Source organism: Pseudopipra pipra, chromosome W (genome assembly GCF_036250125.1).
Source record: "Pseudopipra pipra isolate bDixPip1 chromosome W, bDixPip1.hap1, whole genome shotgun sequence".
Taxonomy (NCBI): domain Eukaryota; kingdom Metazoa; phylum Chordata; class Aves; order Passeriformes; family Pipridae; genus Pseudopipra; species Pseudopipra pipra.
Genome location: NC_087580.1, coordinates 53,792,806 through 53,936,984, shown reverse-complemented (window position 1 = coordinate 53,936,984; position 144,179 = coordinate 53,792,806). Strand labels below are relative to the sequence as shown.

Here is a 144,179-nt window from a genome sequence, read left to right as displayed (position 1 = left end):
TTAGAAGAACCTGACTGTATGAAAGGGGACTGGACTTTTATAGTATAAAGTGATTGACTGCTAGTCACACATTTACAGGCCAGCTACCAGCTTATCTGATTCGAAGTCTGGTGAACCAGGATGGTTTTAGCATAATTAACACCAAGACAACACCCTGGAACCATCATGATAGCTTGCATGATGGTTTCCATTGTATGCATTCTGATTGGATTTTAGGTCTTATCTGGGTGGGTCTATCCTGCCACAGGAGAATAAGAATTATGGAGGAGAACCAGCTGCTGCTTCTTGGATGAAACACAGTCACAATTCCCCACGAAGGTTTCCCAAACACTGATAAGCACCTGTATGGAGGATGCACCATGGTGTGAAGGCACTGCGGCCTCCCTCCACAAACATCCTGCAGGAAGGGGACTATGGTGACACTTTGACCCTGCCGTATCTGTCCACCAAGAAAGATAGATGCCAAAGACAACTACCCAATTAAGTACTTATGCCTAGATTCACTCAAACTTCACCTAAACCTAAAGAAATAATATAAAAGGAAGTTGTAAATGGAGAAAAGTCAGAGGAAGATTTCCACTGAAACTGTTGGGGTCCGCTGACAAGCCAAACCTGTCTTCTCTCTCCCCACAGGGATGCCTTGGGTGAGAAACTTATGCTATGCATGCTGATTACTGCTTTAAGGACTAGATCTTGTGTTTTGCTCCATAATATATTAGTAGCTTGTTTTGTATTAGAGTTTGTGCTTGTGCTTGCTTTATAGTATTACTAGATTGCTTTAAATATGTATATGCAGCTAGACCCTATCACCAATGACCATGAACCTGATTAACTTGTCACGATTTGCATTAATAAAGAGTGTTGTTCTCTAAACTGCTAGAGTGAGTCTTTTATAAGGTGCTGACAGTTTGCCGGCGGCGGAATAACACATGGGAAGATCCGCTGAGGGGTTTTCCCTTACGCTGTTGTGTGGCAGCCTCCAATAAGGGCAATCAAATTACCTCCAATCTTGTGAATCTGTTCCGTGAAGAGTCCCCCCTTACGAGATACCTGACAGACTGGGTCGGACATACATGGTTTTGTTTTCCTTGGGGCACTGACAGACAAATAAATCTCTGTGGGTCGAGAAATTCTCCCCTCTCTAAGAGTCGGGTGAATTCCCTCCCCCCTTTTTGTGACAGCTGTTGGGATTTTCTCTGTCACCCCAGAAATAGAGATGGATTCTGCCCCTACATATCTTGATGGTTCAGGGTACATTGTGAGCCAGTGTAAACTAAAGCCTTATATTCTTATGGGTCTGATGTGCCAGGCCAGCGGATCCACACAGTCCAGTAGATCCGATTGTCCCTTTCATCCACCTGTCTGGAGGCAGGGCCCCTCTAGTTCTGGTCATAATACTCAATGCTCACTTCTTGTAAATATGAATTGGAGGTCCCTTCAAAAGGATCAGAAGTAACATCAGCCCTTTTATTCTGTCTGAGAACTTGCCCACTGGAAACTGGATCAACATTTATCCTTGAAGAATTTCCTGCAGTGGTTGTTCTTCCTCTCAACTCACGTACCTGTGCTGCTAGGGTACAGGTGGGTTTTCCATCCCACTTACTCATGTATTCTCTGTGGTCATGTAGGTAAAATCACAGGTTACCTCGTGGTGTGTACCCACTGATTCCTTAAGCCCCTAATGGTTTTTTATTTCTCTAATACTTGTAAGTTTTATAAGTAAGTTTTAAAAGCAGCAACCTTCCCCCCCCCTTGTCCCTTGTTCCTTTCCCTTTCTCCAGTACCCTTGTTTATACATTCCCTAACCCTCTTACCCCATTCTATGCTCCCCATATCAATCCTGCTTCTGAATACAGCAGAAGTGTTTAGTCTTTTGTCAAGGCAAGACCTAGACAGTTGACAGAACAGCATATCAGGGCCTAAACCACAGAATATGGTCAAAAATTAGGTAACTATGTACCCTTTGTGCTCTGAAGATGGTGAAGATGATGAAGTAAAAGCCCCCAGACCCATTTCTCAGGGGACGGACCAGAGGAAAGGCTGCAGGGTGGGCACATCTGGGATTGGATGGATGATATTATAAAATGTAACCTCTCAGGCACGGCCGGCGGCGCGTCCTGTAACATCTTAGCCTTGGCAAATAAACCCTTTCTTATCTCACCCCTAATTAACTGCTCCTGGAGATTTTTTGCAGCACCAAAATACACCGGCAACACCTCTCTCTTGAGCAGGAGGGCACTTGCTCCCAGTAGAAGAGACTGGTCTATACTGGTGGGACATGGGACAGTTTTTTAAATCACTGGTAGTCCTCTTAAAATTGATGGAGATCCTTGGACAGTCTTTCCACAGACAAGAAATGGGTCCATAGTGGGGAAGAGATACTTTCTTCATATTATCGTAGTTTGGTAACCAAATGTAGTGGGTTTCTGTGGCTGGGTTTTGGTATCGGGGGGGCTACAGGGGTGGTTTCTGTTAGAAGCTGCTAGAAGCTTCCCCTGTCCCGTGGAGCCAATACCAGCTGGCTCCAGGATGGACTTCCTGCCGCTGGCCAAGGCCAAGCCAATCAGGAGAAATAGTAATGCCTCTGTGATAACATATTTAAGAACAGAAGGTTGTGACGCAGAAAGAATTCCAGCCAGGGAAGAGCAGAGTGAGAACATGGGAACAACAAAGTAGACACCAAGGGCACTGCAGAAGGAGGGGGAGGAGGTGCTCCAGGCACCGGAGCTGAGGCCCCTGCAGCCTGTGGTGAAGACCATGGTGGAGCAGGCTGTCCCCCTGCAGCCCATGGAGGACCATCGGGGTGCAGAGACCCACCTGCAGCCCATGGAGAAGCCCATGCTGGAGCAGGTGGATGCATAAAGGAGGCTGTGACCCTGTGGGAGGCCCAAGATGGAGCAGGGTCCTGCTGGAGACCTGCAACCTGTGGAGAGGGAAGCCCACACTGGAGCAGGTTTTTCCCAGGTAGGACTTGTGGCCCCTCTGGGGGACCCACGTCGGTACAGCTCATTCTTGAAGGGCTGCACCCCATAGAGGAGTGACCCACAGGACAGCAGTTTGGGAAGAACTGTTGCCCGAGGGATGGACTCACGCCCGAGAGGTCCATCAAGGACTGTCTCCCATGGGAGGGACCCCACAGGACCAGGGGAAGGACTCCTCTCTCTGAGCAGCGGCAGAAACAACAACTGACCGTAACCCCCATTCCCAGTCCCCCTGCACTGCTGGGGGGGAGGAGGGAGAACATGGAAGGAGGGGTGCGGGGGGAAGATGTTTTTAAGACTGTTTTATTTCTCACTCTCTGGCTCTTATCCTGTTAGTAATAAATTTAAGTACTATCCCCACTTTGAGTCTGTTTTGCCTGTGAAGGTAATCAGTAAGTGATCTCTCCCAGCTGTTATCTCAACTCATGAATCCTTAGCTGGTTTTTTCTCTCTCCTCTGTCCAGTTGCAGAGGGAGAGTGAGAGAGTGGCTTTAGCGGGTACCTGGCATCTAGCCAGGGTCAACCCACTACACCAAATTATCCACTCTTTCTTCTCCTTTCATTGACATCACTGCCAATGAGTTGGTGTATGACAATGGCACGCTCCATAGGAAGTTCCACCACGTGGTTTGTGTATGCTGGACCTCATCTGGATTTATAGGGGATTGCTCATTATTTGAATCCCTATAGATTACCTCCAGCACAGCTAATTCTCTCAGGTACTGGATATCTTTCTCCATAGCATTTGGTTCACTAAAAGATCATCCTTGAAAAGATACCTTTCCTTCACACTTGACAGGACTCACCTCCAGAGACTGAGAGTTTCTGGTCTTTTCCCAATCTCCTGGTCAATGCCCACATCCTGGGACAGGGATTCCAGTTGCTTGGCTCCACTACCATCTAGTTTCATATTGTGGGCTGCAATATCCCAGCATCAGAGCAGCCATGTCACCAGGGGCTCACCCAACTGGCAGCTGAAAACTTTTCACATATCTCGCAGCTCAAGGGATAGGTGACTATCTCTGGCCCTGCCTCTTCCTCTTGTTGTGAGGGCCCTACTTCCTCTTCATCCCTCATTACACTGTTGCCTAAAGAGACCATGGAGAAAAAGACTCCAGGCCAATTTAGTGTATAAGATAAAAAGAGCAGGTCCTTTAATCAGGCCTCAGGCCCAGGGGAATACACACAATGGAACCACATCCAGACAGTGGTTCTATGATTTTATAATATGGTCCATCCAATCCCAAATCTATAGACCCCCTGGTTCTGCCCCCCAACATGCCCCTTTGGGAATTGGGTCTGGGGGCATTTGGGACTCCTTCTTCATCATCTTCATCTTCTTCACAGCACGTACAGTCTTTGGAGCTCCTCCAAAGTTCTGGGCTTGAAGGTTGCTTTGTCTGTGTGATATCTTCTGGTCCAGGTCTAGAGTGCGATGTTCTTAAACAGAGGTGTTTTTCTACAATTCTACCTTGAAAAGAAGACTAAACACGCTAACAGAATTTAGAGGGATTGATATGAAATGGGATGATAGGGTTGGGTATGTGTAAACTACTATGTTAAAGGGTAAGGGATATAATACAGCTACATTAAAATCTACATTTACTACACAACTACTTCTAAAATCTACAAAAGTTAAAAAATCTGAAAAGCTCTGACCCATCAACAGAAACAGATTTGGTCTTGTATTTCTTCTTCTGTATAGGGGCAACTACTACCGGCACAGGTTGTTCCTGTGATTCAGCTGCAGTTTGGCTTGCCACAGTGCCTGTTGGTCTGCTTTGCTCCTCCTCCCCCTGAGAGTGCTGTCTAGTAACGAGCAGTGTCCAATAAGTAGTAGCCAGGGCCCAGCACGTTGCATAACTTTGCACGTCTCTGGAAGTGCCACAGCATTTTTCCTCCAAATATTCTGCCAGTTTTTAGGGTCCTGTAGTTGTTCAGGGGTGAACTTCCAAACCATTGGAGCAGAATAATCTGTCAAAAGCAGGCCCATATTCTCCCACATTCCATGCCACTCATGACTATCCACCCTCAGGGCAGATCTCTGAATCACCCTCCTAAAAATTTCTTTTGTAACTCTAAACATGGTGTACACTGCACTGAGGAGATGTACAAGACTTAGCAACAAGAACATGTTTTCTTTAAAATCCAAGGGAAATTCAAAATTCTCAAAAGCTGTTGTAACAGGCCTGAAGGAGGAAAAGAGGGTAAAAACCTAGAGAAAATCATCCTCCCTTTCCCCTCCCCCAGGCTGAGTACAATTATTAAAGGACTCCCAGAGGTAGTACCCAAGGTAAGGGCAGGAGAGCAACACTGAATACACATCCCAAATTACCTTCATTGCCCTTGATGTTATCATGTCATAAGCTGATATCACACAGTACAGCAACAAAGCAATCCTGATCCCTCTCCCTGCTCTGAAAAATATCATCACGAGGAGCACATATTGCATATACGGGAATATATACAGGGTTAGGTGTAGAGAAGCAAGATTCAGGATGAGAACAGTTCCAGGCATGGAGAAAAGCATACAGCAATTGGCAGGACTTTCATATGGACTTTACTGTTATTATGTGGTTTCACTGTATTCATGTTACACAGTGCACAACTGCACATGCCCAGGCTTCCTCCTCCCCCTTTTGCCTGTGCCCTGTTCTGATTTGCTCCCCCATTTGTCTGTCTGATAGCCCACTAGATGTTCTGCCCCCTTCCCCTGGCGGGACGTTTAAGAATTGGGCACACGCCTGAATAAACAAGTCTGCTTGCACCCACTCTCGTGTCCTGTCCCCTCTTCCCCTCGGATCCGCGACAGATGGCGCTCAGTGTCGGGCAGAAAAGGTTTTTACCTTAAGAAAACCTCTCCCACGCCACAAAGGGCTCAGACAGCGCTGAGAGAAGCGTTTTCGTCTCGCTGGTCCTTCCCGGTAGAACCCCAGATTACGGCAAGATAGCAACCGCACCGAGAAAGGTGAGCTCTGGGAAAAACCTCTAATCCCATCTCCCACCCTCACAAAATAATTTCGCAATGGGCCTCTCGCTATCTACCCCTCAAAAGTTTGTATACCGCAAGCTTAAAGACTTTATTTTGGAAAACGGGCACCCTTTAGACAAGAAATCCGCAAAATCCCTTGCTAAATGGCTTGAAAACAGAGGGGAAGCAGTCTCCGACAGCATGTCCCTGAAAGACTGGGAAAAAATTGGATACAATATCTGGAGAGCGAAAGAGAGGGGAGACAAAACGGCTACTGAAGCGTTAATTGCTTGGAGATTGATTTTGATGGTGCTACAACATCAAATAACCAGTCCCAATGAAAATCTCCAAGAATCTGAGCAGAAATTCAAGCCCCCATCCCCAAAAATGGACAAGCCCCGAGGGTCTCGGAGCGGCGGGGGGGCGGGGGAGAGCGCGGACGGCGGGAGGGAGAAACAAAGCACGGAATACCGGCATCATGGCGTCGGCGGGCTGAGCAGCCTCGTGGGCGAAACCCAGGAGAGCAGGGAGTGAGCGCGGGAGCGCGCACAGCGTGGAGAAACGGCATGCAAAGATTTCGCGCGTCTCCCGCCAGCACCGCCCCCCAGCCCGCCCGGGGAAGCTCGGCCGGCACCGCCCCCCAGCCCGCCTTCGCGTCCGCCCCCCTACGCCCCCGGCACGACCATGGACCCTCCCACCAGAACGCCCTCTCCCTCCAGCGCTGCCTCTACCCCCACGTCATCACCCTCCCGGGGTAGACGGAAACTAAGGAGCAGGGCCAGAGCCTCTTCCGACGATAACACCCAACACCCGGGAAGATGGCCACGCCCATGAAGCCTCTGTTACCAAGGCTCCCGGCAGTTGCAGGATAGCAAATGCCCGTCTTCCATGCAACGATATTTGGAAAGCTTTCCGGACAGAAGCCGCACAGGCTAACGATGCCGAGTTTTTAAAAGCTTTTCCAATTTACCTAGAGGAAGGTCATGCCCCTCAGTGGCGTCCGGTGTCTTATACTATGTTAAAGGACATCAAAAAAGCGATTGTAGAGTACGGTTTAGGCTCACCTTATACTGTTGGACTTTTTGAATCGTTTTTTCTCGCCTGCCAGTTAATACCATATGATATCAAAGCGGTAATTAATGGACTGCTATCGACTGTGCAGGCATCCGTTTTTGAAGCGGAATGGAAACGCCTTATAGTTAAATATGTCAATGAGAAAATGGAGAGGCGTGGTATTCCTGTTAACAATGCTATTGATATGCTGTATGGAGAGGGTAACTATGCCAGCCGACAAGACCAGGCTCTTGTGGATTTAAAATACCTAGATATTACAAAAGATCTGGCAATGGAGGCCTTTAAAAAGGTTGCTGATGCATATGTCCAAACACCCTCCTTCACCCTAATTCATCAGGGCTCAACAGAACCTTTTGTGGACTTTATAACCCAGCTAAAGGAAGCTATAGCATGGCAAGTCCAGCAAAAGGAAAGCCAAGACATTCTGTTTAACAAACTTGTGATTGAAAAGGCTAACGAGGATTGCCAACAAGCCTTAAAAATGCTAAAGGATCCTACACTCCTGGAGATGATAGAGGCCTGTAAGAATGTGGGGTCTAATTCTCATAAAGCAAGACTAATAGCTGAAGCTTTAGCTGGACCACAAACCTGTTTTCACTGTGGGGAGACAGGACATATTAAAAAGAACTGCCCACAATTAACTACAAAGACTGAGCTTCCCAAGACGCCATGCAAACGATGTGGAAAAGGCAGACACTGGACTAAAGATTGCCGCTCTCTTACTAACATTTATGGACAACTGCTACCCCCGAAAAGGTCACCAGACTTAAGAAGAAAAGTGACTTTTAATTCAATGCCAGATCTTAAACAGTGCACCTGTGAGCTGTCAAGAAACAAGGCAGCACCCCCTCAACTGCGTTCCATCCTGCGTAGTCCATCCCTTCAGCAAGTACCAGGAAACCACAGCAATCCCTGCAGTTCCCTTATCACGTGATCCCAATCCTAAATTCTCCCTTCTAACATGTTCTGCTTACTTTCCAGGATCTTGTAGTCCACAGAAGACCACTATCACTAAGCTTTTAGACACCATGGAGCAGTGGCATCTCGGGCTGGAAACAATTTTAGGGGGGGAGTCACTCAGCAAATGCAACTGTCCACTTGTTTTGAAATTTTGCTTTCTCTGTTTGTTTTGTTACTAACTATTTCCTATGTCACAGCATGCTGCAAGAAGGACTATCGCAACAGGCATTTTTCAAACTAATAAGAGAGGGGGAGATGTAGAGAAGCAAGATTCAGGATGAGAACAGTTCCAGGCATGGAGAAAAGCATACAGCAATTGGCAGGACTTTCATATGGACTTTACTGTTATTATGTGGTTTCACTGTATTCATGTTACACAGTGCACAACTGCACATGCCCAGGCTTCCTCCTCCCCCTTTTGCCTGTGCCCTGTTCTGATTTGCTCCCCCATTTGTCTGTCTGATAGCCCACTAGATGTTCTGCCCCCTTCCCCTGGCGGGACGTTTAAGAATCGGGCACACGGCTGAATAAACAAGTCTGCTTGCACCCACTCTCGTGTCCTGTCCCCTCTTCCCCTCAGATCCGCGACAGTTAGGTACCACAACCATGTGAACAGACCAAGCAACATTTTGACCAGTGGCTCTGGACCAATTTCAGACCCAAATTCAGACTTTACCTCTCCCTTCTGATTATACAGGGAGCCTGAAGTTAAACTGTTTATGCTGCTTGCCTGCAATCACTCTCAAGGAGGTTAAGTTCTGATTAAGCATAATGTCCTGAATAAGAGCAAGAAAACACCCCAGCTCTCGCTGTTCTATATTTGTATAACAGCACCTGAAAGCCAAAGGACTCTGTGCAAGATGCTAAAGTAACAACGGAGAATTCCCGTTGCAGAGACCTTACAACTGTCTTGGTTTGCTGACAATATGTCCAAGGAGGTGGGACCTCTGATGGAACAGAAAACCCCCACCCCAAAAATTATGAGGTGTGCAAGTGAAGTATGAAAATCAATAACAGTTTTCCTAAAAAAAAAAAAAAAAAGAACAAAACAGAACAAAGCAAACACCAAACAATAACAGAGAAAATGCCGCCTAAACCCACTCTTTCAGTCTATGCCACCAAGATGAAAATGCAGCAGTCCCTATGAAGGTCACATGCAGAGCAAGGGTGGGGGGGAAGTACCAGTATGCAGAGCAGCACTGGTGGTGCGGGGTGAGCAGCAGCAGCAGGCAGCAACGGCAGCTGCGAGCAGCAATTACTCCAAGGCAGTAGTGGCAGGGCTCCAAGCAGCGGGAAGCAGTGGCTTTCAGGCAGAGGTGCCAGCGGTAGCAATGGCAGTGATGCCAGCAGCAGCAGCAGCAGTGACAGCAGCAACAAATGAGAGAACCCCCACTTGGCACAGGAACCACGGAGCTGGGATGCAGGGCAAGTCTGGGCAGTGGCCCAGCAGTGAGGCAGGTGGCACGGGGGGGCCGGTAGAGGGGCAGGTCTGGTCAGTGAGCAACCGTTGACTTCCTCTGAACTACAGCCCCAGGAGACAGTTTTATCCTTCCTAAGTTCTTGCAGCACTTCTCGCAGGGACCCCCACCCCTCTCCATCCCCCTCCCTGCAGGAGGAAACTGAGAGGTGTTCCCCACTTCCTCCAAAACCACATGATGAAATGAAAAAATTCAACAAGAAAATCTTCTTCATTTAGCTAAACCATAACATCATCCACCCCGAATTTTTTCATACCATCATGCTATATAGGATTTGAACTTTCCAACCATACACATACATACATTTACAAATATATGCATGCAGGCACAGTGTTATGGATGGTTAGGTCCCCTTGAGGTATACATTGTGTTTCTCCATCTTTCTACATCACCCACCAAGTGCAACCTGGTCCTTGAGCAAAAACAATCCCACGAATGGTTTTGCCTTTGCTTGAGGCAGGACTAATCAAACTGTTTTCCCTAACATACCTCTCAGGTGCACTACAGGGCCTTCATCTACAATGTGAAGGGGCTTTGACTGGGCAGGGTCGGCTCAGTTGACAGAGCCTCTAGTGTTGACTAACCAAGCTGCCTTTGCTAAATGCTGATCCCAATGCTTGAAAGTCTCCCTGCCCAATGCCTTTAAAGTAGTTTTCAACAGTCCATTACACCATCCAACCTTCCCAGCAGCTGGTCCATGATAGGGGATATGATATATCTACTCAACACCATGTTCTTTAGTCCAGGTGTTAACTAGGCTATTCTTGAAATGAGTCCTATTGTCTGACTCAATTCGTTCTGGGGCGCCATGTCACCACAGGACTTGCTTTTCAAAGCCCAGGATGGTGTTCCTGGCAGTGGCATGAGGCACAGAGTACGTTTCCAGCCATCTGGTGGTTGCTTCCACCATGCTGAGCACAAAGTGCTTACCTTGGCGGATTTGTGGCAGTGTAATGCAATCAATCTGCCAGGCCTCTCCATATGTATACTTAGTCCATTGCTCATCGTACCACCGGGGCTTTACTCTCTTAGTCTGCTTGATTGCAGCGCGTCTCACAATCGTGAATAAGCTAGGAGATAGTGTCCATGGTTAAATCCACCCCTCAGTCTCACACCCACCTATAGGTGGCATCTCTTCCCTGATGACCTAAGGCATCATGGGCCCATCAAGCTAGGAACAACTCTCCCTTCTCCTGCCAATCAAGGTCTAATTGTGATACTTTGACTTGAGCAGCTTGGTCTGCCTGTTTGTTGTTGCAATGTTCTTCATTTGCTAAATTTTTGGGCATGTGTGCATCTACATGGCGGACTCTCACAATCAGCTTTTCTACTTGGGCCACAATGTCTTGCCACATTTCGGAAGCCCAGATGGGTTTCCCTTTACGTTGTCAATTGGCCTTTTTCCATCTGTCCAGCCACCCTCACAGAGCGTTGGCCACCATCCACAAGTCAGTGTAGAGGTAAAGCCTTGGCCACTTCTCTCGTTCAGCAATATCCAAAGCCAGCTGGATGGCTCTGAGTTCTGCAACTTGACTTGATCCACCTTGTCCTTCTGTGGCTTCTGCAACTCATCATGTGGGGCTCCATAAGGCTGCTTTCCATTTCCGGTTAGTCCCTACAATGCAACAGGAACCGTCAGTGAAAGAGTGTAATGTTTCTTGTCCTCTGGTAGTTGGTTGTATGGTGGAGCTTCCTCAGCACATGCCACCTGTTCTTCCTCTTCATCTGCCAGGCCAAAACTCACCTTCAGACCAATTTGTAACTATTTCCAAGATCCCAGGGTGAATAGTGTTCCCAATTTGGGCACGCTGAGTGATCAAGGCAATCCACTTACTCCATGTAGCGTCAGTGGCACGATGCGTGGAAGGAGCCTTTCCCTTGAACATCCAACCCAGAACTGGTAGTCAGGGTGCCAGGAGAAGCTATGTTTCCATGCCGATCACCTCTGAGGTAGTTTGAACTGCTTCATAGGCTGCTAGAATCTCCTTTTCTGTTGGGGTGTAGTTGGCCTCAGACCCTCTGTAGCTCTGGCTCCTGAATCCAAGTGGTCAGCCTTGATCCTCCCCAGGCACCTTCTTCCAGAGGTTCCAGGAAGGACCATTTTCCCTGACTACAGAGTAGAGCACATTCTTCACCTCTGGTCCTGTCCTGAGTGGCCCAAGGGCTACAGCATGAGCAATCTCCCATTTGATCTGTTCAAAGGCTTATTGCTGTTTGGGGCCCCAGTGAAATTTGTTCTTCTTGAGTGTTATGAAGAAGAGAGGACTTACAGTCTGGCTATACTCTGGGATGTGCATCCTCCAGAAACCTGCATCACCTAGGAAAGCTTGCGTTCCCTTCTTGCTGGTCGGTGGGGACATTGCTGGGATCTTGATGACTTCTGTTAGGATCTGATGGCATCTGTCTTGCCATTTCACTCCCAGGAACTGGATCTGTCAGGCAGGTCCCTTGACCTTACTCTGATGGCAAAGTCGGCTTCCAGGAGAATCGGGATGATCTTCTCTCCTTTCTCAAAGACGACTTCTGCCATGTTCCCCCATATGATGATGTCATCAATGTACTGCAGGTGTTCTGGAGCCTCACCCTTCTCTAGTGTGGCCTGGATCAGCCCACAACAGATGGTGGGGCTGTGTTTCCACCCCTGAGGCAGTAGGTTCCAGGTGTACTGGACACCTCTATAGGTGAAAGCAAACTGTGGCCTGAACTGTGCTGCCAAAGGAATGGAGAAAAATGTATTAGCAATGCCAATGGTGGCACCACTTCACTGTCTTGGACTCCAGTTCATACTGAAGCTCCAGCATGTCCGGCACAGTGGCACTCAGCGATGGGGTAACTTCACTCAAGTCACGATAGCCCACTGTCAGTCTCCATTCTCCACTGGGCTTATGCACAGGCCAAATGGGGCTGTTGAAGGGTGAGCGAGTCTTGCTGACCACTCCTTGTCTCTCCAGCTCACGGATTCTCTTATGGATGTGTTATAGGTTATAAATCTGAGAGAGGAATTTTTCTTTCCCTCCTTCCCTGTAAGAGAAACAGAGTTTCAAATAGGGAAGGGGGAAGGGAGGTAATTAGCCTTACAAAGAACTAGACTGCATTCCTTGCTGATGGCCCATCAGAGATTTTGGAGTTGCTGGCCACCTTCACACAGGACTGGTCAGATGGCAGAGTTGGCTCTCGGAGGGAGACGGGGGTCTGCGTGCAGGCATTTGGGGAGAGGGACTGGGATCTGGTTTTTGGCTTCTCATCCTGGTCATCTCGGACTGCTGGCTTCGACTTACCTGGCTGTCCCGCTCCCCGGATCTGCTGTGTTTCATTGGAGAGTTTGTGTGCCCACGGGAGAGAAGGGAGGAGTTTTGAGATGCCATCACATGGGACAGCGGTGAGTCCCGTGGGAGTGGACTGCTTCCCTTCCCTTTTTCCTCCCACTGAGGGAAGGGTCCATCATTTCCTTCTCGGCTCCTCCCGCAGTCCGGGACTGCCCCCCCACCCAGACCCCTCTCCCCGCGTGGTGACCGCCTGAGCCCAGTAGTGCCCCCTGCCGACCATGACAGAGAACTGCAGGCCCTACACCTTCAGCGATCCAACAGTGCCCCCTTCAGGTCACAACAGGGTACTGCAGGCCCTGCACCTTCAGTGATCCAACAGCGCCCCCTGCAGGCCACGATTAGGACTGCGCTAAAGGACAGAGAAGTATTCATTCAGACCCTTTCTTTTTTCTAGGACTACTGTCTAGTTTTTTTGTGTTCTGTTACTGTTTTTGCCAACATACATATATCTTTTAATAAAGGGTTGTTATTTCTTCTGTTTTTTTCCACACTTCCTCGATTAAAGCCCCTTAATTTTGAATTTACAATTGCTGAGAGAGAGGAGTTCGATCTATCTTATAACTCATCCTCTTTAGCAAACATTCCAGTTTCTTCAGACTGAGACAGGATGGGGATCACAGAGTCTCAGCTGGTGAGGTATTGCCAATGATGCACTGTTGCAGTGGCAATTGGTACCTGCTGTTCCTCAGCCTTTAGCAGTCCCACAGCAGAAGGGTTCTCTGAGAGGTCAGGCAATGCATTCAACTGTTTAATCCCTTCTGTCTCTACAGCAGCTATCCCAAAAGCCCACTGATGCCCCTTTGGATCTTTGAAGTATCCATTCTTTAGGTAATCGATACCCAGGATACATGGGGCACCTGGACCAGTCACAATGGGGTGTCTCTGCCACTCCTTCCTGGTGAAGCTCACTTCAGCTTCCACCACTGTTCAGCTCTTGAGAACCCCCTGTCACTCCAACAACTGAAATATTCCCACATACCCTGATGGCATTAGAGTGCATTTTGTACCAGTGTCAACCAAAGCTTTGTATTCTTGTAGGTCTGATGTGCAAGGCCATCTGTCGTTGAGTATCCATCAGTAGGCCTTGGTCCGTGGGGGAAGAAAGACACACGACACACACTAGGATGATGAGACAGAGAGATGTCTGCCTGCTCAGCCTAACAGGCAGCTTTATTGAGTCCCCTAACTTCTGTTTTCCCATACATATAATATAAATATATTCTTACAAAAACACCCAGGAATGCAGCACCTGCACTCAACCAAACAGCTTTAACCTTGCACTCTTTATAACTCAAGGCTGTGTCCATGGGAACTATCTGATTAGCTCCACTGCTCTCATGGAAAACGGCTCAACACTTTGTAATATTCCAAAACCCCTCAAGCTTCAGTTGTGGGGCTGCCACTTCACCCCACAATTCCCCCCTTGTCTGTAGCTGTGCAACAAAGACTGCCCGTATCGTATCCTGCAGGGCCCTTTGCAGGAACGACACTAAACAAGGCAGCTTCAGCAACACAACTACAACAACCAACCTTTTAGATATACAAGGCTCCCTATTGGCTGTGCAGGGATTCTTGGCCAGACTCTATCTCCACACAGAAGAAACACTCCCGTAGGGAGTCGACAAGGTGCACTCACTGCTAGAGTACTCCAAGTCGGATTCTTACCGACACCAGAAGGAACTATTTTTATAGAAAGATGATTCAGGGAACACATCCCGTACCATAGACTCACCACGTGCTCGTTCTATGTCATAACCTACACGATGATTAAAATACACAGTCTTTTACAAACAGTGACCCTAAAATACCTAACTCTTGACGTGGAGTGCTAACAGACAACACATCATCCCAGCTATCAACATGGTCAAGACACCCGCGCACAGTATGACAGTCCTGTTTCAATAAGTCACATCGTCGGATGACATCCTGCACCAGGAGAGATGCTTCCGTGTCACCCAGAGGAACACCAACAAGACAGGTGTGAAATGGTTGCTCTGGATATGCCAGTGATGCACAAAAGGTCGTATGGTTCAGTTCCTTCATTAGTGTCACCCAGATGTTTCAACTATGCCATGGAGTGAACTTTGACAGGTCAGGAACTTCACTGACAACTTTCAGGACCAACAGCAGGACGTACATACTGCGCAGGTATTCAGCGAGGACTATTATTTGTAGAGACAAACATATCCCTTTCCCCAAGTTATCAAGTAATGTGGACCAGACCATTGACCAGAGACAAGTTCTGCATCTGCATGCTGTGCTCCATCCTCAGTTCTCACAGGGACCACAAGATTATCAGTTTGGAGGAGGCTTTTTGCCAAGCACAGCATATTTTTCCTGAAACTCTAAAAGAAGGTAAATAAAGACAATTGCCAGAGAAGGTCAAAAAGTTTGAGACATACAGAGCTTTGTCTAGCCTAGAGACTGAGGGGGTTATCCCCTCATTCCCCCTTTCTGTTCTTGAAGCAATTGCTTCAGGGCACCATACACTCTCTCCACAATGATCTGTCCTGTAGAAGAATGTGAAATAGCTGTAACATAAGTGACCCTCCACAAAGCAAAGAAAATTTGGACAGATTTACAGACATAAGATGGCTTATGGTCCGTCCGCACTTGAGCGTGTGCTCCAGATGTAGCAAAAGCACCGGAAGTGTTTAATGACATCATGGCTTTTTTGTCTAGTATGTGCATTAGCAACCACTACATGGGAAAACATGTCAGTGGACACATGGACATGCTTTAAATTACCAAATTCATTGACATGAGTGTCATCCGATTGCCACATCTGTAAGGCTTTAAGGACTCGAGGGTTAGTACCAAAATAGACAGGACTATAGGCATTGTGACAATCTGGACAAGAGTATAGGCATTCTGACAGTCTGGACAGGAGGCAACAATTAAGCGAGCAATAGAATGAGTCAAGCCAAATCGACGTCTGAAGGCTTCTGAAACCCTCTGTGAAGAAACTTGACAAAGAGGTTTGAATACGAACATGTAGCACAAAATAAGAAACAAGCCTCTGCAAAAGAGTTCTTCAGAGCTCGAACAAAACTTGAAAAATAAGACCTGGAGATGGACTATACAACACCACCTGATCGCGTTGCTGTAATAAATTAACAATATATGCAGAATCAGTAGTAACATTTACAGGCCGATTAGGAAATAACTGAAAAGCAAGAGTTACAGCTTGACGTTCCACAATTTGAAGAGAACCCTCTTGATGAACAATTTGATGTTGCCATCCACATTCTGCTTACCACACTACCGCAGCTTCACTCGTCTTCCTCGAGCCATCCGCAAAGACTGTAAGGCCATCGAGGGGCTCTGCGCTGCGTAGTGTTTTTGTCCAATTGGAATTTCCCTAAAAAAAAACTTAAGAAGGGGATGTGAAGGTAAATGATAAGAAATTTGGCCGTGGAACCCAGCTAAAGCAGCTTGCAATTCATATTTGTTTCCCAGGCACCACTCAAAGTAACGAGATTGTACAGGTACAACAATGCGAGCTGGATTTCTGCCAGTACACTCTACGCACCTTTTTCTAGCCTTAATGATGATTTGAGCTATGAGCTCAAACAATCCAGGAGCAGTTTTTTGAGCCCGATAAGGCAAAAATAGCCACTCTATGATGTGCAGTGGATCAGACCAATGATCAAACCACCGTACCAATGCCCCAAAAGGAACACTGTGATCTGCAAAAATAAAAAAATAGACAATTTGACAATGATCAATTTGTGAAACAAATTTAGAATGTAAAGCCTGCTCTACTTGCTGGATGGTTTCAACTGCTCTTTTAGTCAGTTCCCTTGGTTCCTGAGGATTGTCAGAATGTTTGAGTAGGTCAGCTGGGTGTTTGCAATTCCAAATAGGACCTAATCCAATTGAAAGACCCTAATAGCTTTTGTACATCAGTAAGAGTTTTGACATTAATATCCAGTTGGACTGGCTGAGGAATGACTGCTTTCCGTGTAATTTTGAACCCTAAATACTTCCAGGGTTCCTCTCGCTGCACCATCTCAGGAGCAACTACTAGGCCAAAGGATTGTAGACTCTTTCTGGTTTCAGCTTCCAACACACCCAACTGATCCTCAGTGGTCGCAGCCAGCAGAAATATTACCTATATAATGACAACAAAAGACAGTCAGAAAATTACAGGAGATAATGTTGGAATCATAAACCACTGACAAATTATAGGAATATTTTCATTTCTTGGGAGAGGGTTTTCTATGTATAACACTCGTAAGGTTCTGCACGATTAATAGATGGAACTGAAAATGTGATTCTTTCTTCTCTATAACTGGGGTCTAACTGGATTGTGAAAAAACAACCTGTCAAATTAATAATAACAATGGGTTATTCAGCAGGAAGCATAGAAGGGGTCAATAAACCAATGTTGACATGGTAACCATGACTGCACCAACCAGTCTGAGATCATACAACAATCTTCATTTCACAGATTTTTTCTTTATCACAAAGACAGGGGTGATTAAAGGATTCTGAGATGGTTCAATGTGATCAGCATCAAGCTGCTCTTTAACAAGCTGTTGCAGGGCCAACAGCTTTTCTGTAGGTAGGGGCCACTGCTGAAGTCACATAGGATCTGTATTTTCTAAAAGAAAACTCTGAGCAGTACCTCCTAGTCTCACAACCCAAACCCCTGGCGTGACCACAGGCCAGGAGGCTGGCCAGGATGTCCGTGCAATGATAGTTACGTCAGGTCCCGAATGCAGAAGTTCGTCCACCTGGACAACTGACGGCAAGCTTCGAGTATCATAGAGAGTACAGGTCAGCTGTGGACATTGCGCAGAGATCGGCACTGACCAAAAGACTTGTGGTGCACCAGTAGAACCAAATCCTCCATCTCGATGCTCACAAGGCTCTGCTTGGGGAACACAACTCAGAAAAGGTACAAGTTGAGCTATTCGTGTCCCTTTAGGAATTGTCACTGAAGGATAAGGTGTGGAGACCATAGCACAAATCTGCCTTGTATAGTTAGCATCAATGACTGCAACATGAACAAAAAAATCCCAAAATCCCGCAATTGTGCTACTAGAACAGCTGATTAACAAGGCACTTAACCCATGCTGCCTTCATACAATGCTAAACATCCACTAGTCAGATTATGTGATCAATACGTCTGGTGTAGAACAAGCAGCAGTCACAAGTATTGAGGCCATTTTGCTGAGAACACAGTTGCGCTGGGCAGGGCACGTCCCAAGGATGAAGGACCACCACCTCCCCAAGATCGTGCTTTACAGTGAATTTGCCACCAGCTGCCGCATGAGAGGAGCCCCAAAGAGAAGACACAAGGACTCCCTAAAACAACATCGCAGCTCTGGCCACACTGATCAACATAACTGTTGTACTCTGGTCTCCAATCAGGAGGCCTGGAGACACAGTATCTATAACGCTGTTGATGCCTCTGAGAAAGGACGCAGGATCGCCCTGACAGCCTGCAGGGCCCCCCCACAACAGGATGATCAAGCAGGGCAGCAACATCGACAACCCTTGATTTAAACCCTGGAAAACACAGAAAAGCTCAAACAACTCTGCCTCCTGCACAGCCCACACAGCTACAGCCCATGGGCAGCACGACACATGAAAAAAAAACCAATACCAGTGGAAAGGGTCCACCTGAGATTCAACCTCTATAAATCTCATACAAGGCTGAAATAGAACACCAAATTTTTGTAAGAATCTCTTATTTAACCTCAGTCCTAATCAAATGGCTAGCCAGACAGGGTTAGTCTTGAAATAACTAAAACCTCACCAGTTTTCATAAGAGTGGAATTACTCATGGTGGGAATTTGAAGAGTTCATATACCATCCAGAATAAGGACTCACTTTGGTTCAACAGAATCATGTTACACATCTCTTTAAAATCTTGACACCGGCGGAAAGTATTTTTAAATCTACACAGTTACACCTTCATGCAGTTTCTCTCTTTCACACAGTCTATTTCCAGTCATTAGGTGGCCACCTCAGTCATTCACCACTCACACACACATTTTAAGTAGTTATTGGCTGTGTAGTTCTCATCAGTCTCATAACTTAAAGGGAATTTATGGCATATTTGCTAATATTAACTTGTAAATCTTGTACAACTCTCCATGCAAAAGACAAATACGACGGGAACGGACAGGATATTACCTTGGAAATTTTCAACCTTTTTCGTAGAACAAGGACACTTTATTTGTCATAAAGGCAACAGAACCACTTCTGCAGGGGGCAGGGGTACCCCCTTTTGTCTTCCCTTCTTCACCTTTTCCCGCCCTTTGCCCCCCCTGCGTCTCCTGTTTCTCTTGAGCACTCGGCCCCCCTGGAAGCAAAAGTGTTGCTTCGTTAAGGGAGCTTTCACTAGCTTCAAGCTTCAGTTGTGGGGCTGCGACTTCACAGCCATTGGATCCACACAGTCTGATAGACACAGTTATCCCGTGCCTCTACCTGGCTAGAGGCAGGGCCCCTCTAATGCTGGCCTTGGTAATCATAGCTTTCTCCCTGTGAGTACATAGTCCCTTCCAAGGGATCAGACATGTTATTATCCATCTGGTTCTGTCTAGGGGCTTACCCACAGGAGACTGGGCCTACATCCATCCTTATGGAATTGCCTCTGGTCATTTTTTCTTTTAACTCCTGTGCCCGTGCTGATACAGCATAGATGGGTTTTCCATCCCATTTACTCATGTCTTCCCCATGTTCACATAGGAAAAGTCACAGGTTTCCCCATGTGGTGTACCTCCTCTCCCTTGCCGGGAGATGCCTGTTCCATATAGCAGGGGCCCCAGTTTGCATTGGTGAGACATGGACAATGCTCTGTTTAAACTCCTCTCTGAGCTTTTTGTGGTCATTTTTAACTTCCTCAGTTAGTGCCCGGAGGTCCTCCACTAATTTCTCTACAGAAGAGATATGGGCCCGTAACAGAGCACGGACAATCTCATTATATGTATTGAGTTTACTCATCATAGCACCCACTGTTTATTGGTTTTCCTTCCACTGTATTGTTGCCCGGAAATTGGCCCTGCGCATCCAAGGTTCCACCACATCTGTGATGTACACTTGACCTTGTTGGGGTCGCAATTGGATTGCCTGTCCCTTGTGAAAAGTATTTCTAACAGTGCCATTTTTCTCAGGCATCGGATCCCATTTTCCCTGGTCTCCCAAGTGCAAAGATGATGCCCCTGCAGGTCGTCTCTGTAAACAAACCTCTCTCTTATGCATCTTAAAGGCATTGTTACACCCCAGTCTAGAAGCTCCAAGCTTTACCGGGTGTACACTTTAATTTCAGACTTCAAGAGATTTTGCCCACACAAACTCTTGTAAAGTCTTTGATTCTTTGATACCTTGAGTTCATGTCTGGAGTAATAGCCATACACTTTTCCTGTAAGAGGTTTCTTTTAATTTGGTGAGAAAATAGGCATTTTGGCAAAAAGGGTTTTACAGGAGCAACATACAACTTCACAAAAGCATTACAACAGGCTATTAGAAACAAAAGGACTTCCCTGTTTCCCTCCAAGCAGAATTCTGAGCTCTGATCTATACAGCCTCAGGGTTTCAAGCTAGCAGGCATTACTTAACAATAGGGAACCTTTGTTGTACCCAGCAAACACAAACCCCATACAACTTAAGTGAAATACCCACAACTTAAGTTAAATGTCCAGAAAATAGGTGTTTAAGTTACCCATAAGAGGAAGGAAAGAGTAAAGGAAGAGATATTAGAGAAGAAAGAATAAAGAGAGAAACAGAGGAGAGAAAAATATAATTACCACTAAGAGATCACATTTTGGCATCTTCAAGGACAGCAGGCCAAGGCAAGATGGAGACTTCGTGCATGTCTGTTTATACTTTGGCTATTGTGGTCACTCCCTCTAGGCGGGACCTTTGGTTCACTGACCACTCACTCTCCCCCTATCCAAAGTGAGGGGTGCTACAGCCATTCAGAGGCTCCGGGGGTGTGGTGTGGGTGGGCTACCGGGCCAGCCTTATTGATTGACAGTTCACCCATGCGGCTTTAGTGCCATGTGGCTGCTGACCCCGGCGTCCATCTTGGCTGCAGGCCTTACATGTGCCTTACTGCCATGAGGCTGCAAATACTGTGTCTGCAGGCCTGGCCTAGCCCTTCCGCCCCACACATATATACCCACAAGGTGGTTCCAACCCAATAATTACTGATCTGGTGTCTAATAACCATGTCCAGAGATGAAGGGGTTCTAACTCCCTTATGAACCCCTGGTCAATACCGACATCCTGAGAAAGGCCTCCTAAATACCTTGCTTTGCTACTGTCAAGCAGCGCACCTTTGCCCATAAGATCTCAGACTCGAATCAACAAGGTCAGAATGGGTTTGTCCAGTTGTCAAGCAGCTTTCGGTAGGCAGTGGCAACCACAAGCTGCCCCTCCATAGATCTACCACAGCACTTTTCCCTCACCGATCTCAGCACCTTGACAGGGTCCTGCAGTTGTTCAAGGGTGAACTTCATTGGAGCAGAAACATTCTCCAAGAACCTACCCATGTCCTCCCACAACCCATGCCACTTGAAACTATCTATTCCTAGGGCGGGCTTCTGGACACGTTCCCAATAGGTCTTGGTCCTAACTTCATAAATAAGATAGAGTATAATAATGCAAACTGCCAAACATACCACAGAGTAAGGTATCTCTAACATCTAGAGGGCATTTAAACTCTTCAAAAACTGTTGTGGTGGACCTGAAGGAGAAATGGGTGAAGGATTGGGAAAAAACACTACCCTGCAGTTCTCCCCAAGATTGGGTGCCATTATCACTAAACCCCCAAGGATAACAGCTTAGGTTAGGGTAGGAAAACAACCCTGAAAACACATTCCAAAGGAGACTTATAGACATTCAATTTACCACAGCACAGATCCAAGTTACAAACTGAAAAATAACCACAGCTAACTTGGTTTTAGAACCTATTTAAAGATTAACACCTATGAATGGGAAATATGTATGCAGGAATATATGTCAAATAAACAGGAATAAATCAACATGATGCCTTAGGGGTTCTATACCCAATACACAAATGGATTATTCAAAACTGTTATTCTTTTTCCACTTTTACTCTCAATGCCTGTATCAGGGGTTAATTATGCTGATACTTTTGGTCTGTGTTTGGCCCAGCCACCTGTTAAAGTTTTGTTCTTTCCCTGCCAAGTTATGAGAAAACAAACACTGGAGAGAGAGCTTCTTGTATAAACTGTTTCAATTGGTGTTCTGTGATTGGCTCATCGTCTGTCAAGGACATTTGAAGGAGAAACCGAAGAGGAGTTGATGAAGTAACACCCCCAGATTCAATTAGAAAAGACCTCCGAAGCATACTGCGCATGTGAAAGGGAAATTCCAAAGTACTCACGCATGCGCTGAAGGGATGCACACCCAAGGGGGTGGGACTGAGAACCTCTGGTGGGGCCGTGCTGACCACATCTGCCTAGGCAGACATAATCAGTTAATTGTATAAAAGCAGATAGCTCTTTTTTGGAGGGTAGCAAGCTTCACATCAAGGACAACGTTGCCTTTTGGCGGGAACACCTGCCAATTTGTGAGCCGACTCTCTTCGGGAATGCAACTCCTGCTATGGGTAACTATAGGCATTCTGGGACGGTAAGATGGCTTTATATGCAACAGCTAGGTGACTGGGGAGGTCGTACTGAAGGCTTATTTGTCTCCTCCTTCCTCTCTTTTGGGTTTATTCGTTTTGTTGGCCACCTCTTGGTAATAAATATCAGTTTTGTTGAGCTTTCAATGGTATCATGGTTTCAAATTTCAGTATGATCTGAACCCTTCCCTAATACCATGCCTCACATTGGGAAGCGCCAATTTATTGTCTTGGTTTACTGACAATATGTCCAAGGAGGTGGGGTCTCTGATGAAATAGAAACCCCCCACCCCTAAAATTACAAGGCGTCCAAGTGAAGTATGAAAATCAATAACAGTTTTACTAAAAAAAAAAAAAAAAGGAAGAAAACAAAAATCAAACAATAGCAGAGAAAATGTCATCTAAACCCACTCCTTCAGTCTATGCTGCCGAGATGGCAACACAATCCTGACAGAGGTCATGTGCAGAGCAAGGTTGGGGGGGGAAGTACAAGTATGCGGAGTGGCGCTAGTGGCGCGAGGCGAGCAGCGGCAGTGGGTAATGGTGGCAGGCGATGGCAGCGATGGCAACTATGAGTGGCAATTACTCTGAGGCAGTAGTGGCAGGGCTCCAATTGTCAGGAAGCAGTGGCTTTCGGGCAGAGGTGTTGGTGGCAGTGGTAACAAATGGGAGAACCCCCACTCGGCAGAGCTGGGATGCAGGGCAAGTCCGGGACGTGGGCCAGCAGCAAGGCAGACAGCGTGGGGGAGCCGGCAGCAAGGCAGGTCCACATGGGAGCTAGCAGCGAGGCAGGAGGCATGAAGCACGGAGGGGCCGGCAGAGAGGCAGGTCTGGGCGGTGAGCGACCAGTGACTGCCTCTGAACTATAGCCCCAGAAGCCAGAGAGAGACAGTTTTGATGGCTCCAGCAATTTTTATTCTTCCTAAGTTCTTGTGGCACTTCTCGTGAGGACCCTCACCCTTCCCTGCCCCCCTCCCCACATGGGGGAAGAGAGGGGAGGTGTCCCCTGAGTCCTCCAAAACCACACTGATGAAATGAAAAAATTCCACAAGAAAATCTTCTTCATTTAGCTAAACCATAACAACCATCTAGATAGGAAACATGCACTAAAGGAAGAGGGAAATACACAGAGAAGATGCTCTGCTATCAATTCTCACAGTTTAAAGCCACAAGAGTCCAGGTATTTGACACTGTTCTCAAAGCCTCAGCCCTGGAGCAATGTCAAAATGAAATCGGGTTTTAATTTGGAGGGGAAGGGTTCTGAAATCTCAGCTCAGTGAACCCAAGTTGCCAAAAGGCAACTCAAAAATAATTTTTACACCTGGGTGTTTACATCAACTATCTGATTTTTGATTACTTGGCTTTGGCAACACTATGAAAATCAAGCTCAGACAGGGCCAGTGACAAGAGAGAGATCAGAATCCAGGCTCACAGAATCATAGTTCAAACTTAAGGCACCAGTTACATACAGAGTTTTTCCTGCTTCATGATACAGATAAGCAGATGGCTACCCATACTTAAAGCATTTCCACTTCAGTACTCCCTGCTTGGTAAGTATTTTATTTTACAAAACAGTCTCATTGAAAAAAAATTCACTTTTCATTTGTACTTTGGACATCAGTACTTTGGCAGAAGAGAAGAGGGATGAAGTCGCATTCCTCACATACCACAGACATTCCACATTAAGATGCTTGAGCAGGCACTGGTCATATTTTGAAGAGCAGAACAGCAGTGGGATAAGTCAGAAAAGCACTGGATTAAGAAACAGGAGTAGGTTAAAGTTACTCAAGAACTGCCAAAGGCATTTAAATGAAATATAGGCAAACAAACGGGTTCTCGCGCGGCCGCGGGGCTGGGGCCGCGGTTCTCGCGCGGCCCGGGGCCGCTCCCGGTCCCGCGCAGGGCCGCCCCCGGTCCCCTCCCCCCCAGCGGGAAAGGAGAGTGGGAGCTTCGCTGGCGTGGCCTTGTGCCCTCGTGAGAAAGGAGAGAGAGGAGAGTGGAAGCCTTGGAGTACACAGAGGTTTGCCAGTCTGGTTTGGGGAGGGGGGGGGGTACCAGGCAGGTTGTGGGGGTCCTCGGACTGGAGGGTAGTCAGCTAAGTAGTGCGTGGGAAGATATGAGGAAACACGGTGAGGGGAGGACAAGATCAGGGTGGATAATTGTTTCCTCTGGGGCTTGGAGATCTTGGCCGGGCTGGGGCCTGGAGAGGTCCTCGAGCCCTAGGTGGGTACGGTGGCCAGAACAGTTTCACTTGTTTGTTTGTTTTTGGTTCACCCGCGGCTACTGCCCAGGTTTGGTATGTCCTGGATTTGCTCTGTTACATCCTGAAAGGTTGGTCAGGACAAAGGGCTGATCCTGGGTGCTTCCCTGGGATTGAATATAGACAGGTGGCAGAAAACTAGGTAGTGTAAGACTTGACCTAATCGTTCTTAATAGTAGGAATGCAGCCTGTATACCCCTATGTGGTTGCGAGCTATGCTGGCGATGGTACATGCCTTCGGTAGGGTCGCCCATGCCAGACAGGTCAAAACAGCAGGGTCAGATACAATACATCTGTGGGCAGGATGAGCTCGTTAGCCTTCTGGCAGTCATCCTAGGAGAAGGACAACTCTAATCCCAAACCCGGGCAGATGGAGCTCGTTTAGCCCTGTAAGGCCATCCATCTAAGAGAAGGTCACTCTAATCAAACCTACGTCCTGAGGACCTCACTGCCACCGTCCAAGCTCGCTCGACCCTGGCAGATGAACCTCAGGATTAAAGGGTGGGTTCAGTTCCGCGCACACTGTGTCTCACCCAAAAAATCCATTGCGCAGGCTTGAAGGCTTTACCCACATGCAAAAAGTCCTGTAGCGATGGGCAAGGGTTGAAATGGCAGGTGAAAGATGCACTGGGAGCCGCAGACTCAAGCCTGCATGCAGGCGGTTCAGGATATTGGTCATTTGAGACTGACCGGAGATGACAGTCTCTTGGGGCAGCACCCTGAACGACCAAGCAGCCTTTCCAAGGGCAGCACTGCTTGCTCCACTCGGAGAGGGGCCTAGAAAAGGTGGCCTAAACAAAGCTCATCTCCACTTTCACCCGGCTGGTTAACCGCAGGCCAACGGGCATCTTCCTCCAATGCGGTCGCACAAAGATCAAAAGACAAAGGCATGCACCTGCCTCCAAAGGTGTACCTAAATTAACTCTAGCATGTTGGAACATCAGAACCATGCTCGATTCTGCGGACGGTGGACGTCCAGAGCGTCGGTCTGCCCTAATTGCCCATGAGCTGGCTCGTCTCAACATCGACATTGCTGCTCTCAGTGAAGTTCACCTTCATGAAGAAGGCAGCCTCAGAGAACATGGTACCGGTTACACACTCTTTTGGTCAGGCAAGCCCAGAACCGAAAAACACCTCTCAGGAGTCGGCTTCATGATCAAAAACTCCATTGTTCCTAAACTCGAAAATCTGCCAACAGGTCACTCTGACCACATTATCTCCCTACGCCTTCCACTAAACAACAAGCAACATGTTGTCATCTTTAGTATATATGCCCCAACTCTCCAAGCTGACCCTGCTGAAAAAGATAAATTTTACACTGACCTGCGCCTCCTTACCCAAAAGGTGCCTGCAGACGATAAGATCATTATCCTTGGTGATTTCAATGTCAGAGTAGGCAAGAATTTTGAAGCCTGGAAAGGAGTATTAGGCAAGCATGGTGTTGGAAACTGCAATGATAATGGTCGACTTCTGCTAGAATTCTGCGCAGAGCAACAACTCACCATCACTAATACTATCTTTCAGCAGAAAGATAGTCTGAAGACAACCTGGATGCACCCCCGTTCTAAGCATTGGCACCTCACTGATTATGTCATGGTGCGATGGAGAGATGTCCGCGATGTTCACCATGCCCGCGTGATGCCCAGCGCAGAATGCCAAACAGACCATTGACTGGTGCGCTGTAAACTCAATTTCAAGATAAAATTCAAACCGAAAAGGGGCAGCATCCCAAGGAGAAGACACCAAGTTAACAATCTCCAATCAGCCACAGTAAGAGACAGTTTCCAGGCAAACCTTCAAACTAAGCTTGATAACATTCCCACAGTTTCTGCAGATTCCTCTCCTGAAACAATCTGGCACCATATTAAAAACAGCATCCTGCAATCCTCTGAAGAATCCTTAGGGTTCTCCCTCAAGAAGAACAAGGACTGGTTTGATGAAAACAACCAAGAAATCCAAGACTTGTTGAGGAAGAAGAGAACCGCCCACCAAGCACACCTTGCACTGCCATCCTGTCACGCAAGAAAAACAGCCTTTCGTCTCGCATGCAGCAAGCTCCAACAGAAACTCCGTGACATCCAGAACAAATGGTGGATCGATCTAGCTGAAAAAACTCAATTATGCGCAGATTCAGGTGATCACAAAGGTTTCTATGAGGCCTTGAAAACAGCATACGGGCCTACATACCAGGTACAAAGCCCTCTACTCAGCGCTGATGGTCAAACACTTCTGACAGATAAAACCTCCGTTCTGAATCGATGATCTGAACACTTTCAGACTCTATTCAGTACCAACCACGTAGTCCAAGACTCAGCAATTCAGTCCATCACACAACAACCAGTAAAGTATGAATTGGATACTGATCCCACTTTAGGAGAAACCCTCAAGGCCATACAGCAGGTCAAAATCGGCAAGGCAGGTGGGATTGATGGAATTCCACCTGAAATCTGGAAACATGGGGGCCTTGCACTCCACACCAAATTTCATGAGTTCGTGGTGCGCTGCTGGGAACTCGGCGAACTACCATCTGATCTTCGTGATGCAGTCATCATCACCTTGTATAAAAAGAAAGGAATTAAATCTGACTGCTCAAACTATCGTGGTATTACTCTGCTCTCCATTGCTGGCAAAATCCTGGCAAGAATACTCTTGAACAGACTAATACCCACTATAGCAGAAAGTATCCTTCCTGAAAGTCAGTGTGGTTTCAGAGCCAACAGGAGCACCACAGACATGGTATTTGTCCTCAGACAACTGCAAGAGAAGTGTAGGGAACAGAACAAAGGTCTCTGTGTAACCTTTGTCGACCTCACCAAGGCTTTTGACACTGTGAGCAGAAAAGGTCTGTGGCAGATTTTGGAACGTTTAGGTTGTCCCCCCAAGTTCCTTAAAATGTTCATCTCACTCCAAGAGGATCAGCACGGCCAAGTCAGATATGGCAACACACTTTCTGAGCCCTTTCTAATAACTAATGGTGTGAAACAAGGCTGCGTTCTCGCTCCTACCCTATTCACCGTCTTCTTTAGCATGATGCTCCAAAGGGCCACAGCAGACCTCGATGATCAGGACGGTATCTACATTCGATACCGTACTGATGGAAGTCTATTCAATCTAAGGCGTCTGAAGGCCCACTCCAAGACCTTAAACCATCTTGTCCGGGAACTGCTTTATGCTGATGACGCCGCCATTGTTGCCCACACAGAAGCAGCTCTGCAGCGTTTAACATCCTGCTTTGCTGATGCTGCTGAGCTCTTTGGTCTGGAAGTCAGCTTAAAGAAGACAGAGGTCCTCCATCAACCTCCACCTCAGGAAGTCCCCCATCATCCCCACATCACCATTGGCCAATCGGAGCTCAAATCAGTCCAACAGTTTAATTACCTAGGTAGCCTCATCTCCTCAGATGATAAGATCGACGGAGAGATAGACAACAGATTAGCAAAGGCATATAGTGCTTTTGGAAAACTCCACAAAAGAGTATGGCGTAATAAACACTTGAAGAAAAGCACCAAGATCAGTGTTTACAAAGCCATAGTGTTGTCGACTCTCTTATATGGCTCCGAATCATGGGTCATCTACCGCCACCACCTGCGTCTCTTAGAACGCTTCCATCAACGCTGCCTCCGCACAATCCTAAACATCCACTGGTCAGACTATGTGACCAACACATCTGTTCTAGAGCAAGCAGCTATCACAAGTATTGAGGCCATTTTGCTGAGAACACAGCTGCGATGGGCAGGGCACGTCTCCAGGATGAAGGACCACTGCCTCCCTAAGATCTTGCTTTACGGTGAACTTGCCACTGGCTGCCGCAAGAGAGGAGCCCCGAAGAAAAGATACAAGGACTCCCTGAAACAACATCTGAGCCTTGGCCATATTGATCACCATAACTGGTCTACTCTGGCCTCAAATCGGGAGGCCTGGAGACACACCATCTGTAATGCTGCTGTCTCCTTTGAGAACACATGCAGGATCACTCTCGAGGAGAAAAGGCAACGCAGAAAGAACCATGTCTTGCAGAATACACCATCTAAGGAGTCTTTCTGCTGTGCCTTTTGCAATCGGATATGTCTGTCACGTATTGGCCTCATAAGCCACCAGCGTGCCTGTAGCAAAAGTGGATAGAGCCTTCCCAAATCTTCGTTTGCGAAGCCTAGCCATGATGATGATGAGGCAAACAAACATTTCAAATGCAGATAAATTCCCTTGTGCTGTGGCTGAAACAGCAATTCCAGGAGACAATATTTTAGTGGTACTAACAGAAGTTAAAAAAAAGTGACTTCTACACAGACTGAGATGGCCTTGCACACAAGCAGCACCACAGGTCCACAGATAACATCTGCAGTGTCCTTGTACACTCCTTGGAAGTGCACACCAAAAAGGGGGTACAGTCAAGGTTATTAATTACAATGCTCAAGGCAAAGCAAATATATTGTCATAACTGAGAGAACACATACAGAAATCCACGGTAAGAGGACTACAGAATTAGGTCACCCAACTGGTTCAAGTTGTAACCTGCTCATAAATGCAATGGGAGTCTTTCACCCAGACAAGTCGCTCTTATCTGTTTCACAGGTGAAAGTAAACATCTGAGTTAGTAGGATGCAATTTGATTGTGGTAGGAAAAAGCTACTGCTTTAATAAACTTGATCTGGAGTAAAAGTCTGTATCACTAAACACACACAGATCCAGAACCTCCACAACAGCTATATGAGAAGTGAATTTAACATCTTAACTATACCTTTCCAGCCACAACATGCAGGACACTTGTGCCATTTATTTGGGTGGGTTAGAATGACTCCTAACCTTCAACAGAAAATATAGACAGCAATTAATAAAAAAACCCAACCATCATGAGAATTAAAAGTTTTATTAGTGTATTCACATATTAGGCAAATGCAACACGTATGAAGCTTATTTCTGAGGTTCACAAGTTCTACCAATACATTAGTCTAGTGGTAAAACTAGCATAAACTGGTAACTGCTTTGCCAATTTTTGAAAGGTGTCTGGCACACATTTTCAAGGCTTGATTTTTGGTATTGCTTCTATGTCCTAGTCATTATGGCATAAAAATATCCATCACAATCATCAATTCAGTCAACAGATTAAAAGCTGTAACACTGGCCATATTTTTGTTCTCAAAGCTATCACTAGCTGTACTTACAAAGTACAGTACTAGTGTAATGGATGAAACGATGGGAAAACAGACAAAGGCAATCCTGCTACTGCCACAATAACAGAAGAATGACAGCTAGATCACAAGCTCATTAGTAAGATGCATATTTTTCAAGTCAGAATAATCCTTCTATAGTTTCCCGATCCATCCCTAACCCAGGCTTATTTGTAGAATATATTTCAGAATATTTTCAATATGGTGCAGCTGTAGTGTCCAAGAGTTCACCATAACATGCACTGTCATGAAGAGCCTAGAAGTCCTCCTTTGCCAGTCATACCTCAGCAACCACTATCCTAAAGGTTTTGCAGAAGCAACTACTTTTAATAACAAGACCCATTATGACATAATGAATGTGTATGATCTGGTATGCAAGTAAGCTATACAAAGTCACACAGATCAAAAATTTAAATTTTGTTACTGAAATATGTTAAGAAGCTGCATCTATTTAAAACCTATACAAAAGAGTAGTTTACCTTGGGAAAGGATTTTTCAAGGTATTTGGCTCCAACCTAATGATTTTTAGTGACATCTGTTCAATGAAAAAATACAGATGCAAGGGATAAGCCAATAACCTTGTGTACTTAATCCAGCATCCAATGTTACAGTAAATTCTCATTCCATGAGAAAAAACACTGACTTTGATGATTCGAGGTACAAAAAATGTCACAAATTACACAACTGCCAACAATACTTCTGGCACCAGATGCATCAACTCAGATGAGTAGGGAAAAGTATATTCCTAGTGTGATGGATACTCGGAATTTATAATATCAATTGATTTTAGGCCCCATTAGGTATATAAAGTGTCTTGAGATTCATCTGTGAAATTTTAAAGACATTTCTTTCCCTTCCAATTGAGGGATTTTCTTTTTCTGTAAGAAGGCAGCAAAAAGATGAGCTTTTCTACAAAGAAAGTCTGCTTTTTATGTTTAGGACAACTTGAAAACCTGCTTATATAAAAAATATAAAAGAATAATGGAGTAGGGTCTTGGAATTTTATAAGAGATTTGCCCCAATCAAAAAAATCCAAACAACTATTTATGGGAACTAAAATGTAGAACAGCACAATACTGTGATATTTGAGATCATGATACATTACCTGTACATTTACTTAGTTATTCATGTTATTGATAAACTACTAGGACACTCATTTATATACCCAATAAAAACACCATTAAGAGTCTTGAGAACAGTTCCATCTTCTTTCTGAAGAAGGCATTTCTATACACTAAATTTTCATCTAGTATCAGAGTACAGGAAACAGAATCCACAAGGTGCTTTAATTGATGAGACCTCAAGTGCTGTTTTTCTTTTTTTTTCTTTTTACAAAACATTTTTGGATGGTGAACAGTTCATGGGGACCACACACAAGTACTATGACAGATGAACTGTTATATTGTCTGTTGATTGGACTCGATGTTTAGCCCACTGGTAACAGAGGAAGGAGTTTTACGACATGCTGGAGCAGCGTACTGAAGGGGAGCCCATCTGAGTTAATACTTTGTCCAACCATTGTAGAGGTCCATTCAGATGAAGTTCAATCCAGCAAGGAGTGCTTGTTACTGTTTGCCGCCTAGAAAATAAAGAATAGGGAAGTCAGAAAGCAGCTTTAGCTGCCATAAAGTTCTTCATCATACGATCAAATCTGTTTCCATCTATATCTCATACACAGAAAGATAAAAATCCACAACCATTACCGTAACTGTTACTAAACTTTTTTCAGACAGTCTTTGAAGAAAAAACTCCCCAAAATCTCCAAAACACTCCACATCTGTAAAACATATCAATAATTACATGCTTGTCCATATCAATAATTACATGCTTGTCCATAATATGTTGAGAATATTCCTCTCCGGAGAATAAGAACTGCAGCCTTTGCTTCAAGTACCACACCAAGAGCCTTACTTCTAAAAAGAAATTCAAAAGATTGTCCAACCAATGTGGTGTTCCTGTCACAGATAGCTGTGTGCAGCTGCATTGCAACCTTCAAAGTCTGCATGCATAAATGGGTTTGAATTTTGTAGACAACTACTGAGAAATACAGAATAGAAACCCTTGCCTCTGCGCTATCAGCATGGTCAAACAGCACAATGCTATAATGATCATAAGGTCTGGCTTTTTGGAGTAAATGGCAAAATAAATGTATAAGGAAACTGACAGATATTGTCAGAAACACTATGTCAAAACACAGTGTGTGTATATACTGTGCTAACTGATGCTATCTCAAAGGAACACTAAACTTTATCTCCGATTTTCTGTAATCTTACACTTCTACATGTTTTATACTGTAGCATCCTCACACAAACAACTGAAGCAAAAATTTTGTTTCCTTTGTCTTCTATATAAATTTGCCTATAATTTTTCACAATAGAAGCCCTTAATGAAACATCATATAGCAAGTCTCACTAAAGCTGAAGGGTTGATAATCAAAAAAGCTTCATTCACTCTCCTATATATCCTTGTTTCAGAGACCTGTTATTCAAAAACTTTCCTTCTCATCTCCAAAGTAAAAAAATCAGTATTGGACATACTCTGCCTGAGAAATCCTGTTATTTCACTGTACCCACTCCAGGCATGGGAGTTTTTCCAAACTAGACTGGCAAGACTGCTGTCGTTAAGCCAGTTTTTCCTAGTAATTCTAGCTTTCCCAAAGCCAAAGCACAAAGGCATTAAGATTCAAAGGCAGCAGATTAGTCAGACACACCCAGCCCCTTCATTTTTATTGTTGGCACTACAACCCTTTGCTTTAAGGAAATCTGTTTATATAAACAGAGGAACTGAAAAGGCAGAAAGATTAAGCCAGTGAGAAGATTAAAGTTGTCTGTGGTTTCACATTTTCTGGGAGAAGCAAGCAGCTGGGGTCTGTGCACTCTTAGCACTCTAAAAAACATTGTTATCTTAGACCCAAATGCCTATGCCAAAACAAAGTGATCCAATAGAAGAACAATCTAAACCACAGGAAATATAATTCCATTTAGTCTAGAATCCTTTCAGTTCATTAATTCCAACACTGTTAACTCTCCTACAATGTGTTCCATAACACACTTCCTCAGAATTTTATAACTGGTTCAGTTCAATGACCCTGGCTTTGCACTACCACTGGCAGAACTTAATAAAATAGTGACAGTCGCTAATGGCTGTTTCAAAGCTAAAACTCAGCCTCTTTTACCCACAGATTTCCAGTTCACATATCACTGTTTGCTGTAATTACCTCTACTGAACTCTCTTCAGAAGATGATCCTAGACCTGGATAGTTCCTGTGATAATGTGAACACTTGACTTCTGATCTGAACTTCTACTTCAATCCAAGCCAACATGTGTTGAGCAAAAAGCTGTAAACTATTTTGTCTACCAAGCTTATAAGCTTATAAATAAAATGTACCACCTTGCCATACCTGTACGTTTACGCACATACACATAAAATTTAAGTAATGCTTTGGCTTTGCCCAAGCCTGTTCTATGATAAACTTTTTTGACATAATGATGAAGCACAGAAGTTCTAACAAGAATGATGGATTTTACAGTGCTTCCTGGTCTATTTTGACAATTTAGACTACATTCATTTAAATTCAAGGTTGTGTTTGCAGGAGCAACTTCTTCTGGCTTTAATCACAACTGCAGCATAACTTACAAGTTTTGTGCATCAATAATTTATTAGGATCATCTTAAACAGAGATGCAAAGAAACTAGTTCAGTATTATGCCAGTAATCAGTTTCTGTGCTGTTCTGGCAGTGCTTGCACTGCAGCTTTTTCAATCGTATGATCTCCGAAAGGTTTATAGACTACTAACAACCAACATTCTCCCTCCTTACAAACAACTTTACCAAAAGGCTCCCCACTGTTTTAATTCAGCACTTACACTCCATTCACTTCAAGTTGTCTCCATATAATCTGAATGATTAAGCCACTCTTCTGTTCTGATTTGAATGTTGTATTTAATTATGTGTATACATATTTCTTTTGAGCCAAATCCAATAATTCTTTAAACTTGAGCCAGATTTTTTCTTGTGTACCTTTTGCTAACAAAGAGGTACCAATTTATTCCATTACTCAAATTTCTCATTAATCGAATTACATTTTTACAAAATTGGCTTCATTTAGCTGAGAAGCCTCCCCCACATATTGATGATGCTATTTACATGTATATATTTCAAGAGCAGATAAAAGAAACAACCCCACAGGATTCACAGCGGAATCTACACACAATTATTCAACTTCAGAAATTATATGGATTTTTTAAAAATCATTATGTATTGCAATAGGGTATTGATATGTCAGACTTTCAGTGGACAATTTCTAGAGAAGTTAAAGGGATTTGTTTAAATAGAGAATACTATTGGAATCTATTAAAAAAGCAGATAAAAGGCTATTTTTTCCACTCAAAAAATTGGTTTTAGCAGTTTTACCACATAAACAGTCATCTTACTCCTGCAAAGTTTTTTCCATTACAATTTCCAAAATATTTGCCATCCCTTAAATGTATGTTCTCCACCTGTTTGATTCTGCAGAATGCACTCCAAATGACTCCCAATTCTTTCTGTCAGATACTATCAACTGCATCCCGCACCACAACCTAATGAACTCATTATACTCCACACAGAACAGAACAGAGACCAAAATGACTGTGTATCTAACAAACAGCAAATAATCTCACAGCACAAACTGTGAAACTTCTAGATGTTGTCAGTGATTTTGCCATAATAAGCAAGCAAGCAAGCAAGACCAAGCAAGGAAACAGAACTTTGGCAACATTCCTTGGTCAACAGCTGACTGCAATACTAAAATCAGTTTCTGCTCTTTATAACTTAGAAGCTCCATAGCTGATGGGAAGAAAAAGGAAAATATGGGTTCAACTTGTAGTGAACATAATTAGGGATTCTGGACGAGGTATCCTGGGAGATCATCATCATGGCTGGGCTTCGCGAACGAAGATTTGGGAAGGCTCTATCCACATTTGTTACAGGTACGTTGGTGACTTAAGGGCCAATACGAGACAGACATGTCCGATTGCAAAAGGCACAGTAGAAAGACTCCTTAGATGGTATATTCCGCAGAACACGGTTCTTTCTGCGTTGCCTTTTCTCCTCGAGAGTGATCCTGCGTGTGTTCTCAAAGGAGACAGCAGCATTACAGATGGTGTGTCTCCAGGCCTCCCGATTTGAGGCCAGAGTAGACCAGTTATGGTGATCAATATGGCCAAGGCTCAGATGTTGTTTCAGGGAGTCCTTGTATCTTTTCTTCGGGGCTCCTCTCATGCGGCAGCCAGTGGCAAGTTCACCATAGAGCAAGATCTTAGGGAGGCAGTGGTCCTTCATCCTGGAGACGTGCCCTGCCCATCGCAGCTGTGTTCTCAACAACATGGCCTCTATACTTGTGACTGCTGCTTGTTCTAGAACAGATGTATTGGTCACATAATCTGACCAGTGGATGTTTAAGATTGAACGGAGGCAGCGTTGATGGAAGCGTTCTAGGAGATGCAGGTGGTGGCGGTAGATGACCCATGACTCGGAACCATACAAGAGAGTAGACAACACTATGGCTCTGTAAACACTGATCTTGGTAATTTTCTTCAAGTGTTTATTACGCCATACTCTTTTGTGGAGTTTTCCAAAAGCACTATAGATGTAGTCCCCAAAATATACTCTAATACACATGGGCAGGGGCAAGTCCCATGGCGGTTGGCTAAGAGAATCACGTGTTGTTTTGAAGTGCATATAAAAGGTGCTATTCGCTTCCAATAAATGGATTTGGTTGTTGGGAATCCAACCAACCAGGTCATGTGGTTTATTTATTATATTAATAAAGCCACATCTGGTGCCCGCAACATGGGGCACTCCCTGAAACAGGGATAATCAGACTGCCTTGCAGCAAGGAAGATTGCGGTTGAGTTTGCACTAGCTTGTTCTAAAGCTCAGGAACACATCCCGGAAAAAAGCCAGACATTGATAAAAGCGTTGAAATTTCAGTGCCGAACATGGCTGGAGGATGCACTACTGAACAGAGCTTGAAAAAATTGAAGGTGCACGTGCGAGGGGAAGCGAAGCGGAGAACAAAAGTCGAGAAGCGAGGCGGAGAACGCAAGCCGAAAGTGGCGGGAAACAAAACCGGCGAAAGTCGAAAGCGGTGGAGACCGAAAGCACCGAAAGCCTAAGCGGCAAAAATCAAAAGCGGCGAGAACTGAAAGCAGTGAGAAAACACATGCGAGAGGAAAGTAGCAAAGAAAAAAGGTAAAGAAAGCATGGGGAATTCGGTTTCCCAGGACATAGAAAGGGATGCAGAAGCAATTTGTCTTTTGCTAAGAACATATCCCACCGAGATCACACGCACAGAAATAACAGAACTCTTCCAACAGATAAAAATCGTTGCGTCAGGACTGCTGCTCGTAGGAGCTCTAAATATAAACACCTGGCAAAAAATTGGCAGGACTATGAGAAAAAGATCTATGTTAGGCAATACAGGAGCCTCTAAATGCCTTCCTGCCTGGACGCAAGTCATGGACGCTCTGTAGATCTCTCAAAAAAAAGCAGAACCCCCCCAGAGACCCTAACACACATTTTCCCGCACCCCCCACCCATGCTACTAGGTGCAGACATTCCCCAGACAACAGGAACAGATGCGGGGGTGAGGGAGAACCGCGTGCGACCCAGGAGGACCTAACAATGGACTTGGGTTGGGTTTCGTGCGGGCAGGAGTGGGGGGGAGCGATGTAAGCTACGGTGAGGGTCCCGGTTTTGGCGTGCACGCGAGCTGAGGAGAAAGGGCAGGAATTTAAAATCGCGAATCCAGTACACAGGGGCGGTTTGTAGGTTCCTGTTGCGGTGTGGGGGAGGGGAACCCAGACAACTCACCCCCTCTTGTCGCTGATGACTCGTGGCCACGTGGCAAAAGAAATGTGACCTGGGTGCAGCCATCTTGCGCGCGAAATGGACCAGAACTTGAGCCGTCTCTTCCGGCCCCGTAGCCATCTTGTCCCGGCCACGTGAGCGGGGGAGGAGAAACCCTTCCCATCATAGAAACTGCAGACAGGGCGCGAAGCCGCGCGCCCTGGTTCAGCAAATAAATACGGCTCAAGAAAACAGGTTAGCGATTTGCTCACCGCCACCTCAGGCAGCGCTGGGTTGGACCTGGCCTCCAGAGACCCAGTAACTTTAACATCTACCACCGTAGTGTTGATCCCCATAGGGGTTTGGGGACCTTTAGGCCCAGGAGTCCATGCCCTTCTAATAGGACGATCGTCAACCACCAGGATGGGTTTGTTTGTCTTACCCGGAGTGATTGACTCTGACTCTCACAGTGTCAGACTGTCAGTGGCATAGACTCCAGTGCCTCCCTGTTACATACCTGAGGGACAACGGCTTGCCCAACTAATCCCCTTTTACAGCAACTAGATGCAGGACATATAGTGCAAACTTCCAGTCCGTGGAACACTCCGGTGTTCTGCATACCAAAGAAAAGTGGCAAGTAGCGGATGCTGCATGACCTAAGAGCAGTTAACTCAGTGATAGAACCTATGGGGGCATTACAACCGGGACTTCTCTCACCTGCTATACTTCCAGCAGGATGGCCTTTAATGGTAATTGATTTAAAGGACTGTTTTTTCACCATTTTTCTACACCCCAACGATGCGCCACAATTTGCTTTCTCCATCCCCGCTTTGAACCACACACAGCCCATGCAGAGATACCTCTGGGTTGTTTTGCCTCAGGGGATGAGAAAGAGCCCAAGGATTTGTCAGACTGTTGTGGCAAAGGCTATCCACCCTGTCAGAAAGCTTCACTCCTCAGCAATTATTTACCATTACATGGATGACATCTTGGTCGCCACGGCCAAAGAGACTGAGTTACAAACTGTTATAACTGCTCTTACTAATGCTGTCCAAGAAGCAGGGTTCCAGGTCGCTCCAGAGAAGATCCAACGATCTCAACCCTGGACCTACCTTGGATGGAGGATCACGCAGCAGGAGATCTCACCCCAGCCACTGACAATTAACGTAAAGGACACTTTAACCTTAAATGATTTGCAGAAACTTTTAGGAGCCATCAACTGGTTAAGGTCTATCTTAGGCTTGACCACAGAGGAACTGCACCCCCTATTTGAGCTGCTAAAAGGCGATCCCGACTTGACATCTAGTCGGTCCCTGACCACAGAGGTAAAGCAGGCATTAAAGACATGTTGTCAGGCAATTGAGAGCAGACAAGGCAGAAGGAGAAATCCTGAACTTCACACCTGCCTTGCACTTGTTCCTAGCAGGTTCCAGTCATTTGCAGTTTTGTTTCAGTGGGACCAGGCTGAATCGGATCCACTGAGGGTCCTGGAGTGGCTGTTTCTGCCCCATTCACCACCAAAGGCTGTGTGGACAATTGATTAAATGTTTGTCAAGCTTGTCATTAAGGGCAGAGGACGTCTACAGGAGTTGGATGGACAGGATTCTGAGACCATCTAAATCCCAGCAACGAAGGGCAACCTCGACTGGCTACTGGCCGAAGATGCTGGATTCCAGGCAGCCTTGGCAGGCTATGATGGTGACATTTCTACTCACTATCCTAAGTACAGACTTTGGGCAGAAATGGGTAACCTACCCTTAAAAGCCACACGCAGATGTCAACACCAGCCAATAAAAGGCCTCACAGTTTTTACTGATGCATCAGGACGGTCCAAAAAGGCTGCAGTGACGTGGGTAAACCCTGCCACAGGACAGTGGGAAAAGGAGGTACAGACCATAAGCCATGGTTCGGTACAGGTCCTAGAACTTGCAGCTATTCGCATTGCCTTTGAACTGTTTTCTGATCAGCCAATTAACATTGTTACTGATTCATGTTATGCAGTAGGTTTGGTTTCACATCTCGAGGTTTCCTTCCTTCGAGATGTTGCTAATCCCCACTTACTCGCTGAAATACGTACTGTATGGGTTCTTGTTAACCACAGAAGGTTTGAATTCTACATAAATGCATGTTAGGTCACACACAGAAATGCCGGGGCCTGTAGTAGATGGGAACCAAAGGGCTGATGCAGCAGCTATGTTCACTACAGTGCCTAGGACACCTGAGCAAGCTAAATTGTCTCATTCCTTTTTCCACCAGAACACACATTCTCTGAAGAGACAATTTCAAATCACCCTCAATCAGGCTTGAGACATGGTCATGTCATGTCCAGACTGCCAACAAATTACTCCAGTGCCATCCCAGGAAGGAGTTAACCCCAGGGGACTAATAGCTAATGAGGTATGGCAGACAGATATCACACACATACCAGAGTTTGGTCGGCTAAAATATGTTCATGTTGCAGTCGACACGCACTCCAGATACATAACTGCCACCGCACACACTGGGGAAAAGGCAAGGGATGTCATAAGGTGCTGGCTTAACTGCTTTGCAACACTAGGGATCCCAAAAAAGATAAAAACTGACAACAGCCCGGCATACATTTCAGCAAAGGTCAGGGCTTTCCTGACAGACTGGGGAATCTCTCATTCCATAGGCGTGCCGCGCTCACCCACGGGACAGGCCATGGTGGAGAGGGCGCACCGTGCCCTAGAGGACATGCTCAAAAGACGGGGGGGGGTCTGTCTGTGGCCCGCGGGGGCATCTGTGGGGGGCAACGTGTCATAAATTTTTTGGGTTGTGACAGTGCAGAGAAAAGCGGGTGTGGGAGACGGCACAGATCTCGGGCGTTTTCCTCTCCCAAACCACCGGCCATGATAAAAGACCTAATATCAGGGCAATGGATGGGACCAGTAGACCTTGTGACATGGGGAAGGGGGTATGCGTGTATATCTACAGGTAAAGAACTAAAATGGATTCCCTCCAGGTGTGTCAAACCCTACATAGGTACGCCTTCACAGTAGCAGCAAGAACCAGAGTGATAATTGAAGAAACTGCAGACAGAGACGCACAACTGATGTTTACTACTGAAAATGACCAATGTGGCAAAAATACAGAATCTTATTAAAAGCCATGTGTGCATGTGAAGAAAGAGAGTGGCAGCCGCCCGTGTGAGTGTGTGAGTGAATGAAAGAGAATTGTGTGAGTGTACAAGCACTTTAAACGCTAAGTCTTAAAAAGGTAACATTACCTCAGCCACACGGTCACATTAGAAGAATTCAGTTCATGACATTTACCCCCCAGTAAACCCTGTTGTTGAAGTAAAGTTGAATTTTCCCTGTTCTACACAAACCCTTAGACAAATAAAGGTTCCCAGTTACATAAGTACCATCCAGTTTTATAAACAGCCCTCAGAAAAATAAAGTTGATGCTTCTACCAATTACATGCAAACCCTTAGAAAAGTAAAATCAATGTTCTACCCAGTTATGCCAAACCCCTCAAGTTAATAAAGTTGTTGTTCATCCTAGTTAGAGAAGTTTCACAGTTACATAAAAAACCCTCAGATCAATAAAGTTGTTGTTTATCCCAGTTACACACAAACCCTTAAGAAAATAAAGGTTCAAGTTTACATCAAGCAAATTCAAAAGGTTAGAGATAAAAATTCAAATAAGTAGGTTTGTTGAAGAACCAAGGTAAAGCAGTGAGCTGGGTCACTGTGATACAATGGTAATTGTTAAAGGTTTTACAAGGTTTAAAAATGTACTGTTCTGTTATTTGCACTGTTCTATGATTCATCTTAATAATAAAGCCAGGGGAGATGTGGGGAACGTGTTTTAGGGATGCTGGATGAGGCATCCTGGGAGATGTAGTCCCCAAAATATACTCTAATACACATGGGCAGTGGCAAGTCCCATGGTGGTTGGCTAAGAGAATCACGTGTTGTTTTGAAGTGCATATAAAAGGTGCTGTTTGCTTCCAATAAACGGATTTGGTTTTTGGGAATCCAACCAACCGGGTCATGTGGTTTATTTATTATATTAATAAAGCCACACAACTTGCAGACAGCATATCTACAATAGCAGTAAGAAGCCTGTAGGTACAACTTTCAAACCAGACAGAAATAGTGCATTAGTGAAAGAAGAAAAATTAACTCTAAAATTAAAAGCAAAAGTTTCTTACCTGTATTCAGCTCCCCATCCTTTAACAAAACTCATTCTTATGGTACACATTCTAGTAAGCTGATAAACTGCTTCAAAACCCTGATTCACAGATTGAGCCAGAAGAGCAGCAAATTCTTGGTTATTAAAGATTTTTAGATTGCATCCTATAAAGAAAAAAAAAGTCCAATGAATACTCGCGTTTACTACACAGAAGACCAAAACTATGAAGAAACTATGAAAAGGAAAGCAAATGTCCAGTGAATACATTCACTGAATATTTTCCCATGAGACCTTTGGTAGGCTACTAACCTGGTGGAATTTTGCACACAGTTGCAGGATGCCAGCCATATCTTTGATTACAGTTGGGGCTCTGAACAAAAATCGCGCTGTCGCTTAAGCACTCAGCAAAAACTTCTCCACCAATGTAATAGAGACGTACTCCCCTTCCTGTAGCAGAATTCAAAGGAACTCTAGTTATTATATGACCCAAGCAGATTAACAAACGAGAGTATTTTGTTTCAGAGAAGGCCAAGGTTTTTCTTTCTTTACAACAGAAACCAATTATCTACAGGACCACAAAGCTGGGTTCACACCTGTAGCAGGAACAGAACACAATTAACTTGCATTTTTCTCCCATGAACACACAATATTTGAAGGAGAAGCAGAATAATTTTTGGTCAAGAGTGAGATAGAATTTTCTAACCATGTAGTGGTTTGTAACCAAATACAAGTTAGAAAGCAGTGTTCACCACCAAATAACTTTTTCACTTAAAGAAATACCAAAATTGAAATAAAAAGATTAGATTCAACAGAATTAAAACTTGTGCTAGTATTAAAGAATTGTATGTGAAGCAGCACAGGCCACTATGACAAAAAAGGAAAACACAGTGTACCATTTCGACACTCTGCTTACATGCACCCACACTATTTCATAACCCACTGCATACCCCTTCTCTGTACTACTTTAACAAAACCAACAAGACTTCATTTAGGCCTATTACAAAAAAATACCCATAAGAAACCGTATTGTTCGCTTTTAAATTGTGATCTTGTTCTCTCTCTTTAAGTGGAAAAAAACTGTATGGGTTATTTCTAGCAGAATATAAGTAATGTACAATTGATCTCTCAAAGAAAACTACTTATAATTAACAGGTTCTTTTAAGGTCGTAGTTTCTATTCCCCTTTTTCTTTAAAACAATTTTTCAAACAAAATGTGAGCTGCTCTATTAAAAAAAGTGAGAGCTCCTTACATTTTTGCTTTCCCTCATCATTGATCATTTTGATCAGTCAGCACAGGCATAGCCTGGGCTTCTGCACATCTAAAATTTTATTACACAAGCATTTGGATTTGGCATAGAGGGAATCAGAAAGTTCTACTAAAGAGGTTGAAATTTTTACCAAAAATAAAAACAAAAAACCTTCACGAATGTTGCTAAATAAAAGAATCCAGAAAAAAAAAGCTAGTTTATTGAAGAACCTAAAGCCAAGACACTGCATTGTGGAAAACAATATTCTTTACTAACCGTTACAAAGAAAATCTTAATCGTCAAAACAGCATGTTATCTCGACTGCAGCTTTTCCCATTTCAGAAAAGCATTCATGTACTACCAATGTCCATTCTGTGTTTCATAAATTAGAATAAACCAAGCAACATGCTAATATTTTGTAATTAAAGCTTAAATTTCAATTATAAGCAACCCTGAATATAAATGCTACCTAGGGCAGAGCAGTCCAACAGGGAGCCTGAAAGCCAAAAACCTGCCCTTTGGGATACTTTGGTACATCATCTTTTTCCAGAAGGCAGAGAACAGCAATGTGAGCAACAGAAATCCCATACAGTTGAGTGGCTTCTTCCTGTGCCGCTTGCAGCCTGACAGCTGTGTGACTGCTGCTGCCACCAGCTTAGTGACTACTGATAGAGGAAAGGGAGCTCCTTTCAGCTCTAGCCATCACTACATCTCTTCCCAATTGCAACAGGTTGTGGTAACAGAAGCTATATTTCTCCCTAATTTCAGAAGCAGCAACCTCTCTGTCTTTCCACTTCTTAGCAAGAGAGACCAAGCTCTCCTTGGCAAGCTCTGAGAGAGAAGTTCTATGGCTGGCTGCACAAGGGCAAAAGGAACCCAACACACAGATCATTCCAGGTCATTCCTACCTGGATCATTCCAGATAATTTAATGTCTAAAATGAAATTAAATATTTAAAGATCAGAGATCTTTACCTATATGTCGCCTTGTCATTTCCACTGTAGCATTTCTGTTTACATTGGAAAGCAAACCTAGACAAAATCGTTCTGAATTTGAAGGATCTGTAAAGCCATCTACAGTCAGGGAAGGCTGGGATGCATGGAAGGTTTCTCCCACTCTTTGATTCAATTCATAATATGCTATTGAACACCAAAATGCAGGCTCCGAGTAAGTAACTGGTTGCAAGTCTAAAAAAATATTAAAAAACAAGCTTAATACAGAATTTGAGGCTGAAAATAAATCTATCTGCCCTGCTATTTGTCTCTCCCAGAAATGACAGAGGTAGTCTCCTCAAATCATATTTTGCTTGCTGTCATTTTTATCTACCCCAGTAAACAGAATGGAATTCAATCTTTCACACAAGGGAAGGAGGGGAAGAAGGAGTGATCTAATCTGACCACAGTTCATTTAGTTCAGTACTTGTATTTTGCTCGGCAAAATGATTAAGCTAATGCTGCTGTGAGTGCCAGACATTGAGATATTTCTGTTGCTTTTCTATAACTTGCAAACATTTTGGCAGTGTTAAAGAAAAGATTAAACTATCAAACACTGAACCACATAAAGGAAAAAAATATTAATATGAAAATGATGTTTCCTTGTATTACATTAGATCTTATACTGTCTCTTTATCTAAAAGCAGTTCTAAGCTCCTTTTACTTTCCCCTATGAGAGCTATCTTCCCTGTGCATCTTCAGCTTTTCCTGAGCCGCTTCCCCTTTTTACCTACCCTAATTACTCAGTGTTCTGAACAGCATTTTTCTGCCACCATTCCTTAAACAAACCTAGGGGAATCTGATCTTCCTGAGGCATTTATACAAATACACAGCAATGGCACCCAATCAAAGCAGGTGGGCAACTAATGTGGGAGTAACGATTGTGTTGCAGTTACAGGTCAAACAGTACATGAGAAGAGCAACAGAACACATATACAAGGGAGTCAGCAAGTCTGGGCAGCACTATGGATTGGCTAACGTCCTTTAAAGTATTTATTTTATAAATGCTAGTCCTGCACACACAACCATATTATTCTTTCTCTTTGCTAGGAACTCAACAGTTACAGAAATAGAGTAGTAGTTAACAAGTTATTAACCCAGCCCTATTATGTTCATCATCAGCAAGCCAACCAAATAGTCTCCTCCTAATACAGTTCTTATTTTTTTAAGTACATTTTCATTTTTAATGTTATATATATATATAGAGAGAGAGAGTCACCACACATAGAGAAATAATTAAAAGTATTTCCAGCTTACCCAGGCTATGATTAACTGGAGAAAGAGTACTAGGAGACAGCTCTGCTGGAGATCCTGTTGAAGCAATACAGATTATTTCAGATAGGTAGGTATAACCATTATCCAGATATAGTTTTACACTGAAATTCTTTGGAATAAGAAACCTCAGAAATCCTAACACCACTTTTCCAGCATATCACACACTTATTGTGAATTAAGACTGCATTTAATTTTCCAGACTCATGGGAACCTACCTCTCCTCATAAAGACTCAATTAACATCTTAGTGTTGTATTTGGCAGAGCTTTCACTTCATGCACACTCTGTGAACATAACTTTATTTATGTGCTTGTCATAGAATCATAGAATGGCTTGGGTTGGAAGGGACATTAAAGATCATCTGGTTCCAACCCCCCTGCCATGGGCAGGGACACCTTCCACTAGACCAGGTTGCTCAAAGCCCCATCCAACCTGGCATTGAACACTTCCAGGGATGGGGCAGCCACAGCTTCTCTGGGCAACCTGTGCCAGTGCCTCGCCACCCTCACAGGAAAGAATTTCTTCCCAATATCTAATCTAACCCTGCCCTCTGTCAGTTTGAAGCCATTCCCCCTTCTCCTATCATTCCATGCCCTTGTCAAAAGTCCCTCTCCAGCTCTCTTGTAGCCCCTTTAGGTACTGGAAGGTGCTCTAAGGTCTCCCTGGAGCCTTCTCTTCTCCAGGCTGGACAACCCCAACTCTCTCAGCCTGTCTTCATAAGAGAGGTGCTTCAGCCCAGTGAGAAGGTAGTGACTTCTTCCCAAATTCAGTGGAAAAAAAGCTAAGAAAAAGTGGATGAGACAAGCAAGATATTGCCTCTATTCTCAAAGGAGAGGGTTTATCTCTAGAAGAACAAGCTGGATTTCCTCATTTGAGATTATTCTTTCCTGGAAGGAGGAAGGAAAAAATTTAGAAAAACATGAACTCTCCAACACAATTTGTGCACTCGTAGACAAAATACAAAGAGGCTTTGCACAGAATCATTCCTACAATGATTGCTGATATCAGGCTTTTTAAATTAAGGTACCTGTTGTCACATAGTGGGAAAATATTGCAGTTCTTACAGAAACTGGTGAAGTTGATTCCAACTAACTAAAAAAGGTTGCTAACATTAGCTAATCAAACACACTCAAGTCTGCCAGCACATAGCAGAAGGTTCTTATCCAGCATATTTAACTGTGCTTTGTCCAAGTCTAAAGCCAAACACTATCTAGAAACTCATACAAAGGCACAAATGCGTAATGTTTCTACTACTCTTTTCATAGACCCTTCCATACAAGAATTGATTTGAAACATGGCAGAAGTGATAAGGTGCCAGAGTTAAGAGACAGATTCTCAAAATGCAGCATCTGTTTAGGCCAATGAACCTGTTTCCAGAAGGTAAAGTTGGGGATGGTTAAAACCAATCAGCTATTAAAATCTGATGAAGACTTAATTAGACCTGTATGCTTTTGTTATGAAACATGTAATGTACTTAATATGGTACAGAATGTTTTAAAAGCATTCCCCTAGCAAAATATTAATTTGTTTACTAAAGACTGAAAGTGATATTTTAAACAGAAAACACCAGGTTGTACAGAGGAAAACTGCCATCATCTCTTGGGCTGAATTCATGCTGCTATGCAGAGGGATCACAGCTAGTAATTCCAAGTTTTGAAAATACTGTTACCTGTATCCATGCTTTGGTTCAACTGCTGGTCATTCGTTTCTCCATCTTCACTGATATATCCTGGAGGTGGTGTTTCTATCAAAACAAAAAATCCACCTATTGGTTCAATGACTGGGGAAATTTTTAAGATTTAGCATTCGGGGTTTTTGTTCTTAAATCTTCATGAGCTCCATATGATACCCGAATATTTTATTAGAATGTCATTTTGCTGTCCCTTTTTCCTTCCAGTAGGACTTCAAATACATTTCCTGCCTTAATTGTCTATGTAAAATGTATCATCTCTTGTATGCCAGTCAACTGTTCAAATATGTTATATAATTAACAGATAATCCTTGTTTGTTCCATTTAAGACAAGATACTTTCACTACAATGAGCAACAATTTTGCAATTGTAATCAACAGCTTTCACTTTTAGTAGAATTAGATGAAAAAAAAATTTGGTGACTTCCACAAAAGAAAAAAATCATGTGAGCTATCTTTATGTAGTATAACCATCAGATCAGATACCCTCCCTTGCTAGATTCGAAGGTTACTTTTCAGTTCAGTCCCCACCTCAAATCCATTTTTCTTCAATATCTAACAGTTGATTTCAGTCAATAATAGCTATATTATTTAACTAGTTACACTGCACAAGCTCTATTACCATTATTAAAACAATCATCTATTTTTTTAACTAGCTTTCTTTAAAGATGGAGTTTCACAGACCAAAGCAAACTCAGTAACAAGTTTGAAGCATTCTGATACTAGAAACTGTGTGTAATTAAACAGAAATATCTTCAAAACCCAGAAGAGTATGCATTTTCCCTTTCTCCATTCAAAATGTACTTTGCAATCCAGATGAGTTAACCAACTGCTTTTCAGGAAATAATTTTCTTTGAACTGGGCAAATGTCTTTTCCTATATGGAGTTGGACTTCAATGATCCTTGTGGGTTCCTTCCAACTCAGGATATTCTATGATTCTATATATTAAAGGCAAAACCTGGATTTCTTTAGTGAAAGTGTTTGAAGCTAACTATCTCTACAATCACTTTAGAATTGTCTCTGAGACATCTGAGGGATTAAATACATTTAATTACATTATTATCAAACAGCAGAAATTTAAAGATAAAGTCTTTTGTTTAAGAATTAAAATCAAATTATATCAAATATCATGTCTGAGATTTACAGCAATATAGTAAGATCAGAAGGAAGTCAGTGAGAGGAAACTAGATTAAGTCAGTTGATTAAATAAAAATTAACCAAAAGAATTATAATTATATCTTTGGTTCACTCTGTAAAGCTAGTGTGCTAGATATGACAAAATTCAAATGATAATTTAAAAGGACAATTAAGGGAAATCTTCACTATCAAGAAGTATGATAACAAAAATCATACTAATTTTGAACATTTTTATTGAATTCATTTTGATAAAGTGGACTCTACCCTTCTCCAAATCATACATTATAGTTAAGCCTACAGCCATGGTAAAAGGTCAATAACCATTTCCAATCCAACCCATGCCGCCTGTTTCCAGTTGCTAATACAGAGTCTTTGGCACAGATTATTTTCCCTAACTAATCTCTGTCTGAAAAGAGATTTCCTCCACCTAGTACTATTAATACAGTTTAGGGTCAGAGGTTGAGCACCACCACATCTGGAAATAAATGCTTAAGTACAGCATTAAAAATTCTTAGCAGTGTTTGAATGCAGCTGAGCACATCCATAACCTGAAAGGGAACATACAGTCCCAGCAGCCATCCTGCACCTTCACAATTGCCATCTTAGCTGTAAGTGAAACCAACCTCTCTGTAGATCATGTACTGAGACGGTATTGTGGTGCAAAGCTACCACTGTTGTTAGTCTGGCCTGCTGCTTAAGAAAACGGTTCTCTGAAGTAGGCTGTCAAGACACACATGACTTATCAGAACCTAGCTGAGTGTTCAAGATTAAGTCGTGGAGGTCAAATAAAGTAAGATGCCATGAATACAACAGGAGGGTGTCAGTGACAAAGAGAAGGAGGTAAGGTGTGGTTAGCTGCATAAACATTTGAAGATCATGTGAATACCCACAATCACCTTGAACATACTTCCTGCAATTAACTACCTAGCTGCTTTAGCTCAGTTCCATAGCATTGGATTTGCAAATGGTGGCTTTCCAGTAAGTTGTTAGGAAATGCTATCAAAAGCCCTCAGATTGAGTCAAAAAAAGCATACATCAGTTACGAAAGCAGCACCAACTTCTAACCCCTTAAATTGCTCTTTAAAGATCTGCTGTCCCTGGGTGGCAACAAACGGGGCCCAGATTAAACAGATAAAAACAAATTATTGCATTTTTTAATGCCATTTCATTTCTTGGATACATTTAAAGAAAACAGAAGCAACATCCTGTTTCTACATTGCACATATTTGAGTTTCAAGTAATTTTATTCTTCAAGAGAGTCCAGATCTGATTTTTCAGCTTGTTCATAACATAGCTGCATTAAACATTTATGAGAAAACTTCAGCTTTACTTGGTTTTACACTCCAGGCAACTTCCTGAAGGGATAGGAAACACAAAGTTGGGACAGGAAACAAAATTCACTGATTTTATGTTTCAATAAAGCTACCAGCTTTCAGGTGCACTATAGCAGGCTAGTCTTGGGGTGGAGAAGGGGCAAAGAAGGAATTCTTTGAGTTCAATATTGTTAGGTTGTTTTTTCATACTAAAAAGACAAAACTGTGCACACAGTAACAAATACACAAAGCAGACCTTGACTGATTGTGAACTACAGATCAAAACATTACGTCACTGATTTGCAACTTAAAAGTTTTCTCCCCAGACTACACATGGTGAGACTGAGCAGCAGTTTACTACTCAATCTCCAATACATAGCATTTGGCAACCCCTATATGTTTGTAAAACAGGCTGAAAGTATAAGGCAAAGGTCTATTTTTCACTCATTAGCATTCTGAATCTTAAATAAGCTATTGAAACCAAGTAAGCAATATGCTTTCACACAGGATTGTGTTCTGCAAACAGCAGTGTTCAGGTATTTCCATTGTAATTAATACACAAAATCAACTAGATCTAACTTATTGGCGCATCTTGCAATTAATTTGATCACTTAGGAGGATAAAATTGCCATCTTTGTTTCAGTGGCACAATGTTAAATGTACTGTTTACAGTGAGAGTTAAGAAAATACCTGGTATGTAATTGCTCTGTGGTTCAATTCCAGCTGGAAAGTTAGTGTTTTCAGGAATGGAATGGGTATAGTCATCGAGAGGCGGCAGTTCTGTTAGAATCTCAGTGTGCCGTGGCACTAGTACAGGAGGCAAGACTGGAAAAGTAAAATTCAAAGTATTAGTAAGACCCTCAAAATACACACTTGTGTGAGCTAAAAGGAAAAAAAAATATATCTAAACCATCTAACAATCTCTTCAGATGTTTTGAAATTTTCTGAATCTCAGTACCAATAATACTACAATTGTACTACTAGTCAGTGGAAGAAACAGATTCCTGAAGTGCCTCTTGAGTAAGACTATTCCACATTAGCAAAGGTAAATCATCTCTGTTCTCCTTTTCAGTCCAGGTCCTATTTAGCCATCTGGAACCTGCTAGCAGTCCTGGAAATGTTAATCGGGGTAAAGGTATCTCCACATTTGTAAAGATTTTTCAGTAACTTTACTATTAAAAACTATCAGGGTGGTATTCTCAAAATCTGTATCTCTAAGAATCTTGTACTTTTGGCAAGAGAAAGCATCATCTTTTTCTTTTTCACTTATAACATTATGCTTATCAAGTATGTATAGATGCTATACAAAGTCAGAAGCAGTCTTCCTACCTGGTGTCTCCACTCTCTGGTAGTGGTAAGGGTTTACACATACTTCATCCTTTTTAAGATTAAAAGCATATTCACAGTTTTCAATTGCTTTAAGTTCATGGTGACTGTGAAGATCTGGCCAGCGCCACAAACGACAGTAAATAACATGTGGTAATCCTTTACGATGAGATACCTGTAGACGGCCATCGAGAGATCTAGAGGGGAGAAATGTTGAGAAGTATTTACAGACTGCATGCTGTCTCTTAATCACTCAAGCAACAGTGTACACATGAGATGGGTGGTTTATTCATTCTCAGAATTCAGAGGATTGACACTGCTAGTGACATTTATACTTTTGTTAAAAGGCTTCAAATGTGATAAAAATGATCATATCTAGTAGTTTCTTATTTTTGAGTTGCTCAAATTATTGCCAGTGAATTTAGAATTCATTAAAAGCCACTTTACATTCAATCAAGTATTTTGGATGATTGCTTCATATATTTTTTTAAATGCAGAACAGTTGTTAAAAAATAAATAAATAAAATCACACACTTAATGGTCCCTTCCACTACTACACATCAAGGTTTTGCTATGGCATAGATGCTTTATGGTTTTAAGTATAAGAATTCCAACAGGACTGCAAATAAGCCTATAAGCAGTCAGCTGCCCAAGTGATCCACATGGCAGCATAACTGTAATGCAAAAAGCATGAATGCACCTCTTTCAAGGGCTGTACAGTTTATCTTCTTGACTTCATCTGCCTTGCTACCAGCTGAAAATGTTTTGCTAGTTTTAAGACAGACTGCATATGCTTACACAAATGCAGATGTTTATGATTGTTATGGGATGGGAGACAAACCTCAGTACACAAATCAAGTAATGTGACATGAAAAAATAAAGACCCTGTTTAGAAGTTGCCCACCATTAACTACTGAAGAATTTACAAACAATTCTTTAGTAGCTCGTATCTGAGCCAATTAGCAAGATTTAACTGAAAGCTTGTGACATACAAAGCAGTTTAATCACTTTGTAAGATTAGGTCTAAAGAATTAAGTTTCCAGACTTTGTTAATTTAAATATCAAATCACATTAGAGCTTGCATTTAACAAGTCTTCCCATTCTTTCAATAGCACTGGTGTGAAAAAATGAATATTGCAGAATTAGTTTCATTGGTCAAAACATCAGCTAATAACACTTGGATTTCTACACTGGCAAGCAAATATTTTAAAATGCTGTACCATGAGAGGCCTAGGAAGCATTTTAGTCTATTTTATAGCTAAAGCATCCCATTACAGACCCTCCAAAGCCAATCCCTCCCACAAGATTTCTATGATGCAAGAGAGGGCAGAATATTCACCTGGTTTGTTCAGAGAAGCTGTAAAGGCCTGTTGTATCCCACTGATCTATCGTGTTTGGTGTACTCAGTCCCCAAATTTCAGAGCAAGTGCTGTGCATAAATTGAAAACAAAATCAAAAAATTGATATGAATATGGAACATGGTTATTCAAAACACCATGATGTCAAACATGGAAAAACGTACAGAATACTTCCTCTCACATAGAAGATAGAGCATTGTTAGACTTGAATTTAGATTGACATCTCATGCTATATTTTCTATATGAAGGAGGCTATCAAAATGGAACAAGTGATTCAAAGTAAATGATAAATGTTTTTAAAAGGTGAACAAGTTCTCTGCTTTTAAGTAGTCAATACAGTTGTAGTGTTACTTAAAACAGGCAAAACTTCTTCAGCCTAGCTCTTAAAAAAATTAATTTTAAAGGATAGTTTCTGGGTTTGGGTTTTTTTGTTTGTTTTTAAACATAAGCTTCCCTAAGACTTCAAACAAATGCCATGTGTATCTTAAACTGAACATCACAATTTTCTGTACTCTCCTTGATTAAAGAACTAAATATTCTTTTCCACAGTATACAAAACACAGAATGTTTAACACAGTTTTACAGTATAGTATTTTAGGATTCAACTATAGGATAACAAACCTTCAATTGCTAAATCAAGGAGGAGGAAAAGAGAGATAACTAATTCTTTACCAAACTGATTCAAGGACAAGATCACAACAGTAAAGAAAAAGGAGCCTTCAGTCATAGGCACAAACTAAAAGCAGCGTCAGATTTAAATAAAGCAAGAAAACTTCGCACCTCAGAAACTAAGAGAATTTGGTTCACAAGCAACTTACATCTCCACTTCCTAATTACAGAGCCTGAAGTTTGACTGGCTGCTACATTCCCTTTAAAATTAATAGCTAAAAGAATCCAAGTTCACCAAACTCCTGGTTTTAAATATAGATGTTGTGACTTAAACATTCATAAATTTGGATTGAGTGCTTACGGGAAGAGAAGTAGGTATTTTTATTTCTCCTCCCTACACAGGGAAAATTCATTAGTGTTATGAAACAGGAGCAGATAAACATAAGTGTAGGTTATCGATGAAGGGAATTAATGGTTCTTGTCCCCTTCTTGCCTGTTCCACACACCTCATTTAACACCATTCCAAGGAGGCTGAAATGTCCATGCAATTGAGCAGCAACTTAAATCAATAAACTGGCTATCTGACTACAGAACACACGTGGTGGAAAATTTATGTTTTGAGAGTTACTTTTCATCCAGATCACTTCTATTCGCTGTAGAGCTACATGAGCACTACAAAGGAGGAATGAGAGTATAATTGTGGGCAGCAGCCTGCATTTATCACAAATAAAATTGTTAAATAAAATATAGCCTTTGACATTTTACTGATTATGGACACAAGTAAAATCTTGTAGTAGAGAACTTTTTGTCTAATAGAGAGCAGCAGTGTCAGACAAGAAGGCCCATTCGCTGATATAGATCCAGCTCTTCCAAAGAGCCAAGTATCCTGAACAAGTTACATCCATCTCAGAAACAGGCAGCATCACAGCTCTCTAGAAAGAGTAGGCCAAGAGGGATCCTGACCATCACTGCATCAGCAGAGCCTACAGCCTCTCTTTTTCACATTCCTAAGACATCTGTAGGACGATAGACTGCCAGAAGCTGCATAAGGATTGAAATAGTTGCCCCGAAGACACATAGGCAGCCTGTGGGATGCCAGGGAGCATCCCAACACTGTATTGTGTCCTTAAATATGCACCACTACTGCTGGTAAGACAGACCATCACGAATATTAAATCAGAAGAACAATCAGCAGACACAAAGCCTGCTGCATATTAATTGACACAGTCAGCTCACTACCTTTGAGCAATGGATCCTTTATACAAAGCAGTGCTCCAAAGCTGACACTGTCACACAGATTACACATTCCCAACATTGTGGGGTGCATCACTGGTGTAAGCAGGACATGCCACGCATTTGCTTCACAAGACTTAAGACAGCATATGCAAAAGTAAAATTTCACAGTCCTTGACAAAACATGATGAACAGGAACAGTATTTTATATTGTTAACCTCTTCTCTCTATAAATATTCAACCTATCAAAGCTGACACCATATTTCATAATCTGCAGAAAGACAAACAGTATCCTGAAGTGACTGTGCGATGGAGTCCTAGGTTGCAATGAAGCTCAGGACACAACAGAGGGAGGGCAGGCCAGGAGGGAGAAAAAAAGCGAACAGTTAGAGCAAAACTGCTCCAATATTCAGCAGTTTACATGACATGCTGTCTTCTAGGATGTATGTCTGCTTAGAGTTGGGATTAATATAAATATTTTACTAGGTCATCTACACTAGGACTATACTCAACTCCAGTAATCCACAAACAAACACAGAAGAGTCTGCAGGAAATCAACTTGTATGATCAATAAAGTCAGCTCAAAATAGCTTTTACTGTTGACTGGAAGAAACATCTGAGGAAATGCTGCTTGCCACTGTAGGAAGAAAATTCATGCAGCCAAAGCTCAGCTGGAGTTGAAGCTGCCAGAAATGGGGGGGACAATAAAAAGAGTTTTTTCAAACATATTAATGGCAATAGGCAGTATAGAAATATCATCAACCTGTTATGGGATGAGGATGGTCACCTCACAAACAGGACAGAGATAAGGCAGAGGTGTTTAACACATTCTTTGCCTCTGTCTTCAATGCAGATGATGGACCAAAGGGGTCTCAGTGCCCTGTCTTAGTTTTGATTTGGCTCCCCGCCAAGTCCCCAAGACTCAGCAAAAAGCCTCTGGCAAAGAGTGAGAGAGAAAAAAACTATGAAAAAACCCAGAATAGCAGAACTATATACTAAAATATATATATATTTACGTATAGTACAGTTATATACAGTTAAAATACTATGTACATATAAAAAAGAACCCCAAACAACACCCCAAAAGGAGAAGGGAAAAGGGACAAAAACACAAAAGAAACCCGAAGCAGGTATGCACAGTCAATAAAAACTAGCAAAAGAAAATCTTACTACTCTCCTTGAGATAGTAGAATTGCGCCAAGCACTGCCAGCACCCTCCGCCTCCCGGAATCGGCAGAAACAACAGGCCCTGTAGGGCTCAACTCCCAGATGAGCGAGACCAACCGCAGGGACCTGCCATTCTCGAGTCCACCAGAAGAGAAAAGGGGAGAGCCTTCTCTCTCTCCTTCTTATTTATACCTCTGCTTATGTAAAGAATAGCATGGAATACTGGGAAGATAGGGTACTTCCCTGGTTACAAGCTGGTCTCCAGGAAGGCCTAGACTAAAACTATCTCATGCCCTTAGCTGGAGGACCATGACTGCAAGAATGATCAACTCCCAGTCGACCCTGAAATTGTGCGGGATCTGCTGCTCCAGCTGGATTCCTACAAATCTATGGGGCCTATAGCTGGGAGAATGACGAAACTGAAACCAGTACACCACTGAAAGCTCAACAAAACACAATATTTATTGCAAAGAAGTAGCCAACAAAATGAGAACCCGAGAGAGAGGGAAGAGGAGGAAAATAAGCCCTCAGTATGACCCCCCCACTCATTCAGGTGTTACTTACGAGGTTGTCTTACCGATCCCAGAATGCCTAGAATTCCCCATAGCAGCAGCTGCATCCTCGGATTGTCAGCAGGCTCACAAGATAGCGGGTGTCTCCGCAAAAGGCAACGTTGTCCTTCACGTGAAGCTTGAGTCCCCTCCCAGGAAGAGCTGTCTGCTTTTTGTACAATTAACTCGTGACATCTACCTGGGGAGGTGTGGCCAGCACCCCCCTGTTATGTAAGTGGTGCCCCTTCTGCACACGTGTGTGTGCAATGGAATTTTCCCGCGCCTGTGTGCTACACTTCGGGAGGTCTTTCCTCAATGAGTCTGGGGGCTTACTTCATCATCTTCTTCTTCACTTTCTCCTTCAAATGTCCTTGGAGGGCCGTCGGCCAATAGTGAGGCCCCAATTAATTTCAGTTTATACAAGATGCTCCCTTCAAGGACGAAGTTCTTGTTATCAGTGCTTGTTTTCTCATAACTTGGTAGGAAAAGAACAGACTCTCACAGGTGGCTGGGCCAAACACAGACCAAAGGTAGCAGCATCTAATTAAGCATGAATATAGGGCCTGATGGGATTCATCCCAGAATCCTCAAAGAGCTGGTTGATGTTATTGCAAAACCTCTCTCTATGATTTCTGAGTGGTCTTGGGAATCCTGAGAGGTCCCAGTTGCCTGGAAGCTGTTGAATGTTGTCCTAATTTTCAAGAAGGGCAAGAAGCAGGACCCTGGAAACTACAGGCCTGTCAGTCAGTCTCACTTCAGTGCCTGGTACAGTTATGTAAAAGACTATTCTGGGAGGTATTGAAAAATACCTGAAAGACAACAGTCATTGGTCGCAGCCAGCACGGTTTCATGAGAGGAAAGTCCTGCTTATCAAACCTGATTTCCTTTTATGACAAGGTAACCCACCTAGTTGATCAAGGGAAGCCCATTGATGTAATCTTTTTGGATTTCAGTAAAGCTTTCAATACCGTCTCTCACAGGATCCTTCTGGACAAAATATCCAGCACACAGCTGGATAAATATGTCATGTAGTGGGTGAGCAATTGGCTCACAGGTCAAGCACAGAGGGTAATAGTGAATGGGGTAACATCAGACTGGCGACCTGTCACTAGTGGGGTTCCGCAGGGCTCCATCTTGGGCCCTGTGCTCTTCAACGTCTTTATAAATGACTTGGAAGCAGGACTGGAAGGGATACTAAGCAGGTTTGCAGCTGACACAAAACTCAGAGGAGCTGTTGACTCCCTCGAAGGCAGGGAGGCCCTGCAGAGAGACCTCAACAAGTTAGAGGACTGGGCAATCACCAACCATATGAAGTTCAACAAGGGAAAGTGCTGGATTTGGCATCTGGGATGGGGCAACCCTGACTGTTCATACAGACTGGGGAATGAGATGCTAAAAAGCAGTGCCGCAGAAAGGGACCTGGGGGTCCTGGTTGATGGCAAGTTGAACATGAGTCAGCAGTGCCCCCTGGCAGCCAGGAGGGCCAACTGTGTCCTGGGGTGCATCAGGCACAGCATCACCAGCCGGTCGAGGGAGGTGATTGTCCCACTCTGCTCTGCACTGGTGCAGCCTCACCTTGAATATTGTGTGCAGTTTTGGTCACTGCAATATAAGAAAGATATTAAGCTGTTTAGAGAGTGTCTGTAACACTCCAACCCTGGGAGCTGCCAGCTCAAGGTCTTAGCTAGGAGTTTTACTTTAATATATAGATATGGGGTTCTTTAATACCTTGAGATAGTGTCAAGAGAATAAGCCATGGACTTGTTCCCAAGGGATTTCTTTATTAATTTTTTGGGAGCAAATAAGGGAACTTGGCCAAAGTTCAAAAAGGACACTGCACAAGCTAGATAAAAATGTTCCACCACAATACTGACTCAGCATATACTACAACCCTTAAGTCAAGATCCAACCAATCCACAACACTTAAGTCAAGATCCAATCCCTCCAGCTCCAAGTCACAGTAAGCATCAAGAAAGGAGCAAAGAAAGAGAAGCAGAGGGAGCAAGAAGAGAGAAGGAGAAAGAGGGAGAGAGAGCTACCACTGGAACCTTGTAGAAGACCAGCTCTCACACATCCAGGTGGCAGGGTCGCGACACAAGGCAAACACATGCCTATGGTGTTATTTGCTCTGGTCCCTACGGCAAATCCCTCCAGGCAGGGTCTCTAACCCACCAGCCACTCTGGAGTTCCAGGTCAGGGTGAGGGGCAGTGTTCTCACTGTCCCTGACATCTGAGCCTGGCTTAGGGGCTCCAGGAGGTATGGTGTGTTATAGTTTTCCCAAGTTGTCTGTGACTGACAGCTACTCCGGGGCTTCCCCATGTCGGTTCCAGGGATAAGATGCCACCTCACCTCCGTGAGGTTGGACCCATCCCTTTCCCCCTGCACACACACACACACACACACACACACACTCCCCACAAGGTGGTTCTGACCCCATAATAACTGATCTGGTGTCTAACGGTGTCCAAAGGAGGGCAACAAAGATGGTGAAGGGTCTTGAGGGAAAGCCATATGAGGAACAGCTGAGGGCACTTGGTCTGTTCAGCCTGGAGGAGACTGAGGAGAGACCTCATTGCAGTCTACAACTTCCTCGCAAGAGGAAGAGGAGGGGTAGACACTGATCTCTTCTCTGTGGTGACCAGTGACAGAATCTGAGGGAATGACCTGAAGTTGTGTCAGGGGAGGTTTAGGTTGGATATTATTAAAAGGTTCTTCACCCAGAAGGTGGTTGGGTGCTGGAACAGGCTCCCCAGAGAAGTGGTCACAGCACCAAGCCTGACAGAATTCAAGAAGCATTTGGGTGATACTCTCAGGCACAGTCCTGTGAAGGGCCAGGAGTCGGACTCGATGATCCTTGTGCGTTCCTTCCAACTCAGCATATTCTGTGATTCTGTGAAATAAAGTGGTCTCTCCACTCTCCTGCTCACATAAAAGATCCATTGCCTGAGATGCAAGACTGTCCCCCCCACTACATCACCCAGACAATAAACTAGGGCTCTTAATATTCACACACATGCACACCAAATCAGAATGAAATTCCTCACAACCCTAAAAAGCATACTTCATGCACAGCACTTCCATGAAAGACCACAATATATTCATTCATACGCGAGCAATAGCCCGATGGAGGGCAGACACACCTACTCATCCCAGAAAGTTGGTGCTGGAAAGGAGACTGCATTCTGAAAGATGTTTTAGCAACCACTATAAACAGCCACTAAAACCATCTGAAGGGGAAACAGGAGTACAGAATTAGTGACCCAAAATAAATAGGAGGCATTCTCTCCTTTCTACCTTTCTGAAGCATCTAAAACCCCTTGTGATGTGAAGAGTCCTTTATGCCTTAGTCCATAAAGAATTTAGGAGAATCAAGGATTAACATCTGTACTCATAAGTTAAGTCTTGTCCAGAAACATTCCCATGCCCTGGAACATGATCATTTATGCTAGAAAGCAGCTAGGACATTCCCCATCACTGGGCCATGCCAATTACTGTTCTCCCACACAATTCCCAGGTTTGTGAGTGGCACATCATCAGAACCATTTCAAAGATATTTACATATGAAGTACCAGAAACTCTATACAGAAGTTGCTAAATATTGTCACAATTCACACATAACTGCAGTTCCACTTTCTTCTTCAAAGCAGAACAACTGTAAAGGAGCTAAAAGGCACTGAGTTCAGTCCATAGCCTCCCCTTTACTGAAGTGGTAGCACTAGAAAGATGGCAAATAAAACCTGAAATACAAATGGCATCATGCTAGTCAAAGCCCACATTATACAGAAATCATTATAGAATGGTCTTGGACATTTACTTGCTTATTTGTGAAATATTACACTGAGTCTCTAACACTTTTACTGAATCTTTCATATCTTTTAAAATCTACAGCCACTAACAACTCGGCCAAGTCCATGTTCAAGGCGATCTTCTTCATTTGTCTTTTTCCTGCATCTTATAATCACGAGCCTTTCTTCCACTGTATCTAATTTGTCTACCCCTACATTTTCTGAGGCATTTGTAGTGCTGGAGCTGTGACTGAAATGAAAAATAATTGCAGTAAACCATGACAGTACCCCATTTATCCCTTTTGAAGTGGGAGATGAGAATAAAAGTTAGTTTTCAAAATCTAGAATTCTTATGTAAAGTCTTTCCTATAGATGTGACTGACATTTGTTTTCACTCACATTTTCACTGAAAGACTAAACAAGAAAAATGAAACAAAAAATATGATCAGGTTTTCACTTGAACTAGAGAAGTTACTTAGCACAGGGACACAAACACCTTTATACCAGCCTAACATTTACAGGACTTACTACCTTGACTGATATTTTGTCAGGGGGGCAGAAAAGAGTTGCAGAATTTGCTTCAAGAGCTACACCAAGCTATCCAAACTAGAGTTAGAGCAGTAAGAAATGACCACTAGATTTATAGAATCACATTTTCTCATAAAAAATGGGCAAATGCCAATGCATTAACATTGCTCATGGCTGTTTCTGTAAAATTTGCCTGAGAAAACAGGTTGAAATCTGCAGATTGAAGATCTGTATCTTGCATACTAACTGATTTTTGCTTGGTTGGTTGGTTGGTTTTTTTATGGGTTTTGTTTGTTTGTTTTTAAAATTTTGCTATATAAGATCTTAGATCCAAGACTTCACACAGCAACATACGGAGCAAGAAACCAAGGCAGGAATACCACTATATCGACTTCGACTCTGGTTCATCACTGGTGTAGCTCCTGTGAAGACACTGTCCATTATGCTCTACTGATACTAACTTTGAGAAAAGGATCAATGAATTGATGGATGAAAGAACAGAATCCTTCCTCTCATACCAGTTATCTTCTTCCTGAGGCACCTCAGGTTCAAGAACAACTCAGAGGGAGACATAACAAACCTTTGGAACTAGTTCAGAGAGGGTCTCAAAGACAACAGTAATAGGAAAGCCTGATTTGACAGGCTTGGGTGTAATACAGATGAAACAAAGTCAGCAATTAAAAAAGTTCATTGGCTTACATACAGTATTGTATTCAGCACAGACAGTTCCTACCAAATCTGCCAGATTACACCTTGGACTTCTGGCAGGCAGACTTTGGCTTGTTTAGGACATCGATTGACAGAGTCCCTTGGGAGTCAGTCCTGAAGGGCAAAGGCATCCAGGAAGGCTGGATGTGCTTTAAAAAGGAATTGTTAAATATTCAGGAGCAGGCTGTCCCCATGTGAAGAAAGACAAGTTGTCGGGGGAAAAGACCAACCTGGTTAAACAGAGAACTTAGGTTGGAACTTCAGGAGAAAAAGAGAATCTATCCTCTCTGTAAGGAGGGTCAGGTAACTTGGGAGGACTGCAGGGATGTCGCGAGGTCATGTAGGGAGAAGATTAGAAGGGCCAAAGCCCAAATAGAACTTGATTTGGCCGCTGCAGTTAAAGACAACAAAAAGTTTCTATAAATACATTGGCAGTAAAAGGAGGGTCAAGGAGTGTCTCCATCATTTGTTGAATGCAAAGGGTAGTGTAGTGACAGGGTATGAAGAAAAGACAGAGGTACTTAATGCCTTCTTTGCCTCAGTCTTTAATATCAAGACCAGTTGTTCTCATGATACCCAGTTCCAAGAGCTGGAAGTTAGGGATGGGGAGCTGAGTAAAGCCCCCGTAATCCAGGAGGAGGTGGTTAGTGACCTGCTATGCCAATTAGACATTCACAAGGCCCTGATGGGATCCACCCCAGAGTAATTAGGGAACTGTCAAAAGAACTTGCCAAACCACTCTAAATAATTTACCAGCAGTCCTGGTTAACCAGAGAAGTTCCAGCTGACTGGAAATTAGAAAATGTAACGCCCATCTACAAAGAAGGGTCTGAAGGATGATCTGGGGAACTACAGGCCTGTCAGCCTTACCTCGGTTCCGGGCAAGGTTATAGAACAGATTGCCCTGAGTGCCATTACATGACACATAAAGGGGAACCAAGGATCAAGCCCAGCCAACATGGATTTATGAAAGGCAGATCCTCCTCGACCAACCTGATCTCCTTCTATGACAAGGTGACCTGCTTGGTAGATAAGGGGAGGGCTGTGGATGTGGTCTATCTGGACTTCAGTAAAGTGTTTAACACTGTCTTCCACAGCATTCTCCTAGAAAAACTGGCTGCTCGCGGCTTGGATGGGTGGACTCTTTGATGGGTAAAAAACTGGCTGGATGGCCTGGCCCAGAGAGTTGTGGTGAATGGAGCTAAATCCAGTTGGTGGCCAGTCACTAGCGGTGTTCCCCAGGGCTCAGCTTTGGGGCTTGTCCTGTTTAACATCTTTATTGATGATCTGGACAAGGGGATCGAGTGCATCCTCAGTAAATTTGCAGACGACAACAAGTTGGGTGGAAGTGTTGATCTCCTTAAGGGTAGGAAGGCTCTACAGAGAGACCTGGCCCAACTTGACCAATGGGCTAAGGACAACTGCATGAGGCTCAATAAGGCGAAGTGCCAGGTCCTGCACTTGGGTTGCAGGAACCCCATCAACAATACAGGCTTGGGGAGGAGTGGTCTGAGAGCTGTTCAGCAGAAAGGGACTTGATGGTGCTGGTTGACAGCTGGCTCAATATGAGCCAACAGTGTGCCCAGGTGGCCAAGAAGGCCAATGGCATCTTGGCCTGTATCAAGAATAGTGTAGCCAGGAGGACTAGGGAAGTGATCGTCCCCCATACTCGGCACTGGTGAGGCTGCACCTTGAGTACTGCATTCAGTTTTGGCCCTCTCACTTCAAAAAGGATGTTGAGGTGCTGAAGCCTGTCCAGAGAAGGGCAACAAGGCTCATGAAGGATCTAGAAAATGTCTTATGAGGAACAGCTGAGGGATCTGGGTTTGTTTAGTTTAGAGAAGAGGAGGCTTGGGGGGATCTCATTGCTCTCTACAACTACCTGAAAGGAGGTTGTAGCGAGGTGGGAGCTGGTTTCTTCTGCCATGTCTATAGTGAGAGGACTAGAGGAAATGACCTTAAGCTGAGACAGGGGAGATTGAGATTAGATATTAGAAAAAAATTTTCACTGTTAGGGTGGTCAGACATTGGAATAGATTGCCTGGGGAGGTGGTGGAGTCACCATCCCTGGAGGTGTTCAAGAGGCGTCTGGATCTGGCACTGGATGATATGGTTTAGTGGTTACAGTGGTAGTGCTAGGTGGTGTAAGGACTTAAAGAGCACAGTTGCCTGTCTGAAACACTGTCAAGGCTGCAGAAGAAACTTGCCATAAACCACCACAGTGGGAACTTGAAATAAGCACAGAAGGGAGGGGATCGTGACAGGAAGGCACTAATTCCAGGCCTGGCAGAGGCAAGATCTAGTTAGCACATCCTGGTCAACACATCCAGACAAAAATTCCCATTGTGGCAAACTGTAAGAAAGGAAGCAACTGCTCATATACATATCACCCCAAGTTATGGGAACAGCATCTGCAAACACCCCATGGATACCCAGAACTTGGACTGTATAAAGGTGGTACCCTCAAAAGAATGACTCCAGGACCCCCACCACCAAGAAGCCCAGGGTACTGAAGGACCAACAGGATGCCACTGGATCCACAGGTAGTGACTACTTTTTGCTTGATCTTGTTCTCTCTCTCTCCCCCCTCTTTTCTATTTCTTTCTCTCTCTACCTCACATTCATTGTTAAATAAAATTCGTATTATTGACTTCAGTATATGGTCTCATTTGCACCTTAATTTGGGCAGAGGCATCTCACTAATCAGATCTTAACATGAAATTGGTGTCATGGACAGGATACTGTTCTCTGACCCAAAGTGCAGATTGACAATAGTACAGATCTCTCTGAGGGAAATTTTGTAGCACCCCCTGTGGGAACTTTTAGAAATGTTGCCACGGATTCCCTCTGAGGGAAATCATGGATTCCTCTGTGGGAAATTTTGGTTCCCTCTGAGGGAACTTTTAGGGAAATCAGCTGTCCAGGGTGGCCAGTGTAAAGAAAACATTTTGTTGTCTTTCCTTGAAAAAATCTTTAGTTGCCCCTCTCCCCCAGGGGTGAAGTGGGCACAAGAAAATTGGGATAATGAGCAGGCAATAGCAGACCACATAACTAGTTCACTAGCCAAAAGAGGGTTATGACCAGAAAAAGGTAAATCAGTTGTATGTGCCTTTTTGGGTGCTGCCCTTAAGGCGGCACAAAAGGAGCAATTAGTTACTCAGAAATCTGAAGATGAAATAATACTATCTTTATAAGATCCGGTGAAAGAATTGCACTATCAGTTAAATGTGGAAAAGGAGAAGAGGCTTCACGCAGAGGCGCTGCTTGTTGCCCAGCTCAAAAAGAGGCAGCAGGTGGAGGCATTGCTTGCTGCTGAACACAATCATGTTGGAAAGCTTCAGGCGGAGTGTTGGGAGAACAAAGATTGTGTGTGAACAATTTCCTCTGCATTTCTGTGAGCCTTACCTTGGCATGGCTGGGTGCAGACAGTGAAAAGAACTGTGTAGCTAACATGGCTTCAGCCTTTGAAGTTAGAACAAAGGTTAAGGTGGAGTTTCAAGAGGGTGAACGTGTGCCCTCAGCTCATATGGATACCTGTTGTGGTCCAATTAGCAGTGGACAACAAAGTATGTTTCTCTTATGTATCCAATGCTGTGTGAAGAAGAATCACACGTCCGGGTGTAGCAGCAGTATATAATAAGTGTTCTTCTTGTAATAAACGGACATTTTGATGACCAAATTGGCCTGTGAGCAATCTGTTCCGTGCCCCTCCACCGATAGTGGAGCTTTGGGATACGCATGAGAGAGAGAATCTTACGGGAAGAATTGCAGGATGTAGAACCTGTAACATTTTCAGAAACACAGTTTCATAACTCAGATTTTTTGTGTCCAGTGGAGGAGTTGGGAGACAGTGAACAGTGGAGGAGTTGGGAGACAGTGAACGGGTCTGATGTTCTGATAAAGAGCGAAACAATGTTTGCATTGACATCTGATGATGGGGAAGTAACATTACAACCCCTAATTAAAACTGAAACCACATACGATTGTCAGGGTCAGCAAACTGCTACTAAAACAGTGCCGTATATGGCTACTGAGATATCAAAGTTTGGCCATAAATCAGGTGAGACTGAAATCCAGCAAGTGGAATCTCATCAATGCATCCCATACATTCGGCTTCCAGTTGGTTCTCATCAACAATTAATAAAATTTCTAATAGGTACAGGAGTGCAACATTCAGTATTAATGCAGTGGGATGCCAAGAAGCTGGGTGTATGACCCGGACGGCAGAGTTAAAATCACTGGAGTAAACAGAGCAAGTGTTATCTGCCAAACTGCTGAGGTTAATTTATGGCTCCTGAGTGAGAAGCAGAAGTCTTCTAACCTTAATTCTAAAAGAAATCAAGAGACTGCAGTGCACTTGCTCTGCACAGCACCTGCACTACCTGATTCAAGGATTCCTAGTGTATCACAGTGCCAGATTGTTGTTGCAGCATGAAATGGAATTTCTGAAGTTATAGATGATTTGGCTCCACTAACAGCTGCAGTACCCAACATTGCAAACCTAACAGCCACAATACAAGCACCCACATGCTTCAGCATTGACAGGGTGGTTTCACACTCCCCTTCTAATTCTCCTGTCTGGCTGGTGAAAGAGCTGAACAGACAGTCGTGGCTTAAAGTTTATTACAGGCAATTGAATGCCAATACTGCACCTTTAACCACTGCTGTGCTAAATTTTGTGGAACTCGTAACTCACATTCATAGAGCGTCCCACTTGTGGATGGCAACACTAGATGTAAAAGATATGTCTTTTATGATTCCATGCCAGAAACATGACAAGGCTCAATTCGCGCTTCCCTGGAAGGGAGGGCAATACACCTTTAACAGATCTACACAGGGGTATAAACATTCATCCATGATTGCACATGCTGTGCTTGTTGAAATTTTATAAACAGTCTCACCCCTTCCAGATTTGAAATTAATGGAGACTCCCTTGAAAAGGTAGGGGAAGCAACAACAGCAGTGGAGCAAACACTTCATGAAATAGAGGTTGAGATTCCACCTGAGAAACATCAAGTCCAAACTGTTAAACAACTTGAGCCACTAAGGGGTAACCTGTCTGGACCAACCCCTCCGAGACTTGCATTGTTTTCTTTTTCTAGGAATGATACCAGCATACCCTCACTGAAGATCAAAGGATGTGAGTCATCCCCTAGGGACAATTTCCCTCAGGAGTCCAAGGCTTTGGTCCCCTCAGCCCCTCCAGAACCCAGACTAGCTGGTTTAACCAGTTCAGAGTGAGGGGACTAGCCAGTGGCTTTACACGAGAAGGCTCACAGAAAACAGCCAGGGAGATATAATAATCACTTTTGCCTCAGGCCCTTTTAACTTTTTGGTTACTTTTGTGTTAAGACACAGGAACCAAATCAACACTTGATGGATTGTTCCTTCTTTTTAATAATTAGTCTGCCATAGGCCAAATTTTCACTTTTCTTTTTATAGGAACCTGCTAACAGATGAGATTGAGCTGCATGGAACTGATGAAACTTTTAACTGCCCCCACAATTGTTTGCATTACCAGTTTATTAATTTTTGTGATTTGTGTTTTTATTGTAACTTGTTAGGAGACCAAATATTAGTAGGACTATATAAAACAGACCATTTTATGTATTGTTAGTTTGATTTTTTGCTACGTTTATTTTGCCTTTCTACTGGAAAAAAAAATGGTGTGGGAAAAGCTTTTACTTTTATCTTATGGATGTATAACTTTGTGTCAACCACTTGAGAATCAGGGAATTAGACTAAATTTAGCCTGGGAGTTGGTACAAGGATTTATGCATATTTGGAATCAAGGAATATGTATTAACCTTCCCAGTTCTGCCTCAGAAGGCTTTAGATTTATGATGACTTGGCTAAATGTTTTGGAGTTATTAACAAGTGAACTAAACAAAAGAAAATGTTACATGGAAAATGGCTGAGTTTCCCTTCCTAGTCCAGAAGGAGGGACAGCGATGGACCACAAATGGGACATGGATAGAATACAAGAAAGCCTTTTACCAGCTCCCAGGTAACTCTTCCTGGAACCACTTATGGAACCAAACATGTTACATAACATTGTAAAATGTTACTTCTATTCCCTCTGCAACAGTATCACAGTGAGATTCTCCTGTCAGGAGTGAGTTTTTCCTAAGTAAATCAGAGACTTGTATTCTCACATGAACATGTCTAATGTGCTATTAAGTTTTCTACCATGTGTCCTAAGGGCTTTTAACTTTACCTCACTTTTATTTATGCTAATCAGTATGGTAACTATAGCACATTCTGCACCACAGATGCTTCTCAGTTGTGAGTGCAATTTACTGTGTCAGAAATTGTATAGGAATGTGATGAGGGCAGTTTGCCCTCTGAAATTAAAAAAAAAACAAAAACCAAAAAAGCAACAAAAAACCCCAAACAGGGATAACAACTACATTTTTGAAAGGAAATTAATTTGACTTATGACACCAACAGTAAAGCCAGTTTCTGTTTTGTGTCAGGATTAAATTAAAACAAAGCTGTACTCTATCCCCTGGAGAAAGAGAATATGGGCCTGATGGAAGGATGTTTGAGTTTTTTTGTATTTTGCATGAAAATTTTGTACATATAGACAGCCTAGTTGAAGGTACATGCCCCCAGTAAATGGACCAGGTATGTGTTCAGAGAACTTACAAGTCCAAGAAGTGTCAAAAACGGCTTCACAGAATTGGTGGGAATTAGATATGTCTTTCTGATCAAACATCAGAACTTTTCCAATCACTCCAACCCAAAGACTGGCTTCAGGGAATTAGCCAAAATTCCTGGCTGATGTCCAAACTCCCATCCTTGAGACTCATGGTGTGGGGGCAGTAGCTAATGACAATTGGGCATCTGCAACCACCCTGTGGATACCCGGAACCTGGACTGTATAAAGGTGGTACCCCCAGAACAACTCCGGGACCCCCACCACCAAGAAGCACAGGGTGAAGAAGGACCAATGGGAAATGGTTGGAACCACGGGTGGCAACTATCTTCTGCTTGATATCTCTCCTCTTTTCTATCTCTCAACCTCACATTTATTGTTAAATAAAATCTGTATTATTGACTGTGGCATACGATCTCGTTTGCACCTTTATTCGGACAGAGGCATCTCTCAGTAATAGGATATTAGGAGGCAGACAGTTGGACTGGATGACCTCATAGGTCTCTTCCAACCTTGATGATTCTATGATTCTAAGAGGAGACATGCTTCTGTCCCAATGACTTCTGAGGCGGCTCAAACTCCTTCATAGACTGCTAATATGTCTTTTTCAGTTGGAGTTTAGTGGGCTTCTGATCCTTGATAACCCTAGCTCCAAAACCCTAATGGTCGACCTCAGGTTTCTCCTGATGTTCTTTGCCAGAGGCTCCAGCTGAGACCATGTTCCCCAGCTGCAGTGTAGAGGATATTTTGCATGGCTGGTCCCATCCAAACAGGCCCAAGAGATATCACACGACCTATTTCCTGTTTGATCTGTTCAAAGGCCTGTTGTTGCTCAAGGCCCCACTCGCAATGGTTCTTCTTCTGAGTCACTTGATAGAGGGGGGGTCACAAGCTGATTATAACCTGGAATGTGCATCCTCCAGAAACCCACAAAGCCTAGGACAGCTTGTGTTTCCTTCTTGTTAACCAGTGGAGACATCATTGCTATTTTATTAACCACATCCATAGGCACATGAAGTGTCCATCCTGCCATTTTATTCCCAAGAACTGAATCTCCTGTGCAGGTCCCTTGACCTTGCTTTTCTTTATGGCAAACCCAGCTTTCAGAAGAATCGGAATGATTCTTTTTCCCCTTCTCAAACACTTCTGCTGTCTTGCCCCACACAATGACATCATCAATATATTGTAGATGTTCAGGGGCATCACCCATTTCCAGTACAGTTTGAATTAGCCCATGACCGATAGTAGAGCTCTGTTTCCAACCCCAAGGCAGTCAATTTCAGGTGTATTGGACACCCCTCCATGTGAAAAGAAACTGTGGTCTGCACTCTGCGGCCAAAGGAATTGAGAAAAAAAAATGCATGGGGAATGTCAATTATAGCATACCACCTACCTGCCTTCGACTCCAGTTCATATTACAGCTCTAACCTGTCCGTTACAGCAGCACTCAGTGGTGGCGTTACTTCATTCAGGCCATGATAGTCTACTGTTAACCTCCACCCTCCATCATACTTTTGCACTGGCCATATGGGACTATTAAGAGGCGAGTGAGTCTTGCTGATCACTCCTTGGCTCTCCAGTTGATGAATCAGCTCATGGATGGGAGACAGGGAGTCTCAGTTGTTGCGATATTGCTGCTGGTGCACTGTCCTGGTAGCAATTGGCACTTGTTGGTCTTCAACTTACAGCAATCCCATGATGAAGGGATCTTCTGAGAGGCCAGGCAGGATAGACAATTGTTTGATCTTCTCTGTATTCACAGCAGCTACACCAAAAGCTCATCGGTACCCCTTTGGATCCTGGAAGTACCCTCTCCTGAGGTAGTCGAAGCCAAGAATACAAGGGGCCTCTGGGCCAGTCACAGTGGGGTGCTTTTCCCACTTGTCCCCTGTTAAACTGACCTCAGCCTCTAATACAGACAACTCCTGGCATCTCCCTATCACTCCAGAGATCCAAATGGGTTCTGCACTCCTGTGTCTTGATGGCACCAGTGTCTACTAAAGCTTTATACCTCTGTGGGTCTGATGTGCCAGGCCATCAAATCCACACAGTCCAGTATGCCCAGTCATCCCTTTCCTCCTCCTGGCCGAAGGCAGCAACCCTCTATTCCTGGTCAGAGTATTCACTGTCTGACCTTTACAATGCAAGATCAGAAGTCCCCTCACCAGGATCAGAGGAGGTGATTTCAGCTCTTCCATGTCTGGAAAATCACCAGTTGCCTTCTTGGGTCTCTGCGGCAACTACACTGACAGCCTTCTTGGGTGACCACTTCTTAACAGCTCTCTTCCCTCTCAGTTCACACACACAGGCTTTCAGCTTAAAGGTGGATTCACCATTCCACTTCCTCATGTCTTCCCACTGGTAACACAGAACCAGAGTGTGCCATGTGGCCTGCACTTGGGGCTTCCTTTCCCTCTGACCAGGGCAGGAGAGGACTGATCTCTTGGGCTGCCCCTGACAGCTGAGGTGCTGACCCATAGGGATGTGGAAGTACCCAGAGTTTCTTCTACATTTTGAAACGAGGAAGACACCATCTCTACAGTTGGTGTATCCATTTGCAGGTAACACAATGCTACCAAGCTGCTGGAATATGATGCAGGGGTGCTTTGAACCACCTTCCTCTACATGGCCATTGTGCAAGGAACATCCTCTGAATCTTTAGGGACGTTATCCCTTTTTAGATTGCTATAGATGACTTCCACCACTTTTAATTCTCTCAAGTACTGGATACCTTCATCTGCAGTGGTCCACTTTCCTGGGGAGTTCACATGATCTTCCTTAAATGGATATCTTGCCCTCATGCTTGAGAGGAGCCATGTCCAGAGACTGCAAATTGCTGCCTCTTTTCCAATTCCTCTTTCACTTTCCTGATCTCTAGCAAGGGATCCCAGCTGTTGGGCTCCAGGACCTTCTACTTGCTAACTATCAGCCCCATTATCCCAGCATTGAAGCAGCCGGGTAGAAATCTGCTCACCTGGCTGGCAGCTGTAATCTTTTTGCAAGTCTCGGAGTTCTGATGAGGTCAGGGACCGGGTAACTTCAGTTTCCTGTTTGATTTGTCTTGCTCCTTTCAATGTCTTTGTTGAAGGATGGGCTTCTTGATCTGACCCCTTCCCTCCTGATTCTCCTTCTTTTTCCTCCTCCCTTACTAATCAATGATATGGACCTGTAGCTTGCCTTATCCATTTTTTCTTTTTTACTACTGGGGCAATTACTGTAGTTGTGGTTTGAGTCCCTATCTCAGCCAGTGTCCTCCAATGCAGTTTGGGTCCCTGCCTCCACTACAGTCCTCTGAGAGTACTGAACTGTGGCTCAATAGGCACAGGCCAGGCTGCAGTACAGGTGAGAAGTTGCTGGGTTTCACTGGGGTAGGCAAGGTACCCTTACATCATGTGATGCATCAGTTTGCTAGGGTTGATTACCTGTTCAGGTGTGAAGTCTCAGGTAATGGGAGGTGTTAGCCACCCTTGGAACCTGTCCAAATCCCTCCACACACCCTGCCATCCAGGAACTGGATGCCTCAGGGCACATTTCAATATCTCCTCACCTAAAGTTTGTTTTCTCTTACACCAGGATGAGACCAGATTCCACAAACCCCATGGTATGGTAACAGTATTAATTAATAGTATTAAACAGCTCACATAAGGATGAACAAGGACCATGGGAACCTGCATTATAAAACCATCCACATCAGTCCCAGGTAGGAAGAGGGAGATGTATTCCCTCATCGTCCCCAGAAGATAGCTCACCCAGCATGACAAGGCCATCAGTGTAAGGGCAAAGCACAGAGCCATTGTTTATATTAGTATGTTCCTAAACTTGGCAAAATAAAGTGATAAGCAGTGCAGCTGACAAACTCTGTGTTCCGCACAGGAGCTTGCTACTCGATGGTTACTATTACTATAGCATGCAATATATATAACTGCCTTTGTCTCGCCCCGCATTGTGTGCCAAAAAGGACTGTGGTAGGTTGACCTCATCTGGATTCCAGGTCTCCACCAAGCTGCTCTATCACTCCCCCTTCCCAGCCAGACAGGGGAGAGGAAACAAGATGGAAAATAACTCGTAGGTGGAGATAAGGCAGTTTACTAAAGCAAAAGCAGAAGTTTGTGCACGCAAAAGCAAAGAGGAAAAAAAAATAATTTTATTCTTTACTTCCCATCAGCAAGCCATGTCTGGCCACTTCCCAGGAAGCAGGGCTTCAGCACGCAGAGCGGTTGCTCTGGAAGGCAAAGATTGCAAATAATGAATGGCCCCCTTTCCTCTTCATTTCCTCAGCTTTTATATCTGAGTTGACATCATATGGTATGGAATATCCCTTTGGTTAGTTTGGGTCAGCTGGCCTACTTGTGTCCCCTCCCAGGATCTTGCCCATCCCCAGCATAATGATGAGGGGGGGAATATTGGGGAGACAGTGCTGATGCTGTGACAGCACTACTCAGCAGTAGCCAAAACACTGGTATGTTATCAACACCTTTCTAGCTACCAATGCAAAGCACAGCACTGTGAGGGCTGCTATGGGAAAATGAACTCCATCTCAGCCAGACCCAATACACGTCAAATAATTTTTCTCAATTACTCAAGTCATCCTCCAAGTGGATGAGCAGCTAATGCTGCCACATGCACGTGCTGCTTTGCAATTGATCGACAGCTGAAAAAAATATGTGATATTTTAGCTCTGCAAGACATTTGCCTGGTCCACATTCTCTGAAAAATATGCTAACTGGCAAAATGATTATTCTTGGAGCAACAGTTATAAGATCTTTCAGTACCTCATTTCAAGCTGAAGCTGCCTCTGGACAGCTTCCCCTATAAATTATACACCCATCTCAAGAAACCCAGGAAGGCACTACACCCAGAATGATCCCTGCTGCAGCCCAAGCCATGCACACCTAGCAGAAAATGGGTAAACAGAATACATTGAACTTGATCTGTGTTCTAAACAAGGGACTATCTCTAAAAATGAGGGATATGAAAATTTAAAGAAACATCAAGTAATATATAACTAAGGCATTTAGTGTTTCCTATAAAGTATTTCAAATAAAGTTAAGGTTTGAACCATAGAGGAAGCTTTCCCAAGCAATATACTGGGGAAGAGAACTGAATGGTAGTGGTGCCATCACTGTTATATCATTTTGCTAAAATTAAATACAAAATTAAGTCAGACAATGATGTTACCAGCATTCACAGCAACGTCCATATTTTATGAGAAATAAAGAAAATTCACAACTACCAAGGAAGCCATAAAAAGGCTTGAAGAGTTTCATTGTTCTGATACAAGAAAGCAGTATTTTATTTTTAAAATTAACTTAGCAAAAACAAATAAGGCAATATAATATCTCAGCAAACATGCTAAAGCAAAAATCAAGAAAGCAACTTAATAGCCAAGGTGTCTAACTATAGGCCCCTGTTCTCCTCAGGCTCAGAACAGAACACAGGATCCCATATTAGATACTGTTGACAGAAAATCTGAGTGTGCAGGGGATACCCTTAGAACAAAAATCAAAATCTATTTCCTGAGCTTCACTGCCTAGAGGTAGACAGAAAGGACACGTTAAGATCGCAGACAAGTCCTGAAGCCTTCAAGCATCTTGCTCACAATCCATACCCAGTACATGCATCTCAAGATGATACCCACAAGCGCTCTTGCCTCACATGCAAGTGCTCAACCGTTAAAGCAGTTTCCCAGGACATCCAACAGTTTCTTTTCCTCACTCCACCTACCAGGAGTCAACCATGTTCTACCACCATATGCCCTCTGCTGAGGCGACAGTTACCCTGCTCTCTCTCTGTCCTATTGCAGACAAAAAGATGGGAGTTTCAAAGGCTTGAGGAACATTAGCATTCAAGTGAACAGTTATGTGGATTCTTGCTGGAAGGAGAGCTGTTTAAATCCTTATTGGAATGTCTGTGGTTATTGATCAAAACACTGAACGTTTCCCACATGATGAAAGACATGGCTCCAGTAAAAATTTCTTCCTAGCATTTAACAGACTATTACAGCATTTTTAAAATAGCCGTCACCAATGCAGCTTGCAGCATGTACAAGGCCTTCTGTTCTCTTACTATATTCGCCTAATTGAGATGTATAGGTGACAGCAAAACATTGATTTTTGGTTACTAACTGTGCTTAGACAAGACATCAGTCTGCAAAACCAGTACATGGGACAAGCAGAACATTAGACACTCAAAATTTAAATACAAAGGAACTAAAAAGGTATTTTCATTATTAATTTTGTTGAATTCATCAATATGGACACACTTGAATTCTTTCCCCGATATGGCTGTTAAGTTTATATTTAAGTTCCTCCCACTATAACAGAAGGGGATATTTATTACAGAAAGACAGTAAAGAACTATCAATAAGCTTTGGTGATTTGAGGCTGCACTGCTGTGGGCTTACACTAACACAGCAAGGTTCAGAAGCCAATCTTGGAAAATGTAGTTGGACCCCATGAAATCAACATTTGAGTTATCTATTAAACGGAAAAGACTTCAACCAAACACCTGAGTCAAACACTGTTCCAAACACAACTTTCCATGCCACAAAGCTGCAAGATTCCATATCAGTTGTCATCAGCCTTTCTTCATGATCAAAATTGCAAAACTACAGCATGAGATACAATTATTTCAAATGTCAGAGGGACCTGACTTGTAGTCTCCCACAAAACTAAAAGGAAGTAAATACCAGCTCTGAGATGTAACTTGCCAATTCAACTAAACAGTAACTTTGAAATTTTGCATATAAACAAAACTCAGAGTATGCTTCTTTTGCATCAGGCTTTTCTCCATCCAGTATCCAAGAAAAGATAACCCAAGCATCCAAAGAAATGGTCAGTTTATCTACAATTATGGGCAAATATTCTAAGCGAAAACTTTCAATTCTTGACCTACTAAAACTTGCTTGTACATTTCAGAATAAAAAGCCACAATTTGGGGAATCTTTTCTGAACAAATGCTGAAGTCAGATTACTGTGCAGCATTTGCTGCTCAAGGGGATTTTCCCAACCTCATTGTCTGCCAATTTTGAAGCATATGCAGCAAGATGTGAACTTACTCCAGCTCCAGATTGTTCTCTTGTATTCTGCCAATCAGCTTCAAATAATGCAGCATGACAGAAGCCAAAGAAAGCTGTTAATGATAAGACTACAGAATTTTATACAGTAAATTTTAGTTTTCCACCAATTGGCACTGCAACCAAGTCAGAGTAAGTGAACAAAAAAAAGTAGTAAATAAGACTTGCAAAGCTACTTTTATTAAATTAGTAGGTGTAGATTACAAACAGGATTAAATCAGTAGGGAGCCTATTAACTAGCTATTTGTTTTCAAAGCTGCAGCAGTAAAAGAATTGCAGTATGCTGTTTATCCTAGAAATTCTTTGTAGGCTAACTGCCTGAGCAAGACAATCAGGATTTTTTTCTGTAAAATTGCTCTGGTTGTCATAAACCATCCACACTAGTAAAAACAGCACTCAAGTGTTTTGTTACAGTACCAAGAAAACTAAATTGGCTGACTTCTACAGAAGAAGAATGTAATAAGGAGAAGAATCTTGATCACACTGAATAGCTGGCCTGATATAAAGACAAATTACCACAGTAAGCCAGAGAATAATTTAGAATTGACTGAAGCCAACTAAAGCCTCAATTCCATTATTGGAGGGAAAATAAGTACTATTTATGAGATAATTTGGGGCTCAGTATTGACAATAAAGCACAGTCAACATTTTCCTTGAGCCACTAATATGTCTTAATGGCAGCATGAAGCATCAGATACAGATAGTATTCTTCCTAGTTAGAGCTTTGTACCAGAATTCACTGAGCAGGTAAGTCACTAAAGTAATCACAAGTAGCTCTTTTTCATTTGCTTAAAACTCAACAGCTCTAGCATCAGTTGTTTACCTGACAAACAATAAATGGCATATAAAAATCAAGTAAACTTTAACACTTATTTTTGATTCTGACTCTTCCTGCTTCTTATCATTAAGGCAATCCTAATGAGGAGCAACAGTAACTTGAACTTACACGAATGCCAAGAACATTTTTTCACCCATAAATTTGTTTTCCACATCACTGATACTCCAGTGGGAACAATACCTTAAACTTACTCCCTAAACAAATAATACAGCTTATACCACTGAGGTGAAGAAGTGGCATTATCATACACCTTACAAAAAATCATCTCAATTTATAGACTGAAAAATGACAGTAAATTTAAAACTTGTACAGTTACCTGAGAAAAAGCAGCTGAAACAAGGCCAGAATCCACATTTCCCAAGCCTTTATCCAGTGCTCCAGTTAGTATACAATATAGTCCCCAAAACTGAATGTTTTTTCCTCCTGACTCAAGAGACAAGCTCCTTTGAACTACACAGCATTTTGCTACTGGCTAAGTATCTTGCACATTTATATTTTTACCTGTTGACCTACCTCAAATGACATGCCAATACTTTCTGCTTGGCATACCAACTCTAACAAATTATGTGGGTAAGTCACATTGCTTCCTGAAATGTGCAAGCTTAAAACTGGTAGCCCTAAGTATCTTTATTACTCTAAGACTTCCTTTTTCAGGATGACATTATTATAAGATACTGTAACTTGAACTATGCCTACACTAAAGCTTAACCTTAGTTACAGCAATTCAGTCCTCAACACTAGCTGTGCAAGAAACCAAGTTAACAGCTATATTTTAGTATTTGTAATTAAAACTCATTCAATTACATTCTTAATTTCAATCAACACTGTGTTAGAAGGCTAGAAAGCTTCAAGTCTTCAAATTCATCTTCTAAAGAATGAGTGACTTGCAAGGCCCCAACTGCTGTAATACACAGTGTCTGGTCAGTGCCCTACTGATGCACATACATTCTTCTGTATACAGATATCAGAATGGTTTGGGTTGAAAAGAACCTTAAAGATCATCCAGTCCCAACCCCCTTGCCATGGGCAGGAACACCTTCTACTAGGCCAGGTTGCTCAAAGCCCCATCCAACCTGGCATTGAACGCTGCCAGGAATGGGGCAGACACAGCTTCTCTGGGCAACCTGTGCCAGTGCCTCACCACCTTCACAATGAAGAATTTCTTCCTAATATCTAAACCTGCCCTCTGTCAGTTTGAAGCCATTCCCATTTGTCTTATAACTCCATGCACTTGTCCAAAGTCCCTCTCCAGCTCTCTTGTAGCCCATTTAGGTACTGGAAAGCAGCTATAATGTCTCCCCAGAGAGAGGGGGATACACCAGGAATAGGAGCCTGCTTCTAATCAGCCATTCAAGTAGGAAGTGTTGGTAGAAGAAAAATATGCTATTAGAAATCCTCCATCCTACTCTACATATGAAATACACTGACACTATGAATCAAATAGGAGAAAGCAAACAATTTAACTTTAGGCTATAATGTGGAAGTTATGTAGAAAGGATTAAGGGAACGACAGTATTTCTCTTGTTAGTTTATTCTGCTTTGACCATTCACTACACTGTCACAACCCCATCCATGATGGTTCCTCTCAATTAACAATGACCTCAAGAGTGACCAGTTCACAAAACATTTTTACTCAAAAATGCTTTTTACTAAGAAATTACTGTTTTCACAAAAAGCTTAAAAAAGTCATTTATTTCAAGTCAGTTTTTGAAGACAAGCACCACAGACATCATACAGTTATCCAGCTCCTTCCCTAGGTAAGCATTAAAAAAAAATAAATCATATAAAACAGGAATATTAATGCTGGACAAGCTGATGGTTGTCTAAACAGACTTTTCTTTCACCAGCTTAAAAGAAACAGAGAAATTTGTGAGTGACCACCACTTAACTCATTTTTAAGTTTAATTTTGTGATAAAACATGAGCTAAATTGATTTTTAGGATAGTTTTGTAGGGAGATTGTCTTGGAAAACCAGGTGCCAGCTTCTGCCACCCCAACTATGAGAAAGGCTCCAAGGAAATTGGTAGAATCTCTCAGAGCATTCTTGTTTTCTCTACACACTAATCCAGACTGCACAATACAGCACTACAAAACATAGACCAGTTGAAAGCGGTCATTGTAAAGTTATTGAAAGAAACTCTCAACACAGATTAAAAGACACTGCAAAGCATCAGAAACACACCCCTGAAGTCAGCTGCTCTGCACTCATCACTTTCAGAAACAGACTGTTTCTCTCACAGGATCATCTTTTCACATTTTATGTTCAGGCAATGCAGGTGGACACTATTCACCAGACAAGCAGCTGCCTGGCTGTTTTCTAGGCTGGAAATTCAGGCTGCACACCATTTACTAAGAGGAAGTCAGGAAGTTATACAGTAAGTTGCTGGAGTAGTGCATACACACAGGGCCAACTCCAAGATGAAGGAATGTCACACACACAAAAGAAAGCCACTGTAAAGCACATCATCACTCTGTTCTTACTGTCCTGTGGAGGCTAGAGCCTGGCGTGACACACTTAAAAAGCACCAAGAACTTTCTTTAGTCTTTTACAGAGAACGTAGAGACAACATTCAACTCCCACCATAATTACAGAACTGAGAAGAGGAAGGGCAATTTGATTCTCCTGCTATACCTTTCCAGTTAACACATTCAAAGTCTTCACAGCTATCAAAGAGGATGAGGGGATTTTGAAGCTAATTTTGGCCAACACTCCCCAAAATCTCAACTATGCCTTGCCATATTTCTAGGAAAGATCTCTCTGACTTTCTTCTAAAGCATTATTTTAATTGAAATTCCAACAAGAGAAAAATCAGAGGGGTCTCTGCTTCATCTTCAATAATCCTGTCATGAGAAAAGGGAGTCAGTTCATCAACAAAAAGTTTACAAGCACACTCTTCCTGTAACCTCAGCAATAAAAATAGTACTTTACTGTATTCTGATGCACTGTTTAAATATCTACATTTTAGAAAGCTCAAGATGTTCAACTATAGTCTTCAAACATTCATAGAACCAATTTACAGCTAAGTGAATGCATACAGACTGAGATATGGCATATGCCATGAGGACATTCTTTATACATAGCAGCTCTCAACTTGTGAGCTATGATTAAGAATCAATGTCCATCCCCAACTTGAATAGTAAATTATCCCAGCTCAGCTACAAACTAGCAGACAGTGCCAAGTTCTGCTTTTGGGAAAACAGACTTCACCTCTGTCTGTAATAGTAATGTTAATTTAGGATCTACTGTGTCAATCCAACTGCCTGCTGTTGTCCTCTTAGCTAATTCACTCATAGCTTAGCAGCAGATGTTGGGAACTCTCCTAAAACAGTTTCCAGAGGAACTTTCCCTATCCCCAGTGTAATTGTTGAAACCACCAATGTCCTGTGGCTTTAACCTGAGAAGGAACAAAGGAATTTCTGTATTGATATACTCTGAAGTAACCTATTTTGGGGAAAGACCTTAAAGCTTGAAAACAAACTATTCTAAAAGCCACATTAGCTTGACAACTCTGCTCTACTGGTGATCAAGAGCATCCTTAAAAACTAGGTTATTGAATGCAGCTATGTGATCACTTTCCTGACAAATATTCCCAAGGAATTCAACAAAGCATGCTAACTAGTAGCACAAGTTATATTTAAAAAAAATTATGCCCTTTAGACCTAAATTAGAAATTACTTTTTACTCATTGTGTGAAGAAAAAGGCATCAAAATGTCATAATTTTAAGGTTTGTTTGTTCTCAACCAGCAGTTCCAAGCGAGTTGTCCCATCTTTAAACAGGACATTTCCTTGTCCAGTTTACTTCTGCTAACTCCTTTGTAGACACCGTGATCAGCACTAAACTTCCACGTATGGAGGCTCATATTAACTAACGAAGAGAGTCAACCTTCAGAAAATAATTTTAACATGCGCCGTAAGCTATGCCTAGGCTGCCTATCTTACCCATAGTGCTAACTCACTGCAGGGGATGAAAAAAGGGCTGCAGGACAAGCAAGCAAAGGAATAACATTAGTATAATAGAGAAATTCATATTTTCTTTAGAGAATTTTGACCATGTTAACAGTCTTGCTTTCACAAATTTGATGAACTTTCATCAGATTCTGCAGTTTTAGTAGTAATACTTCATATAAAATAAAGCCTTAATACAGTTGTCACACAAATATTTGCATGGAAGCAGAAATCAACCTGTGATATGGATGTACCCAGTTACAGCTCAGGAAGAACACAGTCAGTGTGCATTAGGTTTCAGATATGTATGCTCTAGAGGAACACAGGACATCATGAAGGAGTCTAAACTCAATGCTTCCCTTCCCCTAGCTTTTTTTCATTTTTAAAAATATAGAAGCTACAACAGTCCAGGTCAACATTATCCCAAACCTGTCCCGACTAAACTCTGTTATTAGTTGTACATTATCAGGCATTTTACAAAAGTAACTGCATTTGGTAATTTTTATTTAAAAGAAGCAAGAAAAAAGCATGAAGCATATCTATACTCTTTTAAAGACAGAAAAACCACACAGCTGATCACACCAAAATACTGAGATGAGGAAACTAGTTATTTGTTTCCCTGCTTTGGATTCCAATACTATGTACTCTCACCACTGAAACAACTTTTTAAATAATGAAGATAGATTATGAATATGCCATTTGACTATTCACTATGAGGCATGGTTTGGTTTGTTAAAGGCTTGGATTTTAGCTACCACTAGTTACAAAGTATTAATGGACAAGACTTTGAGCAACCTCGTTTAGTTAGTGGAAGGTGTCCCTGTCCATGGCAGGGAGGTTGGAACTACATGATCTTTAAGGTCCCTTCCAACCCAAACTGTTCTACAATTCTGCAATTCTATTTCAACAGAATAATCCATGATAAGAAACTGCTCCATTAGAAGACATATAAATGGATGCTCATGCTCTGTTACTTCACTGCTTCTTGTGCCCCATTTGTCAAACTGCAAAGGAGAGCATAAAGAAAGGATCTTAAATTCTACCAAATTCATTATGTGTTTTAGAAAAGTGAACTCACATACCAACATTTAGTTTCAAGATACAGAGGGATTATGTGATTAGAATCCCACTGGCTTGCTGGGAGGATTCAGCAATATAACTACAAATTACTTAGAGGGCTAGTGTCAAAAGGACCTCTGTACTTATTTAGCCTCTGCTCTAGATTACTGACCCACTTATGAAGAGCTAAGCACCCCTGCTGTGCAATGCCAGCACCCACTCCATCTGTTTGCTTCTGCTTTCTCAGAACCTCTATTAGTCTGCAGAAGTTCTGTTAATTACTACATGAGCAGCTTTTGCATAGCTCACACAGTATCAGCCTCAGTATGTAGTCACCTTGACAAACAGCATAGAAATAGAGCAATCCTAACTCAAGAGGATTATCAAAGACATACAGTAATATATAATATGCAGATTTCTGAAAAGGCAATTTAATACAACCGTTGTCCAAGCTGCTCTCAGTTTTGAGAAAAGCTTGTAGGTGTTTAGTTGCTTTAGGTTTCAATGACAAAAAAGTATACTAGAGTTAAGTACTGTATCAAACTCTGGAAATCTCCAAGAGGACCAGAAATTTGTGAAACCACAACTGAAACTTCTGTTGAGGGAATAATGCAACAGTGGCAAACAGAAGCATCCCACATCACCTGTCAATATCTACACTGAGTATTAGTAAGTAAATCTAAAGCAAGTTAAAAAAACCACACAAAACCAAACACAAAGACCCTCCCCAAGCAGAACAAGGTTTGGAAAGTTAGCCCAGTTACTGCATCAAAACTACATCTCAGCATCTTGGCACCTCAAAATTCCTGCTGACTAGGAAAGAAAAAAGTTTCAAATTTAGCATTTTATTATTTTTCCTTGCTGATCTACAGATCTTTAAGACATTCATTAAATGGGTCTCAAGCAGCAGTTTCGTTAATTTACTAAATCCAAGAACAAGAATCTCCAGAAGTCATTACAGTACTGATTTGACATTTGTTATTTTTTGGGAACCCAGACTACTGCTGTCAAAGTGAAATAATATCAACAGTCCAAAAGCCAACTATGAAACTCAAGAATTATGGCAACACTGATATCTGTAGAGGATTGGTTAGAAATGCGAGGACATATGAACATGGCTAAGGCTATGGATGAGCTGCTAAAGTATAAGACGCAGTCTGACTAGGCCCATGAGAAAGTCTGAGATAGCAGGGCCGTGAGAAAGCAGCAACGTCCTTGGGTATTCTAAATTGGGCTGAAAAACAGGAGCTAGGCATTACCAAAACAGAGACACTTAACGAGCCACCTGTGTAAACAATGAAAGACAGTTAAGATGATATCACCACCTAACTGAGCACCAATAATGAGCCTAATTTCTGTAATATTCATGAACCTATTATAGAGTGTATATTAAGCTGTTGTCAATCTACAATAAACGAAGTTCCTGGATTCTCACATTGAGGTGTCTAGAGCTTTCCGTCGCGACAAATTGGCGCCCGTGTGCAGGGACCAGAGGGGGGTCCCTAGGGGATCAAGTCGGATCTCCTGGGTCGGAGTCAAGTCGGACTCGGAGTCAAGTCGGACTCCCGAGAGCCAAGTCGGGTTCTCGCAGCCGTGGTCGGACGTAGGAGTTTCGGTCGGTCTTGCCGTGCAGCACAAGAAGGCGAAAGGGCTGGATGAAAAAGAGCTCAACTTGCCGCCGCCGGACGCCTCCCTTTCGGGGATTTCGGACGGCGAAAGAGTTAAGTTCCGTGCTTCCAGGGCCCGGCGCCCGGGACGACTCCTGAAGAAGGAGGCCCGCCGACAAAGCCGCAAAGTCTCGTGGAAAGGGCTGCACAAAGCGTGGTAACACGTTTTTTAGGTAATGAAGGGACAGGCGGCACTATCATTGCTCCAATGCTTTCTGGGAAAGTGGGGAGTTAAGACGAACTGGCTTTGCGGCAGATGCTGCTTTCATGTAAGGGCCAGGGATATGAAGCGAACACTGTAACTGCCTTTACTATCTCTACTTGGAAAGAACTTAGTGATAAACTCTTTACTGCTGCCTATAAGGGAGAAAAAGTTGCTGCTTCCCTCCTTACAATTTGGCGATTGTTATCTGGAACAGTAAAAGGCATTAAAGCACAGTCTGCGGACATTAGGATGCTACTGGATACCATCATACGGAGAAATCGTGTAAAAAGGGAGTCGAGCGGAGTTGAAGGGAGCCGGAGCGGGACCAGAGATCGCGGAGCGGGTCCGGAGACAACGGAGCGGCCCTACCAACATGAACGCGGTGCTAGCACCTCGGCAGTGCGTATCCAGGACGATCGGAGACGACGGCTGCAGTGTGAAAGTACTGCTGATAGACCAGAGGTAAACTTTACGAACACTATGACTGAGTTCCACCTTAAGACATTTCCAGCTTTTCATATGAACTGTGCAGCGGGGCTGCGCTGCGCATTTGTGGCTGTGTTCACGGCGCTGTGTGCTTATGCCGCTGTGTTGAGTGAACCCGTGCCGGCGCCGGGTCTGTCCGCCTGTGGCGGGTGCCTACGGGGCGGCGCCGAGCAGCGGGGCAGTGGCGGTGGTCGCGCCGCCTGCGCGGCCCCGGCTCGGAGCGGTGCGCCCGCGTGCGTGCACGCCGGCGGCCCCGGGCGCGGCGGGCGGCGGGGGGGGGCTCTGTTTCCCCCGCACTGCTGACAGCCATGGTCCCGGGGGGTGTGCGTTCCCCTTCCCTTCTTTGCAGCGAGTGGTTTTTCCCTGGTGTTGCTCCTCTTCCTAGAGTTAATGACGGTAGCAAAAACATTGGGGGGTGCAGTCGGGGGAGGGGGAAAGCTGTTTCTCTTTTTCCCCCGTTACACCAATCACCCCTTCTCTGAAACGTGCCTGTTTGCAGCTGTTCTCTCCCTCTCCTATGTTTTTGTCTTTTCTTAAGCAGACCCTGTGATTAAGTTCCTTCTGCTGATCTCTCTGGGTGAGCCCAGCCCCTCCTTCCCCTCCTTCGTCCTTCGGCAATGAGGAGCGTGGGGGGAGGCAAAGACGGTAAAACACGGAAAAAAGGGGAAAAGAGAAAAAACAACTTAAAATTAACAATATCCCAACTTATAAATCAAATAAGATTGCATTGTTTTTACAGCAATAGGTGTTAAGCATGCAGTGTGCTCATGGCATTCTCAAATGTTTTCTTCAAAAACAGAAAGGGAGACTGACGAAAAATCCTTTGAAGTAAGATTAGAAATAACGCGACATCCGTGCTTAGCTTTTGCATATTGCAGAAGGTTGTTAAGAATTTCCTATAGTTTGCCATTTTGCTTCTCTTACATGAAATTTGGCTGTTTCCCCCAGGGGCAGGGTGCAGGTAGAAGATTTGGAGACGGAACGATGAGACAGAAGGGGATACAGTCTTGCCCCCTGCAAAAGTAGCTTTATTGCCTTTATGATAAAATAGCATTGCTCTATAAGAAGGGTTGAAGATTTCAAAGATAATATTCTGTTCTTTCTTGCTGCATTTGTCTTTTACATGGAGAGTTATGCAGGATTTGCAGATTGCTGATGGCGGCTATGCCATAAATTTCCTTTGAATTATGAAACTGACAAGAAGTGCACAGCCAATGACCACTTGAAAATGTGTGTGTGATTGAGGAGCGTGTCTGAGGTGGCCACCTGAATGTTGTGTGAAAGAAAAAAGCTACATGAATGTGTGAATGTGTAAACTTACAAATACTTTCTGCCGGTGTCAAGATTTTAGAGATGTGTAACGTGATTCTGTTGAACCATAGTGATTCCTTATTCTGAATGGGCTCTAAGTTATATTAAGGAAGGCCTACGATAGATATTGACAGTTATTGTAATCTTAGTAGTAGCTCGTGTTGCCTTTTCTTGTATTACTAGACGTGTAAATACTACGACAAAGAAAGCATTGTTGGCACAAAATAAAAACGGGGGAAATTGTAGAGGATTGGTTAGAAATGCGAGGACATATGAACATGGCTAAGGCTATGGATGAGCTGCTAAAGTATAAGACGCAGTCTGACTAGGCCCATGAGAAAGTCTGAGATAGCAGGGCCGTGAGAAAGCAGCAACGTCCTTGGGTATTCTAAATTGGGCTGAAAAACAGGAGCTAGGCATTACCAAAACAGAGACACTTAACGAGCCACCTGTGTAAACAATGAAAGACAGTTAAGATGATATCACCACCTAACTGAGCACCAATAATGAGCCTAATTTCTGTAATATTCATGAACCTATTATAGAGTGTATATTAAGCTGTTGTCAATCTACAGTAAACGAAGTTCCTGGATTCTCACATTGAGGTGTCTAGAGCTTTCCGTCGCGACAAATATCATCTCTTAATACCCTTAATACCAAAGCCATTTCTTAATTTAAAATTAAACCTTGTACAATAGCCAACATCACTTCAAGAGCTCTCTTGCTACTGGCTTGCTCCTAAGGTAGTCAAGAAAAGTAAAACCTAGGTCCAGTCCTTTTTACAGCTTACTGGAAGATAGAGGAGAACAGTGAGTGCATCATAGTCCAGCAAGAACTGCTGGTCACAACATGGAGGCTTTACAGAGTATCACAGAGCTTCGTATTCTGTTATTATTTACTATGTCACACAAAAGGTCATGCAAGCAGGAGGACATACCCAAAGTAGACTAGGAAAACAGTGATATATTAGCATACTGTTTGTATCTTCTAAAAAATATTTGACAACTATTCTTCTGAAATAGCAATATTTACTGCCCCAGTACCCTTGCAGGAGAGCTCTAGAAGATACACATTTTATATCAAGTGAATCTCTATATGGCATATTTAGCTTCTGGCACATGAAACACCTCCCAATTAAGCATTTCGTCTTTGTCATGATAAAGACTTGCTAAATATAGTCATCTTATGTCAAGAAATAAATATCCCTACAGGTTCCAATCTTAGTCTACTGATATACACTAAGACAAGAAAGAGCTAATATTTTATTTCCGATTGTTTTCCAGTCAGCAAAAGGAAGAAAGCAGAAGGGAAACCCAGAGAATTTTGGGACTGCTCTAGGGAAGAAAATACAAGCAGAGGGCAACATTAGGAACAAAAGGTGAACAGAAAAGAGAAAACACAAAGTAGTCATTTATTCAGAGCATACTCATGATTTTCCCAGACAGCTGTGTCAAATCTAAAAAAGAGAACATTAAAACCATTATCGGATAACAGCTATAACACATTTGATACATGGAAATCATTACTGACACCAGTCAAATCTAGTTTGCACTATGATTAATACAAAGTTTAAAAGTAGTTGGGATGAATGTGCTAATATAGAAATTAAGGTCATAAACCAGATGCAGTTTCTCTCCCCTAAAAATTATTTTAAGTGTCAAGGCGCTAAGTGCCCAAAATATTTCCATGCCACCAGACCCCCTTTTCATAGAAAAATATACCTGTGAAGTGATTTGATACTTATGTTGCACATAATGAGCTTGCACAGGCACCTTAGTGGGATTTCTGTACAACGTGAACCGAAAACAGCCTGCATTATACTTACAAACATAACCCTTGCCCCTCACACAGCAGTTGCTATGAATTAAGTTGAGAAAGTCAAAGGGGTAGAATGCAAGCCATTCACCTATATGTATATACCTATCAGGAGCAGAAGAGCAGTTCTAGAAATACTCCAAGTTACTAAATAAAAAAGCATTTACATTAACCAGTAACAAATAATTAAAATGGTCTTCAGACAGCCTGCCTCCAAAGACAAAACTTCACTTCAAAAGGGAGAACTGATGCAGTTTGTACAATTTAAATGAAACTACAACAAAATAATTAGATGACTGAAGTGTTGACCAAGGAAAAATTAGTCTTTTATTTTTAAAGTGAAAGTGTAGGTTCAAGTATGCCCCTCTGATTATAGACATGGTTATTAAATAAAAGCATAAGGTAGTGCTATAAATGAAGAGCTGTGCCAGGCACCACCAGAATACATACAAATTGGAATCTATGTAGTTATGAAAACGTATGAAATTGTAACTTTACAAAGCATGTGATTCAGTTGTAAGCAAGCACTATATAAAACCAAAATAGGTTTTAAAGATTTTTTATAGAATCAGAGCATGCAACTGATTTTTTAATAATTTGTTCAGATAGCCTAAACATCCATTTAGTTATTTTTAAGTGGTTGTAACAATTTCAAACACAACAGCACTTACCTTGGTATGGTCACACATTTTGTACTGCAATTCTGAGTGGTAATTGCCTTCTCAAGCTCATCCAGCTGTCCTGTTTTCTTTAGCTTCTTGACCAAGCTTTTCACTGCTTTTTCACACCACTTTTCATCCTGACCATTCTGCTCACTACCAGCAGCCCCTCCAGAGCCACCAGCAGATTTTTTCCACCCCAGAAGTCTCTTCACAACTGGTGGAGTGAATGGCAATATGGATGACATGACTTTCACCAGACAGAACACTCAGCAAGCAATAAATTAGATTCCTGTCTGATCCCTAAAAACACAAACCAAAACAGACACATTAGCACTGAGGTTTCACATGAAACAAATACCTTCTTAGGACTTTTCATTAACCAAATGTCATAGGACACTGCATCCTAAAACAAGTCAGATAATAGTTCAGATAAGTCTGCATTGTGGTTAGATACTTAACCAATTAAGTTCATATGCAAGTTTGCTGCAGACTCTTTAACAGTTAGGACAGACTAAGGTTACTGTTGGATTAGACATTTAATTTTTCCTTGAGTCTTTCCTGGCTAAATCAACTCCAGAAAAATACACAAATTAACTTTAGTCTAGCTTTGCACCTAGGCTGGCTGGGTCTATTCATTTATTAAAATTTTCCACAAGTGATTGACAAACTGTATACACATATATGCATGTTCTGCCCATGTCCAAATTAATTTAGCAAGCAAAATTGGGTTTGGAATGTCATTTAGTCATGACAGCTTGACAGAATTCTTCCAACAGCCTGCCATTTCACAAGCCTCTCCTCATCGTTTATCATGCTTTAAATTACCAATTTTTGTTCTACTGTGGACACCAATTTGAAATTTACTCATAAAGCTGGTAATAAGCTTATTCCCATCTTTCAATCTAGAGTTCAATGGCCTACAGATAATCAATCTTCTCAACCAGCAGTGCTCAAAATCATCAAGTCTTTCAAAATTCATTAAAGGATAGTTGAAATCTTAGTTTGCAGGCACCTGGGTAGTAGAACTGTTTGTTTTCAACTTTGATAGCCTTTTAGTATCAACTACCTGATCAGGATGTTTTATATAAAATGAAATATTAGAAGAGATGCTGAAATTTGGGCTACATTTAACATTCACTGCAATTTGCACTTCAAATCATTCAAAAGAAAAATTATAGCCATTTAGAAAAAAAATCTTGTTTTTGAAGCTTCTATTAGGCTATTTCTAGGTATTAAAATATAAGCCCCAAACCTGCAGACAGCTGTTAGAAATTGCTTGAGGACATAATGGTCCTATGTAGTTTTCTGGGATCAAGGAGACAGAGGTTCCAATTAACAGGGACTCAAGATTAACACTGGTAACTTTATGCAAGCTATTCAAAACAATCTATCCTAAACCAGAGAATCATAGAAATTTTCAAATTAAACACTGACTAGGGCACTCGGGGTACAGTTTCATAGGGAGGCAAGCCAATGCAACAGTTTCCAGCCGCAGGAAGCACAGCCCTCCTTCCTTTCTTCCCTGTGACACCACCACGCCCCCAGCACCAGTGCCAATACCTTTCCACAAAGACTCAGCTAGATAACCAAGTAAAAACTGATCCATTTCAAATTAAGCAGTCTTACACTCCCTTTTTCACATGTTCTGAACTGTTTGCAAGCTTGGAAGTGAAACACATTAGACCCCTAATGCAGTACACTAACTCTAGAGATGAAACAGGAGGCTTGCATGGCCTCTGCTGTTCTACAAAACACTCACTAGGTTTCTGAAATAGGGAACAGCAGTCACTCTGAGCTTTATAAAAAGACTTCAACATTTGAGCAAGGCCAACAGTAGATGCTTCAGAGGCATATGCAAGAAATTGAAAAAGACCAAATCAAAGAAGATAGCCTCTTTTGCTTTAAAGATCCCATTTTAAACACTAGCAATTGATGGTATAATACTTGAACATTAAATTCAGTGTTGAAAGATGTGGGCAACCAAGTATCACTATCACTGTTTATCGACACACCAATTTTCCCCATTTATGGAGTTCACTGACACATACATATTTCCTGGTTTTTAGCTTCAAATTTGACCTTTCAATGCCCCAGAATACTCCTTTGATTGTCAGCCTCATAAAACACTTCAGTAGGGTGTCATTTACCACCAAGGTAAATTGTCTATTCTTCCAGGCCGTCCAAACATTCTCAATGCTTTTATACATTTTTTCAGCTTTACAATACTCCTTGTGATGAGGTGTCCAATTTTGCAGTATTCTCTCCTTTAAGACTGATCTATGTATCGTTTTCTGTATTCTCTGGTGTTTTTTTGTTTTAAACCAAGATTTGCCTTTCTGCTTCAAACGCGCATTTGAGAAATTAAATTTAGAAGCCCCATACATTTCGGTTTTTCTTTATATTTGAACTCTCATACTATTTTGACATACTCAGAGGGAAAAACAAATATAAATCTTTCTTTTCCCATTTCCAAAAAACTATAAGCTCAGACCTAACTAATCAGACATTTCCAGATACTATACTTAGATTTAACTTTAGGAGAAACCCTTAAAGCCATACAGCAGGTGAAAATTGGCAAGGCAGCTGGGGTTGATGGAATTCCACCTGAAGTCTGGAAACATGGGAGCCATGCATTCCATGCTAAATTTCATGAGTTTGTGGTGCGCTGTTGGGAACTAGGTGAACTACCATCAGACCTTCGTGATGCAGTCATCATCACCTTGTATAAGAAGAAAGGAGTTAAATCAGACTGTTCAAATTACCGTGGTATTACTCTGCTCTCCATTGCTGGCAAAATCCTGGCAAGAATACTCTTGAACAGACTAATACCCACTATAGCAGAAGGAATTCTACCTGAAAGCCAATGTGGTTTCAGAGCCAATAGGAGTACCACAGACATGGTATTTGTTCTCAGACAACTGCAAGAGAAGTGTAGGGAACAGAACAAAGGTCTCTATGTAACCTTTGTTGATCTCACCAAGGCTTTCAATATTGTGAGCAGAAAAGGTCTATGGCAGATTTTGGAACGTTTAGGTTGTCCCTCCAAGTTCCTTAAAATGATCATCTCACTCCACGAGGATCAGCACGGCCAAGTCAGATATGACGACGCACTTTCTGAGCCCTTTCTAATAACTAATGGTGTGAAACAAGGCTGCGTTCTCGCACCAACCCTATTCACAGTCTTTTTCAGCATGATGCTCCAAAGGGCCATGGCAGACCTCGATGATCAGGATGGTATCTACATTCGATACCGTACTGATGGAAGCCTATTCAACCTAAGGTGACTGAAGGCCCATACTAAGACCTTAAATCATCTTGTCCAGGAGCTGCTTTATGCTGATGACGCCACCCTTGTCGCCCACACAGCAGCAGCTCTGCAGCGTTTAACATCCTGCTTTGCAGACGCTGCTGAGCTCTTTGGGCTGGAAGTCAGCTTAAAGAAGACAGAAATTCTCTATCAACCTGCACCTCAGGAAGTCTTCCATCATCCCCATATCACCATTGGCAAATCAGAGCTCAAATCAGTCCAACAGTTTAATTACCTAGTATTGTGGTTTGAAGCTGGCTCCCTGCCAAGTCTCCAAACCTCACCACAAGAACTGCCCCCTCAAACCAAGGGAAAAGAAAAAAACCAAGAGAACTGAGAGAGAGAGACAGCTAAAGCAATATATATAAATATATTTACAGTTATATTACATTTATATACAATTGAAATATATGTACAATTTCAAAAGGAAAAGGGAAAGGGAAGGGAGAAGGAAAAAAAGCAATAAAATCAAAATAAAATATACACGATTAATAGCCCAAGATGTAGCAACTAAAAGAATTAGCAAAAGAGTATCTTACTACTCTCCTTGGGACAACAGAAAGTCACGCTGGAATGACCGCTGGCAACCTCCATCTCCCAAGGTCGGCAAGGCCTTACTAGGCCTCACTCCCCAACACGACAGACTCAACAGCAAGGAAACCCGCACCACCAAAGCTGCCGGAAGGAAAGAGGGGCGAAGGCCTCTCCTCCTTTCTTCTTATACCCTGGTTTATGTAAAAATCGTAGGGAATACCGGGTAAATCTGGGCACTTCCTTGGTTACAAACTGGTCACCAAGGAAGTCCTAGACTAAACTACCACACCTAGGTAGCCTCATCTCCTCGGATGGTAAGATTGACAGAGAGATAGACAACAGGTTAGCAAAGGCATATAGTGCCTCCGGAAAGCTTCATAAAAGAGTTTGGCGAAATAAACACTTGAAGAAAAGTATAAAGATGAGTGTTTACAGAGCCATTGTGCTGTCTACTCTCTTATATGGATCCGAATCATGGGTCATCTACCGCCACCACCTGCGACTCCTAGAATGCTTCCATCAACGCTGCCTCCATACAATCCTAAACATTCACTGGTCAGATTATGTGACTAATACATCTGTTCTAGAACAAGCAGCAGTCACAAGTATTGAGGCCATGTTGCTGAGAACACAGCTGCGTTGGGCAGGACACGTCTCCAGGATGAAGGACCATCACCTCCCTAAGATCATGCTTTATGGTGAACTTGCCATTGGCTGCCGCAAGAGAGGAGCCCCGAAGAGAAGATACAAGGACTCCCTGAAACAACATCTCAGCCTTGGCCATATTGATCAATATAACTGGTCTACTCTGGCCTCCAATCGGGTGGTCTGGAGACACACTATCTTTAATGCTGCTGATGCTTTTGAGAAAGCACACAGGATCACTCTTGAGGAGAAAAGACAATGCAGAAAGAACCGTGCCTTGCAGAATATACCACCTAAGGAGTCCTTCTGCTGTACCTTTTGCAACCGGACGTGCCTATCTTGTATTGGCCTTTTTAGTCACCAACGCGCTTGTAACAAACGTGGGTAGAGCCCTTCCCAAATCTTTGTTCGCAAAGCCTAGCCATGAATGAATGAATGAATGAACTTAGTTTTAACCAATTCCCTTACAGACGTGCTCAATTCAGCTTCTCTAGCTGTCAGAAAGCACCAGTTGATCTGCTACCCCAGTGAAAAGTAGCTTAAAAAAATATAAACCAGAAAGGGATACACTTAAAGAGCTGTTTATTACAATGAATATTACAACTTAGCAGCTATTAAAAAAAACAAAACCAAAACATCACAACATACACCACAGCTGCAGACTAAGTCTGGGAAGCTTAAACTAACTTCTTCATTCTAGCTATTGTTTTGCCATGTCAGGGATTTGCCAGTGTGGAATAATGGATAGGGTTAAAAATTAAAGGAGAATAAGAATTAAAGGGGAAAATGCAGCTGCCGCTTCCCAGATGGAACATGGTCAACATGCCCTACGAAAGTTCCCTAAACAATGATAAGCACCTGCTATAGGGAATGCAGTGGAGAGGGGAGTAGCATGAAGGCACCGTAGCCTCCCTCCATAAACATCCTGCAGGAAGGGGAACATGGTGATACTTTGTAGTTCAAAGACCATGCTGTATCTGTCCACCAAGGGAGATAGATGCCAAGGATGACTACCCAATTAAGTACTTATGACTAGAGTCACTCAAGCTCCACCTAAACCTAAAGAAATAATATAAAAGTAAGCTGGAAATAGGGAAAAATCAGAGAAAGACTCCACTGAAACTGCTGGGATCGGCTGACGGGCTGAACCTGTCTTCCCCCCCATAGGGATGCCTATTGGGTAAGAAACTTACTCTATGCATGCTAAATGCTGCTTTCAGGACTAGAGCTTGTGCTTTGCTCTATAGTATATTGATAGATTGCTTTGTATTAGAGTTCGTGTTTGTGCTTACTTTATAGTGTCATTAGATTGTTTTAAATACATTTTTGCAGTCAGACACTATCACTGACAACCTATGAACCTTATTAACCTGTCACAATTTGTATTAATAAAGAGTGTTATTCCATAAACTGTTTGTTAGCAGCGGAATAACACATTGGAAGGCCCGCTGAGGGGTCTCCCTTACGCTTTTGGCTCAGCTCCCCTGTATTAGGGAGGGTTCGAGACATACTGAAGCTTGAAAACTCAAACACCGTTAAAAGCTTAACAAAAACCAATATTTATTACCAAGAGGCGGCCAACAAAAATGAACAAACCCAAAAGGGAGGAAGGAGGAGAGAAATAAGCCCCCAGCACGACCTCCCCAGTTACCCAGCTGTTGCCCATAAAGTTATCTTACTGACCTAGCATACCTATAATTACCCATAGCAGAAGCTGCATCCTTGGAGAGTCAAGGAAGTTCACAAACTGGCAGGCGGCCCTGCCAAAAGGCAACGTTGTCCTTGAAGTAAAGCTAGCTCCTTGCCAAGAAAGCACTATCTGCTTTTATACAATTAACTGAGTGACCACAACCTCCCAGGAGTGGCCAGCACCGCCCAGGCCAGAGGCCCTCAGTCCCACCTCCCGGTTATGTAAGTGCATCTCTTCTGCGCATAGGTGAGAACTTTGGAAATCCCCTAATGCACGCACAGTATGCTTTGGGGGTCTTTCTTAATTGAGTCTGGGGGCACTACTTCATCCTCCTCCTCCTCAATCTTTCCTTCAATCGACCTTGGAGGACAAATAGCCAATCACAGAACACCAATTAAAACAGTTTATACAAGAAGCTCTCTTCAAGGACAACTTTCCCATTTATCAGTGCTTGTTTTCCCATAACTTGGCAGGGAAAGAGTAAAACTTTCACAGGTGGCTGGGCCAAACACAGACCAAAAGTATCAGCATAATTAACCCCTGATACACTCCCCAAAAAAGGGCAATTGAATTACCCCCCCAATCCTGTGAATCTGTTCAGTGAAGAGTTCCCTTACGGGACACCTGACAGACTGATTCAGACATAAAGGGTTTTGGTTTCCCTAGGGCACTAACAGACAAATAAATCACTGAGGGTTGAGAAAAATCTCCCCTCTTTAAGGGTGGCGCAAATCCTCCCCTGCCCCCCCTTCACATGACTGCCAAGAGTATCAATAAGAATTTCACTAAGTTATTCCATTAGTGGTCCCATATCTTTCAAAGGGTGAGCAGAGAGAATGTGACACAAGTAGGACTTCATTCATCTTAATACTTCAGCTGATTGTGATGACTACTCACAGCAAAGTGGCACTCTGCTCCAAGCCTAGAGACAGTACAAAGCACAGTGAGGTTGAATTATGAGCAATTTGGATAAATACAAATTATGCAAGGAAAAAGTAGCAATAAAGAAATTAATAAGAAATACCCTACTCTGTCAGGACTGGTGCATCCGGCCAACTTAGTGCTCCATCTCCAAAGATGGCAAAAGGACACGCTACTCAAGGAAAGCACAAGAACCTGTTTTCTGAGCCCATTCTCCTCATAATTCTTCAGCATCTTAAACTTTTACAGCAGGAAATGAAAGGCTACATTCCTACCTCTTCCCTTTAGCAGACATTTATGGACCCACTGTCAACAAATTCATCTAACCACTTTTTGAACCTGCCTCCACAATGTGGCAGACTGCACCAGAATTTAACTGCCTACTGTTTTAAAGAACTACTTTTACCTATTTTCTTTATCTTCCTAGTTTCAGAAAGTGCCTCGTGGTCTACTGTTGCAAAATGTGGAATATGTAAAATTTTCTTAAGAAAGGATGTTCTTTGATGTTTGATCTTTGTATACTTTCAAGCCTAATCAACTAGAAGGGAGATTGAATCCATGAAACAGACAGCAGCTAACAAGCTCTAAATGATGTCCAGGTGTTAGAAAGACAAATTACTTGTCAGTAGAATTGCCTTGTTAAGGTTTGGGGCTTGACATGTTTCAATGATCTCAGAACTAGGGGAGGTTAACAAAGCTTGGGAAGAAGTATGTACCACTGATAGTGGACACAAAGAATGCAGAATTTACAGGCCACAAGGACATTTGGCAGAACTCCCAAGATAAGGAAGAAACTAATAACTCAGCAACTGTGCTGAATCAGGTCCGACTGGGTAAAGGTAATTCCGGCAGGGGGAGATCATGACCACCAACTCACAGACCACCAACTCAAGAAACCCACCAACTCAAAATAAGAGAAAGACTGAGCATGTGGATTAATTAGCATGAGAAGTGAGAGAATAAATAACCAATAGAACATAGAATACTAATTAATAAGAACTATGTAACTTGTAGCCAATGAACATTAATGCCTTTGTTTGCTAAAATGTATAAATAGCAACAAGTTTTGATCATTGGTGTGCTTGATTTGTGGAATACCACCGAGCACCTAGGCTTGCGCAACTCTGAAATAATCAATGTCTCCCGCAAATGTGTAATTATTGGCTTGTTGCACACCAAGTAACAAATCCGATTTTTGTGGACAACACTAGCACTGCAAGCTTTGCTGAAGAACTGTTTGTATTCATCTCACCTGCAAGCTTCATGATTATGTACATTTGAATCCCATCCCTCCCTCAAATAGAGGGCTATCATCAGCCTTTTTCACAAAGAAAGTATCTGAACACAGCTCATACAGTTTGGGATGCTCCTCTGGAAAGATGTCAAGCCTGGAAGCTTTACGACTTCAATTAAATTACAAGTACTGAAAGACATTGCCTAAGGACTGATCAAAAGATCACAGAAAAATTCTATCAGTCTATGATTATCTTCTCACTTATATTTTTGGTCATATTATCCTAAAGCTATCCTTTTTATTTAAATTATAATGTTGAGAAAGACAGAAATCTACACCTCATGAGCAATTTGGACATAGAAGGCAGAGTGCACATGTTTACTGCTGAACATCTGGCAGAAGCTCAAATAAAAATGAGGAGCCCTACACCTGCATTGGGTTCTAACTGTATCCACCCAGTCTCAGACACCATGTTTATAGTAATGGGTTTAGGAGTCACTGTTGCAGCTCATTTTTGACCAGCAAATCCCATTTCAATTAATCAACTGTAACTTTTGCCTTCAAATTGATACAGTAATCTAAGTTTTGATCTTTGTTCCTCAAGAATCATCCTCTCATACACTGTCACTGTTGACACTAGCTTCTTGCTATAAACATTCCTCTAGTCTTTTGCCTTGTACATTTTCTTCATCCACAAAGAAATATAAAATGCTTTTTCCCCAAATGCACCCAGAAAACAATTTTTGCCAACACTGCATGAAACATTTCCACGTTGCTAAAATGGCTGCAATTTAAATACATGCTAAATATGTAATATCCCCTCTTCCTTGCAATATGGTTTTTGTGATTTCCTCGTAGTCTACAGCCAACCATCTCAAAAAAACTGAGTACTCATTTACAGCCTTTGCTTTTAAGGACTTTAAGTGTGCTTCATAATCGCTTATTCTTTTCACTGTCTCTTCCTTTGCTCACTCTCTTCTACTGAGGCCCAACACTACAGCCCAAATCTGATTTTTTTCTTCCCATGTACTATTTTCAATTTCCACTACAACACATCAACATACAGGGACACTGAGTAACCGTAGGGAGATTTTTAGGATCCCTTTCTAAGCTCAACTATAGGTGAACTATTAGTATCAAGGCAGCAGTGCAATACATAGCAGAAAACTTACACTATTTTATCCCTTTCCACATTCTTTGGATTGTGCTTTAAAACTGAAGCTTTGAATACTCAAGGTGTACTCACTGTTGCCCAGAGAGATACAAGGGTTTCTTTAGATTGCTGGAACACAGAGAGCATGTGCTGTTATTCCCAACAGATTAATACTGGAAAAGTTACAAACTGCCTAAATCTGGTGATATTTATTTTATCTCTGTCCCCATAGTATAGCTCTGCTTCCTGATGCACACGTTTCTATAGTTGGTCAAAGTGTCATAGTTGGCAGCTTCTAAAGTCACAGTCATGTCTGCTATTATTCCATTCTACTGCAGTTCTCTGGAACAAGTATTAAATATTGAGCCCATTATCCCAGCAATAACTAAGCATAAAATACGAAGTAAACCTTAAGGGCAGCATGCTAGCAGACTAAGATCTTCAAGAGCAATTTTTCTTTCCTGAGCGTCTGGAACATACTATAAACACTGGTGCTACCAAAAATATCAAGTGCTTTTTGGCTAATTTATTCTAAAACCTTATGCAGCATATTTCATATCAGTCTGCTTATTCATCTTAAACTTGAAAATAAAGAAATCTGATCTCTCCTAGTTTTACTAGAAGTATTCTGGCTTAGAGGAATTTAACTTGCAAGAGTTATTCTGGAATAAAGAGGACAGAAGTTAAGCTCCTGAGTAAAGAAGATAGAGGAAAATAATTTGTGGTATTTGAGAGTCTACAAGCTCATTTCCTCCTGATTTTAGTCCCATTTTTGAGATTTTTTTTTTTTTAAAAGGCAATTTTTTTCATTACTCCTAGAACTTGGACAAGATTCTTTATCAATTTCACCAACTGCACAATGTTTCAGATCTTTCAGAAGGTGAGGGAATATCCACCCTTTCCCTTCACATATGCCCATGATATTACTGGCTTCACAATAAGATGACATTAATTGAAGCATAGTCTACTGTAATGGTTTTGAGTTTAGGCCTTCCTTCCTGGTTGCCAGGAAGGAAGGAAGGAAGTATTCCATCCTATTCCTTTACGTAATCCAACATATAAATAGACGGAGAGAGAAGCCTCTTCCTCTCTTCCCTTCCAGTGGTTCTGGAGGCGCAGGTTCCCTGCTGTCGGTTCTGCTGTGTGGGGGAGTCAGGCCTGGTGAGGCCTTGTGGACCTTGGGAGGCAGAGGGTGCTGACGGTCGTCCAGCGCGATTTCTGCTGTCTCAAGGAAAGTAGTAAGATATTCTTTTGCTAATTCTTTAGTTTGCTAGATCCTGAGTTTTTGATTGTGTATATGTTTTGGTTTTGTCCTTTTTTTTTCCCCCTTCACTTTCCCTTTCGGGATTGTATATAGTATCTCAACTGTATATAACTGTAATATACGTAAATACATATATTTTAATATAGTTCGGCTAGTCTGAATCTTTTCATAGTTTTTTTTTCTTTTGCTCTTTGACGGAGGTTTTGTGCTGGGTCTTGGGGACTTGGTGGGGAGCCAAATAAAACTTAGACATCTACTTAAGGCACCATCAAGACCTTAGGTTAAACAATACTGGGAGTTGAAATTTTAAAAGGCATAGCTTATGCAGTACTGCATGTCTCCTATATTGTCAAAGTCATTAAGACTTAGAAAAACAATAAAACAAGCATTCAATCTTGCACTGAACAGAAGAAAAACAAAACTAATTTATTGTCTGCTTCTGTATCCTTCAGGCTGTGTTATTCCATACAAGGAGACAGTTTATTCTCAGTGGAATCTGAGAAAGTTCTCCTCCATGTTAGTGATCTCAACTTGCAGGAAACCCAAATTCTGTATGAACTTCAAACTAAATTCAAAGCCTGTCTTTTCCCTTTCAGATAGAACACACTACTTAAATTACTCAGTGGAACAGACGAGAAAACATTTCACCCACAATCCTGCCAAAAACTGCCTTTTGTAATTCCATAAGGGCTAATTCTTTCTCTACAAATGAATATTAGACATCTGGTTTTGTTATACTGGAGAAGCTCAAACTTACTGTCACATACATACTTTGAAAAACAATAGAGACTCGACATACACAATTTTTAAATATACTATGCTCTAATATTGCAATGCATCTTGAAACTATGCATAACTCTATTACCTTTATATAGCTCTACTTTGAAAGTAGACTTTTTTCCCCTCTTGCTCATTTCATGAAGGTTGATTATGAATCAAATGAGAAAACTCATATTTCTCATACACAAAACTAAAATAAGCACAATCATGATGTTATTAAATCTTCAGAGGCTGGGTTTTTCTTTAATTACTAAGGACTCCTTAAAACTAAATGGCCACAAAAGCACCAAAGAAGCACTCTAAACCACAGCAGTTTAAGGCCTTCTCATCTCATTAATTTTGACTAAAATTTTCAATGTGTAACAGACAAGCGTCAGCTTCATTATTTTAGAAAATAAATACTCCTGGGCTAAATTTGACAGGAATATTCACAGAACTGATTGTCAGGTACCTAGGTACCTGTTTCAGTTTTTAATCTGTATAGCTTAGCAGCATCTCCACTAAACCCCAAACAATTAGTTAATGCAAGATCACTTTCAATACAGATCTAACAAAATCGTTCCTCAAACAATCCCCCTTGATAAGCAGAGCTCACTTTGCATAAGCTAGTATTGCTCCAGTGTAATTAAATCTAGCTTGAGTCCCAGACTAAACTGATAGGAGACCCAGGAACTGCTCTCTCAGTCTCCTCTTGGTCTTACTTGACACTTATGGCTCACACTAACATTATGGCTGTCACTCATCATAATAAAAAGTCATCTGGAATGAAGCCTTACTGTTTGTACCACAGTTTCTCTACTGAAAGCAGAGAGGAATGTTTAGGAAGGTTTTCTGCAGTAGTCAATTTCTTCTAACCTAGAGCGTATTGAACACATGGCTGCCTGTACTCTCCATTGTATTACAAAAATCTAATCCCATCACATGACCTGCAGCAATTCAGTTTAACAAATCAACAATTACAAAATTTTGGCAAAGTAAGCTTAGGTATTGTTTGCCTCTCAACACAGTTCACAACCAGTTTATGGCTTCATGATAAAAGTCATTAAATCCAATCTGAAAAGCAGAATTTACAGCTCACTTAGCAAGTCAGGCCCATAAATGGATGCTTTCAATTACAGGGCATTTATATGCACGATCATTAAGGCAGCGTTGAATACATTTGAAAGCCCTAGAATAATTTCTATAATAATTAAAAACTTGTGCACTGTTCTTTATACAAAGAAAACCTAGGAATTCGCTTCAATCTCAAGTAGAGATCAGTCATTGTTATCCAGAACCTACTACAAAGCCTGTTCTCCCAGTACTTTTGTGGGAAAGGGATTAGAGACATGGAAACAAGTTTTGTTTTTTAAAGTTGAGCTTAGTAGTAGCAGAGATTTTTTTTGGAGCTCAAATAAACTCAATTATATCAGCTGGTGCTCAACACTTCCGAAAGATCAAGTAGAACAGGAAAATGGAGGAGGACTCAGGAGGGCCTTCCATTTGGAGATTCACTGTGTAATTCAAACTTATTTGATTTTGTTCATGAATCTAGCTTCTGGGTGGAAGAAGAGATTGGTTAAGAGACCAATGTTTTTAACCTCATTTTTTCAATTGTGGTTTTTATCATCAAACAGAACTGCAGGAAAGTTGACGAAGTCTGACCTACACAACTGCAAAACAACAAGCAAGTACCAGGTTATTCTAGTAAACATCCCAATATGCTCTTAAATATGTGCTTAGACTCATCTTTGAGTTTAAACCACCTTAAATGAGACCCTCCCCTTTCTCTTTTTAAAGGCATTTGTAACTAATGCTATCTTTCATCATGATAGCGCTAAACAAACTGGGGGGACTTCACAAACCTCCCCTTTACTTACATTCTCATTCTTCTCTAATTCACTAGAGTTTGTAAACATTAAAGTTTTAAAGCTATGCCTCAGAACAAATGCACAAATAATCTACTCACACACCACGCAAGCTCCAACACTGCGATAAAGCATAGGAAAGTCTAGACAGGAACCTTGTTCTTCTAAGAGAAGCCTTTCACTTAAGCAAGAGGGGGTTTTGTTGGTTTGGGGTTTTTTTCCAGTTTGGAGAACAGAGCAAAGACTAATCAGTCTCTCACTAGAGTTCAGTTCCCACAGAATTAATGTCACGAATCAGTCTGAAAGTAGAGCTCTCCAGGCTAAGAGAGGAACACAAGAAAAGACAAACCTGCTGTTATGTGTGGTCTCCCAATAAGCTATTACTATAAACAACATATGGAATCCAAGTAGTTTATAACCATGAACAGTGATAACATGAGCCCTACACGAAATATACATGTTGCAGCATTCACTATCACCATTTTCAGAAATACTTGAAGGTAAACCCAGTAAGCAAAGCCTTTTCTTAATGCTATCCACTTGTTAGTAAAGGATTTGAAAAGAGCACAACACACCTGTTGAGGTTTCTTTAGTCAAAAAACTGACGAAAAACCAAAGAGACATGAGACTAAGCTGCAGTCCAAATCCCAGCTGTTCAATTCAACAGCTCTCCAAGACTATCACAAGAGCTCATTGCTCACCTACTTTTTAGCCTTCTTTTATTTCCCCAGAATGAAGACTAAAAGACTTCATGCTTTTTCTCTTCCTCTCCCCACAAAAAATTACAAATAGGAACTCTACAACTCTGCAGTAACACCAACTACTTGTATTTATCACAACACAACTTCTCCCATGTCATGTCATGGCTAGGCTTCGCGAATTTTTTTTTCCTCCGCTCCCCTCACCCACCCCCCCACACACACACACTGGGGGCACAGGCCAACCCTTTCAACATCCCGCGTCGAGGGCTATTCTAGTGTGTAAAGGGTGGAGGGGGTGACAGCGACCCATCCACCCACCCCTCCCGTCCCTATTTCCCCTAACGCAGACCCTGCGAGCGGCCAGTAGGAACCACTTCCCCCACCCCCCGTGGTCGTTTCCTCCCGCCAGGAAAAGCAGCCTCCCAATCCCCGGGCCGCCGCCGCCGCCGGGGCCCACCGCGCCCGTTTGCCGCCCTCAGCGCCGGCAACGCCCCACCACAACAAAGGGGGAGAAGGTGCGCGAGGAAGAGGGCGCAGGGAGCTGCCCCTGTTCCCCGCGGGGACCGGACCAGACCAGGCCAGACCAGGCCAAGCCAGGCCCCCCCAGCCCGTACACCGCCGGCGGGGCACTCCTTCCCGCGGCGGGGCACTCCTTCCCGCGGCGGGGCACTCCTTCCCGCGGCGGGGCACTCCTCCCCGCAGCGCAGCCGAGCCGCTCACCGAAACCACCCCAAAACCAACCTCTTCCTCAGAAAGCAGCCTAGCCACCCTGCTCCCTCAGCACTGCTTTCACCTAACCACCCGCCCTCCTCAGACCCATTGGCTGCCGCCCTTCCCCGCCCCCAGCGGTGGGCGGGGAGACGCCGCATTGGCTTGGTCATCCGTCACTTGACAAACAGCGAGCGAGAATTGGGCAACGCCTGCCGAGGCCCGGCCCGAGCCGCCGATTGGCGGATTGAGCCGCCAATCGAGTGCACACGGAGGAAAAAAACTAAGGAAAGAGAAATAAAAAAAAAAGACGCGAGGCGAAGAGAGACGGAGCCAGCTGCCAGCTTGGCGGGGTGGTGTACTCCGCGCGGCGGGGTCGGGACGGCGCGGCGCGGTGCGGTACGGTACGGGACGGCACGGCACGGATCGGCGTTTCATGGTCACTCTTTGTTCTACGCGCCCGCTAGGGGTGGTTGATCAAGAAAGGACAATGGGAGCGGAGGCTTGAGTTGCCGCAGGTGCGTACCGTACTGAGGACAAGTTCGGTCTGCTGCCGTAACCTTCCGCGCCGGGCGCAGGTGGGAGCTGAGAAAAAGTAGTGCGCTGCTTCCCGCCAGAAATTACCTCAGGGACCGACGGACGGACGGACACACACACCCACACACGCCCCCCCCACACCCCCACCCCCCCACACACACCCCCACACACCCCCACACACCCACCCACCCACCCACACACACACACACCCCTCTTCCTCCCCCGGACCTCCTGCCCTCGAGCAGCCAATAAAGCCATAACAAAATCGAGGTTTAAATGCTCCTTGGACAAGGGAGGGCAAAACCTCTTCCCTCAGAGTGCTGGTGCGGACGGGAGCCATGGTGACCCCTCAGGGGCGCAATACTACACAGTCCCTGCAGCTATTGTGAGGGCATCATGGCCTGCTCCCCAGCCCTCATCAGGCCCCTTTTCCCTGATCACATCCTGAACCTCTTGGTCGACAGCAGCTGAACATGAGCCAGCAGTGTGCCCAGGTTGCCAAGAAAGCCAAGGGCACCCTGGTTTGTATTAGCAATAGTGTGGCCAGCAAGACCAGGACAGTGATCATCCTCCTGTACTGGTGAGGCCACACCTCAAATCTTGTGTTCAGTTTTGGGGCCCTCACTCCAAGAAAGATATTGAGGTGCTGGAGCATATCCAGAGAAGGGCAGTGGAGCTTGGGGAAGGGGCTGGAACACAAGTCTTTTGAGGAGTGGCTGAGGGAGCTGGGATTGTTTAGCCTGGAGAAAAGGAGGCTCAGGGGACCTTCTCACTCTCAAGTACCTGAAAGGAGGTTGTAGCCAGGTGGGGGTCAGCCTCTTCTCCCAAGTAACAAGTGACAGGACAAGAGTAAATTGCCCCAAGCTGTGCTAGAAGAGGTTTAGATTGGACATTACGAAAAATTTCTTTACCAAAAGGATTGTCAAGCATTGGAACAGGCTGCCCAGGGAGTGGTGGAGTCCCTATCCCTGGAGGGATTTAAAAGACACAGATGTGGCACTTAGGGATATGGTTTAGTTGTGGACTTGGCAGTGCTGGGTTAAAGGTTGGATTCAGAGGTCTTTTCCAACCTTAATGATTCTAAACAGATTTCAACTGCCCAAGGCTTCATCTCCTGCAATGGCATATTAGCTCTAGGCTAGGATGGGCCCTGTGGAGCTGCTGCAATCCTGACAGTTCCCAACATGTGGCGCTAAGATAAGGCAGCCCTGAAGCCTTCCTGGCCTCCCTCTGCCTGCTGCTGCCTGGACCTGCCTCAGGGCTGCTCCCCTCATACTCAGTGGCTCTTAAGAGAGCAGTTTTCCCCTCATTGTTTTTTTGGGGTTTTTTAGTGGCTGCCTTGAAGTAGACTTCACAGCTTTAACCACCTGTGGTGTGGTAATGATGTAATATAACTGAATTCCTGCGCCTAAGTAAATGACCAGGCTCACCACAAGTAAATTAGAGCCTGTTTCCTGCAACTGCATGGCCAAGGACCTGTTGGCCTGTGAAACCCATCACTGCTTTGTCTGTAGAGGTCCTTGCAGTGATGTCCAGCAGGTCCCCCAAAGCATGAGTGGAAAGACACAAGATGGGAGTTTAATGAGGTTCCATTGGGTGAAAAGGTCTGTTCCTGCTTTGCTGTAAGTCTGTTGGAGATGGTCTGTTTTTCCGCTTCCACTTTTTGATACTTTTCCTTATTCCCCCCCTCCATATATCTCAGCTGCAGACCACTTCTTTTATACCTGAGATCACATCTCACCGACATAACAGGTGGCTTTCCAGAGATATGCTCCTCTTCCAGATTGAAATGGTTTCTGCACTCGGTGCCATAGGTGTTATGATTTAGCATCTTGGGAATGTATCCCATCTCAACAGGCTTGGTATTCCCAGGAGCCAGGTGAGACACCTCTCCCATCATTTAGCCCTTCTGACAGAATGATAGATGTGGACTCAGAAATTTCCTTCTTACCTTGTCTGTGCTTGGATTTTCCCAGCTTGAAGCAGACATGTGACTTAATCATATTTTTGTTGCATTTTCTCCCAGTTCCATCAGAATGAGATTCAAGCCAGTCATGAAATAAACACAAAAGTAAAATGGAGAAGATCCCCGCTGCAGACAATGCAGAGCTGCTAACAGATTACCATCATGTTTTTGAAAGATAAGGAGGTGTTCCAGGCATGTTGTACCTGGAAACAGATACAGAATATTCAGCCAGCACAGCACTTACTTTGGGGAGGTTTCACAGCATTCAGAGAGAATTTCCTGTCCATCCGGGCTGTCACATGAAAGGGGGGAATATGCCTGACCCTTAGAGAGGGGAGATTTTCTTAACCCACAGAGATTTATTTGTCTGTTAGTGCCCCAGGGAAGCCAAAACCCTTATGTCCAACCAGTCTGTCAGCATCCTGTAAGGAGACTCTTCACCAGACAGATTCACAAGATCAGAGGGTGATTCAACTGCCCTGTTCAGGGGGGCTAACCCAACAGCATGGGCACCCCTCAGTGGATCTCTTCCATGAGTTATTCCGCTGTCGACAAAACTGTCAGCACCTTTATAAAGGACTCACTCTAACAGTTTACAGAATAACAGTCTTTATTAATGCAACTTGTGACAAGTTAATAAAAGTTTGTGGTCGTCAGCGATAGTGTCTGGGTACAAAAACACACTAAGACAATGTAATACTACTATAAAGCAAGGCACAAGCACAAACTCTAAAACAAAACAATCTGCTAATATATTATGAAGTGAAAGCAAGCTTGTGCTGGTTTAAGAGTTAACCAGCAGGGGAAATGAACTCAACTCAAAGGAGAGATTATAAGTCAGAATAACAATTTATTACAATAATACAGTAAGTACAATCATACAAACTAACAATTGGTCTTAACCCACAAAACCCAAATGTATAACCCAGTACCCTGGGGCACGAACAAAGTGGTGTTCCTTGGGCCCCGCTTGAGTCCAAAGTAAAGGGAGAGGGGAAGAACCTGCTGGTGGGAGAGCTGTTGCAGTCTGGTCAAAAGTGGTGATTGCAGTCCAGTTGAGGGTGGTCTAAGTCTGGTTGAGAGCGATGAGCTGCAGTCTTCCTCTGGATCCCACGAGTGGGTTAAAAATGTTCCAAGACTCCAAGATTATATATCCTCCAGTTCAGGCAGGAATGCTCAGTACTTCCCTCAGGGCGGGGAGTTCCACAAAGGGTGTGAGGACAAGAGCATCCTCCTATCTCACAGGCCTCTTAACACCTAGTTTATAGCCTGAGGAGTCAGGCTCTATGGGCAGAGGGTGCGAATAGTCTATTGACAACAGTTTCTGGGAAATGGCATGGAAGGCTATAGAATACACAGTTTTGGGTTACACCCATACCATGATGAACTGGTCTCAGCTGTCCTAACTAGGACAAAGCAAGCTCTAGTCCTTAAAAGCAGTAATTAGTGTGCATAGCTTAAATTTCTTACCCAACACAGGTGTCCCTGGTGGGGGAAGGAAAGCAGGTTGAATCCGTCAGTTGACCCCAGCAGTTTTGATGGAAATCTTCCTCCAATTTTCTCCCAATTTCCAACTTCCTTTTATACTATTTCTTTAGGTTTGGGTGGAGTTTGAGTGAATTTAGTCATAAGTGCTAAATCTGGGTCATTGTCCTTAGCATCTATTTTTTCTTGATAGACAAATTCGGCGGGTCAAAGTGTCACCATGTTCCCTTCCTGCAGGATGTTTGCAAAAAGGAGCCTTGATGTCTTCACACCCCTCCCTTCTTCGGTACATCTGCCATACAGGTGCTTATCAGGGTTTGGGGAACCTTTGTGGTGTATTGTGACCTTATTTTCTCTCAGAAGCTGCAGCTGGGTCTTTTTCTGTAATTCTTATTTTCCTTTAACTTTTAACCCTATCCATTACTCCACAAGGGCCCTTCATGTTTGTTATTGTTTGCCTTGGCTGAACACCAGGTATTCACTGGGCCTGCACTCAACCTCCCTCCGGAGGGAAAGGGGAGGAGGGAAGGGGGAGAAGAAGGGAAAAAAAACCTACGAAAATCGAAACTGCCAAGAAAAGCGGCTTTATGTGTACACAGAGAGGAAAAAAAAATTATAAACATTATACACACAGAGAAAAACTAACAACAAAGACTACTTCCTACAACAAATGCTCTCCTCCATCAAAGAAGTGGACCATCCACAACCACGCAGCTACCCAGAAGAGAAGGAAGGACCTTACTTCCTTCTCGTCTTTTATATATGAGCTGACGTAGCATAGTATGGAATATCTTATTGGTAAAATATACATCAGGTGATCTATCCTAGTTCAGATTCCCTCTCAGAGAGGATAACAAACCCATTACAATCTCCACCCCTTATTCCATACTCATATCTTATATTCGCCTATATCCCACGCTTATACAGGTCTTGTCTTCTACGGTTGTCTCATTGTTGAGCACCAGCATTGGCTTAGTTCGGGTCTTCCTCATCTAGTGACTTTTCCTGCAACATACAACTCAGAATACGAATTAGTTTTCTCCCAAGGTTAAATCTCCTTGAGGCACACACTGGGTTTCCCCATCTTCTCTCATTATCCACCAAATATATCTGGGTCCTTGAGCAAAGACAATCCCACGAATGGGTTTGCCTTTGCTCGAGGGAGGGTTAACCCAAACATACCTCTCAAGTGAATTACTGGGACTTTGTCTCCATCCACAGTGTGAAGGGGCTCTGAGTGGGCAGGACCGGCTCGATTGACGGAGCCTCTAGTGTTGACTAGCCAAGTAGCCTTTGCTAGGTGCTGATCCAAATTTTTGAAAGTCCCCCCACCCAATGCCTTCAGAGTAGTTTTCAGCAATCCATTACTATCGATGAGGAGGTTTAGAGACATAGCAACATGACCAATGTGATCAAAGCAATGTCCAATTTATTATTTAAATCAGTTAACTTCTATACAGTTTAGTTTGCTCAGGGTACATGCTCACAACAAGATGATTGGATAGCTCGGTTTGTGCACGCGTCTAATGCTCTCAGTTTATTGGATCTGAGGCTCTGTCCATGTGACCTGAAATCATTCTTGTCATAGAAAGCTCTTTCTAATTAATCTGCTTTTAGGGGTTTTTCCTAGATCTGCAGGTGTACTTTTATCTCTAGGTTCTCAAGGTTTTCTTACTATAAACATATTATGTTCTCAAACCTTATAATTAGACACACAGCTAACAAGTATAAACATCACATATTTTCACACAGTCTATAAGTATAAACAATACAGCTTGTCACTTCCATGGCAAGCAAGGCCTACAGAGTGCAGGAAAAATTGTTCAGAGAAATCTCTCTGTTCCAGCGACACATTACATCGCTCAACTTTTCCAGCGGCTGGTGCATGATATGGGATGTGATATACCCATTCAATGCCATGTTCCCTTGCCCAAGTAGTATCTAAACTGTTTTTGAAACGAATCCCATTGTCTGACTCAATTCACTCTGCGGTGCCGTGTTGCCACAGTACTTGCTTTTCAAGACCCAGAATGGTATTTTGGGCAGTTGCGTGAGGCACCACATAAGTCTCCAACCATCCAATGTGTTGCCATGGGAGTTAGGTGCTGAAAAAATCTCCCGGAGCAGTTAATTAGGGGTGAGATAAGAAAGGGTTTATTTTGCCAAGGCGAAGATGTTACAAGAAGCGTGCAGGCCGTGCCTGAGATGTTACATTTTATAATACCATCCATCCAATTCCAGATGTGTCCACCCTGTGGCCTTTACTCTGGACCGCCCCGGGTCCACCCCCTGAAAATGGGTCTGGGGTGCATTTCGGGACCCTCTGTTCATCCCATCTTCATCTTCATCAGAGCACAAAGGGTACATAGTCACCCAGTTTTTGACCGTGTTCTGTGGTTTAGGCCAAGATACAAGCATTCTCCAAACAATCTGGGCCTTGCCTTGACAAAGCACTAAACATTTCTGCTGTATTCAGGGGTAGGAGTGATATAGGGAGCATAGAATGGGGTAAGAGGGTTAAGGAATGTGTAAACAAGGGTGCTAGAGGGAAAGGGAAAGGGACAAGGGACAAAGGAGGGAGGGTTGCTGCTTTTAAAATCTACTTATAAAACTTATAAGGCTTACCAATATTAGAAAAATAAAAAAACATTAGGGGCTTAAGGCATCAAATGGTTGCTTCCACCATGGTGAGCACATAGTGCTTACCTTGGTGGGTCTGTGGCAGCGTGATATAGTCAGCCTGCCAAGCCTCCCCGTATCTATACTTATCCCAGTGTCCACCATACCATAGGGACTTCGCTCTTTTTGCTTGTTTAATGGCAGCACACGTCTCACAATCATGGATAACCTGGGAAATAGTGTCCATGGTTAGATCCAGCCCTCGGTCTCATGCCCATCTATAGGTGGCATCTCTACCCTGATGGCCTGAAGCATCATGTGCCCATCGAGCTAGGAACAACTCTCCCTTATGCTACCAATCTAGATCTACCTGTGACACCTTAACTTGTGCAGCTCGGTCTGCTTGTTTGTTGTTGTGATGTTCCTCATTAGCTCGATTGTTGGGTACATGGGCATCTACATGGCAGACTCTCACAGTCAGCTTCTCAATTCGAGCGGCAATGTCTTGTCATAAATCAGCAGCCCGGATAGGTTTTCCTCTGTGCTTCCAATTAATCTTCTTCCACCAATCCAGCCACCCCCACAGAGCATTGGCTATCATACATGAGTCGGTGTAGAGGTAAAGCCTTGGCCATTTCTCTCGTTCGGCAATGTCCAGGGCCAGTTGAATGGCTTTGAGTTCTGTGAATTGACTCAATTCACCTTCTCCTTCAGTAGCTTCTGTCACTTGTCGGGTGGGACTCCAGACAGCTGCTTTCCACTTCCAATTCTTCCCTACAATACGACAAGAACTGTCAGTGAAGAGGGCATAACGTGTTTCTTCTTCAGGTAACTGATTGTATGGTGGAGCTTCCTCAGCCTGATCCACTTGTTCTTCTTCCTCGTCTGCCAAACTGAAGTTTCCACCTTCAAGCCAATTTGTGATGATTTCTAGGATTCCAGGACAATTCGAGTTTCCGATTCAGGCATGTTGTGTAATCAAAGCAATCCACTTACTCCGTGTGGCATCAGTGGCACGATGTGTAGAGGACACCTTTGCCTTGAACATCCAGCTCAGTACCGGTAGTTGGGGTGTCAGGAGAAGCTGTGCTTCTGTGCCAATCACCTCTGAGGCTGCTTGTATTCCTTCATAAGCCGCTCGGATTTCCTTCTCCATGGGGGTGTAGTTGGCTTCAGATCCTCTGTAGCTTCGGCTCCAGAAACCGAGTGGTCGGCCTCGGGTCTCACCAGATACCTTTTGCCAGAGACTGCAGGAAGGGACCATTATCCCCGGCTGCAGAATAAAGCATGTTTTTCACGTTTGGTTCTGTCCTGATTGGTCTGAGGGCTACGGCATGTGCAATCTCCTGCTTAATCTGTTTAAAGGCTTGCTGTTGTTCAGGACCCCATTGGAAATTCTTACGGGTCACTGAGTAAAGAGGGCTCATGATTTGGCTGTATTCAGGGATATGCATCCTCCAAAAACCTATGGCCCCCAGAAAAGCTTGTGTTTCCTTCTTGTTAGTCGGTGGAGCCCTCGCTATGATCTTGTTGATGACTTCTGTTGGAATTTGACAGCGTCCATCTTGCCATTTCACCCCTAAGAATTGAATCTCTTTGGTAGGTCCCTTGACCTTACTCTTTTTGATGGGGAAACCAGCTTTGAGGAGAATCTGGATGATTTCTTTTCCTTTTTCAAAAACTTCCTCTGCTGTGTCCCTCCATACAATAATATCATCAATATATTGTATGTGTTCTGGAGCTTTGCCCTTCTCTAATGTAGCCTGAATCAGTCCATGGCAGATGGTGGGACTGTGTTTCCACCCTTGGGGCAGTCAGTTCCAGGTGTACTGCACGCCCCTTCATGCAAAAGCAAACTGCGGCCTGCACTCTGCTGCTAAGGGGATGGAGAACACATTTGCAATATCAGTGGTGGCATACCATTTCGCTGCCTTGGACTCCAGTTTGTACTGGAGCTCCAACATGTCTGGCATAGCGGCACTCAATGGCAGGGTAGCTTCATTCAAGCCACGATAATTCACAGTCAGTCTCCATCCTCCATTAGATTCATGTACAGACCAGATGGGGCTATTGAAGAGTGAGTGGGTCTTACTGCCCACTCCTTGGCTCTCCAGCTCTCGGATCATCTTATGGATGGGGATAACAACGTCTCAGTTCTGTGGTGGTTTGAGACCCTCAGAAATCCAATTTCCAAGTTCAAACTCCCCTCCCACAATTTGCCACAGTGTGAGAGGGTTTTCAGACAAAACACAATACTCAGCATTGGGGGAAGGGGAAAATACTTACAAAGGTTTATACATATATATATATAGGCAACAACTTAACTATCTCTTCTACGATGAAATAATATATTTACATCAGATTAAATTTCTCTTTTTCTTCAACAAGAGTCCAAGAAGAAAAGAGAAAAGTCTGTCTGTCACTCCTTAGGTCACAGTTCCTTCATTTCAGTTTCTGTGGTATTAGTTAGTGTCTTTCATTTTTAAGGCAGCAGATTTAAGTATTGCATTCAGAATTTTTCTGTTCTTACTTTGTGAAAATTCCAATCCCTCGAGCCCGAGCCTTCGGTGGATTTCCTTGGAGACTTTCACTCCTCCTGAGATAGAACATTTAGGGCAGCTCTCAGTTCAGTCTTTGCCCTAAGCGTCCTACCAGAGCTCCTTTGCCCTGTCTCAGCTTGCCAGCGTGGCAGCAGCAGCAGGGAGGCAAGGCCACCTCCTTCGCATTCCATCCTGGTCCAGCTCTCAGGACGTCTCCAAGCTCTCAACTCTTCTCTCTCTCTCTCTAGCTGCTGCTGCATTTCAGAACTCCCTAAGAGTTTGGAAGTCCGCCCCTCCTCTCTAGGAGGTTTCAGGGTTTTGGGAAAGTAATTCAGCCTTACCCCCAAAACAGCTTTTGCTGAGTTTTGGTGCTCTGTCTCTCCATCAGACATCTCTGCGTCTCTTAGCTTGGTTCCGGGCCATCTCTGCTGCTTGTTATCTTTTTTGGCTCTCGACCACAGTTCTCTGTTTAGTGCTGCTCCGTCGCTGCTTTCAGTGTCTTCTGCTGCTGCTGACAGTAAAGAAACTCCCCCAGCCCTTGATTACGGGACCCGGTCCAGCTTTAACACTATACTGGGTCTCCTGTAGTCTCAGCTGGGGGCTGGGGGCCTTGGCCCCCAGCGGGGCTCGCTGGCCCCCACCTCCTCATGGCTCAGACCATGGCTACCTCTCTTCTAACCACGTCATACTCCTTCTTTTCCGGTCTGTTGCAATGTGTTGGTTTCTACAGTAGCGAAATGTAACTTCTGATTGGCCCTGGCACATCAGGAACACCACCCCCCGGGGTTAACCACTTTCTAACTCCAGGGGAAAAACACTTTTTATCCTAGGACAGGTTCGTTCAGTATTATTGTCTATATGCTTTTGTAGTGGCTGTCGGCACTTGTTGATCCTTGACTTGCAGCAATCCCACAATGGAAGGATCTTCTGAGAGGCCAGGCAGAGTAGATAATTGTCTAAATTTCTCTGTAGCCACTGTGGCTACACCAAAAGCCCATCGATACCCCTTTGGATCTTTGAAGTATCCTCTCCTGAGGTAATCAATGCCAAGGATGCAAGGGTCCTCTGGGCCAGTCACAATGGGGTGCTTTTCCCATTTGTCCCCCGTTAAACTCACTTCAGCCTCTAGCACTGATAATTCTTGACTTCCTCCTGTCACTCCAGAAATCCAGATGGGCTCTGTGCTTTTATGCCTTGATGGCATTAAAGTGCACTATGCGCCAGTGTCTACTAAAGCTTTATATCTCTGTGGATCCTATGTACCCAACCGGACAAGAGATAAAGATGGAAAACAACTCGTTGGTGTGGATAAGGCAGTTTATGAAAGCAGAAGCTAGGTGAAAGCTTGCACATGCAAAAGAGAAGTGAAAGATAACAAGGTTTATTCTCTACTTTCCATGAGCAGTGATGGTCGGCCACTTCCAAGAAGCAGGGCTTCAGCACACATAATGGTTCCTCAGCAGGCAGCCATTGGAGACAATGAATGCCTGCCTTCCTGCTCCTTGCCTTAGCTTTTATATCTGAGCTCACATCATATGGTCTGGAATATCCCTTTGGTTAGTTTGGGTCAGCTGGCCTACTTGTGTCCCCTCCCAGGATCTTACCCTTGATTGAGGAAGAAATGTTACAGTGCTGATGCTGTGCTCAGCAGTAGCCAAAACACCAATGTGTTATCAACACCCTTCTAGCTACCAATGCAAAGCACAGCACTACGAGGGCTAGTATGGGGAAATGAACTCCAGCTCAGCCAGACCAATACACCTTCAAAGGTCTCTTCCAACCCAAACCATTCCATGATTCTAATTTGGGGGTATAGGGTTGCTGGGGCTCTGTTCCTGCATCCACTGATTGCTCTGTGACCTTAAACAAGTCCCTTATGCAAGTGTCCCTGAGAGAAGCCACCCACATTAATACCCCACCCAAAGCCAGCCCTACATTGACAACACCATTGCCTTGGCCAAATGCTTGACTCCCATTTGGAAGTCCGATAAAGACTTGGAATCTCTAAAAGCCTATTTTAAAGGCAAGCAGGGAGGTGGCTTTATTTTTATTTCTTTTATTAAAAAACAAAAAGAAGGCGTAAAACCGAAAAAAGGCAAATATTTCCTTAAGCATACCTACCCTCTGAACATCTTGTCTCCAGAAGAATGTTATTAACCCATCCACCCTAATACCAAGAGTTTCTCCTGTCCAGTGGGAAGGTGGGGCAGACAGTGCTCCTTGCCTTTCAATCACTTCCTGGCAAGATGCCCGAAACAATGAGGAAAACACAGTGACACCAACCGCTGTCTCCCTCGCAAGGAAGTAATCAGGTTTTAAAGGAGAGATGAGCCACTTTGCAGACCCAAAGATGATGCTGTGGGAGGGAACTGCCTCGTAGCAATAACTGATAACTGGGACCAGCCTTCCCCTTGGGACCGGTCTTGCTTGGGGAGCACAGGGTTGAACTGGGAAAGCTGGGGATGTTTGCTTTTTAAGAAGTACATAATAAGGTTATCCACCAAAAATTGAGGATCCCTCCTCAAAAAAATCATGGATTTTGCTTTGATCTGGACAAAGTAGAAAAGGGCAGAGGTTTCCAAAGTAATGCTTTGGCAAGGAAGGATGCAAAAGTCACATTTGCCATGGAAGATCTCACTTGCATCAAGGATGGGGAGGAAGCCCCATAGGTGGCTGCAGAGGTGGCATCATCCCACGTCTCCTGGCAAGGGATCAGCTCTGTAAATGGAGCAGGTTAGTACAATTTAAGGGGATGCTCTGTAGGACTCCGATGCAAAGGCTGCCAACCAGAACCCAAGCGATGTTGACACAGATGGAGACCTCCCACTGATGATGGGAGGAGAGGGATGGTCAAGGAGCCACAGAGGGATAGCCCAACACTTTTTGGACAGCCTCCACAGAGCCAAGGATGTGTGAGATGGAAGAGCCCAAGAAGTTGAGCATGGTTTGATCACATAATTAAAGTGGTTAGGCTGCAGTCATTGAGATCACATGGGTGACCTTCACTCTGGTATTTCTCCATTACCTATTGGACTTCTCAATATTAATACTAATCTCCAATACAAGGATTCATCCTTATCAACATCTGGCTGGCAAGTTGAGCCCATGTGAATCATATATATTTACATTTAGTATGTAAACCTGACTTTTTGGGGCTGGAACTATGAGTTTCCTATAAGTAGGCCACCAGAAAGCCATCTTCACCTGAAGTCCCATTGGGGAATCCAAAATAAAAGGTGTTTGAGAACCACTGCCAGAGTGTCCAACAATGCCGACAATAACATATTTAACGCTTTTTTCATTTTAGTGACAGCCACTCTTCCCAGTTTACAAAATTCATAGAGAAGTTTATCTGGCTAAGCAGACCTAGGGCACATCAATACTGAAGATCTGCTGGATTTCTCTGGTATGACATCACTTGGGAAGCATCACAAGGACTATTTGCTTAAGAAGATAAATAGTGATTACAGGTGTCACTCATTTGCTTGCCGAGGTGTGGAAGCACAAGTATCTCCTGTGCCCTTTGTGAATCCATCCTTGGGATTTTTTAAAGGCTGCTTAAACATTGCAGCAAATATTAAGCATCTCTCAACAAATCTATCCCTGCAGGTTGGCTCCAGCTACCCAGAGCCTACACAGGGCACTCTGTACCACAACAACTTTGTTTATGTACAGATACAAGCTGGGAAAATTGCAAATTAGGAATTAAATCTTCCCCCAGTGAGCTGAATGGTCAGGTGCTACTAGTTGTAATGGGAACTTGCTTCTGCTTCATGACCACCAGGACCCAGCCCCAGTCCATGGGATATTTAAATTAAGGTCATATTTCCTGGCCTCAGCTCCTCTATGGGCTTGTTGCTCAAGTTGGCCCCTCGATTGTGTCTCAGTCTGATGAGACTGGAATGTTTGCTAAAGAGGATGAGTTATAAGATAGATTGAACTCCTCTCTCTCAGCAATTGTAAATTCAAAATTAAGGGGCTTCAATTGAGGAAGTGTGGAAAAAATAGAAGAAATAACAACCCTTTATTAAAAGATATATGTATGTTGGCAAAAACAGTAACAGAACACAAAAAAACTAGACAGTAGTCCTAGAAAAACAAAAAGTCTGAATGAATACTTCTCTGTCCTTTAGCGCAGTCCTAATCATTGCCTGCAGGGGGCGCTGTTGGATCGCTGAAGGTGCAGAGCCTGCAGTTCTCCATCATGGCCTGCAGGGGGCGCTGTTGGATCGCTGAAGGTGTAGGACCTGCAGTTCTGGGTCATGGTCGGCAGAGGGCGCTGTTGGGCTCTGGCAGTCACCACGTGGGGAGAGGGGTCCGGAGGGAGCAGTCCCGGCCGGCCAGAGGAGCCGAGGAGGAAACGGGGGGCCCTTCCCTCAGTGGGAGGAAAAAAAAAAAGGAAGGGAAACAGTCCACTCCCACGGGACTCACCACTCCCATGGGAATCACCGCTGTCTCGGGTGACGGCGTCTCAAAAACTCCCCCCTTCTCTCCCACGGGCACGCAAACTCTCCAATGAAACACAGCAGATCCGGGGAGCAGGATAGCCAGGCAAGTTGGAGCCAGCAGTCCGAGCTGACCAGGATGAGAAGCCAAGAAACCAGACCCCCCAGTCCCTGTTCCCAAAATGCCTGCATGCAGTCCCCCATTCCTTCCGAGAAATTCGGCTAGATCTTTTGTAACGCTAATTGGCTCCCTTCCCCCTTTTCCACTCAAACTCCGTCTTTCCTACAGTGGGGGGAGGGGGGCAGGGGAAAGACAAATTTTCCTGACTTCCTAACCTATAACAGATTGGCACATGATGATCAAAGAATCATAGTATCATTAAGGCTGGAAAAGACCTCTGATAGAAGAAATAGAAACTTTGCTCACAGTATCCCAGAATGCCCAAATAAGGAACAATATAATATTAGAGAAGTCCTAGAGAATTAGATAAGGGATTAAGCTCAAACAAACACAATATAAACTAAGCTCTGTGTATACAAATAAGATAAAGAACAAACATTACAGTTTTTGGTGGTGAAACACTATGATGCTGTGCCTGCTCAAGAACTGAGGTCAAGATGACAAAGAAGACCCGGAAGGACCAGAAAAGGACTTCCAATAAGGGTGTGATTATGTAAAGCAAACTAATCAATATGTATTAAGTACGTGAGACTATCTAATGAATATGTTAACAGCATGTGTAATAAAAGCCCTGTCTATCTGTCATTTGGTACATTTAATTAGAGGAGTTATCCTCCGAATGTCCAGAGCTGAATAAAAAATGCCCTTTTTAACACCTACAAATTGGTGTTAAGGAGTTTGTTTCTGCCACTTTTCGGTATCACCTCTAAGATCATCAAGTCCAACCATCCACCTAGCACCACCACCATGTTCACCATTAAACCATACCCTCAAGTGCCATATCCACACATTTTTTGAACACTTCCAGGAATGGTGACTCCATCACTGCCCTGGACAGCCTGTGGGTTGATTTAGAAGTGGAGGCTGCTGTGCACTGTCATTCATCACTGCTTTCCAAAGCTGTAAGCCTTTCCTGTTCATATGCACAACCAGAGTAGGTACAGGTCCCCCCATATGCACACACACCCTGCCATCCTACCCTACACACTAAGAGACCATGTACACAAATGCACCCTCCTCTACCTGCCCTTTGCAGGTGACAGAAACTGTAATCGCTGTGATTAAACTTCACCAGTCCATTTCATCCCTGTGAAACCCAGCTTCGCTTCTGATTTCAGCAGAAGTGGGATTGATGTCCCTATGAGGGGAGAAGTTGGAAGTGCTAGTGAGACCTCTCCCCAAAGCCTGAGGAAAGCCCTGCATCTTGTACCCCTGGGGCCTCATGGATGCTCTGGTTTCCATGAGGACCTGAACAGTGTTCTCCATCATCCCCAAAAGCAGTCCAAACCAGGTGCAGAGAGCCAGCAGCCTGAAAAAAAAGGGGTCTCACACCCAGTGTGAGATGCTACAGATGCCTCCTTGGGGTTCAGGGCAGAGGTGTCTTGTGTCCAGAGGCTACAGAGACGTCAAAGGAGCTATGCTTCATCCCACCAGCTCCATCCTCACATCCTTATTTCAACAGTAGCTTGGCCACATCTGCCTCTATTTTTCTCAGCAAATCCCTGAGAGCTAGATGGCTCCATAGCAGTAAGAGATAAAGTATTGGTCACTTCAAATGCATGATAAGAATGTAAAATAAAAGGTACCTGGTGAGGCTGGATGTAGCCACAACCATGATGTGAGCTGCCCTGTCTCAAGACATGGAGAGCCATCTGTGCCACTAGTGCCAGCATCCCACTGGAAGGGGTCCTCTCCCCACTTTCCCCTTTCCATGGGTTAGGAGGTGAGGCATCACCCTTGGAGTGGGATGCTTGTTCTCCAGTGGTGATACAGGAGCATCCAGCCCTGATGCACAAGGACACTGTCATAGGTTTACTTGTTCTAAACAAACCAAGGGGGGATTTTCTTTTCTTTCCCCTGCATCACTGTAAAAGAAAGATGTTGAACGAGGGAGAGGGAGGGTGTTTGCCTAGGATGATTGGCACACACAAAGGAACTAGCTAGCAGATCCACATTCCAGGTTGATAGCCCTCAGAAGACTGGGCAGGGGGGGTGGGGGGTGGTGATGTGATGAGGTTTTTTTCCTCTCCTTGGGAAATGGCAGGCACTTCACTTTTGCCCTGACTCAGGGAGGGGGGTGTGTGGAAAGGTTCCAAGTTTGCTTTGTTTTCGGCCAGGTCATCTGGCTGCTTCTTGCCCTGGTTCGCCTCTGCCTCTGTGCCCTATTCTGCCCTCAGCCCAAACTTGCTCAGATTTCATTGGAGAGGCTTGACTCTTCTGTGAAGGAACCTTTGGGGGAGTCCTGGCCAGAGCCAGCCGCCAACAGCGTGAGTTTGCGGGAAGAGCCCCTTTCCCCCCTTTTCCCCTTCCCCTTCTCGGTGGGGGGGAGATCTCAATTTTCAGCTTCTCCCGCCCACTGGGGCCCCCACGCGGCAACAGTCAGAGCCCAACAGCACCCCCTGCTGACCGCCACAGAGCAACTTCAGGCTCTGCACCTTCAGTGATCCAACAGCGCTCCCTCCTGATCATGGTTTGAATTGCGCCAAAAGGCGGAAAGTACTGAACAGGTTTTTTTTTTTGGAGGGGACTTTTGGGTACAGGATTATTGTTTAGTTGTTTTTGTGTTCTTTTGTTGTTCTGCCAATACACATATATCCTTTAATAAAGGGCTGTTGTTTTTCTTTCTCCATACTTCCTCAATTAGAGCCTCTTAATTTCAGATTTACAATTGCTTAAAGGGAGGAGCTTGGTCTTCCTCATAACTCATCCTGCTTAGCAAAACACTTCAGTCTCATTAAACTGAGACACATCAGGAGGTGCCCAGGGTTCTGGGAGGTGTTGGTGAGGAGCACAGTCCTTGGGGTGGCTGCTTCTAACCTTGCTGTGATAGACAAGTCAAGACACCTCCCTACCTCACTGCTGTTGCCTGGAAAACAGCCTAAACATCCTTAGCAAAGCACTTTGCAACCCACTGTCCCCCTTTTCCTCTCCTGTGCTTGCTGCAGAAGGCAGCTGGAGGGGCTCAGGAGACACAGCATACAGATGAGCACACCGGGATGCCACAGTGACTTCTGAAATGAGATGCACCCAGATACTCTAATGCCTCTGGAAAAAACCTGGAGTATGTTAGGATCAGAACAAGCTGCAAAGACTGAAGATGCTGCTTGAGAAATATTAGTTATAGCTGTGTACATGTATTTGTCTTATGAGTTTTCTCTAGGGGGAGATGACAAAGCAACTGGGAAAAGAGGGGAAAAATACTCTCCTTGTTTAGCACAAAAATATAGGTAGCAATCACAAGGCAATAACTGATTCATCCAATACTTTATTAACTGGAGTTGGGGTATGCAAGTGACAGGTTCTGCAGCCAGCTTTTCATGTTACATGTTATTAAAGGCTCTTTTTCTGGCTCCAAAAGGCAGTGGCTGGCAAATCAAAGGTCAAACATTTCAAGGAGTAAATTGGTTTAATGTGACTGCAGATAGCCCCACAAAAACTTAATAAATATGCAGAGAAATGTAAGGAGAGAAAATTGTGAACGAGAGAGACAATTACTTTGAAACCAGGTATCCTGGGATAGTTTACTTTGGCTGAACACCAGGTGTCCACTGAGGCTGCGCAGATCTCCCCCCCCAGAGGGAAAAGGGGAGACCAAAAAAACCATAAAAACCCGGGATTTACCAAGAAAGGCAGTTTTATATTTACACAGAGAAGAAAAAAAAGGAACTATAAGCATTACACACACAGGGAAAATTAACAGTAAAGACTACTTCCCCACGAAAGGCGTTTTCCTCCGAAGAAGAAGCAGCCTGTCCACCACCGCGCAGCTGTCCGGAAGAGAAGAGCAAAACTGTTACCTCCTCCCTCTCTTATATCTGAGCTGACGTAACATGGCATGGAATACCTTATTGGTAAAATATACATCAGGTGACCTATCCTAGTTCTGTTTCACTCCCAGGGAGGGTTACAAACCCACTACAATCTCCACCCTTTATTCCATACCATTTTACGTCACACCCATATCCCGCACTTATACAGGTCTTGTCTTCTACGGTTCTCTTATCGTTGAGCACCAACATCAGCTTAGTTCGGGTCTTCCTCATCTGGTGACTCATGTCCTGCAACATACAACTCAGAATACAAATTATTTTTTCCCCAAGGTTAAATCTCCTTGAGGCACACACTGGGTTTCCCCATCTTCTCTCATTATCCACCAGGTATATCCCAGTCCTTGAGCAAAAACAATCCCATGAATGGGTTTGCCTTTGCTCGAGGGAGGGTTAACCCAAACTGCTTTACCTAATATACCTCTCAAGTGAATTACTGGGACTTTGTCTCCATCCACAGTGAGAAGGGACTCTGATCGGGCAGGACCGGCTCAATTGACAGAGCCTCTAGTGTTGACTAGCCAAGTGGCCTTTGCTAGGTGCTGATCCCAATTTTTGAAAGTTCCCCCACCCAATGCCTTCAGAGTAGTTTTCAGCAATCCGTTACTCCGCTCAACTTTTCCAGCGGCTGGTGCATGATATGGGATGTGATATACCCATTCAATGCCATGTTCCCTGGCCCAAGTAGTAACTAAACTGTTTATGAAATGAGTCCCATTGTCTGACTCAATGCAGTCTGGGGTGCCGTGTCGCCACAGTACTTGCTTTTCAAGACCCAAAATGGTATTTCGGGCAGTTGCGTGAGGCACCGGATAAGTCTCCAACCATCCAATGGTTGCTTCCACCATGGTGAGCACATAGCACTTACCTTGGCGGGTCTGTGGCAGTGTGATACAGTCAACCTGCCAAGCCTCCCTGTATCTATACTTTTCCCAATGTCCACCATACCATAGGGACTTCGCTCTTTTTGCTTGTTTAATGGCAGCACACGTCTCACAATCATGGATAACCTGGGAAATAGTGTCCATGGTTAGATCTACCCCTCAGTCTCATGCCCATCTATAGGTGGCATCTCTGTCCTGATGGCCTGAAGCATCATGGGCCCATCGAGCTAGGAACAACTCTCCCTTATGCTGCCAATCTAGATCTACCTGTGACACTTTAACTTGTGCAGCTCAGTCTGCTTGTTTGTTGTTCCTCATTAGCTCAATTGTTGGGTACATGGGCATCTACATGGCGGACTCTCACAGTCAGCTTCTCAATTCGAGTGGCAATGTCTTGCCATAAATCAGCAGCCCGGATAGGTTTTCCTCTGTGCTTCCAATTGATCTTCTTCCACCGATCCAGCTACCCCCACAGAGCATTGGCTATCATTCATGAGTCGGTGTAGAGGTAAAGCCTTGGCCATTTCTCTCGTTCGGCAATGTCCAGAGCCAATTGAATGGCTTTGAGTTCTGTGAATTGACTCAATTCACCTTCTCCTTCAGTAGCTTCTGTCACTTGTCGGGTGGGACTCCAGACAGCTGCTTTCCACTTCCAATTCTTCCCTACAATACGACAAGAACTGTCAGTGAAGAGGGCATAACGTGTTTCTTCTTCAGGTAACTGATTGTATGGTGGAGCTTCCTCAGCCCAATCCACTTCTTCTTCCTCATCCTCCAAACTGAAGTTTCCACCTTCAGGCCAATTTGTTATGATCTCTAGGATTCCAGGGAGATTCGAGTTTCCAATTCGGGCGCGCTGTGTAATCAAAACAATCCATTTACTCCATGTAGCATCAGTGGCGTGATGTGTAGAGGGCACCTTACCCTTAAGCATCCAGCTAAGCACCAGTAGTCGGCGTGCCAGAAAAAGCTGTGCTTCTGTGCCAATCACCTCTGAGGCTGCTTGTATTCCTTTATAAGCTGCTAGGATTTCCTTCTCCATGGGGGTGTAGTTGGCTTCAGATCCTCTGTAGCTTCGACTCCAGAAACTGAGTGGTCGACCTCGGGTCTCACCAGGCACCTTTTGCCAGAGGCTCCAGGAGGGACCATTATCCCCGGCTGCAGAATAAAGCAGGTTTTTCACATTTGGTTCTGTCCTGACTGGTACAAGGGTCACGGCATGTGCAATCTCCTGCTTAATCTGTTTAAAGGCTTGCTGTTGTTCAGGACCCCATTGGAAATCATTCTTCTTACAGGTGACTAAGTAAAGAGGGCTCACGATTTGGCTGTACTCAGGGATATGCATCCTCCGAAAACCTATGGCTCCGAGGAAAGCTTGTGTTTCCTTCTTGTTAGTCAGTGGAGCCCTCGCTATGATCTTGTTAATGACTTCTGTTGGAATTTGATGGCGTCCATCTTGCCATTTCACCCCTAAGAATTGAATCTCTTTGGCAGGTCCCTTGACCTTACTCTTTTTGATGGCAAAACCAGCTTTGAGGAGAATCTGGATGATTTCTTTTCCTTTTTCAAAAAATTCCTCTGCTGTGTTGCCCCATACAATAATGTCATCAACGTATTTTATGTGTTCTGGAGCCTTACCCTTCTCTAGCGTAGCCTGAATCAGTCCATGGCAGATGGTGGGACTGTGTTTCCACCCCTGGGGCAGTTGATTCCAGGTGTATTGCACGCCCCTCCATGTGAAAGAGAACTGCAGCCTGCACTGTGCTGCTAAGGGGATGGAGAAGAATGCATTTGTAATGTCAATAAGTGGCGTACCACCTCTCTGCCTTGGACTCCAGTTCTTACTGGAGCTCCAACATGTCTGGCACAGTGGCACTCAATGGCAGGGTAACTTCATTCAAGCCACAATAGTCCACAGTCAGTCTCCATCCTCCATCAGACTTATGTACAGGCCAGATGGGGCTATTGAAGGGTGAGTGAATCTTACTGACCACCCCTTGGCTCTCCAGCTCTCGGATCATCTATCGATGGAGATCACAGCGTCTTGGTTCGTTCAGTATTGTTGTCTATGTACTGTTGTAGTGACCGTCGGCACTTGTTGATCCTTGACTTGCAGCAATCCCACAATGGAAGGATCTTCTGAGAGGCCAGGCAGAGTAGATAATTGTCTGAATTTCTCTGTAACCACTGTGGCTACACCAAAAGCCCATCGATACCCCTTTGGATCTTTGAAGTATCCTCTCCTGAGGTAATCACTGCCAAGGATGCAAGGGTCCTCTGGGCCAGTCACAATGGGGTGCTTTTCCCATTTGTCCCCCGTTAAACTCACTTCAGCCTCTAGCACTGATAATTCTTGACTTCCTCCTGTCACTCCAGAAATCCAGATGGGCTCTGTGCTTTTATGCCTTGATGGCATTAAAGTGCACTATGCGCCAGTGTCTACTAAAGCTTTATATCTCTGCGGATCCAGTGTGCCAGGCCATTGAACCCACACAGTCCAGTAAACCCTATCGCCCCTTTCCTTCTCCTGGCCGAAGGCAGGGCCCCTCTATTGTTCTTGATCAGAGTATTCACTGTCTGATCTTTGAATTGCCCAATCAGAAGTCCCCTCATCAGGATCACAGAAATTGATCTCACTCTTTCTGTGTCTCAAAGGTCGCTGATCTCTTTCCGGGGCCTCTGCATCAACTATGTGGACGGCCTTCTTACTAGGTTTCTTCCCTCTCAATTCTCATACCCGGGCTTCAAGTTTATAGGTAGGATCACCATCCCACTTCTTCGTGTCTTCCCCTTGGTCACGCAAAAAGAACCATAGCTCACCATGTGGCCTGCTCTTGGGGATTCCTTTCCTTCTGAGTGGGACAGGAGACCGAGATCGATCTCTTGGGCTGTCTCTGCAGCGATTCTCACATTCGGGGCACTTGTAAGGCCTCTCCATCCTCTCCCCAGTGTGGGTGTGCCGGTGGTAGAGATGGGAGCTGTCTCTGAAATCTAACTTGCTGGCCCATGGGAGTGAGGAGACTTCCATACCTTCTTCTATACTCCGTATCCAGGCACACATTGTGTCCACAGTTGGTTCATCCATCCTTGGATGGTATATTGTTAACAAGCAGTTAACATACAATGCAGGGGCACCTTGAATTACTTTTCTCCACATGGGCAGCATGCAAGGAACAAGCTCTGGATTTATGAAGTTGTTATCACCTGGGCCACTGTAAATGATTTCCAGTATGGCCAATTCCCACAGGTACTGGACGCCTTTCTCTGCAGTAGTCCACCTTCTTGGGGAGTTCATTAGATCTTCCTTGAACGGATACCTTTCTCTCACACCGAAGAGGAGTCGGAACCAAAGACTACGAATAAATCTCTCCCTTCCAATTTCCTGTTCAGTTTCATGATCTCTGGCAATAGATCCTAGTTGCTGTGCTTCGTGACCTTCTAACAGGTGACTTCTAGCCCCATTATCCCAGCATCAGAGCAGCCAGGTAAGAATTCGTTCACCAGGCTGGCAACTGTAATCTCTCCGCAAATCCCGAAGTTCTGATGGGCTCAGGGATGGGGTAACTTTGCTTTCCTATCTAATTTCCTCTCTGTTTCTCTCATGTGGAATCGCTTCTGCTTCCCCTAGTGAATTACTAGCTATTTGTCCTGCCTCCCCTTCTTCTCTTGGAGGCACGGGCAGGGTAGATCCTTCTCCTTCTTCCTCCCTTACTAATCACGGAGGTAGGCCTGTAGGTCCGTAGGTCCTGTAGATTTCCTTATCCATGTCTTCCTTTTCACTACAGGGGCAATAATGACTTCAGATGTCATAGTTTGGGTCCCTGTCTCAGTCATAGTCATTTTAGAGTATTGAATTGCAGCTCGATAAGCACAGGTCAGGCCCCAGTACAGGGCATGAAGTTGCTGGTTTTGATCGGGGTAGGCAAGGCATCCTTCCGTTAAACGACGTGTCAGTTTGTTGAGGTTGAATACTTGTTCTGGTGTGAAGTCCCAGGCAATGGGGGGTGTTAAATGCCCTAAGAACCTGCCTAAATTCATCCACATGCCCTGCCACCCAGGAACTGGGCCCTTTAAAGCACATCCCAGTAAATTCTCTTTCAAAGTTGTTTTTGTCCTACAACAAGGCAACAAAGACAATACTACGTTCCCCAATCCCCACAATGTTCTCATCGTGTTGGTTATAAGCAGCACCATGGCCAGGCAACTTAAGTAAGGATTAGTAAAAATTGCTGGTGCCTTCATTACAAGGCCCTCTACGTCAAAATTAAGAAGGGAAAGAAAATTGATTTTATCCCCCTGGAGGTCCTTTAGGGGATAAGTTCCACATCCCAGAAAGACTGTTAGTTAAAGTAAGGTTACAGAGACTGAAACTGGGCAAATAGCCATGTTTATGTTATTATGTTCCCAAGTTAGCAAAACAAAAAGATAAGTAAGGTAATCTTTATATAAACAACTTTTCCTGGCAGTGTTCCCAGGTTTCAGCACCAGATATCCTGGGATAGTTTACTCTGTCTGAATGCCATGTGGCCACCGAGGCTGCGCAGATCTCCCCCCCCAGAGGGAAAAGGGGAGATCAAAAAAACCATAAAAACCCAGGATTTACCAAGAAAGGCAGTTTTATATTTACACAGAGAAGAAAAAAAAGGAACTATAAGCATTACACACACAGGGAAAATTAACAGTAAAGACTACTTCCCCACGAAAGGCGTTTTCCTCCGAAGAAGAAGCAGCCTGTCCACCACCGTGCAGCTGTCCGGAAGAGAAGAGCAAAACTGTTACCTCCTCCCTCTCTTATATCTGAGCTGACGTAATATGACATGGAATACCTTATTGGTAAAATATACATCAGGTGACCTATCCTAGTTCTGTTTCCCTCCCAGGGAGGGTTACAAACCCACTACACCAGGATAAGAGCAGCAGAGGCTCAAATTAATCAGTGTACGGGCTTCTTCTCACTGTCTCAGGATTTAGTATTCAGAGCAGGATCCCAGCTGCTGGTGGGATATACTGGGGCAAGCACTGATACCCAATGCCAAAACCCTAAGCCGCAGTCAGGATGGTGGTGTGAACCACCATGCCTTTCTAGGTACACCGGAAAGTCACCTGTGACCTATAGCAAAGGATGTTCAGAAGCACCACGGGATTTTGTGGTGGCTGGTGAAGAGATTATCTGAACACTTTCCTATGAGGACAGGCTGAGAGAGTTGGGGTTGTTCAGCCTGGAGAAGAAAAGGCTCTGGGGAGACCTTAGAGCACCTTCCAGTACCTAAAGGGGCTGCAAGAGAGATGGAGAGGGACTTTGGACAAGGGCATGGAGTGACAGGACTAGGGGGAATGGCTTCAAACTGACAGAGGGCAGGGTTAGATTAGATATTAGGTAAAAATGAACACAGAGAGGTTTAATTGTAAGAATTGATGCTGTTAGCTCATCTACTTGTTTTTCACTTGATCTTGTGACTTTTTCTGAAGCATACCTCACTTATTGACCTCCAAACACTTGCAAGACAGGATATTTTTACTAAAAAGTCACACCTTCACTCATTTTAATTAAAGGTGAGAAAACACCCACTCCAGTTCTCTAATCTGGAAAGGGATTTCCTGCACGAAAACAGAGTGCAATATTCCTAGTGTGGCTGGAAACAGGAGCAGAGGAAACAAATTATGAAATAAAATGCCTGGTTCCCCTTAGAGATATGGGCATAACCTTTTTGTTTTCCCTTTGCAGGTCACCTTCCCCAGCTGAGTCATCATGCTCTGGCATGATTTATCATGGCCCCACCAGATAGTCCACAAAACACAATCTGTCTGCAATTTAGCAAAGCCAAGCCTTGCCTGCTCACCCTCATGGGGACTTTCTGCAAGCATGAAATAGTTGAGATCCAAGGGCTAAATTGCTCCATTGAATCATAGAATTGTTAGGTTGAAAAAGACCTCTAAGATCATTGAGTCTAACTGCTAATGCAGTACTGCCAAGCCCATCACTAAACCATGTCCCCAAGTGCCACATCCACATGTGCTTTAAATCCCTCCACGGATGGGGACTCCACCACTTCCCTGGGCAGCCTGTTCTAATGCTTGACAACCTTTTCGGTGAAGAAATTTCTCCTCATATCCAATCTAAACCTCCCCTGGTGTAACTTGAGGCCATTTACTCTTGTCCTGTCACTTGTTACTTGGGAGAAGAGACTGACCCCCACCTGGCTACAACCTCCTTTCAGGTAGTGTTACGGAGCTATGAAGTTCCCCCTGAGCCTCCTTTTCTCCAGGCTAAACACCCCCAGCTCCCTCAGCCTCTCCTCATCAGACTTGTGCTCTAGATCCTCCATCATCTCCATTACCCCTCTTTGGACATGCTCCAGAACCATCAGCTATGTTGTCCCATAGGTTGGACCACCATGGATGAATGAGATCCATCTGCCCACCATGTTCCCCATTGGTGGCTGTATCCTTCTTCCCAGGATGGAGTTGCACCCAGGCCACCTCCCTGGTGAGGAAACTTCATGAGAAGCCTTGGGGATGGGGCAGAGAGGGACAGCTGGTGCCACCTGTGTCCTGTTGGTCCTGGGACACTTCAAGGAGAACCCACACTTCAAGGACAACCACACAATCGTGGGTCACCCAGAAGGAGAACCAATGGGGCATGGACCTCTGCACTTGTAAGCCATGCAGGCAGCTCTTGCCCTGAGTTATCTGTGCATATATTGCTCTGCTGTAAATCAGGAGCCCTGACAGTGTAATTTGTATCTGGAGAACCTGAAGCAATTACAAAATCAGCCCAAACACCATTTGTTTCACAAGATTTTGCCCTTAGCATTGTCTTTCTACTTTAATTGCACTGTAATTATTTGCAACAAAACTGGAAAGTGCATGTGCTTGGTGAAAGGTTGGAATATTGCAATCTGCCTTCTCCGTTTTATCCACAAGCGTAAAACCTCTGATCCTCTTTTGATATAACACTTGACATTCATTTTATCACCCTATATCCAGAGCATCTCCAAGTCCCCTCAAAGCCAGACCAAGACTCATGGAAGGTGACTACTGACTTACTTTACATCCAGGGAAATTAAGGCACAGAGGAGCTAATCTCTAATTTCTCTTCAGACAGGACTAAGAGGGCAGAAATTGCCAGAAGTGAACCAAACTTGGGTCTGGATGTAAATTACAACCTTTTCCTCTGCCCTGCAATCCTCAGATGTTTTCATGCTCCCTTGCATCTCCCAAAGCCATCTAGCACTTTGAAGGGTCTGGGACCTGCCTCCTGTCCATGGAGAAGATTGTCTCATCCACAAAAGCAACATTAAGCAACACCTCCCTAAAGACAGAAGGCCTGATGGACCTGATGATGACCCTTGCAGTGTTCAAGGCCAGGTTGGATGGGGCTTTGAGCAACCTGATCTAGTGGAAGGTGGCCCTGTCCATGGCTGGGGGGGTTGGAACTAGAAGAACTTTAAGGTCCCTTCTAACCCAAACCATTCTAGGATTCTATGATAAAGAAAAGCAAATTTGACACATTTCTTTTGCAGTCTGTCCCTTTTGAATATTTCCAGGGTCTAGCTATGGCATGGAGGTATTAATCCTGGCTGAGGTGGACTTTCAGAGTCCCCTTTCAGCCAGCTTTCAGTCTCTCAGCACAGACTATAAAAGTAGCAGTAATGCAATCACTGGGCAGCTACTAGGAAACGAGAAGCTGACAAATGAATCCAAGGGTGCCTTGAGTTTCATCCCATAAGCAATTATTTCTGTTCAGGGAAAGCAACTGTGCTAGAAATCTGCACACCTGCATGGATGGGAAGAAGGTCTGGAAGGGACATGGGAACCAGGAGGCAGGGATGAGTTGATGTGGCTCATCTCTCATGTACCCCCAGTGAGTGGCTGGGGCAACAACTTGCCAGTAGGGCAGGAGGGGAAATTTCCCATTTCAAAATTGCTCAACACTGATAATAAAAATAATGTGGGTGTGGTTTGTTTTTTTTTATTTTAGCTAAATACCTTGCAGAAGAAGTATCCTCTTGCTTTTCTTTCCTCTTTGATGTTTTCTTTTTTCTTTTCTTTTTCCAGTCTCACCTTTTTACTTCTTTTCTTATTTTTTCTCCTCTCCTCTCCTCTCCTCCTCCCCTCCTCTCCCCTCCTCTCCCCTCCTCTCCTCTCCTCTCCTCTCCTCTCCCCTCCCCTCCCCTCCCCTCCCCTCCCAGGAGCCTGTCAAATCTCACCTCCATTTTGCTGGTAGTAGATGGAACATCTTGCCCCAAACCACAGAACAGTGATAGAGAACATGAACAGTGAGGAGAACATAGGTATTTCATCAGCTGGTCACCTAATGATGTTCCCAGATGCCATGTGTTCCTTGAGGCACCCCCAGCCTCTGGAATGCTCCCCAGCAGCCCAGAGCCACAGTCATATGGGGGAGAAGGGCCGGAATTTTGCATCAAGGCAGCAGTCCCAGCACAAGAGGCTGCGGATCCACCTCTCTGGCTGCCCACCTGGCACCATGGTGCAACATGGTATAAGGAAACCCCATGACAGAGATGAGGATGCACCTGCTTTGAGGAACTCATGGCAGACAGGAGATGGCCTGAAACCTGGCAGGCAGCAGCAGGGGGTCCAAAGGCAGCAGCAAAACAATTGGGATTATCCCAGCAGCAGCAAAACAATTGGGATTATCCCAGCAGCAGTAACTCTGGAAGATCCACCTGATCTAGGAGACCTCCTAGGCACATGCCTAGAGAGCCTGGGGTTTGGCAGAGGATCTGCTCCATCAGCTTCAACTCACCTTGGCGAAAGGTGCCCAGATACCATGGTGATGAGCTCGGGAGGGATAAACACCAAACATGGGTGTGGGTTGTTTGCATAGTTAGGAAGCTGACTGGTCTTCATCCCTCCACCCTGCTTCCTCCCAGCAGTACCAGGATCTCAATTCGAAGTGGTGTCCTGGGATGGCTCATCCACAGGCAACAGGGAGGCATTTCCCAAACTGGTTCCTTGCTAGTCAGGGCAGGGTGGGGGATGGTGACACTGGGCTGCTGCCTCTCCCCGGGAAGTGGAAGTCATTTGATAGTCCCAACATTCACGTCTGCCTGAATGCACATGGAGATGATGCAGAACTTTCATAGTGTGGGACACCCCCTTCTCCTCCTCCTCCTTCTCTTCTGAAGCTGTCAAGCACATTAAGTCCTTTGCAAAACCACCAGCTGGGATGTGGCATACTTTCCCCCCTCAAAACAAAAGCACTCACGACCAACACGTAGCCATTTCCTAGGAACAAAGACATCTTCTTGGGGAATCTCCATCCTGTCAGGAGGGCAGGGGCATGGGCAGGGGCAGGGATGAGCCCTCCCATTTCTGTCTTCTTTGCCAGGATCATCCACACACACACAAAATATCGTGTTTTGAGGTGGTCTGAGATCCTTCACCTTTTCTAATTACTTTCAGATTTATAAAGCCATTCCACTGGGGACACTTAATGGGAATAAAACCAGGACTATAAACTGGGAAGAGAAGGCTTCAGTTTTGAAACTATTTTAATAACTTGTTATTTAATTAAGAACAATAGCTCTGAAATTATGTCAGTGAAAGTTGCTACTTATTTATTAATTAGAGGAGGAATTTCAATGGAGGGTACAGGAGTTACGTCCTGAACAGCCCCAGGCTCACTGGAAAATCCCAGGTTTCTCCAGCTAATGCTTGTTCAGTGCTCAAACACACTGGGTCTGACTCCTCATTACCTGGCACCTGAAGTAAACAGCATCAAGTACAAGTGTAAAGTGGATGTTAAATGATGCCTGCTCCAGAACAGGATTTGAAATGTCCTTTTTGCAGTGGTGGGAGTGATGGAAGACATTGGCAGTCCAGGGAAAGATGGCAGAGCATCTCATCATCCCAGGAGTTCTTTGTTGGGCTGTCCTGGGGTGGATACACCAGGATACGTGCAAAGAAGCCTGCAAAAGGTTTGTTATTTGGTGTGGGGTGCTGGAGACATTGAAGGCAGCAAGGGCTGACTATTCCCATAGCATTCGCTCCCTGCGACCAGGGCTCAGATAAACCCAGCAACCTCCAAATTGTCCCAGGTGGAGAAACCTCCATCTGATTCCACTTCCACCAAGCAGAAAGGAAGGCAAAGTACCACTTGGTCACCACTGTATCTGGGTGAACTGGAAGGTGGCTGCCACACCCCCTTTTTGAGGGCAGAACAAACTGCAGGTCCCCACACGACCACGCCAATTATTTATGCCCACCCGACATACTCGGGAAAGCAATGCTGGGATGGCCAAGTGCTGTTTCCTCCTCTGCTGAGAACATTCCTCCCCTCCTGTTTTCATTCAGCCCAACCTTAAACAAAGCCATGGCTGCTGATTTTTTCGGTGGCACGGGTCTGGGAATTACCTACGTGAGGTCTGGGGAGATGGAGAGGGGACTTGTGCTGCTGAAACATCATTTAATCTCAAGAAGGAGTTGTTAAAAATATAAAAGCTTAACTGGGTACAACATACTGTCCTGCTGCGTTCCATTGGCTAGTAAAGAAGTAAAAAGTTTCCAAGATAGACTGAGATTTAAACCCAAGCTCCAGGTATGGGGCATCCAGATAAAGCACCTTTGGTTTCCCCATGTGATCCCTGCTTGCAGCACAGGCAGTGCAGAGCAGGTCAGCTTGAGCCAAGCTTGACCCTGCACTGAGCATCAGCCTCCTCCAAACCACTCTTCTATCTATTCATATATATTTCTATCTATTAATATATATTTATATATATTCCATTCTATTCTAAATATTAATCTTCTGCCTCATCAGAGCCCTTCTGCCTACCCAGCAGGACATGCTGGCAGATGTGTTTCTGCATTGGTATTTCCTATCTAAAACAAACACACAAATAACTAAGCTGGATTTACAAAAAATCCCCTGTAAATTGAGAGGTTGTATCGTACAGATGTTGATATACAGCCAAAAACTCCAGGCTTGGTAAAGATTCAAGATACCAAGCAAGAAAATCAAAAAGAGAATCATGAGTTCGAGTTCAAACAGCAATTAAAGATGCATGTAAATGGTGATAGATTAGTAGAGAGGATCACAACGACATGATGAAAATTTCCAATATGAACATGATTAGCCTCCAAGCATGAAATTCAAGTGCCTTCCCCTCCCTCAATAACTTGCAAAAGCCCTAAAATAGGAAAAAAATTAAAAATCATGTATTTCAGAAGCTGAAAATACAGTATCTGATCCACCTTCTTGCTCTGGCTGCTGACCCTTGTCTTCCCCTTGCTTGCCTTGGCTGCATGGGGAATCCGGCAGCATCACTCTCTGGGTGTCTGCAGCTGAGCAGAGATTGTCATTGATTTGTGCACAGAAAGTTAAGTCTTTCTAGGAGCAGTTAGGATAATTCACTCACACCACTCCCTCTACACCAAAAGTATTTGGCACAGAGCCCTCCTCATCCACATGTACTATTAAGGTGTAAACAACATGCAGGACATGGACCGATTTTGCTGGGATCTTTTCACATTTCCCTTTTGTATTGGGTCTATCTGAGATGGAGTTCATTTCCCCATAGCAGACCTCACAGTGCTGTGCTTTACATTGGTAGCTAGAAGGGTGTTGATAACACACCAGTGTTTTGGCTACCGCTGAGCACGGCATCAGCACTGTAACATTCCTTCTGGGAGGGGAAACACGTAGACCGGCTGACCCAAACTGACCAAAGGGATATTCCATACTAACGGCGGAGGGAGATGGACAGAATGCTCATAGATCAATATGTCCCCTTTATTAGAGGAAAGACAGCTTATATACTGCTAATGACACACAGTTCTTGTTCACACTACATTGGATACATAAGGAAAACATTCTTTGTTGTCCACTGCTGATTGGACCACAGCAGGTGTCCATAAAACTTGTTTACCTGCCAAAAGAACTCCTCCTTCACCTTGGCACAAGGCCTGCAGCCATATTAGTGGCGTAGTATTTTTTACTGTCTGCACCCAGCCATGCCAAGGTGAAGCTGACAGAAATGCAATAGAAATTGTTCACACAATTTGCATCCTCCAAGAAATCCCCCTTTCAAGTTTTGAACAATTTAAATTGCATTTCTGTAACATTCCTTATTGTACCCATAACATTTCAATAAACACAAAAATACAATAATACTATTACCATTAATAAACTTAATAACCTATTGACCCTAAGATGTGTGCTCTCAAAGTGTGCCTAAAAGTGCTTCTTTAAATGTAGGGTTTATTCTTAAAAACTTCCACTCTGTCCAGAACATCCCTGGAAATGGAACTCCATTCAACCCTGGGCCATACGTCTTCTGTTATTCTTTTTCACACCTTGACCCTTAAATAATACAATGGCATAATCATATATTAACACTGGATCTTCTGTTTCTATTGCACCCTTTGCATACCATTCTATTGCAGCCAGGAGAGTTTGTTCAGGATTTTTTGCCACTTTATGTAAAGGTATCTGTGTATTTGTTTATCCAAAAGTGTTTGTGTATGTGTAATTGAATTTTCACACATATACATGCATACATTTTCATTCATTCACTTTCACACGGTGGCCACCATCATTCAAACACACTTCACACAAACATACTTTTGAATCTCATTTCACTGTGTCTCATGAATTACGAAACCATACTAATTCTCTAGTACCTTATGGTGTTAAAGCTTCTCCACCAAACAGGTAAACTTTCCTCCACCAGTACCCAGTGAATAATCTAAGATCTTTACCTTTTATAATTATATGCTTAAACATACTAAAAAATTGTGTTCCAACAAAACTAAAAATACTGTGCCTTGACAACACTAAAATGTGCTCATAATGCTGAAAAATTGTGCTCTTGTAATACTTACTTTAAAGTTCGTACAACACACTCTCTTAAATCCTAAGATGTTTATGACTAAGAAAAACTATACTTATAATACTAAAAAAAAAAACAACTGTTCTCCAAAAACTGTGTTCTAACGATATTGAGGAAACTGTTAGCCACGACAGCTCCTGATGTTACCATTGTTACCTGCAGAAACAGCATCAACCTTGTTCTAAAGATACCAGCTTCTTTCCAAGGCTTCATTCATCATGCAGGCAGTTACGAACACCTGTGTACAAAAAAAACTTAACATATGAAACAACTTTTGCAAGTGAACTGAGGGGGCTGACACCCGTTCTCTCCCCATTTCTGACTTGCAAAAGTGTTTTATAAATTCTTAAATCACTGACCTCTATACCAAATACAGAGTATTGTCTGGCAATTTGGTAGTATTTTTCCAACTATACAAGCAATCCACCCTTTTAAAGTTTTTCTAATTTGGATATGATATAAAATTTTACCTCAAAAATTGTTATTTCACAATCACATATAATCTTGGGTAGACTTGTAAGCCAAAAGGCTTCTGTCATATGCTGATTCCAAATAATTCTTGCTACCTGTGCTGGTTTAAGATTTAACCAGCAGGGGAAATGAACTCAACTCAAAGGAGAGATTATAAGTCAGAATAACAATTTATTAAAATAATACTGTAAGTACAATCATGCAAACAAACAATTGGTCTTAACCCACAAAACCCAAATGTATAACCCAGCACCCTGGGGCATGAACAAAGTGGTGTTCCTTGGGCCCCCCCTTGAGTCCAAAGTAAAGGGAGAGGGGGAAAACCTGCTGGTGGGAGAGCTGTTGCAGTCTGGTTGAGAGCGATGAGCTGCAGTCTTCCTCTGGATCCCACGAGTGGTAGAAAAGTTCTGAAACTCCAGGTTTATATATTCTCCAGTTCAGGCGGGAATGGTCAATCCTTCCCTCAGAGCGGAGAATTCCATAAAAGGGTATGAGGATGCTCAGACCGGGGAATTCCATAAAAGGGTATGAGGATGCTCAGACCGGGGAATTCCATAAAAGGGTATGAGGACAGGAACATCCCCCCCACAGGCAGCCCCCCCCCCCCCGACAACAGTTTCTGGGAAATGGCATGGAGGGCCATAGAATACACAGTTTTGGGCTATACCCATCCAGTGATGAATCAGTCCCAGTTGTTCTAACTAGGACACTACCTGCTGTAACACTACTGGGATGAAACACATACAAATATGAGCACTGCAAAATAATCAATGTCTGATGTAGAATTCCCAAACCACACCATTCTGCCTGATCTTCACAAACATCACTGGTGTGACATGAACAGCACAGAAACAGATCGTTGTATACAGCGACAACCATTAGGCCTCAGGATGTTACAAGTTCAATAGTTTTCCATTGTCTTCTTTCCCCCTTAGTGACACATCTGCCCCATCCCAGGAGGCAAAACCAAGCACAATTGCAGACACTCTGCACACGGCATCACATATGTCCTTCACTTCTTGAAGCCAGGGCTTAGCTCTAGCCTTTACCTTTAACACTGCTGCAAGAACAACTTGGCAGCACACAGTTCAGGAGAGTTTGTTTCCAAATTTTGGCTAAATTCATAATACAAATGTAATCATATTATAACTTTCTATGCTGGAGAAAAATGCAAGTTTTGATTCCAACTCTGATTCTTGCTTGCTAGCAATATAATACCACATACAAAAAGAATAAGTGGAAACACCTTGTTGGTGACAGAGGCTTTCTTAACTCTGGAATAGTAGATTCAGGGATCTATTAGGGCAAGAGGCCTGCTATACAAGAAAGAAAAAACCAATGCATTTTGTTCTTTAAGATGCATGGCCTGCATTGAATGGTTAATGCATGGCTGTAGTTATTGTTCTGATTAATACAAAGATGACAAAAGCAATTAGAACAGTTTCTCTAATTTACTGCAATTTGCATCATCTTCTCAGTCTCGGGCTAGGCTCACCAGAGCCAGAGATTGGCTCCTCTTATTCATGACAATTACTAATGATAGATTGAGAATGAATATTTTTGATTTGTGATATAACCAAACGAATAAGGATTATTTGAAGGCATATTAGAGGTATTGTTAGTCATACCAATTACAACACCAGGTGCATCTCAGGTCTTTTCAATACAGACCATACATTTCTTGCACTTGGGATCAAATTAAAGATTTTGTTTTGTTTTCTCTCTTTTTCCAAAATTATAATTAATATTATCTCAGCAGGAAGCTAAAAATATAACCACAAAATTAAAAATATAACTACAAAGGTCTTTCTCTTCAGAACACTGTAGAAATGTTGCCCACTACTCCAAGAAGGAAGGAAAAGTTAATTACGTAAAAGTTAATTTACTTACTTTTCAATATATTTAGCACGTTTAAGTCTACAACAGTGAAAAAATACTGTTTGATTATTCTTTTTTATACTCAGCTTTAAGCTACATGTGCAGTTCAGAAGGATAGAGAAGGCCAGATTCCAGCTTGCAGACAGTTCCTTAGATGTGATCTACATTATTTGCTCATATTTTTAGTTCTTTTACCTATGAAATTCTGGTAAGAGAACAAAATTCACAACATAAGCAGCACAAAGGAAAACAAATAACTAGTTGTAAGATCATGTAACTCCATAATTGTGGAACAACAGCACAGAACAGGTAAAAACCACACCTGTGATATTAAAATCCTAAATCACTCACAGTTTTTAAATAATTTACCGAATGTAAAGCTAACTAAATCTAGCTTTGAGATCATTATATTGGGAGGCAAACTAGAAAAATTTTTACTACATTCAACCTGACTCCAGTAACTCAGTTTTGTTGCAATCTCTACTGATTTCCTGACAGACTACCATGTAGTCTCCAGACATTTCTGCTTTATAAATCAAATGGGCATAAAAAGTTCTAATTGACGCAGCAATGGTTTTTGAAAAGTGTAATTTAGTAATGTGCCCTTTTATCGGTATAAATTAAACACACACATTTTGCATCTCGTTAGGTTATTTTAAAAATAATCTGAAATTCATGTAGTGTAACTGTTGACATAACATCAGTGCAAAGAGAGATAAGTCAAACTTCACAGCATAGTGTGTGCCCTGAGTAGTGTTTTTAATAAAAGCAATTAGGCTGTATGCTATATCAGCAGTTATAAAACATTTAAAAATGTATAATATGTTTCATTTGACCAAACTGCTCTGAATATACTGTACGAATCCACAACAGAAGATATATATTAAAATCTGAAAAAATGTACTTGCTGCTATGTTATAAATAGAATATTAACAATTGCTTAAACAGTACATGAAATGCAGCTCAAAGTTGCAACTCTGTCACAAACACAGAAGAAAAAAAGAAATAATTAATTCACTAAACTTGACCAAGGAAAAAAAAATAATATCAGACAGGAATGTAAACTAAACATCCAAATGTTAAAATCAGCAGAGTAAACCTTTTTAAACACAATTCTAAAGATGTGATTTACACTGTCACAATCACTTCTCAGTTTATAACAGGAAGAGAGATGTTTTATCTAAGAATTAAGGAAATCCTCAGCCTGCTGGCTTTCCCTTTATCTTATTTGCAAAGTTGTAGTTTTTGTAAGGTAAGTTCCACTCTCTCCCTAGTTCTGAGAAACTGCTGGAGGTGGTTTAAGTCCCACTCGGTTGCTAAGCAACAAATTATCTCTATTGTGTGAACCTTATGTCTCCTCCTGCTAAGGCTGAATACGATATTTTGGCAGAAGGTCTTTATAGGGGTAAGATGTAACTAAAAATAAGGCAATTCACTAAAGCTTTTATATAAAGATTCATTCTCTGGGAAACTCTTAAAATTTCTTGCATGCTAGTTTTTAGTAAAACACAATCTTTTAGTTTTAAGTTATCTACAAGTGAGTAGAAGGACTAAAGAGAGAGATTCTGCTTTCTCTTCTCAATTACTGACATGCCTGGTTTCTGCGGGGCAACTCCCCCGCAAGCCAGTCACTGCCGAGTTGCTGTTCCCCGGGCCGCTCCGTGCGCCGTGGAGCTCCCGGGGATCCCCGCAGAAGTCTGGCTGGCTCTGCAGAAGTAGCTCTCGGCGTTGCTGCCTGTCCCGCTGCCGCCTCTATCGCTGAGGTCCCTGTCGCCTCTTGCCGTGGCTGCCAGAACCGCCTTCCCCACGGCCGAGCTCGGCGCAGCGGAAGCCCCAGCGCACAGCTCCCAGCCCTGGCGTGCGGCCCCAGCGCCGGCACGCTGGACTCTGGCAGCTGTTTGAATAATCCTAAAGTGAATTTTTATGCTCTTATGTTCACCTGAGACACTCTTAACGGGAGGAGATTCTCCCGGACTCTCATCTCTGGGTTTTAACAGTTACTAACAAACATATGGTCGCTTCTCCACACACACAACCCCCAACACGCACACACTAGCACGGAACCGTTAGCAATACTGTGAGCTCACAACGACATTGGACACACAACACAATTAACACGAGAGTTAACAAAAATACGGGAAGGCAGTTCTCTAACCTGCCTCTCCTGTCAACAAGAAGTGGTATTTTTTCGAGGTTGCTCTTTGTGCTAATATAGCATCTTCTAATTCAAGGCTCAATAGCTTCTATTTTCTTTCATATGTACTATACCTGGAAACGCGTTTTTGGTTTTTTTGTTTGTTTGTTTTGGGTTTTTTTTCCGAAAACAGCGTCTGTTGCCATGGCAGCGATTCTCATTGGCTTTTTTCCGGGTTTCATGGTGGCTTCAGGCGCCAGCGATGCAGCACCATCTAGGGACGCGGAGGCTCCTAGCAGCGTCGTTCCAGGCGACACATGCGCAGTAGCAACCGCTGACTCAGCGCCCAGAGCAGGCACAGTGAGGAGCGACACCGCTGACTGCGCAGCCGCCGTAGAGGGCGGCGCCATTGGCACGGCTCCAGCTTTATTCTCCGCTGCTACTGATTTTCCTGCAGCCTTTACACTTTCTGCTGCTACATACACGGTGCTAAACGGAGGTGATCCCGCTGCTTTTAAGGTTTCTAGCGTTCACAACTTTGCAGCCGCAGGCACTGGGATCTCCCCTACAGCGGACCGATCGGGGCGGGGACGTGCCGTAGTCCCGCCATCTCCCGACAGCTGTTTGAACATCTATGAGTCCCCGTCGCTCAGAACTTAACTCTTGTAGCGACTCAACAGCCAGACGCCAAATTATAGTACACTTTCTAGCGTCTTCCGATCCCACAGAGATCCCGTCCCAAAACAATTCCTTTGTACCACCGTGGGAAGTAGATTCTTCGCCCTCGTCCATTCTATTAACCCTTTAGGGGCTTTTTCATCATAAATAGGCTCTCTTAGAGAGATCATAAATTGGAGGAGCGTTTCCACCGCTTTGACCTCTGTGGATAGCGTGGGCCCCATGCTCTCTCCCCCAGGTGACTCACCTAGCCAGCGTGAGATTCCTCTGTACCATACGGATGGCTTTTTTCGTGACGCCAGGATGGCTTTTTTCGTGACGCCAGGGACAGCGTCACCTCTATCGACTGCTTCCCTCAGCTCCTTCCGTTCACCTTACGTCCCTGCAGAACTTGATGAAGTAGGACTTCCTGTTCAACGGGCGCCAGATAACGGCGGAGGGGGATGGACAGAATGCTCATAGATCAATATGATCGGCAAAAATGTCCCCTTTATTAGAGGAAAGACAGCTTATATACTGCTAATGACACACAGTTCTTGTTCACACTACATTGGATACATAAGGAAAACATTCTTTGTTGTCCACTGCTGATTGGACCACAGCAGGTGTCCATAAAACTTGTTTACCTGCCAAAAGAACTCCTCCTTCACCTTGGCACAAGGCCTGCAGCCATATTAGTGGCGTAGTATTTTTTACTGTCTGCACCCAGCCATGCCAAGGCGAAGCTGACAGAAATGCAATAGAAATTGTTCACACAATTTGCATCCTCCAACACCATACCATATGACGTCAGCTCAGATATAAAAGCTAAGGCAAGGAGCAGGAAGGGGGGCATTCATTGTCTCTAATGGCTGCCTGCTAAGAAACCATCATGCGTTGCTGAAGCCCTGCTTCTCAGAAGTGGCCGACCATCACTGCTGATGGGAAGTAGAGAATAAACTTTGTTATTTTTTACTTTGCTTTTGCGTGCGCAAGCTTTTGCTTTGCTTTTGCTTTAATAAACTGCCTTATCCCAATCCATGAGTTGTTTTCCATCTTACTGTCTCCCCTGTCCGGCTGGGAAGGGGAGTGATAGAGCAGCTGGGTGGGCACCTGGCGTCCAACCAAGGTCAACCCACCACACCTTTTAAACAAGCACACAAAGTTCTTTAGAAAGAAAAACTTGGGGGTTTGTTGTCGGTTTTATTTTTTTTTAATCTCTTTTTTTTTTTTTTAAAGCAGATTTATAACATCCTTTTTGTTCTCCACTTGATGGGCCAAGACCTTCCTTGGTGTAACTGGTGATTCCTGATTAGCCCCCATAGGGGCGACTCTGTGGGTGATTTTCCTATGAATCTGCTCCACTTCCCCTACAAACTGTGCACCTGGCTGAGACAAGGTAAACCTGGGGGAGGTGGGATGAAAATCTCTTTTGAAAAGAAATGGATATACTTTAACTAAACAATCAATTTGTGAATGAATGACCCAAGCAAGCAAGAAGATGGAGGCCAAATATCTTCAAAGGGGAGGTTTGCTTACCCAAGTTCCCAGTCACTGTGTTGTCCAGGTGACAAGACCCCAAATTGGGTGCCCAATCCAAGGAACAAGTGACTTTGAAAACCCTTCCCCAAGTGCCCAGTGTGGGGTTACAAAGTCCCTCCAGCACCCAGATTCGGAAGCCACCTCCTGGCCACCTCAGCTGTACCCAGGCAACCAACAACCCCATCCACAGGGACATTCCCAGCAGAGGAGTCACCCCACCAGAGCCCTGCTCAGCAGAGCATGCCATCTCTGCAACCGTGAGCATCCTAACCTGGCTAAGCCCAGCTTGGCAACTCCAAAGAGTTGGCCATCTCTTCTCCACATTGGGGGGCCCTAGGGAGCAGATCATTCTTGAGATTATGCCCCAAATTAGGCAGCCACTACTCTGAGCATTAAGTTAAACACTGCATTTAATAAAGTACTAGTTCCTTTCTGGCACAGGACAAGGAAATACATATTTTTTTTTAATACAATGAATCCAATGAGAGCAGCTGGACACCAAATTCCATGTTACATGCCTTTCTGCTGGTTCTTCTGTAAAGAAGCACATTAAAAAAACCCAAATCACAACCAAAATTGTTTATACAAGGGAAATCCTTCTGAAGCATGAGGCAAAATCAAGTGTAAGATAGCCTGGGGTGTGGGGTGAAGTCACAGCCCCACAAATGAAGTTCGAGGAGTTTGGAGTGTTGTGGGGTGTTGGGCCTTTTTCCATGGGAGCAGTGAAGCTAACTAGATAGTTCCCATGGACACAGCCTTGAGCTGTGTGACTGAAGTGCAGGTGCGCATTCCTCAGTGTTTTTGTGGAAATATGTTTGTGTTGTGTGTGTGGGAAAGTAGAAGTAGGAGAACCTAATAAAAGGCTGCCTGCTGCGCTGAGCAGGCAGACATCTCTTTGTCTCACCATCCTCGTGTGTGTCGTCTGTCCTTCTTCCCCCCCTAGGACCGAGACCTTCGACAGATACCCAGTGACACTGGGGCAATGTGGCACTCACAGACATGGCTTGGAAGAGCTCTGTGCTCAGAGCATGGTTACCTTTGAAACTTTTATTAAACGCTTACTTGGTCTGTAGGAAAATAAAAATGTGCTGCTTCTATCCCCACACCCAAACCACTATCTGTGACTCCTCTCACTACTGGGTTTCTAAGGAGTGTCTGAGTAAATCAGTAAATGAAGCTGGTGCAAACAATATGTCTGGCCCTGGATAAGGGTAAAGCAAAACTTGGGCAGCATCCAGTGACAGCCAAGTTGGTGAAGAGAGGAACACCAACTACCACCCACTGCTTTTCCGGGTACTCCCACAGCCTGCATCCCCTGTGGGATGGGAGCAATCATCCAACCATCCACCCTGGCCAAGTTCCCCAAGTACAAAACCAAGCAACTCTGAATTTCCAATAAAACCTACTTTTTTTCACATCAGAATGACTTGCCTCTATCAATTCACTAAAGACAAGGTGTTGAAGGAAAAATTATGTCCATCCCATGCTACTGAAGCTCATTATTCACAGTGCTGCTTCCTAAGATGCTTTATTATCAGTGCATATGGAAATGTCCTCTACACCATGAGATGCTGGAGTGTGTCCAGAGAAGGGCAACAGAGCTGGGGAAGGGTCTAGAGCACAAGTCTGATGAGGAGAGGCTGAGGGAGCTGGGGGTGTTTAGCCTGGAGAAAAGGAGGCTCAGGGGGGAACCTTATCACTCTCTTCAACTACCTGAAAGGAGGCTGTAGCCAGGTGGGGGTCAGCCTCTTCTCCCAAGTAACAAGTGACAAGACAAGAGTAAATGGCCTCAAGTTACACCAGGGGAGGTTTAGATTGGATATGAGGAGAAATTTCTTCACCGAAAAGGTTGTCAAGCATTAGAACAGGCTGCCCAGGGAAGTGGTGGAGTCCCCATCCGTGGAGGGATTTAAAGCACATGTGGATGTGGCACTTAGGGACATGGTTTAGTGGTGGGCTTGGCAGTGCCGAGTTAACAGTTGGACTCAGTGATCTTAGAGCGATTCTCTAACCTAAATGATTCTATGATTAAAAATGTCCCCAAATTACTGCAAGCCAAACCAAATATTTTCAAATCAAAGAATACCCGCATGTGGACAGTGACAACTGAAACATCTCAGCGATTACTTTGAGTCCAAAACCACTGCAGATCAATAAGGCCCCACTGAACCCTGGAAATTATTTGCCATTTTCCATGTGCCATTTTTTTGGTCACCATTAATGCAGGGATGATCTTGTCTCCTAGACTAAAGGAAGAGAGGCTAAACTACTTCTAACAGGGTGTGAAATAAGAATAGCAGGAGAAAGAATTGAAGAAATGGTTGTGCCAGACCCCAACTCAGTTCACAAGCACAACAGGAAACACCCAGTAAAAAAAATGATAGAAAAGGTTGTAATGATTGCCTATCCCAGTTGAGGAAACTTGGAATTACAAATATATTGAATTGAAAGCTTTCCAGAAGAAAGAACACTTGACCGATGCCTGTCCAATCAGAAAAATAAATGATCGCAAAATTTAAAGGGCAAAATAAATTTTGACACAGTTTTACTTTTTACAGTTTGGATTTTTCTGTATGTTTTGTGAATTTTTGCAATTTTTCCTTTTGAACTTAAGTTTTTCAGGCTGGTTTTAAACTTTTGCTAGTTAGAGCTCAATAATCAATCTCAATGAATCCAGTTCTCTGAGAGCCAGAGGAAAATATTTTCCACAAGATTAGTTGCATCAGTCACATTTTTCAAGGAAAAATAATTTTCTTCTTCAAACATCCCTATTTAATTTACATGGTGGTAAAAGAAAAGAAGATTATTTTTTAAAGGTGAATTTTGGTAAGAAAAGCTGCTGTCTTTTCATCTTTAAAAGGTAACTGTGGACATCAGGAAAGGGTGAATGGGTGAGTTGTGAAAGAGGTTTCCTTGCTAGTAGCCCCACCTTCTGCAGATGAGGAGCAGTTTCCAGCAAGAGGCTGAATTACCAGTTACCTGATGCCACAGACTAGGCAGATTTGCTGGTCCAGGCTATGTGTACACGCAAATCCGCTGTCACAATATTCCTAACAAAAAAAAAAACTTTATAACAAATCAGTAAAAACCAATGTCAATTAAGTGCTTTGCTTAAACAATCTCAGTGATTTCATATTTGAAACATTAACGGTCATAATCCAGATCCATCCTAAGGGATCTCCAGCACTTTGCTACCATGGATAGTGGAACTCAATGAGGCTCCAGTGTCTTCAATGGAAATATGGTCATTTATGCTACCCAGAGATTTACTTGAGAAATGAAAACACAGTTTTATTTCTATCGAGGAACAGGGCTGGATGTAGCCAAGATGATATCGAACAGGTGTACGTGTACATATACACATTGTATGTGTAGCTATATGGCAGAATTTTGCTACACCATATGGCTTCATTGGGAAGCTCTCAGAGAAAGAGCTGCATCCTGACCTCCCCTCTTCCCTCAGTATATCTGCTCTGGCAAGGACTGGTATCAGCTCTGGTAATGCAAACACTTCTGGGTGAAGCTGGCCCCACAACTCCTAGTCCTTCTTGATCCACAGCTCCCAGTCTTTTTTGATCCCTTGCACCTTCATGGTGACACAAGGGCATGAGAATGATCCCATGTTAGCAAGAATGTGACAAAACTTCTGCACAAACTTTGAATTAAACCTGTATTTTGCTTGGAAAACATTTACCTTTACCCACTGGGTCTGATTCTCAGTTTAATAAAAGAAGATGAAACCAGGCAGAGCCGTTGCTTGTGCAATCTCTTGCCCGATGGGAAAGATCATTTCCAAGGGTGACATTAGGATGTGGAAGGCTTGGTGGCAAGGCACCAGAGAAGTGCTGTAAGGCTAAATGCATTAAATCCTCCTCTAACTCCCAAAACGAAGCCATAGCCAGCTCATCTGAGATGATGTCCATTCCCAGCACTGAAGATAAGGGGCCAAGAACCTCGTCTCATCCCTGAAGCTACCAGCAAGGAAGGAATGACACTAGCTCCTGCTCCCCAGCGCATGTGCTGCAAATGGAGTGCACGCACATCTTCCTCCTTGAATCCCCACCTATATAAATACTTGATGTATTGCTTAATTACTTGTTTAGATGACATATGCCTGAAGGCAGTATCCTGGTCATAGAATCCTAGAATGGTTTCGGTTGGAAGGGACCTTCAAGATCATCTAGTTCCAACCCCCCTGCCATGGGCAGGGACACCTTCCACTAGACCAGGTCACTTTACTTGGTTTTAATGCTTCAGTCTTCCCTTCCTCTTCATTAGAAAAGATTTTTGAGTCCACTTCAGCTTGTGTTTGTGCAGGGCTGGGACTGGGCAAGGGCAACTAAAAAGAAATTATCATAGGATGAATCCTAAATACAAATGGATATTAATAATAAAAGGCACAATGTGGATCAAAAAGCCACTTTGCAGAAATTGATGGGTGTCCTAGTTACAGGGGCCAGGACCAGTTTATCACTATGTGGGTATAACCAAAACTACGTATTCTGCATCCCCTATGTCATTTCTGATGGACTGTTAATAATGGATCATTTGCAGCAGCTGCCCAGGGCACACCTGACACCTCAGGCTACAAGCTGTGTGTTAAAGAACTCTTCGAGGAGTGTTTCTTTGTCTTCACACTAATGACTCAGCTGTGATAACTCACCTCTGGGGAGGCATTAGCACCTTCACACCCAGCCTGAGGGTGCATCTCTGCTGATGGGACTGGCATAATAGGCGGTTGCAATGACCTAGACCATCAAAGATTCAAAAAATATCCCATGACTCACAGAGTTAAATCACCCATTGTGAAACTCCCTGCCCTGGGGGAGGTACTGAACATTCCCACCTGAACACATATAATCTTGGGGTTTTGGGACTTCTGGTACCACTTGTCGGACCAGAACTCCAACAGGACTGCAATCATTACTTCAACAGGACTGCGACCATCATCTGGATGGTCCCAGGGGGGCTATGTGGAGCTCAGCACAGGGGCCAATGAACACTGTTCTGTTCTTGTCCCAGGGTGCTGGGTTATACATCTGTCTTTGGGGGCTAAAACCAGTTTTCTCTGTATCACTGTATTTATTGTAATCTTCTTAGTAAATTGTAACTCTGACTTGTAATCTCTCGAGCTGGGTTCATTTCTCCCTCCAGTTTACTTTTAAACCAGCACAATGGGTTGGTGCAGCTTTATTGGAGGTACCTCTCCCACCCCAGGGCAGCTGAAGCTGGGTGAGATGAAGCCCTCCAGGGATGTTCAGACCACATGGGGCTTTTGAACATCTACTTTACATGAGTCATCATCCCAGACGCCAAAAAACCTTCCCAGCACCCCTGAGAAAACTTGAGATAGGTGGTAAAATACCCAAGTGACACAAATACAATCTGCTGGGGGATGAAAGGGACATGGTGGAGAGCGTCTGTGTATTGGGACGGAGTTGGGATGATATTTTTGGTCTGTGTTTGGCCTTAGCCACCTGAAGAAGTTTATAGTTCTCCCTGCCAAGTTCATTGATAAAATAGTGAATTTGGCCTTGGAGGGAGAACTTCTGTATAAACTGTTTTAATTGGTCTTTTGTGATTGGTCAATGGCTCGTCAAGGGCATTTGGAGGAGAAAGTGATGATGACATGATGAAGGCTCTCCCCCATCCTCAATTGGGAAAGACCCCTCAGGTCTTACTGCGCCTGCGTGAGGGGATTTCCAAAGTTCTCACGCATGTGCAGAAGGGGTGCACCTACATAACCAAGGGGGTGGGATTGAGAACCCCTGACGGGGCAGTACTGGCCACACCTCCCCGGGGCAGGTGTTCTCAATGAACTGTATAAAAGCAGACACGTTTTCCTTGGTTGGGGCCGGTTCTTCATGAAGGACCAAGTTGCCTTTAGCGGGGATGCCTGCTGAAGTGGAAGCCTGCCAG

The 144,179-nt window shown here is 43.7% G+C and overlaps 1 protein-coding gene across 2 annotated transcripts; it reads right to left on the bottom strand.

The window, feature by feature from the left end:
• Positions 1-29,508: 29,508 nt before the first annotated feature.
• On the bottom strand, positions 29,509-100,344 carry LOC135405093 (mothers against decapentaplegic homolog 2-like). Of its 2 annotated transcripts, XM_064639805.1 has the most exons (11): positions 100,274-100,344; positions 85,466-85,756; positions 51,133-51,222; positions 49,797-49,990; positions 49,158-49,292; positions 45,997-46,071; positions 44,311-44,364; positions 43,036-43,248; positions 41,124-41,261; positions 40,834-40,978; positions 29,509-31,404 (listed from the first exon to the last, which is right to left on the bottom strand). In XM_064639805.1, the coding sequence occupies exons 2-11, from the start codon at positions 85,699-85,701 to the stop codon at positions 31,281-31,283; spliced, it is 1,404 nt and encodes a 467-aa protein (XP_064495875.1). In that variant the 5' UTR covers positions 85,702-85,756; positions 100,274-100,344; the 3' UTR covers positions 29,509-31,280. The 2 variants fall into 2 exon arrangements, with proteins under 2 accessions (XP_064495875.1, XP_064495876.1); XM_064639806.1 differs by lacking the exon at positions 51,133-51,222 and having other exon boundaries at positions 100,274-100,341.
• Between the last annotated feature and the right edge of the window lie 43,835 nt (positions 100,345-144,179).

Bases quoted from the DNA above. Each gene is read 5' to 3' on its own strand.
- LOC135405093 (XM_064639805.1), bottom strand. From the start codon at position 85,701: ATGTCATCCATATTGCCATTCACTCCACCAGTTGTGAAGAGACTTCTG. The intron at 43,249-44,310 runs GTAAGCTGGAAA...ATATTTTTTTAG, and splicing joins TCCAGTTAATCATAGCCTGG to ACTTGCAACCAGTTACTTAC. The intron at 40,979-41,123 runs GTTAGTAGCCTA...TTTTCTTTATAG, and splicing joins TGTGTGCAAAATTCCACCAG to GATGCAATCTAAAAATCTTT.